The 123,272-nt window shown below is 41.7% G+C and overlaps 6 protein-coding genes and 1 pseudogene across 18 annotated transcripts in view; 6 read left to right on the top strand and 1 right to left on the bottom strand.

The window, feature by feature from the left end:
- Positions 1-14,419: 14,419 nt before the first annotated feature.
- parn (poly(A)-specific ribonuclease (deadenylation nuclease)) lies at positions 14,420-23,219 on the top strand. 2 transcript variants are annotated; one of them, XM_030422609.1, is made up of 26 exons: positions 14,420-14,531; positions 14,802-14,879; positions 14,971-15,050; positions 15,155-15,222; positions 15,951-16,032; positions 16,200-16,260; positions 16,550-16,718; positions 17,262-17,324; positions 17,431-17,469; positions 17,550-17,592; positions 17,681-17,761; positions 17,875-17,931; positions 18,178-18,255; positions 18,356-18,399; positions 18,513-18,555; positions 18,653-18,728; positions 18,809-18,919; positions 19,015-19,084; positions 19,184-19,239; positions 19,803-19,889; positions 20,022-20,096; positions 20,188-20,359; positions 20,483-20,610; positions 21,257-21,344; positions 21,428-21,609; positions 22,470-23,219. In XM_030422609.1, the coding sequence occupies exons 1-26, from the start codon at positions 14,513-14,515 to the stop codon at positions 22,514-22,516; spliced, it is 2,097 nt and encodes a 698-aa protein (XP_030278469.1). In that variant the 5' UTR covers positions 14,420-14,512; the 3' UTR covers positions 22,517-23,219. The 2 variants fall into 2 exon arrangements, with proteins under 2 accessions (XP_030278469.1, XP_030278461.1); XM_030422601.1 differs by having other exon boundaries at positions 14,435-14,531; positions 21,278-21,344.
- Positions 23,220-24,211: 992 nt separating this feature from the next.
- rexo5 (RNA exonuclease 5) lies at positions 24,212-34,498 on the bottom strand. 4 transcript variants are annotated; one of them, XM_030422288.1, is made up of 19 exons: positions 34,192-34,498; positions 32,964-33,218; positions 32,677-32,803; positions 32,117-32,228; positions 31,672-31,779; positions 31,469-31,557; positions 30,476-30,591; positions 30,236-30,374; positions 27,917-28,011; positions 27,727-27,829; positions 27,541-27,641; positions 27,181-27,289; positions 26,650-26,775; positions 26,428-26,565; positions 26,256-26,348; positions 25,803-26,142; positions 25,462-25,691; positions 24,456-24,565; positions 24,212-24,377 (listed from the first exon to the last, which is right to left on the bottom strand). In XM_030422288.1, the coding sequence occupies exons 2-19, from the start codon at positions 33,197-33,199 to the stop codon at positions 24,257-24,259; spliced, it is 2,493 nt and encodes an 830-aa protein (XP_030278148.1). In that variant the 5' UTR covers positions 33,200-33,218; positions 34,192-34,498; the 3' UTR covers positions 24,212-24,256. The 4 variants fall into 4 exon arrangements, with proteins under 4 accessions (XP_030278148.1, XP_030278170.1, XP_030278157.1 ...); XM_030422310.1 differs by having other exon boundaries at positions 24,456-24,559; positions 25,492-25,691; XM_030422297.1 differs by having other exon boundaries at positions 32,964-33,215.
- A 3,138-nt stretch (positions 34,499-37,636) lies between these two features.
- On the top strand, positions 37,637-49,461 carry eri2 (ERI1 exoribonuclease family member 2). Of its 6 annotated transcripts, none has more exons than XM_030422508.1 (12): positions 37,637-37,750; positions 37,882-38,073; positions 38,169-38,360; positions 38,448-38,629; positions 40,726-40,849; positions 41,239-41,349; positions 41,490-41,546; positions 41,650-41,798; positions 41,933-42,778; positions 43,015-43,103; positions 43,192-44,057; positions 44,136-44,536. In XM_030422508.1, exons 2-11 carry the CDS (start codon positions 37,897-37,899, stop codon positions 43,287-43,289), a joined length of 2,025 nt encoding a protein of 674 aa, XP_030278368.1. In that variant the 5' UTR covers positions 37,637-37,750; positions 37,882-37,896; the 3' UTR covers positions 43,290-44,057; positions 44,136-44,536. The 6 variants fall into 6 exon arrangements, with proteins under 6 accessions (XP_030278368.1, XP_030278362.1, XP_030278353.1 ...); XM_030422502.1 differs by having other exon boundaries at positions 43,189-44,057; XM_030422493.1 differs by lacking the exons at positions 37,637-37,750; positions 37,882-38,073; positions 38,169-38,360; ... (5 more) ...; positions 41,933-42,778; positions 43,015-43,103 and adding exons at positions 45,571-45,635; positions 45,761-45,841; positions 45,940-46,067; ... (3 more) ...; positions 47,175-47,263; positions 47,702-49,461 and having other exon boundaries at positions 43,294-43,549; positions 43,870-44,057; positions 44,136-45,241.
- A 1,259-nt stretch (positions 49,462-50,720) lies between these two features.
- On the top strand, positions 50,721-55,332 carry thumpd1 (THUMP domain containing 1). Its single transcript, XM_030423054.1, has 5 exons — positions 50,721-51,249; positions 52,435-52,612; positions 52,715-52,800; positions 53,589-53,751; positions 54,485-55,332. The coding sequence occupies exons 1-5, from the start codon at positions 51,046-51,048 to the stop codon at positions 54,817-54,819; spliced, it is 966 nt and encodes a 321-aa protein (XP_030278914.1). The 5' UTR covers positions 50,721-51,045; the 3' UTR covers positions 54,820-55,332.
- A 17,845-nt stretch (positions 55,333-73,177) lies between these two features.
- LOC115585061 (axin-1-like) lies at positions 73,178-89,003 on the top strand (annotated as a pseudogene). The gene is made up of 13 exons (XR_003984656.1): positions 73,178-73,367; positions 74,305-74,992; positions 77,333-77,526; positions 77,710-77,868; positions 79,432-79,566; positions 79,698-79,794; positions 80,264-80,399; positions 83,701-84,091; positions 84,299-84,476; positions 84,566-84,742; positions 84,877-85,176; positions 85,299-85,448; positions 85,580-89,003. The product of XR_003984656.1 is annotated as an axin-1-like (transcript).
- Positions 89,004-90,804: 1,801 nt separating this feature from the next.
- Positions 90,805-112,810, top strand: gtf3c1 (general transcription factor IIIC subunit 1). Of its 3 annotated transcripts, none has more exons than XM_030422191.1 (40): positions 90,805-91,283; positions 92,328-92,534; positions 92,948-93,124; positions 93,215-93,358; positions 93,453-93,549; positions 93,643-93,766; positions 95,172-95,351; positions 95,529-95,644; positions 96,476-96,528; positions 96,629-97,002; positions 97,138-97,197; positions 98,132-98,265; positions 98,384-98,499; positions 98,594-98,747; positions 98,859-98,962; positions 100,777-100,856; positions 100,980-101,276; positions 101,378-101,523; positions 101,653-101,750; positions 101,839-101,935; positions 103,571-103,754; positions 103,877-103,973; positions 104,498-104,630; positions 104,738-104,825; positions 105,113-105,168; positions 105,568-105,676; positions 106,170-106,312; positions 106,531-106,673; positions 106,755-106,839; positions 106,930-107,042; positions 107,138-107,197; positions 107,294-107,387; positions 107,523-107,695; positions 108,405-109,007; positions 109,148-109,287; positions 109,716-109,820; positions 109,901-110,193; positions 111,475-112,013; positions 112,100-112,286; positions 112,390-112,810. In XM_030422191.1, exons 1-40 carry the CDS (start codon positions 91,063-91,065, stop codon positions 112,600-112,602), a joined length of 6,537 nt encoding a protein of 2,178 aa, XP_030278051.1. In that variant the 5' UTR covers positions 90,805-91,062; the 3' UTR covers positions 112,603-112,810. The 3 variants fall into 3 exon arrangements, with proteins under 3 accessions (XP_030278051.1, XP_030278055.1, XP_030278044.1); XM_030422195.1 differs by having other exon boundaries at positions 105,110-105,168; positions 109,904-110,193; XM_030422184.1 differs by having other exon boundaries at positions 105,110-105,168.
- A 2,513-nt stretch (positions 112,811-115,323) lies between these two features.
- Positions 115,324-123,272, top strand: part of LOC115589450 (vascular cell adhesion protein 1-like) — a 31,476-nt gene continuing 23,527 nt past the window's right edge. Inside the window, exons 1-5 of the mRNA XM_030430294.1 lie at positions 115,324-115,591; positions 116,429-116,695; positions 116,806-117,135; positions 118,491-118,748; positions 119,973-120,196. Coding sequence (XP_030286154.1) covers positions 115,519-115,591; positions 116,429-116,695; positions 116,806-117,135; positions 118,491-118,748; positions 119,973-120,196 — 1,152 coding nt within the window. The 5' untranslated portion in view covers positions 115,324-115,518. The remainder of the gene's footprint in view (positions 115,592-116,428; positions 116,696-116,805; positions 117,136-118,490; positions 118,749-119,972; positions 120,197-123,272) is intronic.

Below are 123,272 nucleotides of genomic sequence, written 5' to 3'. Positions count from 1 at the left end.
AGTATTCACAGGGGCGGCCATTTTCCTCAAATTTGAGGCTGCTGTGTTCCTGGTTGCAAGTTGTACCTATAAACAAACATTGTTATCATCTCACCATTTTCCTGATTGATCAGCAACTGTAAAGACAACGGATAATGAAAATGTGGAATGAAATGTGGCCATATTTCAAGCTACAGCAGAATATTCAATAAATCCTCTTTAGCTTCTGTTAGCTGTCAACCACCTCTTTGGTAGAAGATGGAAGTCAAACACGCTGGATGTAAATAAACAGTAACGTTAGCGAGTAAAGTGGGTTTAATGCTAATGTTAGCTTATGGATTATCAAATGTGTTGTTTTTGCCTTTAATGAAGGCCCAATGTCCCTCCAGATTTTCATTATCCATCACCTCTACAGTTGCTGAAGCGCTGAAATGAGGACAGTTTGTCAGACATCCAATGTTAATACGACTGGAACACAGCAGCGTAACATTATCCCAGCACTGGAGCTTCGCATGTGCATGACATCAGAGAAAAATGGCCGCCCTGTGAATGTGGTTTATATAGATGTTTCTATGCCAATGTTTTCCCTTTCACTCTCAATGTCAAATTTTATATCCAGTGTCATTGTTGCAGCCTCGTAGCATTTGCCAGTTAGCGCTTCAGTACAAGCCAACGCACGTCTGGAGCATAAAAACACTTCAGACTTCATCAAATGGAGTTCCAATCCATCAGATTGATGTTGAGCAGCTCAGTCATCTGGATTATAATGTTAGAAGTTAACATCACATCAGGAGGTGGATGGGGGAAGTGGGTGGTGTTATTACAAGCTACAAGGCTAAACACCATAGTTTGAGTCTGTGGGGACATTCAGCCAAGTCACAGGAAGTCGGACCATCTGCAGGTGTTTCAGGTCCAACCATGACCCTAACCAAACAGTTTCTGCGCCTGAACCTAAGCAGAGCATAAGGACAGCGCTACAAGCTAAGTGTCAACATTGATCTGCTAATGGCACCAAGAGGACACGTCATTAAGATTCATCTTCTTCTGGATATTCATACCAAAATGTTTCCGACATATTTCAGTCTGTAGCGACTGTGTGACGTCCCCAGTGCCACAAGCATCACCAAAAAGCGAAGCAGCAGCTGACTGACTGTGTGACCGGCTAAATGATGAAGTGACTGACATGAAAGTGACTGACTCATGGACTGACTGACATCAGGCTGAATGGCCAACTAATGCACTGTGTGGGAGGGTACTTACTTGTCTGTGCATCCATATATCCACCCCTGCAACAGCTGGTTCTTTATAAATAATGCACAGTGTTTTCATGTACGTGTCGCTCTCATGTTTTGCTCGCACACCGGCTGAAGATAATTGAGCTACACAAGCCCATACACGAAGCACACTCACGTCTCCACACTCATGAGCGCCGGTACGCACAGCTCATTAAACGGCGGCTCAAACGCGCAACTTCTGTCTTCATTAAAGTGCATTCTCTCTCCCTTTGTCGCACGCAAACACAAACCCACCCACCTTGATTAGCTGGTTGCCGTCCTCCCCCACAATGTGACGGTATAATGGACAAAGAGGCGGTGTTCAAACGGAGAGCAATATTCTGACATTAATCCAATTAAAACAATACTCCCATTAAGGATCTGCCATGTTAACAGCAGTATCTAATTAGCTCGACCCAAATAAGGTCAAAGCTTGGAATAAAAGATGTCAATCTTATTACTGAAGGGCACTTTTTGCGCATGTATGCGCCCCGATCAAGCTATGACTCACAGAGCTTCCTTGGCGTTTTACGTCACATACAGCAATCCAGCTGCTTGGTGATGCATATGCTATCGTTGTGCATGAATCAAATCATATATATAGCCACGGAAAAGGACGGAGCCAAGTTAAATTTGCACAAAGCAGCGTCAGGACAGAAAGTCTGTCGCCGTCCTTGTAAATACAGTCGGTCGCTCTGAGTTTCCAACGGCCTATTCGACATCCCAGATGGTGGGATTTGTCCAAGCTTACGTGTAGTGGACTCGGAGCCAGATCTCAGATTGTGAATGGATGATGGAGTTTATTGGGCTAGAACTGCAGGAAAAAGTTAGCGACTGTTTAACTAAATACACCTACGCAGTCCAATGCAACACGTTCAACAACCCCGTTTAAAAAAAACCTGTTTTTCTTATTCTAATCGCATCTACACATCACACCAGCAGATGTTAGAGATGGGAAATGCTCCAGTGTTTACAATTTACAGGCGTTCTATCCATGGATGACTGAGGATGGCTGTGTGATTACAGAATTAGTCATATGAGAGCTCGAGATAATTGCATCTACAATGTCGTACTATATTGGTGGAATATGAGTTTCAGTTGCCTTAAACAAAGGACCGAGTCAGATGTATCATAGTTTAAGAGTATGCTTCCCAGTTGGATGTTGATGTAAACACGACAAACTGAACCAGTAATCACATTCACTCCTTTACGACATGAACACAACATAAAACACTGATTATTCCCACGCGAGATCGTTAAGTTTCATTAAACTCGCCGCGATCAACAAACCTGTTGACGGGAATCATCCAAATCCTTCTCGCTTAATTCAGCTTGGGTTGACTTTTATTGAATAACATTGTGTATTTGACCAACGACAGCGCTGACCTTTGAGGGAACACAGAGCCGGTTCAAACAGAGAACGCCATCAGAACATATTAGCTACGTTGCAGTCAAAGGGAACGGGGTGCAACTCCAACCACAGGCTGAGACTGTTATTCTAAGTGTCTGACAACATTACAGATACAGTCAGAAGTAGAGAAGTCTTGCTCAAAAAATCTTGCGAGGTGAGTTACTGTTGTTGCCTCATTTTGATTGTCGAGTCAGTTCAATTGTCGGCCATGACTGTTATAGTAAATTCCAGCTGGTGAACTCTGCAGCTCTGACTCAAGTTTCCACTGTCGTCTTTCTGCAACAGCTCACCTTTTTCACATGACTGCAGAGCGAGAATTCTCCTCGGGTTGTGTTTCTGGTTTCGAAATGAATCGCACTCTCTAACAAAACGATTAATCTGTGCGGGTAACTGTTTCCGTAATGTTGTCTGACACTTGAAAATACAACCTCAGCCCGTCAGTGCCAAAAACAACACTTTGGCAGTCGGAGTTGCCCCCAAAGGATTATAATGCAGCCGTTGCTGCCAGCTGAGACGATCCACTGGAGCTTTCTGCAAAGCTTTTGCTGAATACGAATCATTCACAAAGCATGTTAATATACAGCCCAGGTTTGAAAATACAAGACGTCCCTTTAAATGAAGTCTTTTTTCATGCTATATCAGAAAATATGTTTCAACTCTTTTTTTAGGCTGCAGTTCATGTGTTCATTTTGAACTTACCCAGTTTTATTTTGTTTCCTCCGTCCCAACTTGTTTGAAATGTGCTGCTGGCATCAAATCCAGAGGCAAAACTTTAATTAAATTGTCTTTGTGCTGTTTTCAGTTGAGTACCTGTCAAAGAGGATTAGGAAATTATCACTTTCTATGTTGTTTATGTTTCTGCACCGCAACTTTTTTGGGGAAAAAAGTGTTTGTCATTTCTTTCTACAGGATTCAGTGTATGTTTTCTATCCTCCCTCGGCGATCGGTTGAACGGCGATAGTGGTGAATGTGTGTCTTTCTCAGTCAAATTGAATGCATGTATAAATAAGATTAAATAAAAAACAAAAGTGGGCATTTTAGTTATGAGGACGGTTTAGACACACATGGATTGCTGGTAGTGATCTGAATAAAAAACTGGTTCACCAAAAAGATCCAGTTAACTGAACTTAAAATAAAAATTGCCGTCAGTCGGGATTCTTTTTAAATGTAGCAGTTTTTCTCACAACGCTGTGTGTGGGATGAAATATTGATTAATTCATCAGGTCTATCCAGTCAGAACGAGCGAGAAATCCCGACCCAGCAGTGCCTGAAAGCCATTTTTCAGTTAAATGAAGTGGCAACTGCAATTTTTGATTTTTTTTTTCTTTTTCTTTTTCACCTCTGTGGGAATATTTAAAAACAGCGCTCCGTTTATATTTTAAATCTTGGCGTCAGAGTCAGATCCAGGCTGTGTAACAGTCATAAACAAACACGTCGTTTAAAAAAAACACACACACACTTTTGAAAACCACTGAACTGACTTATTAGAAAATAACACTGTGTCCCCCTGAGTGCTGGAGATGCTCACCAAGCCTGGATGTTTAAAAAAAATGTTCATCAGGCTGTGAGGCTGCAACACCTGTCGGCCGTGACGATATCATGCGTGACGTTAAAGGAGTAGCTCGTAGAGATGAACCGTCCCAGGATTATCAAGCACAAACTTTCAGCTCAATTTTTCTTCTTCATTTTTGATTTTTTAGGGGGCTCTGACAACTTCTCTGTTCTGATGAACTTCCACTGCTCTAATCAGCCGAGTTTCCAGCCACAGCAGGCAGCTGTTTTCGGCAAATGAAGGCTTTCATACACCAATTGTACAAAGTTAGCAACCAGCTGGTGAGCGTAATGAGGCCTTTAGCAGCTAAAGAGCCGGAGATTTCTCTGAGGAGTTGGTGGAGACTAAAGACAAGAGCGAAAGGATTTAATTCAGCAGGTGGTGAGAAACGCTAATGAATGTCAATGTGTCCGCTCGACGTGTCAACAGGCAACTGTTGCTGACACATTCAGCGAATCAGCCTTTCTAAGGTGATCGCACAGTCTGTCCATGTTGTGTTTCCAGCTTGATCTCCTGCCCTCTAGTGGCAAAAACATGAATGCAGTGCAGCTTTAAAGGTGCATTATGTAGTTTTTAGTGAGGAAGTTTTAATCAGAAGAGAAAGATCTTCAGTGACTGAGTCTTCAGTTTGATGGCTGAATAAACAAACTGATCTTAAAGGCGAACTATCATACTGTTTTAGTTTGTTTATATTTGGCGGACCCTGCCACATTTCTAGCTGCAAACAGTGTTCTGGACCTTATTTTCCTCTGAGAACAGCTTGTTTATTCAGTTATGGGAACAATAATTAAAAAATGTAAGAATGTATATTTGTATTTTACTTCATGCATGATTTATGGATTAAAAGTCTGGGTTTGGATTTGTTCTCCAAAACTACGTAGTGCCCCTTTAAGCTCCCTGGTTGGTTACATGTTATTCTGCATAACAAGCACTGCCATGAGATTCTCCGCCACCTTACAAACTACAGATACTTAAGTAAGTATACTTAAGGTTTTATCTACATATTACCTTTCAGAACAGGTTCCAAAGGGCTTTACAAAAGGTCCAAACGTGCAAGTCAAGAGATAAACGCAACACAAACAAAGCAATTAACACCAGTTAAAACCAGAAAGCGGTTAGAAGCGTCACAAAGCAGAATGGTTCCCACGACTGAAATATAGAGCACGAGCCCTCACAGCCTCGTCCTTGGTGAGGGTCGCGCACGTGAGATTTCGTGCATGTGAAAGACAGAAAGACTGAAACAGAGAAAGCGAGCAGACGAGCTGGATGCCTCGTCACTCGGCTGAATGATGAAAGCGACTGTAACAACAGAGCTGCTGAAAGGTGAATAGGCACGGTTTGATCTATCTATCTATCTATCTATCTATCTGTCTGTCTGTCTGTCTGTCTGTCTGTCTGTCTATCTATCTATCTATCTATCTATCTATCTATCTATCTATCTACCTACCTGTCTGTCTGTCTGTCTGTCTGTCTGTCTGTCTGTCTGTCTGTCTGTCTATCTATCTATCTATCTATCTATCTATCCATCTCACAGCTGCAGATAGTATTGGACATCACAATGGGGATAACACAGGCAGTCTTCTCACAGAGCTGTATGGTAACTGCCTCCTATCTTGCAGAGTCAGAGGGCTGGGAAATTGGAAGTGATTCATAAAATTACTGTGGCAGTGAGTGCCATCGCAGGCTGAGATTATCATCATCCAGGGTTCAGCTCTATATGTGTGTGTGTGTGTGTGCGTGTGCGTGCGTGGGTTCAATAAGAAGTTATAGTCAATAACATCTCCGTGTTGATGACTGTGTTGCATATGTAACACAACAAGAACAACTGCTAACACCTACATGCAAATCCAAGGCCAACATGTTTGGCAGATTGTTCACCAGAGAGGGAACAATCCTGTTACTCATCACAACAACACAACTTCGGCGCAAAAGTATTAGCGAGCATGTTTGGCTCCTGAAAGACGTTTTTTTTTAGGCCTGGAGCACTTCCGTTCGTGGCGACTGAATATGCTTTTGGTTTTGTGCGTTTGTTTTTTTTTTACTTTGCGTCGTTTCTTGGAGTTTTTTCCTAATGGGAGTGTTTTGGGTTGCTGCAGAACGTCTGTGTAAGTGGCTGTGTCGTGTGTATTTGCAGCCGGTGAAGATGTTTCCTTATTTTGCTCGTGTTCTGTCTCTTTGCGCGTGTTTTTGTTTTTTCTGTGTGTGTCTAGAAGATGTTTATGTGCTTTACTTTTTCAAATAACACATTGTTTTTGATATGCCGTCCGTTACTACAGCACCTCTACTCTCCTTCTCTCTGAGCGCTCTTTTATAGCTCCTGTCTCTTTAAGGCCCCACCCCGAAAAGTCTAGTGTGCTCTGATTGGTCAGCTTTCACAGGCCTGAGCAGGCACCGCCCTCTGTGTTTCCCCGTCAGCTCTGGTGGTTGGTGGTTTGCGCAGTGGCGTGCACAGACTTTTTGAAGGGCAGGGGCGAAAAGAAGGGCACTTCAGCGCGCGTTTTGGCTCCCAAGAGGGCACTTCAGCAAGCGTTTTGGCTCCCAAGAGGGCACTTTAGTGTGTGTTTTGGCTCCCAAGAGGGCACTTTAGCATGTTTTTGGCTCCCAAGAGGGCACTTCGGCGCATGTTTTGGCTCCCAAGAGGGCACTTTCGCTGTTGTGGCTCCAAAGAGAGCACTTTAGCACACGCTCCCAAGAGGGCAGTTTTTCATGTTTTAACCAGCCAAGGGGGCAGTTTAGTGTATTTTGCCAACCAAGAGGGCACTTTGGCACACTTTTTTGGCTCCCAAGAAGGCATTTTAGTGCGCATTTTTCAACAATTGGGCCACGAGTGCACATCACTGCATTTGTGACATCACAACCTTATAAAAGTCCTGGCAGCTCGTTTGAAGGCCCAGTTTCTGAATGCAGACTGTGTGCATTACTCTGTGGACTGAGTGTTTGGACACTTTAATAGTATTTATTTAGGGCCTAGTCTTGCTTTATAATCAGAGAAGAGAGAAAACCTCACTGTCTGTAATATGAGACGTTTAGGCTGCAGCACCATGCTCTTGAGTCTGAAGTCGCACCGCCACAAATCAGAGATTTAACAAAAAATTTTGATTCAGTTCCAGAGTTTCATTACAATGACTATGTGAAGGTAGAAATCTGAGTCTGGACACTTTCTAATAACATAGTAATAGATAAAATAATAAACTTTACTTTGCTTTAACCAATAACACCTGTTCTTTCTCTGTTGCTGCTTCCCGTCCCTCCACAGTGAGCTGGTTTGTAACCTTACTTACAGTTACAGTTGATTTCTTGACTCTCTGCCAGGCGCCCTGCTCCGCCTCTGTACTCACAGCTCAGTCGCTGCCATCCTCGTGTGTGTGTGTGTGTGTGTGTGTGTGTGTGTGAGCCGCCGAACGCGCCTGCGCCAGAGTCGCCAAGACAAATTTGGATTGTGACGCTCCACATATGTGTTTGGTTTGAGATCTCAATCGCATCCACAGCAAACAATGGGGAACCCGGAGAGGCTGGAGATGCTGAAGAGACTTTTTTTTTTTTTTTTTTTTTTCAGAGTTTGCAGCACTTCTCTATTCATGTGTGATAAATCTGGAGCCGCAGATGAAGCCGTTTCTGCGCACCGCTGGTGGAGAACGGTTGGTGCGAATTCTATGAGTCTCACCTCCGAGAGCGAGACTTCCTCCTTCTCGTCTCGGCAGCTGAGAGTCGCTGCAGCTCTCCCTTTCATCCGAGTCAAACCCCTCATCCTCCCACAACTCCTCCTCAGAACAAAGAACCAGACCGGAGAGAGGCAGCCAGCAAAGCCCCTCTCCCCAAATTGCCATCAATTTATTCTTTGTTCTTACTTATCTGTTACACTTCCACAACTCTGAAAAAAAAACTTTCATCCCTTTTCACGGCCACATCTCTGTTCCTCTGCCTTCCCCCACCCTGCAATTACAGAGCGATAAACCACACTTATTCATTCCTCTGTTTGGCCTGAAAGCAAAAATCAGTTTCTATTCACTGGAGGACCAGTCGAAACGGAGTGTGTGTGTGTGTGTGTGTGTGTGTGCGTACGTGTGCGCGTGCGCCTTGAAAGGGGAGTGGGACGTGTCAACAGCAGGTTTCTTTTTTTTTTTTTTTTTGCTTGCGTGGTGCCACCTAATCTCACGCATGATTAGGGGAGCAATAACACGACTGTCTGAGCAGGTTACAAAAATGTGAGCTACCCTCGCTCTGTGTGTGTGTGTGTGTGTGTGTGTGTGTGTGTGTGTGTTTTATGTCTGAGACAGCCTAGAAAATGTTTATTGAACCACTAACTGTCACATTACAAGCAGACGCTTTCTTTCTTTCCTCCACCTGTGCTCCTTCAGTCTGAAGTGTCCTTTTTGTGTTACACCCGCTGCAGAGGAGAATCTCAGACGTCTCGTCCCCTCTGACCTCCATCCAACCTTCCCTCCTTCCCCTCCCTCCCTTCCTTCCATACCTTCCTTTGCGATGTAACGGGCTGATTGCGGAGACGTTAAATGTTTTTGATCAGCAGACAAACAACACAACAGACGCTCTCCGTAAGACAGGTGCTAATGGTTTCACCCCTCAGGCTCCCTTTTCCTGAGATTTCCGAAAACACTTTTCCCCTGCACCCCTGAGGCCTCCCTCTCTCTCCCTCTCTCCCTCTCACTGTGACTGTACTTCAGTCTTTCATTCACTTCCTGACTCTGCCCACTCTGTGACTCGCCCATTGTGCTCCCTTTTGACTGAAAAGGCTATGATGTACTGGGATGAAAAAGAAAAAGGGAAGAAAAAAAAAAATGGGGGAGAGCAGAGAGCTTTTATAGTGAGCTCAAGCATCCACAGGCAGGTATGTGTGTTTATGTGAGTGTGTGTGTGTGTGTGTGTGTGTGTGTGTGTGTGTGTGTGTGTGTGTGTGTGTGTGAGGGGAGGGATGGTCTGAAAAAAACAAGGCGAAAGCTCAAATCATGGAGTATAGCGCCCCCATGTGGTGGCTGTCTAGTTTTAATCATGGTCAAAGTGAGGAGCATTTCAAAATTAAAGGACACTTTATGAAGCTTTTCGGACATTTCTGATTATTTTTTCTAACCTATTATTTGTGAGCAGTGGTGGAGGAAGTGTTCAGATTCTTTTTTATAGGTAAAAGTAATAATACCGCACTGTGAAAAGTATAAGTACTTCACCACAAGTGAAAGTCCTGCATTCAAAACTGTACAAAAGACTTAAGTGGTCACATCCTCCTCATCATCATCTGGGCCCTCTGATCATTTTGTAAGTAGGCTTGTCCGCTTATTCATTGTTGTGTCTTGTGTCAAAAAGTATTATCAGCTAAATTATCCAGAAAATGAGTCAGGGTTTAACAATTACATCTGATTCATTTAGATTAATATTACCGCTGCATTAATCTGTACGTTGTCTTTTACCGCTGCAGATGTTAAAGCTCCTATCTGTAAGAAAAGCAGATCTTTCTCGCCCCCAGCTCAGCAAAAAATGGTGCTTTGGGATTGTAGGAGGAGTTGGTGGGCATCCCAAGGCGCCAGTTTTTGAAGAGTTGGAAGTGAGACTAAGTTTTCTTACAAATAATTCAGCATCTGAATTATAAATATTCAGATGCTTTGGGGCATGTAGACGTTCATCTTATCCAATCCATTTATTCAGCGTCCACGTAACCAGTTGAGATGGAATGAATCACATTAGAATGATTTCAATGAGACTGAAGAAATATTGGTGAGCATGTTGATGCGAGGATTTTGCCCAAATCTGTGTCTAAGCGCAGCCTGGCGGAGCTGCCAGCAGTGCAGCCTCCTCGTCTGGTCCTCCTTCATTCAGACATCTAGCACTTGGAGGATCGAGCCCAAAGCCTCAAAATGACCTCTCAAGTGAATATTAATGGTGCCTTCAAAACTTCACAGCAAAAGTGCTTTAAAGGGATATTCCGGTGTAAATTTAATCCATGGTCTAAATCACAGTGAAACTGTGTTAGACTCCCTCTCGAGAGATCAAGTTAGCAGACCGCTAATTTACTGAGTTTTATCAACCTCAGAAACGACCGCACGACAACAATACACTGCAGTAAATGGATCCAAATATAAACCGCCACCAAAAAGCCACAAATAATGCTCAGAACAGCACCAAACTACAGAAACAGTACAAATAGGGTCTCAGCACATAGTCCGGGGCATCTAACCTTCGCTAGCTTAGCTGGATTTCTATTGTGAAGCTAAAAACAGATTTCAACTCTCCTCCATCAGCTTCCGGGTCGGGGAAGTCCCGACGTGACGATTTCCGAGTGCGGTTAGAAATGCTCAATTCTGTTCTTTTCCCTGTCCACTCTCGATAATAACTGTTATAAACTGGCAGGTAAGACACATATGAACTTTGATTGCTTTTCCATGGAGTCATAATCATACATTTTCATCCATGAGCCGCGGAACTCTACTGCACTCGGTAATCGACTCGTCGGGACTTCCCTTCAACAGGAAGCTGCTGCAGAAGAGTGGTAAATTTAGTCAGCTTTTCAGTAGAAATCCAGCTAAGCTAGCGGAGGTTAGATGCCCCGGACTATGTGCTGAGACCCTATTTGTACTGTTGCTAAGGTTTGGTGCTGTTCTGAGCATTATTTATGGCTTTTTGGTGGCGGTTTATATTTGGATCCATTTACTGCAGTGTATTGTTGTCGTGCGGTCGTTTCTGAGGTTGATAAAACTCCGTAAATTAGCCGTCTGCTAACTTGATCTCTCGAGAGGGAGTCTAACACAGTTTCACGGTGATTTAGACCATGGATTATATTTACACCGGAATATCCTTTTAACACAGTCAGTTTTTCACATAAGCCCAATATCACAAACCACAAATTAACATCGAGGGCTTTACAATCTGTGCAGCAGACCCATTTAACTGATGGCCTTTGGGCCAAATGCAGCTCCTTCACAACCAGTTTGTTAGTCGGCTAATCAGCTTATTCATTGGTTCTGTCTGTTGCTAAGCACAAAAAAAGTTATTCAATAAAAAGTTTTAACCGAGGCAGAAGGAATTCATGAGAATCAAACTGACAACCCACTTCTAAAGTAAGAAGGTGAGTTTTCCTCTATATATAATGTTTATTTTTCAAATTTTCGAAATCTATTAAAGTTGAGAACAAAAAAATGTGTTTTGTTCCAACACATTCCCAAGTTTTACAGGTCAGGCGCTTCTAAAAAAAAAAAGTAGTTGAATAAGCCTCCTGTACAGCACGCGATGCCCTCTATTCTTAGACCGTTAAATCAGATAAGATTCAGATTCAGATAAACTTTTAATGGGGGAAAAAAACTGAACAAACTTTACAGAAGAGCAACAGAGGACGGATCTCTGTATGAAGGTTGGACTTCTGCAAGAGGAGGACAAACACATGCAGGCCTGTCAGAACACAGACAGGAGGCGTCATCACACATGAAACAGCTGTCACATTAGTTTTCAGTGGAAAAATGCTTGTTTCTTCTTTGTTCTTCTGTTTTACATAGAGGTGAACATGTATGTTAGTGTATATATATATATATATATAGCTCCAGTACATAACTTTAACAACTTGAAAGGTGTCTGACCCCTGGGGCATTTGTATGACCCATTTCTCTCTCTCTCTTCTTTTTTTTTTGTAACATGTTTTTAATGTGATGAAGGCAACAACAAATTAACACACGACAATATGATAACACGCAGCAGCCTCACAAAAGACCATGAAGACATTATAGATTATAGCTATAGGAATGTCCTGTGTCACTGAAACGATGATCTTTATATGAACATATCGAAGCAGAGGTGAAAAGCGACCGTGGGAATTTGCAAAATTTCACTGAAGGCCCATACGAGCATTCAAAAAATGTGATTTCAGAAAAAATACAATGCCCAGTAACCTCAATTTTCTCAATATTACCAACTGTTCAGCTCAACAAAGAGCGAAAAAAGATGATTTCCTGAGAGTGGATGTGTGGAGTGGATGTCTCATCTCTGACTCACTCGCTGGAAGAGTTCACTGATGTGCGATGGTGAAATGAGTGTGGGGAACCTTTTAGGGATAATATTTCACCGAAATGATTCAGGTCTGGTCCAGCTACTCTACATTTCCGTCCTCAGGTGTGTAACCGACCTTAAAAGCCACATTATGACTGATCATCTCTCGGAGCTGGACGGAGTGAACCGAATGTGGTTGCAGTTTTTTTCAGCGACACGTCACAAATTTCCCTCATTCTGTCACAGTGTGTGTGTGCGTGTGTGTGTGTGTGTGTATGTGTGTGTGTGTGTGTGTGTGTGTGTGGGAGAGGCGACCGTAGCAGCAGTAAATCTAAAATGACACCTTAAAGGTCATTCAAAAATAAAGGCATCCCATAGATCAATTGTGATTCAAGTGCCCTCTGTTAAAGTTCAGCACACACACACACACACGACCACGTGCTCCCTCCCACTCTCACTTCCACTCATCAACCACATTTAATTAATCTGTGTAATTTGCCTTATCGTTTAACACTTATGTAAGTATTTGTCACCATGTCGTGCTCCGCTGAGGTCTATTTTTCCACGTCACTTGCGTCTCCGCTTGACGTCCCGATGTTTGTTTTCCTCCCTCCTTTTTTTTCCCTTTCTTTTGTTTGTGAGTTTTCTTTGTAAAAGATGTGTTTTCATCTCAGCTGCTGATTTTTGTAATTATTTTTCTCCTCTGCTTGTGTTCATCCTAAAAATAAATGATGATAATTATAAGGCAGCGTGATTGTAACTCGCAGCTCGTTGGCGTACGTGCAGCTGTATTTGACTTACAGGGAGATAATGCAGATTTCTGTTAAAAGCCTTAAATCTGAAGGCGAGACAAGACTTTGCATTACGTACTGTCAAAAATGATGTGATTCTACAGTTTTTACACCCCTGGAGAGAACATTAGACATAAAAGCTGAAGCCTTTTTCCGGCTTTCGCTTCATTAGAGAAAAATAAAAACCTGTCCGTACTTTTTGAAATGTCATTTTTTTTCCATTTCAGTACCTCTTCTTTCACAGGTGAGACATGTTTTTTTGTGAAAAAAGACTTTTATATCCATCTCAGACTACAAGCTGCAGATAATAATTACAGGAACCGCTCTGTGTCTCGGTGGCAGGCTGACTTCAGAGGGCTCGAACAGAAACTTAAACACATAAATGTAGCAGATTTAAACATGATCCACAGAAAAGAGCCGCAAATCCTGCTCAAACGCGAGAGGGATTTCTTGTGAATACTCCCAAGCTATGTTATATTGTGATGGATTTGTGTCCAACATCCGTTTCTTGTACCCTTTGCCTTCATCTTTTGCGTTTGATGGCTGTGGGGACTTCTGACCTTGAAGAACGTGGAACACGTAAATCAATGAATGTGTGTTATTTTGTGCACAAAGCACAAAGGTGAGTGTGTTTGTTATTTTAAATTAAACCGATTTTAAATTAAACCCTGACACCAAAATTCAATCTCGCCGAATGAGGTCATGACCATAACAAAACTATAGATAGATAGATAGATAGATAGATAGATAGATAGATAGATAGATAGATAGATAGATGGCATTCTACAGAAGGGTGACAATTAAAGGAAAACACAACAACTTCGGATTAAATCCCTCCCACAGTTTCGTAAAAAAACAAATCCCAGGTGTGTAACAATTTTTCCAATCGACTGTAGGTGCAAACTACACACAAAAGTCATTTCGTCCTAAGAATCTCATGTGTTGAAATCTTGTATCCTTGATATAAACATAACGCTGATCCCGACCCTCTTACTGAAGTGACATAGTGCAGAAACACTATTCACCCTATCAATGAGTTTTAACATTAAAAATATGTAAATGGTGCTTATTATTTAGACCAAATATCTGTTTGGAGATGGATGCTTATATCAAACAATACATTGGGTAATTTTTAGAAAATAAAAAATAAAAAACATTCAGCTTTAGGAGATGATTACGTGAGTTATTATTATTTGTTATTATTTATTAATTTATTATTATTATTATGATCATCATTATTATAATAATAATTATTATTATTATTATTTTATTATCATTATTATTATTATTTTAATCTTCGTTGTGCTGTAATCTTAGATCCCCCTGGCGTGTGTGTGGTTGTACACTCAGGTGATAAACAAAAGACTGCCGCTTACCTGCTGTTTTGCCGCCTGTTTAAATAAAGTTGATACAAAAAAAAAACCTCACAGCAAGAACAAAAAAAAAAAAAAAACGCCAGTTGACGTATGCTAGCTCAAAGCTAACGTTAGCTGTCAGCCGGGGGTTCAGTCATTGTGCAGGGATGGAGGTGACACGCCGAAGTAAGTAGCCAGCCAGATTTTTCTCACTGGATTTTCAGCGCACTATACACACCATGCGGACACACAACACCGTGTCGACCTGAGATGTTTTATCTAAATGCACAAGACTCCTCCATTCCGCGGCGTTTGTGCTGCTAGCTGGCTTTCTGTTCTTGCTAGCTAGCTAGCTCGGTTTAACGTTAGCTGCTATGCGGCTGCAGGTTTAGCTCTTGTGTTCCTCTTCTGGTAAAGCACGCTGTCCTCACGTTAATGTACTTTTACTTCCCCCAGATTTTAAGGACAGTTTGAACGCGGTGTACAGTGCGATAGAGGAGGCTGACTTTCTCGCCATCGATGGAGAATTTTCAGGTAACAGTGCGAGAGTTTATGTAGAAAATGAGGTTGGAATAGCGAACACTGTGTGTGTAAATTGTGGTGTGTTTTTATTTTTTTTTTCCAGGGATAAGCGACGGTCCTAATGTCAGTGCACTCACCAACGGGCTGGACACACCAGAGGAGCGATACACGAAGCTTAAAAAGGTTTGAAGAGTCCACTGTACACACCTGAGGCACCTGGTTCCTCCTCCATTGTATGTCTGAACACGTCCAGTTGACTGTTTGTCTCCCTGCTCTCTGCCCACCAGCACTCCATGGACTTTCTGTTGTTCCAGTTTGGAATATGCACATTCACATACGACCAGACAAAGTCAAAGTGAGTGATGTCTGCTGGATGAATGCATTACTTTTGGATTCGATATTGATAATTGGTGGACAATGTAGAAAAGCACAGTTTCCCATCACTATCATCTGCTCGTGTTGAAATGCTTTCTTATTTACATCCATGTATGTTCAGTCTGTGTCAACTTGTAACTTGTCTTTTGGGAGATGGTGTTTGTCCCCGATTACAGCACTTAGAAGAAATTAAATGTGTGTGTGTGTGCTGCATTATCTCCTGACTTAAGCAAGGCTGGTTCATCAACTGGGCATCAGCCCTGGGCTCCTGTCTTGAGGCGAACCCTCTCTCAGAATCTTGTCTTGACTCACTGTTTACTCCAATTTGGGCTCTTCTGATGCATATTCTTGAATAATGTGTTAAATCAAATGATTACACAACCAATTATGTCCAGGTAGTGTTTTAACAAAGACAAACTGTGGGGTCAACAGAGGCTCAGCCACTTATTTTTACCCCCCAGTGCTCCAGCAGGTGAACCCAGCCGCCTCAAATCTTGACGTTGCACACATGACAACGCATTTAATCATCTTGTTTTAATTTAAATTTTAAATTGTCCAAACAAGCAATAGTTTATATGGATAACCTCTGATGCCGCTGTTCAGTTTTATTAGATAAATGTGTCCAGTTTGACGTGCACACAGCAACTTGAATTATTCCACTAATCCTCATTGTTTGTTTGGTTTTTTTTTGTATTCCCTTCTCTGCAGGTATATTATAAAACCTTTTAATTTTTATATTTTCCCGAAACCGTTCAACAGGACGTCCCCGGACATAAAGTTCATTTGTCAAGTAAGTCCTCCACGGTATCGTTGGTCATTGACTTTTGATAGTGACAATATTTTAGCTTGTTAAACAGCAACTGTGATGTTTGTTGGTTTATTGGTTGGTTGTTGTCTTTCTTCTTCTTTGGGGGGAAGTGAAAATGGAACATTGTCTTTTGTCATTTCATCTCACAGAGTTCCAGTATTGACTTCCTGGCCAGTCAAGGGTTTGATTTCAACAAGGTGTTCTGTAATGGTGAGTGAACCACAGAATGACAGTGAAATACCCTTTCGTCTCACAGTGTGTAGTGCTTTAATTTAACTACCACAAAATCAAGACTGGTTAAGTAAAAAGGTGTCTGTAGTCCAGCCTCAGTGTAGGTTAGAAAAGCTGTCATGCAGCTGGCTTTGAGCCAATAGCTCCTCAGTCCTCTTTCAGAGCAATAAGTCTTTGGAGTTGTCGGGGCAGTGACCGTGTATAGCCCATCTAAACCTTCAGGTCACAACACAGAAGTAAAATTCTGATTTCTCTGGTTTTACTAAAGGAATCCCATACTTAAATCAAGAAGAAGAAGCCCAGCTGAGGGAGCAGACGGAGGAAAGGAGAAATCAACATGCTAACGGTGTAGGCACCCCGTCCTACATCTCTCCATCCTCCTCCAAAGGCCCAGCACACGTACCCGAGGAACACAAAGACTTCATCAACAGGGTTATGTAAGTGTTGCACTACATATGGAGTACTTCTTCTTTTTGACCGATACGAGGCATTTCTGAACACGCGTTAAAGTATCCGAATGATTGCCGCCTCAGCGAGAGAGGTTTGACATTTAACACAACAGCATTTGGCTTCTAGTGTAACACAGCTCCTGCAGCACGCTCCTGTTTTTCCATCATTGTCGCCCCAATTCGCAGACATTTTCAGGTGCTTTGTCTTGGAGATGACTGATTACTGCTGGTTGCTTTCCTTTTTTTTTGTACTCGCCCAGTGGTTTGTCACACACATAGCATGTGATCAAAACATCACACCACTACCCCATCCGCTGCAAGCTTGAAGGAGGAACATCTCTTTATGTACCTTTTTTTTGTTTTTTTTAAATGCAAAATGGCACGGTGGAAGAATGACGCAACATGTTTTGCGGCAGCGTAAACGTGCTGTAAGAGTCGGAATCCTTTGAAAATATCATGTTATCCTGAACACAACTTTTACAGGACTTGTGTATCTGCTCCTTTTTATGTGGTGGTGGTTTTTACTGACAGAGAGAAGGTTGAGGCACTCTTCACTAACTCCGAGAAGACTTTGGACTTGGAGCCATGCACTGGGTAATCTAGCCCATCACTCAAAATACAACACTGAAATGAAATTTGTATCGAACATGTGCAGCCTGTGTTTTGCAAATCTCTGCTTACATATATAATTGTGTCCCAGCTTTCAGAGGAAGCTGATATACCAGACGCTGAACTGGAAGTGAGTATCAATTTTTTATTTTTTTATCATGTTTTGTGTTGTTGGTTTGTGGAGGTTTACCATTTGTCTTTCTTTGACAGGTTTCCCAAGGGGCTTCACGTGGAAACCATCGAGACAGAAAAGGTTAGAACGTGTTTTATTTCAACCTGTGTTGCCCTTTGTTAAATGTGGAATAATACAAAATATTGATGCATGTTCTGTATGTCTGCAGAAGGAGCGATTCATCCAGGTCAGCAAAGTGGATGATGAGGAGAGGAAGAGGAGGGAACAGCAGAAACTGGAGAAAGAGCAGGTAAATTTGAGTTCAGGATAGAGCTTAAATGTTTAAATGTCAGACATTGTGAGCTTAAGGATGTTTTACTTTGATTCTAATATTTTAACCCCACACGTCTCCGCCACCAACAGGAGGAGCTAAATGATGCTGTTGGCTTCTCCAGGGTCGTCCACGCCATCTCAAAATCTGTGAGTCGACCTCAGTGTTTTTCACCCCACCTTTTTTTTTTCAAGGTCAACTGTAAATCAGATTATAAATCTTGAGGGTCATTCTTAAAATGTGTATTTTAAACTCTTTAATCAGCAGTTGAAATCCATCAGTTGTGTTGTTGCGTTAGAATGGTATTTTTCTGTTGCCAATTCAGGATGTTTTTTAAATATTTTGGCTTTGCAAAGTCTGACTTGCAACTCTAAACCATTTTATCCGACACGCAGGGTAAACTCGTGGTTGGCCACAACATGCTGCTGGATGTGATGCACACCATTCACCAGTTCTACTGCCCTCTGCCAGAGGTACAAACTTAAAATTGCTATTATCAATACAGAGCTTGGCTGCATTAAATAGCATTTCATAGCCAAGTAAAGTGATGTATGCCAATGTTCTTCTCTCCAGGATCTTCAAGACTTCAAAGAGGTCACAATGTGTGTTTTCCCAAGGTAATGTTTCCCTCTTTTGCACATTTTTTTTTTGTCTTGACATCGGTTGCTTTGGATTCCTTTTCCTTGCTTTGTTTTACTCAGCACATTGTTTTTTATCTATCCACTTGCAGACTTCTGGACACAAAGTTAATGGCTTCCACTCAGCCTTTTAAGGTAAGTGGTCCCCTTCAGTGCTAGAATATAAGGAGTGATGGAGACAAATTGATATCCAGCTAAACTGATTGGACATTGTTTAACTTTTGGGTTTCAGGAAATGATCACCAACACCTCGCTGGCAGAGTTGGAGAAACAGCTGAAGGAGGGCCCCTTCAAGTCACCACAAGTTGGTGAGTAAACATAAAAACATTCCCCTGAAAGGCTCTCAAGTCACTAAATCCTGCTGACACTTTTCTTCCGTCCCTGACAGAAACGGCAGAGGGGTTCCCCAGTTATGACACAGCCCAGGAACAGCTCCACGAGGCTGGCTACGACGCTTACATCACTGGCCTCTGTTTCGTCTCAATGGCCAACTACCTGGGTAACGCACACAACCACCACCGTGATCCTCTGGGCAAATAAGAAAAATGTCTGCATACATGTTGGTTAACTTGCGCGATACTTTACTCTTTACAGGCTCTTTCTTAACTCCACCCAAAGCGTACATCTCTGCTCGCTCCAAGCTAATTGAACCGTTCTTCAACAAGTAAGAGATTCACTTTAAATTACTGTGTTCACTGCTGTCTTTCAAGAAGTGCCACATTCTTTAAAGAATATAATTTGAATACTTATTTTTCTATTTCAGGCTTTTCCTGATGAGGATAATCGATATTCCCTACCTCAACATCACAGGACCAGATTGTGAGTACGATAATGCAGCACAGCAGCGATACGTCAGGATTGTTGCACTGACCTCATGCTGGGAAAAGTGTCCACTCTTAAAGGCACCCTGTGTAGTTTTGAGTACGAGCAGCAGGATCCAGTTTCAGGATTCACACGATTCCTCGGAACAACACATGCTGGCAGTAACGTTCAAAGAAGTTTTGCAAAGCACTCGTGCAAGCTAGAAAATATGGATGTAAACTGTACACTTCAAAAGTAAAATCAAATGTTCTGAGGTGGGAAGTTAATTTCACGAGAGACACAAAATGACTTTGCATGCAGATTATTTATAAGACAAATCCACAGGCGTCTTTTTAAAGCTATAGTTGATGAGTTTGGACCAGTGGGGGGCAGAAAAACACTGAAACAAACTATCAGCAATTAACAATTAACAAGTTTTTGTGAACTTCAGCTTTGGATTTTGTTTTTATTCACAGTAGTGTTTATTTGAAGCTTTATTAAGGGACATTTCATATCAACTGTCGCCACTTCTTCACCTCACCTGTTGCTCTTTTTCCTGTCAATCTCTTCTCTTCCTACAGTGCAACCTAAAAGAGACCACGTCCTGTATGTCACCTTCCCAAAAGAATGGAAGACGAGTGACCTCTACCAGCTGTTTAGTGCCTTTGGTGAGCCATGGTTTTTTTATATTCTGCTCGAAGCAGACTAATTATGCATTCACTATGTAAGATGCAAGGCCGTCAATGAAAACAGTCACACATGCCCCAAATACTCACTCTGTCCTTCTCTTGTCCGCTCAGGAAACATCCAGGTTTCATGGATAGACGACACGTCAGCATTTGTGTCCCTAAGCCAGACGGACCAGGTACAGATAGGTGAGTCTGACAGCTGATTCCACACACCAGACTCGACTCTTGAATCTGCATTAAAAGAAATATTAATGTGATTTAATTTCGACGTCTTCAGCTATGAACACCAGCCGCTACGCAGAGAGCTACAGGATCCAGACATATGCAGAGTACATCCAGGCAAAGCAGGAAAAGGAGAAGTCTGGCCAGACGCCCAAAACTTGGGGAGAGGACGGCTGGGTGAAGTCCCACTACTCCTCCACTACTTCTGCTGGTTTTGGTTATCCCAGGTGCACCTCTGCTGCTTCACACTGCAGATTTCAACATCATGCTCAAACAGATTCTGTTTCTCTTGTATGTTTTTTGTATATTTCTGGGTTTTTTTTTATTTGTTTTTTTTTTTTTTGTTCTAGGGGTTTGAGGAAACGCAGCATCAGTCCCGCTCAGGGAGAGCAGGCGGCCGGCGACGCTCCAATTACAGATGGCTGGAGTCACTACTCATACCCGGACAGCGCAGGCGGGAAGAAGATGAAAACTGATGGTGTGTGAACGTAGTACTCTGCTGCAGCAGTGTTGTAACAGGCAGCAGGTTTTCTTCAGGGAAAGTACTCGATAGTGATTCAGTGAGGGAGATGGCAGGAGGTATTGAGAACAATTATCACAACCGGTGGGATAAACTGATTACCCATCATACTTTGAGTTTCACCTGAGATTTTATGTTGTTAATAGCCACCTGCTGCAGAATGGACAGATCAGATGAAGCCCTGATGGATTTCATACTCTTTATTTTTATTTATTTTTATTTTTTTAATTGAGGACAGACACATCAAGTATTTATCAATCTTTTGTTCCTTATTTTTTGGCAGGAATTTTGCAACATTAAATAATGTTAACAAAATATATTAAAGGACGTTTACAGTACTTTGTTTCTATTTTGTTACATCCCCAAAATGGCCAGATGATGAGAGCAAATACAAATTGAATTTTAAATTAGCATAAAATAGGGAAACAGATGTGAGAACGTAGCAAAGGTATTGACGATAAAAAAGTTAAACCTGGAGGACCACAACAGAAAACAAGCCTACTTGTAATTGGTCATGTTCAGGGAGCCATTTATCTCCACATGTCTTGCTTTTAAAGTTTCTTTGCCAGAGCGTGTGATACTAACTCTATCCCTCCTAACAAAGCTTTGTCATTGTGTTTCCTAGACATAAGTGGACAGGCAAATACAGAAGCCGTCGAGAGCAAGACCTCAGAGGGATGGTTAAAGACGGCGTAAGTAAACAGGATGATTTATTCTGTCACAGTTGTCCTGGTTGCTGTGATTTAAGTATCTTAATGGTTGCTGTCCCCTGCAGAGATTCATCAGAATCAGCAGGGTTGAGTCCAATTCCCGATGACGACGAGGAGGAGGAGGAGGAGGAGGAGGAGGGGGGAAGTCCTGAAGGCATTGATCTAGCCAATAATAGTGAGGGCACAGTCACCTGGCAACAAGCCACAACAAGGAAAGGTCAAAAGAACAAGAAAAAGAAAACTGATGGTGAGTCCTGACCCTTTGAATCTGCCAGACAGTTCAAACGGTTAATCAAAGGGTAGAAGAAGCTGTTTTATAACCATACTATTTTATTTTATTTATTTTTTTCAGTATCATAAGTAAGTAATTATTATCTGTATCTGTGTTTAAACATTGTCAACAGGAACTGCTTGTAGCTAATGATCCACGACTGGCAATTATGGAAAAATAATAATGCATTTATTGTATTCAGAATATTTTATTCTATTCAAAGACTGCAAATTAGCTGAAGCTGGACGTCTTATATGCATCACATTTTCCCATTTTCTGTGGCAATGTTGTATGTATCGTCCCTGTTAAATAAACATTAAAATAAATAAATCAACAAGACCAAGGCCAAGCTAGCAGCTATTTCACCAATTACTTCTATATATGTAAATATGATACTGTTTGCTAACATGTTGACCATATCGACTACTCAAAACAACTTGTTTCTGCGATTGCAACATGAAAGGATGAAAAATAATGTTTGAACAGCTTGCACACAAGGAAAAAGTCATCATGTAGACACATAACAATGATTCAATAAATGCGAAGGAGCTCAACAGATAAACAGAAAATGTTAGTAGTTTCGGCAAATCAATGAAAAACCTCTACAGAGCATGTAAAAGACGTGTAGTAAATGTGCCAAAACTTGTGGTTTTAAGTGGTTAAAAGCCTTTTCCTTCATCAGCTCCTGACAAATGTGTGTCTGAGGATTGAGCCATCTTGTGCCCTTCTCATGTCTGAGAGTTGCACATTTAGGAACTGAAATGGAACATTAACGTTGAACACTGTTAAATGTACTAATGGGCGATGTTGGACGTGTCTGTTTCTCTCTCGTACAGGTGCTAAATCTACAACATCACTGTTTGAGGTTCCAGAGGTCTGGTAGCGAGAGGTGAGGAGTGGAGAGGCCGCTGTCCCACACCGAGCTCCTGCTCTGGGTCTCTACGTTAAGCACTTGGGCCGCTCTCCTCTGAGGTCGTACATCACTGGGACTGGTGCACGCCCTAAATTCATTCGTTCACTCAACAGCTGTGGATACCGTGTCCAGAGCTACCAGCCAGCCTAGCTACTTGACTGGACTATTGAAAGAGAGAACACAAGCCATAACGACAGCTGCCATATTTTGATCTCGTACCAGAGGAGCAGGCAACTCCTCTGTGTAAACACGCACACACCACTAGAAATCTAAAAAGCTAAACTCCACAAATGTTCATTTCTTCTGTGTTCAGACTGGAATCTGCCACCACAGCCACGTCATCACTTTGAATTCATCCATTTTAATGATCGTCACCTCCGTCAGTCTTATATTTTGTGAGTGTGGGTTGTGTGCGAGTTTGTGCATGTGAGGGAGATGTGCATTTTATCCAGTCTTTGTATCCCTGTGAATCTGTTTCATAAATCTTCAGAGATAAAAATACCTTTACTTTTCTTTACCTTTTTTTGTGTTTAATGTTTTGTAACCGTGTCAACCTGCAACAATGTTAAGGTATGTTCAAAAGGTGTAAACGTTAAGATGACGTATACATTTTTGTATAAGAAAGTTTTATTTCCTTGAAAAGGGGAAAAAAATTAAAGAATGTTTCTTAGTATCTGTTTTTTGTGTCTCGTTTGTTCCTGAACTCACCCTGGTTGAACTGAGAGCATTCTTCACTGCACTGGTCTTATTTTATATTTGTACACTGTTGCTTTCACATACCGTTTATTTACAGGTCCCGTTTTATTCTGTACTCAGGTCTCACTTGCAAATGAGATCTCAAAAATGATGTGGAGATTTTCATCATTTATCATAGTAAATTAAAAGTCTTTGGCAAAAGAAACAATTTGAAGGTGTCACTTTTGGCTCTGGAAAATTGTGTTAGAAAATGTTTTTCTTTGCCATTTTATAGACTAAATCAGATTGTTGAGGTTGTGAGTTGCAGCCCTAGTTAGGAGCTATCATTATTATATTATACATTAATTATTTCATTGTTGAATTTAGAGATGGGAAGACATATTTTGTCCAGGTTCGTAATAAAGAAACACTTTGACTAACCAAGAAAATCCTGAATAATGTCCTGAATATTTAAATTTTGAGTTGCCTGAGCCTGTCACCGCGGCTCGCACAGTATTTCTCCCCCAAAAATGAGAAATCAGATTTGTGTAAATACTACACAATGTAAGATGAGGTCACTATGTTTTCTTTACTTGTGAGGGGGATCCTCACATGTGATTACTTATGTAAGATTCTTCTTTTTAGAAGTATTTTGATGATAACTGATATACTGTTGTGAACTGCAGTTATGTTGGACAGCAACATAACTACAAGAAATTGAAAACAGACACATTTTCTGAATATTAAAATATAATTTCATTATGCTCAAAATGAGGTAACAACACTGAAAATGCATTCATCAAAACATTAAAAAAATAAATACATTGTTCATTTGGATTTACACTTTGTCATGATCACAGAGGACATTTTGACATGTCACAGTAGAAAAACACCAGCCTAAAAAAAATTTAGTTTATATTACAAATGCTGTTTTTGACTTAAATTTGCCTTTATATCCATTTGACAGGCAGAAGAGTGTAAACATAAGTCTGAGATAATGAAAGTCACTCATTTATTTTAATATCTTCATTGATTTCACTTCAAGTGACACATGAGATCAGTCCCCGCTGGTCTGGATTCTTCATGACCAGCTCTTTTCCACTGTTGTCCATTCTTGACCTCCATAAGACACAAACCAGGACTGTGTCCATGAGCGCTGGGAAAGAGCAGAGAAGGTTGTGAAATATTAAACTTGGTAGGCGAAGATTTTCTCAGACCCGGTGGGAGTCCTCACCTGGTGTGTCCGGGCAGAATGACCACTGACAGGGTGCCGTCTGGAAGAGATCTGAAGAGCTTCCACAGCCGGCGGTCCAACTTCCTGACTGCGGTAGCCATCTCCTGGTCCTGCACAGATTACACATTGGAGTCTTCAAAACATGTGCGCAATAAATAAGAAACTACAGGTCGCCTTTTTCTTTGACTCTTTCTGGCTTAATCTGATATTCTTACCCACACCCCGACCTCTCACTCGTCTTGCATAAAATCATTCAACCCAACAAATGAAGGCACTGAGTGGTAGAGTACGTCAGGTCATGAAAAACATGAGCATACAGGTTTAAAGAATCAAGTCACAAAGGCCCTGAAAACTCTGAATGCCTCGAAAATGAGTTTCACGAGGTCGGCCTGAATCTTAAAAAGCCACATTCTCACTATGAGATTGCAGTGTAGAAAGTATCTGGTGAGAATCAACTGAGCCTGCCAGCTGAGAGGCAGAACATTAAGTGAATTTATGATGTTAAAGTATCTCTAAAACAGCTGTCATCATGGGCTCACACACAGCTGCCAAAAGAAACAGGGCTAAAAGGATACAAGACTATAGTTACAGTAGCAACAAAAATCAACATCTGGATGGATTCAAAATGGAAAGAAAATTCCTTTTTGGCTCCGAAGAAAAAGCCACGGTGTCAATGATATGAATCAGGCTCAGTTCTTTAAGACTCAGCTCTACATTCAGTCGGAGTTTGCTCACGATCCATCAGAGTCAGCTGTACTTTAAAACTTTAAGGATAAGTGGACAGGGACTGAAAGGTTAAAAAAATAACAGCCAAAAATGACTGAAACACTGTCAGGTTTTCAGATTCAGATTCAGAATACTTTATTAATCCCGGGGGGAAATTGTTTTTGTTCCAGGGATTAATAAAGTATTCTGAATCTGAATCTGTTATTTTTTTTTGTTTTGTTTTGTTGTCCACAAAACATTTCCGGAGCTTCACAGCAAAACCGCACTGCAGCATTCTCACCAGCTGGTGTCGACGCTGCCTCTTCTTTACCTCAGAACTGGTGACATTGTGTGTCCTCTCCTCGTCTTCTGCTGCGTCCTCGTCGGGATCCACAGCGGTGACTGCAGTTGTCGAGGCAACCCAAGAAGGTAAGTGGGGCGGAGTTAGGGATGGACAGAGGAGGTAGTTTTCCCTCCAGAGGTCCTTGGTGGAGCTGAGGGCGGCATATTTTTCCTCTGAACTCTTGAACTCTGTCAATCAGAGACAAACAAACTCTGCATGAGCTCTCACACACACACACACACACACACACAGCACAACAAGACGTCATGGATAAAAAAAAAAAAACCTTCTTAACTCACTTATGTGTGCATGTCTTGCATATTTTCCAGGTTTGGGGTGCAAGGCAACTCCATCCACTGTGCCGAAGTGGGAAAATGTCTCTCGGACCATCTCCTCAGACAGTTTAAACTTCTCGGTGGTGTGCCGTGTGCCGTTGACTTTGGCGGGAGGAAACCTGTCGACAGCTATACTTCCGGTGCCGAACGTGTGTCCGTTGATGTGTGCAGGAAAGTGCACCCGCTGAGCCACACGGGGGTTTAATTTAACAGTGTAGAGGTTACTGCTGTTGAGACTGTCACACATTAAAGCCTCAAGAGTCAGATCCACGTCCAGCATCGACTCATGAACGGGCCTCTGGACCTTGAAAATGCACACAAAGGCAAACGTGTTGAATATACAGACTGCAAACATTTTGGACATAACTTAAACTGCAGTGTTAAGGGAATAGGTATCAGAGAAGTGAAGAGGGTCACCTTGATGAGCTGTCCCTGCATAGAAAGTCCATTTAGAGTACCTAAAGCCAGCACAGCTCCCTCCAGCAGCTCGAACTCAACCTTTGCATGAACCTGGAGACCAAAACGTTGTCAGAAAATGTCCCCGTGTCATCAGAGGTGTTTCAGTTTACGATGTGTTCGTCGGACGTACCCTGACAGCTGCGTTCATCATTTTGATTTTCCGAACCGGCCCGCAGCAACAGAACAGCCGTCTCACCTCCCTCTCAGAGAAACCCGCGGGAAACGGCCCGGCAAACACGACGCACAAATCTCGAAGGTTTGCACACACCTGAGGGTCGAACACGCCCGTTAGAGCACGTTAAAATAACAGCCTGACACTTTAAGTCGACTGTGTGGTGAACGAACGCCTCACCCTCTCGTACTGCTGCCGCTGCTGCTGCTGGTGAGGAGTGCACCTCTTCAGACAGTCTGAGAAGGAAGAAAAGTGGAGCACTGAGAGGAACGGACAGCTGGCCTGACTCCTGAAAGTGACCAACACCTGGAGATGTAACAGAGGTGGAGAAAGAGAAGAAAGGGATCATAATGAGCGGGGAACAAATTAAAAGATAAAAGGACACGAATGCAGCGGCAAGTCACCTCTAATTTGATTTAAAAATACAGCAAACTCATAAATAATTCATCATCCATTTCTCCTCTGTCACTTTATTGTTCATGCCAGATTTGACAGAAAGCCACTAATGTATTTTTATCAAAAGCAGACCGCTGACGATGTTCACAGCTGAGCGGGCACAAGCATCCCGACATCTAACAAACAGGTAAACCAGCAAACCCTTCACGAGGACTTCCTGTCAGATCAGTTGATATTCTTGGTAGGAGAGCGAGTTAATCTAAACTGTTTGATCAGTTGAAGGTCGGGAGGCAGTGTACACTCCTCGTGTCTCACCTCTTTGTCAGTGTTGTACCACTGCTGATTGCACAGATTCAGCGCGATGTCAGAGCGCTTCCCTATATAGGATACTTTCCGGCCGCGTGTGTGCAATACGTCGGCAAACCTGCGCAACACATAAAGACAAAGGAGCTTTTGCACAAGTTCTATCTCACGAGTCCAAACTAAAATATGACAAGTTGAGTTTTTGTATTGATGCCTCATAGAGATAAAAAAAAAAAAAAAAAAAAAGCTGGCTTAGATTGGAGTCCAAAAACTCAGAAGAAATCTGTGGTTTACCAGATTTAGTGTGGACACGGTCTGAGTTACTGCAGTGAGCTGTACTGAATGCAAAGAGGTTTGCAGGTTATATTGTACCTGTGACTCGGTGCAGGTTCAGGTTCAGGTTCAGGTTCACAGTCGGCGGGCTCCTCCTTAATTGTATATCCCCACAGCTCCTCTAGGTGAAGTTCTACAACCTGACAGTGAGCATACAAACAAAGTATTATAACAACTGTGTGCGTCCACAGGTGCATTTGTGAGCGCGTGTTAGAAAGTGGTTACCTGGCGAGGTCCTGTTTTAATAAAGTACTGGGCGAGCTCCAGGGCTGCCACAGCATCCTCAGTGGGGTTATGACCCATCCTCTCTTCAGTTTGTATTTGCCTCCTGGGACATGAGTGGAAAATTAGATTTAGTAGCTGTGGTGGGTGGGTGAGAGACCGAGAGGGAGAGAGGGAGAGAAGGAGGACTCACCCGAGCACCGTCTCGGCCAGGACCTTCAGTTTAAACCTCTGTCCAAACTCTCTCCTGTACAGCAGCGAGGTGTCGATGACGTGAGGGTGGATCAGCTGCAGCGAGGACACAAACGCAATCTGGTCAAAGCTTCAACTTTTTCAGGAAAGAAAAAAGGATCTTTGTTGAAGAGCTCCTCCAGAATGAAACATCTATCTCTTCAAAAATGAGGGCTGGCATGAAGGGAAATGAATTGAATTGACTTCTGATGACTGCTGTAGCCATTTTGAGATCTTCACACATTTTTGACAGCATAATTGTCTGCCACTTTTGAAATAATGACATGAACTAATGATATGTTACTGACTTCTTGCTTCTGATATCTTGATTTCTGCTCTAACGATCTATTTTCATTTTGTGGTAAGGCGAGCAAAAAATTTGCCACATTGTGAACAATAAAGTTTGACATCAAACGTCCAAAAGCAGTGAAGTAAAATATTCTGATAAGTGTGAAATAGATATATTTATGTTTGATATTTGGCCAGACATTTATTAGACTATATATAGATGATTTTAGACTACGCTCGCAGCTGTGCCAGTGAGGCTGTTTATTCAAGGCTGTGATGGCAAAAGGGACAAAACTCCAACTGAAGCTCCATTTTCAGCCTCGCATCTCCGGCCAGATGGTTGTAATGTTGAGTGTTGAGTGAGAGGGTGATCGGTGTCGCTCGCTGTTGTGAGCGCTCAAAGTGTGACGGCTCTGTCCTTCATGCTGGAGCGAGGCAGATGGTTTTGCAGGCGGTGTTTTTGTTAAGTGAGTAGGTTTGTTTTTGTTGGGAGATGGTGAACATGTTGAAGAAGCAGGGAAGCAGTACAGCAGGATGGGCTGAATTATGTTTTTGTAAAAGCAAGCAACAAGCACCTTCTATTTACAAGGTTAGTCTGAGTTGAGTTTGGAGCAGTAGCTGAGGAAAGCTTAGCGTTCAGAGAATAAGAGCCCTCGTGTCTAGAGTTTAAAAAAATGTACATCTTCAGAACCTCCACTGGTATCATAAACAAATTCCACAGGGTTAGGCGGTAGGGCTGGGTATCACCAGGTACCTCACGATACGATACTATCACGATATTTTGCTCACGATAACGATAATATCACGATACGGCGATTCTGCGATAATCGATATATTGCAAGAAATTTCATCCACGATACATCACGATATCTGTGTCACTGAAGAAATTCAGAATTTATTGACTGCACTGAATCCATTTCAAAGGAATTACAAAACATTGTCAATCAATTTCACATGAATGACAGCCAAGTAAACAAAGAGTATATTGCACAGTGTCTCTTCTTAACACACACACTGACTACAACTATCATTAAATATCTATATGTGTGGGTTTCAGAGCTACTTAAACCATTTTTTAAATTTGATTTGGTTGTATACCTATGTTTGAATAAAGACAAAGCTGTCCCCTGAAGAGGGGTGGTGGTAGTGGGCCAAAAAAACAAAAGGAAAAAAAAAAAAAAAATATATATATATATATATATATATATATATATATATATATATATATATATATATATATATATATATATATATATATATTTTTTTTTTTTTTTGTATTTTTTTTTTACATTTTTAAATATCGATATTTGGCACCAGTGTATCGATAACGTACCTCAAGACAAAATATCGCGATATATCGTAGTATCGATATTTTGGCACACCCCTATTAGGCGGTGATACAGGTTGTTGTGTACAGTGGCTTTAATTTGAAAAACAAATTTTCTCCTCATGTTTTGGCCTCTGGTTTACAAGCAAACAACCTTTTAGGTCCCCAAAAGAGAGATTTAGTAAAAACTCTGGTTTCTGTGGACAATAACAATAATGTCATCACCTCAATTCACACATGTCGTTCTATGTAATTATAATTTACCTGAAACCAACGGAATACATGTCAATTCACGTTTTGTTAGCACTGATACGCCTTATTGTAATTTTACAACTTTTAGCGTTCATTTTAAACAGAATAAGCTCACTGTGCAGGCTGCAACTGTTCCTCTCTGGTGTGTGACCTGTTGTTGGCGTAGACTTGCCACCTTTTGGCCCGACATGCTGTTTTCGTTTGTGATATTTTGTATAACACACGTGGAAAAATTATTTTGGAAAACAGACTAGACATCTCATCTGTGGACAAGGCCGACACAGAGACAAAGTTTTACCTGCCCTCGAGTTCATGATACACTCAAACAAACCAGAGCAAAAACAAAATGAACGCACAACTATGTCCGGATAATTATAATGTTTCAAGCAGAAATCAAAATCAACAGCAACTCACTTTGAGAGCCAGGAGGTCGTTGTTAATTGAATGGCCCACCAGAACTGCATCGCTTGGCAACAACTTCCTGAGCTTCACCTGAACGTCCCGCAAGGTGGTCGTGACTGGTTTCAACATCGCTGCAGTTATACCAGAAAACCTGTCAAAAGCAACAGCAATGTGTTGTAAGATTTAATGTTGGTCAACAAAAATACACCCGTGTGTGTGTGTGTGTGTGTGTGTGTGTGTGTGCATGTATACCTGGTGAGGTAGTTGATGATTCGGTTCGGAGGTTTCACCAGCTCGTCCATCACACACTCCCCGTCACTGTCCACCAGAGAAACGCGAGCCAACTCATTTCCCTTCTCTGTTAGACACTGAAGCACAACATCAGCACTCTGATTACTGTTGGAGCAGGAACGGAAACGTTGGAACGACATCTAACAACATCTTGCCCATGAAAGTGATAATATCACCATTCCAGGATGCTGACACGTGCTGAATACGTTGAGATGGCAGTAGAGAGGAAGGGCTGCGTGATAGATCACATGTTAAATATGATAAAATGGTGTTTGATCCATGTTGTATTTCTTTGTTGTGGTGTTTGAAAAAAAGGTCAAGCAGAAAACAATTAATAGACTATCCAGAGTGACAAACTAGGTGGTCTGACAATTTGAGCTATACGTGGAAAGAAGGTGCATTAAAGTGATGCAGCTCATTGTGTCAGGTGTTGATTATTAACTAATAAAATAAATATGCTTTAGATTAAAAGAGTATTCTATAATTTGGGAAAAGGCTTTTAAAAACTAGAATATGAATAGAATAGAATAGAATAGTATAGTATAGAACATAAGGTCAAATAAATAATAAATGTTTATGTCCAGCTGAAGCAGAAAAATCTTCTTTATGCATCGGGCTGTGTGTTCGGATGGACAACTCCTGCCTGACAAAACTAAAACATTTTCACCTGAAGCATATTTATAGTATTCATAATATGTTATTGTACATTTTCACCTGACAAGGTGTTCACAATAAATGTATGAAAAGTCAAAATAGGTTAAAAAAAATTATTAGCATTTGTTTGAATCCATTATATTTATTGAAATATCATATCTGTAATTAAGAATATATCTTGATAACTGCACCTCTCTAATTGTTTATGGCCCTAACCCTGCAGTATTGATTGATCGACACTGCATAATTGGATTCTACAGTGAAAAGTGGGAATTTAATTTATAGCTGAGAGAATCTCACCATTTCACAGTCCAGTCCAAACATAGGGCTGCAGTCGGTCACGCAGTCAGCACTGTTTGTGCACATGAATTCTTCAAAGCCTGGCATTCCTGTGGTATAAAGAAAAAGAAAAAGAGTGAGCATGTAGAGATGGAGACTAAGAAAGCAAGGAAGCATTGTATTCATCTGGCTTCCTACTGGTGTCATTAGAGAGACACACTCACCTTTGACAGGGTAGTTTTTCTTGATCATCTCCTCCTGAGAGAGGACGTACGCCGTCAGTCCGCTCCTCTGTGTCCCAAACTTTGCGATTACTGGGTGATGGTTCAGTGCTGCAGCAGTGCACAATAAAACACAAATGAGAACAAGAGCACAAACACAAAACTACTGCTGAGAGGTATAAAGATGTGACGATACTTTTAGGATTAGTGCATTCAGATGACAATTACACACAACTACTTTAGATATAAGACATGTTTTTGTTCATTTCATCATCTGCAAGAGTTGAATAATATCAGAAAACTGAATCATTTAACTAAAGCAGCTTCTATAGTCAATATTATTTTGTTGACAACCAGAATAGTTAGTCAGACAGTATCTAGTTATAATAATCATGCATCATTTATGCATCAGATCTACACACACCAAGTACAAAATCCAAATTCTCACCTTTGTGCAATTGACTGCTTTCTCTGTGTCTTGGCGACAGCGTGGCTGATTTAGGAACTTCACTGCTGAAGATTGTGGAGGCCACGTCGGGAAATGGCGTAAAGGTGACCCTCTAATCCAGCAAGATAAAAAAAAATAAAAACAGTGTTAACCCAGAATACCTCACACTAAGAATATAATTTTTCCCATCAAAGCAGCTACAAGTAACTTTCATTTGCTGTTGATTCTGGCGACCCCTATGGACAAGTTGGTACGAGCATCAACACCTCCTGTTGTAAAGATTCTGGTTTGGCCAGCTCTTGCATTTGTTTTAGAAGAGAGTGAAAGAAGGACCCAACATATTTTTTATTTTCCTTTTTGTTTTTGTATTTAAATACAGCTGGGTCATTCCAAGTCAACTCAAGCAGAAATATGAGCTTTCCGTAGTTCATGTCATGGATCTCAAAGATAAAGATAATGTAAAAACTTCTATCAAAAGGTGCCATACTTCAAGAATGACCATACAGAGGTCATGCTGATCTTTAGATCCTGGCACAATTACATCACCTCTGGTTACTTACAGTGGTGTAATTGTTCCTGAGGTGTAGCAGGGTGAGGTAGTGTTTGTAAAAGTGACTCTGTGTCATGCCCTCCACGATCACCACATTCATAGCTGCAATCCTCCTCTGATGGAGGAGACGACACCAACTATAAAGAGACACACGGGGAAGCGTAAGTGGTGTCGTCCGCGGCACAAACGACTTAAAATAGATCATTTAGATTATTGTTAGAGCACAGAGACGCAGTGGAAATACATTAGAGAGTTATTTAATGGGGGCTTGTAAGATCTTACGACCGCAGTCATTACCTGGGCTGTTTAACGCCACCTGCTTTCCCCAGAGCAGCATAATGCAGCAGCTCCGTCAGCTCATTCATTGTAATGGGTTGCTGAAGGCGGTCGAGCAGCACAGAGATCCTCGGTGAGCGGTGTGGACGTTCACACTGCAGCGTCCCATCGCCTTCCTGCACAGTTAGTAACCGTTTGCTGTTCTTATGAGCTGCGGGGGCGACGTACTTTCTTTTGAGGGACGTTGTGGGATCCATGTTCAAGCTGAAGTGTCTACTGGGAGATTTAAAACAACAACAAAAAAGATATTTGAAATGACATTTTCTCCATTGTCAAGTGTCAAATTATAGAATTTAAGCAGAAGTTTAAGTATGTTTAAGAATTAAACATGTTCCTAGTTTGTTAGAACAAGGGAGTCTTGTGTTGAACAAACTACTTAGGACTGTGTATCAGTGCTCAGTACCTTTTGAGCAGTATGTCAGTCAACTTTTATGACATTTTTCTGTTTATTGAAATGAAATCATCATATTTTACTTCATTTTAGACAGAGGTCGCTTTGTGATTAGGCAAATTAAAGAGAAATGGATAAAGAAAATTAGCTTTCCAGGTGGGGGTTCCCTTGTATTCATTCATAATAAAAAAAAATACACATTACCTAGCCCTATAACATCACTATTTCAGGAATTAATTTAAAGCTAATTATAATCTTTACATATTTACATTTTAAGCAGGTAAAGTACAACATAGACCTCTGAGACCTCTGAAAAAAAGAGAGAGAAAGTGGGTGTACTACTACATGCTTACAGTATAATACTCAATGTGGGGAAGAAAACAAGTTATGTTTCAGCATGATACTGGAAGGTTTTACACTATTTGGACTAATATCCTGGAACAACTTCATCCTTTACCAGATGGGACTGTACAAGTAACTGAAGAAGAGCCATGAGGTGGCTGTTCAACATGTTATAAACCCCAAAAATAAGTTGGAATAAGTTGAGAATGGGTTACATGTAATTACTGTAGCTATGAAGCTTGTTCGTACTACAACTGTCAGATCAAATACATTCAAAACGAACTGGATCAGTGGTTAAACTTCTCTCTGAGGGAGTATCACAGGTTAGCTTGGTTATTCAGTAAACTTTCCCCACAACACACACAGTTAGCTAGCAAAGCTAACATTTATGTAGGGAGTATTTATACGTTTGGTAAAGGCGGGAAAACAATAACGAAGACGAGGAAGTGTAAGTACCTGATGTTATTCGTCCTGCGGGTCCCAAATTCAGGTTTTTTTCCACGCCTGGTAAAGGCTAAAACACATGGTTAAAGTACAGGCACCGGTGCACGTTACTACCGTAAATACACATGGCAACGCCTTCTTCTTCTTCTTCTCTTTCTCCTGCGTCTTCTTCTTCTCTAGTTTAATGGCGGATCGTAAACCAACTAGTGATGTCGCCACCTAGTGTACCGGAGCGTGTCGCCTCAGGGCTTCAGGTACTTCAGGCTACATTATGTAAGAAGATGATTGATAATAATAGTAACACCTCACCTCGTAACAAATAAATGAACCAAAACAAACAAAAACAAATAAAGAAAAATACATTTAAATGTAAATACTGTGTCTGTGTAACTAACATGCTGACTTGTTTTTGTTTGTGTCTGTGTAACCCATACCTGCCAACATTGGGTTGTGAAAAATAGGGAGATTTTTTTCATCGGTGTATCGGCCCAAGGAACAAGGCTCCTTCGCCAGGTGTGCGTATAAATTGTCATCATTTCTTGCCTTGTATTTTAAACCTGATGAGGAACCTTGTTCTGAAATGTTTCTTTGATATTCAATAAATGATTCTGCTTAAGATTCAAGATTCAAAGGTTTTATTTGTCACATACTCACACAGGATGCGCAGTGAAATGTTTTTGTGACATGTACTGTACTTCTGTGCTTAATTTAAGGAAAGATAAAAATATAATGCAGTGCAAGTAAAATACAATAGAATATAATAAATTCAATAAAATACAATACAATAAAAACATGTTTTGTTCAGAGTGCAGAGTTCAGGGCTCTGATTGCCGCAGGGAAAAAACTGTTCCTCATCCTCTCTGTGCGTGTTTTATGACAGCGCAGGTGTCTGCCTGACCTGAGGGTCACAAACAGTCTGTTGCAGGGGTGATGGGGGTCCTTGATAATCCTTCTAGCTCTGTTGGTACAGCGTGTGGTGTATAAGCCATGCAGAGGGGGAAGTGTGGTACCCATGGTCCGCTCAGCAGTCCTCACCACCCTCTGCAGGGCTCGTCGGTCCCCACAGGAGCTGTTACCGTACCAGACAGATATGGCTCCAGTCCTTAACCATTGAGGACAATGAAACAAAATAGCATTTTGATTGTTTAAATAAGTACCAGTAGGCTAAATAATAAGGCAGTTACACTGCAATGCATTTAGTATGCAGTATTTATTGCACATGAAATTAAAAATAGATACATTCTTCCCTCAAAATCACACTAAAAATCAACATGGCAAGCCTTACAAATTGCATAATGGGTACTACACAGGCTGGCTCTAACCCAGGGGAAGGTCTCGGTCCAACATGCTGACTTGTGTACTTAATGCGCTGGGGACAAATACAGTTGGGTTTTTTTTTTTTTTTTTTTTTTTATTTTGGGCTGGCAACCCAAAATTATATTTCAAGGCAATCTGCTGCAATATGGCTGAGAAGATAATGATACAATTCTAATTTTGGGTGAAGTTATCCTTTAATGGGAGACGCGCTGCACAGCTTGAAGAGTTTATCTTGTTAATTTCCACACATGCCTTGAGAAAATAATAGTACACAAGGGGAAAGTCTCATATTATTAAGAAAAACAAAACAAAAAAAGACTTTTTTTTTTTTATTTTAACACCACATGAATCTGTAGAATGTAGGACAGCATATGCATTTTTCAATGTGAGTTGCAATGACATTGTCATTATACCATTGGATAAATCTGTATCTATTACTTGAGCCGCATGTGCTAATTAGTCTATAGATTATAAAGTGGGATATTATAATGTTTCAGATGGAGACAGGGTGCCAGAGCAGCCGTAAACAGAACTAGAATACATAAAAAGGTTAATTTGTTGTCATGCTGTCGTCTATATTTTGTAATATGAACGTCAGATAATAGAAATATTTGTTGCCACGTGTAAGCACTGATTACACAAGATACAATTTCATAGGCAAATAATTCCGCCAATACGGAAATGTGTATTCAGCTCACTTTGAATTCGTAAAGAAATGTAAATATTGTGTGTAAAGCAACCGATAGGGTGAGAGTCTAAATCCACAGCATAGATCCATGAAAATGGTTAATCACACATAACAGTGCTACATAATTTACTTTTTATTACCTAACAACTCCCCCACTGTGCATTACATATAATCTCACTGAAACTAGTTTGAATGTATATAATACTAAACCAGGGAAAAAGCAGTAAATTATCAACATACAATGATGACATGGATAAGATACAAACAGAACCTTTGCTGTGTAAAGTGACCTGACAGAGCCGGTTATAGCCTTCACTCAATGTCATCTGTATATAAGTGAAGACTCGTTGTAAGATTATACTATCAGGTAATTCTATCAAACAACAGTCATACTATTAATGAGTCAAACAAACTTTATTTATAAAGCACCGTTAAAACAAATCGAAATGAATTCTAAGTGCTCAACAAGTGATAAAGTGAATAAAATAACATATATTCAGAAAACACAGATGGATTAAGAGACAAATTCACTCCAAGACAGCAAGAAAACACGGGCAGTAAGAGTAATAGCAGATGAAGAATACATGATCATACAAGCTATAACAATACAAATAAAATAATACATTATAATGTTGATGTCAATGATAATAAAACACTTTACTTATATAGCCCCTTCCTAAACAATAATTTAAATAATTTCCCAGTCTGGGATCATTAAAGTAATTCTATTCTATTCTATTCTATTCTAAACAACGTTACAAAGTGCTTCACAGAAAAGGAAAAGACAAAATAAACCGCAGATGCCAAACTAAAGGGACACACTTTATAATAACCACAATTAATAAACGGTGAAATTATAGATCATATAACTTTAATCAAATCAACTTTATTTATAGTTTATTTTTATTTAGTTAACAGCTAATTATTTTGTTACAGCAGTAGTGGGTGCTGGGTGTGGTCAACAGCAAAATGTTTCTATAAAGCATTTACTAAGCAACTGATTATTGTAACATTGAAACTGATGTTTATAGAAAATGTAAATGATTAATAAACACTGTGGAGCTCACCTGTAAACACTATTTGGATGGCCAACATACATTTACATTACATTATTCAGTAAATGGTTTATATAGTGTTTCATTATTTGTTTACATTGAAATAAATGTTGACTTGTGTAACTTGATATAAAACTTTGCTGTACAACTACAATGACTAATGTCTTAATTCATTATAATTTATCCATTCCCAATGATGGTTGTTATAAAATAAAAACTGGTTGTTATAAAATAAAAAAAACTCACAAGGATTATAAAACATTGTGGTATAAAATAAAAGATGAAAAATGTTCCATGGCAACAGTGAAATGAGAAGTACATGGTGTTTACATTCAAACTGTTGCTGGGAGAACACGTTGCCTTTGACCTGAACTTCAGGGAAACTCTGATCCTTTCATCGTGGAATGTTCTAAATGTCTGGCTACTGAAGTGCTGCTTATAAAATTAATCTTATAAATACATCCTACAAGTGATCCAGAGAGGTTAACCGTCTTCAACCACTGTGATACAGGTGAGTCACTCCTTCTCTTCTGTTTCAGGAGTTGGAAAGTACAGATGAATTGATAATACTAAGTATTGTTTAGTCATTTACACGCAATCAGTAACTTCTCCTTTTTATTCTTTTCACCTGTTTTGTTTCAGCAATCTAAGAAAGAAATGGGACCTACTAAATTGAAAGAAAGGCGTCCCTCTGAACTCCCCAGCGACTATAAGTTCCTGAAAGTTCTGGGAGAGGGCGTCTTTGGAAAGGTGCTGAAATGTGTGAACCAGGAGACCCGTGAGATTGTGGCTATCAAGATGCCTAAAAGCTTGGATAACAGTACCGAGAATGAGGTGGAAGCCTTACACATTTTACAGTCAAAGTTGCACTTATTAGTCATTAACTAACTGCAAAAAACTAATTATGCCAAACTTGCCTGTGTCTCCAGATCCCCATGCTGAGAAAGATCAAGCGCAACAACCTTGACAAACACAACATTGTCAAGTACATCGACTGTTTTAAGACCTGTTTTGGAAGGGCGCTTGTGTTTGAGCTGCTTGATATAAGCCTATATGACTACATCAAGAAGACAAATGCTGCCCCTATGCTTCTGAGTGACATTAGAACCATCATCCAACAGGTCTGATCAGCACCATCGGATGGAAAGCAAAGCACTGAACACTCTGTTTTAGGTTTCTGTACATTCTAACCCACCTTGTACTTTCAGATGGCCACAGCACTTGATGTGCTGAAGGGGATCGAGGTGATCCACACCGATCTCAAACTGGACAACATAATGATGGTGGATCACCAACGACGACCCTTTAAAGTCAAGCTGATAGACTTCGGTCTGGCCATTTCCAGATCAGAGGTCAGGAGGGGCAGCAATCTGCAGCCACGGGCTTTTAGGTAAGATAGATTATTTGTTTTATCCCAATGCCCCTGATGACAGATATAAAAACAAGGTTGTTCACGTTGCCTGGAATGGCATTACCGGGGCCCCACCCTGGAGCCCCGGTAATGCCCGAAAGAGTGACATGGGCCCGCCCTCCAGTAGGTTCACCACCCTCAGGAGGGTTCAGAAGGGGCTGGTGCTATGTGATTTGGGTGGCGGTCGTGGGTGGGGGCCCTGACGACCCAATACCTGGGCGGTGACCATGGGGACATGGAATGTCACCTCGCTGGGGGGGAAACAGCCCGAGCTAGTGCGGGAGGTTGAGCGTTACCGGCTAAAGATAGTCAGGCGCACCTCCACGCACAGTCTGTGCTCTGAAACCCAACTCCTTGAGAGGGGCTGGACTTTCTTCCACTCTGGAGTTGCCCGCGGTGAGAGGCGGCGAGCTGCTGTGGGCTTGCTTATAGCTCCCCAGCTCAGCCACCACGTGTTGGAGTTTTCCCCGGTGAAAGGAGGGTCATTTCCCTGCACCTTCGGGTCGGGGATAGGTCTCTCACTGTTGTTTCGTCTTAAGGGCCGAACAGCAGTGTAGAGTACCCGGCCTTCTTAGAGGCCCTGGGAGGGGTCCTGGAGAGTGCTCCAACCGGGAACTCCGTCGTCCTACTGGGGGACTTCAACACTAACGTGGGCAGCAACAGTGTCACCTGGAGGGGTGTGATTGGGAGGAACAGCCTCCCCAATCTGAACCCGAGTGGTGTTTTGTTGTTGGACTTCTGTGCTAGTCACAGTTCGTCCATAACAAACACCATGTTCAAGCATAAGGGTGTCCATCAGTGCACGTGGCACCAAGACAACCTAGGCCGGAGGTCAATGATCGACTTTATGGTTGTGTCATCTGACCTCCCAGCCGTATGTCTTGGACACCCGGGTGAAGAGAGGGGCCGAGCTGTCAACTGATCACCACCTGGTGGTGAGTTGGATCCGCTGGCAGGGGAGGAAGTTGGACAGACTTCGCAGACCCAAACGTGTTGTGAGGGTCTGCTGGGAACGTCTGGCAGAACCCTCTGTCAGGGAGGTCTTCAACTCCCACCTTCGGGAGAGCTTTGACCAGATCCCGAGGGAGGCTGGGGACATTGAGTTCGAATGGACCATGCCCTCTGCTTCCATTGTTGACGTGGCTGTTCGAAGCTGTGGCCGTAAGGTCTCCGGTGCCTGTCGTGGTGGCAATCCCCGAACCTGGTGGTGGACTCCGGAAGTAAGGGATGCTGTCAAGCTGAAAAAGGAGTCCTATCGAGCCTGGTTGGCTCGGGGGACTCCTGAGGCAGCTTAAGAGTACCGGCAGGCCAAGCGTGCGGCAGCATGGGCAGTCGCGGAAGCAAAAACTCGGGTCTGGGAAAAGTTCGGGGAGGCCATGGAGGAGGACTATCGGTCGGCCTCGAAGAAATTCTGGGAAAACATCCGCCGCCTCAGGAGGGGGAAGCAGCCCTCCATCTACACTGTTTATGGTGGAGGTGTGGAGCTGTTGACCTCGACTGGGGATATCGCCGGGTGGAAAGAATACTTTGAGGATCTCCCCAATCCCACTGACACTCCTTCCATAGAGGAAGCAGAGGCTGGGGACTGAGCCAGGGTGAGGAGCTCTGTCACCAGGGAGGAGCTCGGAGTAGAGCCGCTGCTGCTCCACATCGAGAGAAGCCAGCTGAGGTGGCTCGGGCATCTGTATCGGATGCCCCCTGGACGCCTTCCTTGGGAGGTGTTCCTGGCATGCCCCACCGGGAGGAAGACCCAGGACACGCTGGAGTGACTATGTCACTCAGCTGGCCTGGGAACGCCTTGGGATCCTCCCAGAGGAGCTAGAGGAAGTGTCCGGGGAGAGGGAAGTCTGGGCGTCCCTGCCCCAGACAGCTGCCCTGACGACCCGACCCCAGATAAGCAGAAGAAAATGGATGGATGGATAGATTATTTGTTTTATTATACTGGAGTGAATTAGTGGTTTACTATCTTTACCATGAAGAAGAGTGCTTCCTCCCTGTAACATGTTCTTTCCATGTGCTCGCTTTCAAAATTATAACCGTGTAAACATCCTGTGATGTTTCTCTTCCACATTCAGGTCTCCAGAAATTATTCTGGGCTGTCACTTTTCTGAGGCCATTGATATGTGGACCCTGGGCTGTGCGATGTTCGAGATGATCTGCGGCCATCGTCCGTTCGCAGGAGACTATCAAAATGAAATAGTAAGTCATCCACTATAGTCATACAATTTGTCAATTACTTGTACTTGAGAGTCTTTACTTGTGTTCGTGTTGTTCCTCTAGTCAGTGCTCCATGTATATCTGGCATGTATGGTGAGTGTATTAAGAGGGAATCAAAAAGATATTTAAAGAAAATAGGGAATGAAAAACAGTTGTTGTACCTTAGCTATGATCGAAGGTCTTAGCATTAGCATGTTGTCACAAAAACAGAAGCTTTCCATGGTGAACTGCGATGCTTGGCCTCTGATTGGCTTACCCTTATATTCCAAACAGGCCATTAAGATATGGGAGGGGTCATTACTTTGCCCTGCTGGAAACAATATTTAGCTTCCTCTTGCTTATTTTGATGTAATTCTCTGTTTCATCTCCAGATGCTGAGCATTGTTCGACTCGTGGGTCAGCCAGCGGACCGTGTTCTTAAAGATGGTCGACGGACAAAGAGTTTCTTCGAGATAAATGAAGACAAAGTGTGGGCAATCAAGGTACCACAATGAACGTCCTCTGACCATTACAGAAGTTTTTTAATCTTTCATCAGTATATTTTTTTGATAACATAACATGTTAACATTTCACAACATTCAACAGTTAAACATTAACACAAACACTTTGATCCTTCTTCCAGACTGGTATTGAAGCCAAAAAGTGCCACGAGTTCAAATCTCTGGATGATCTGAAAGGAGTAAGTGTGAAGTAACTTTCACTGTCACTACGATCGATTGTCTTTTCATGATCATGAGGATGATTTGACTGATGCTGAATTTGGCTAATGTTTCCTTAACCAGATGCGTCTGGAGAAGAATAACAAAACTGAGGTAGTAGAGCGAGAGCAGTGTGTCGAGCTCCTGAAGGCCATGCTGAAAGTTAATGCAGATGAGAGGATCACTCCCCCTGAAGTCCTCACTCATCCATTCATCACCAAAAATTACCCCAGGTAAGTGTGTGTGTGTGTGTGCTTCTGTGTGTGTGTGTGTGTGTGTGTGTGTGTGTGTGTGTGTGTGTGTGTGCAGGATGTGAGTCCTATTGGCGGTGCCTAATCAAATTAACAGCGAGTGTATCTTTTCGTAGCAATGATGCTTTGGCATCAGCATCCGGTCCATCCAGTCAATCCGGTCCGTCAAGTCCATCCGGTCCATCCAGTCAATCCGGTCCATCCAGTCCATCCGCTCCATCCAGTCTATCCGCTCCATCTGGTCCATCTGGTCCATCCAGTCCATCACCTGAGAAGCACAGAGCCAAGAGCACAATGCTGCTGGACGTTCAGGAGACTACAGTTAGTGAGCCTCCTGCTGCTCCTCTGAAGGATGAAGAAAGTTGTAACATCCAACCAGACGACTGCACTCCATCTGCTGAAATTCTACCATCAGGTGTGATCCTTGTTCGGCCTGGGACAGCCGAGAACACAACACTGCTGGATGATCAGGAGACTACAGTTAGTGAGCCTCCTGCTGCTCCTCTGAAGGATGAAGAAAGTTGTAACATCCAACCAGACAATTGCACTGCATCTGCTGAAAATCTGCCATCAGGTGTGATCCTTGTTCGGCCTGTGACAGCCGAGAACACGACATTGCTGGAAGATCAGGACTGTACAGTTAGTGAGCCTCCTGCTGCTCCTCTGAATGATGAAGAAAGCTGTAACATCCAACCAGACAACTGCACTGCATCTGCTGAAAATCTGCCATCAGGTGTGATCCTTGTTCGGCCTGTGACAGCCGAGAACACGACACTGCTGGAAGATCAGGACTGTACAGTTAGTGAGCCTCCTGCTGCTCCTCTGAATGATGAAGAAAGCTGTAACATCCAACCAGACGACTGCACTGCATCTGCTGAAAATCTGCCATCAGGTGTGATCCTTGTTCGGCCTGCGACAGCCGAGAACACCACGCTGCTGGACGATCAGAAGAGCACAGTTAGGTCAGATGATGTAAAATAGTATCACAATCTGTTGCCTTTATCTTTCACTCACTTCTAAATCAAATCCTCACGATAGCTAGATTAAGGTCTTTATTACAGGAGGAAGTTAATAATCATACCGATTTGGTCCTCAAAAGCCACCAGAATCGACAAAAATGAAAAGTTCCTTGTTGCAGTTTTGAGATGCGATGACAATAACAGGAATAACACTCTTACCTTTTCTTGTGTGTGCTTAGTTTTCAGTCTGGACTGAACAAGACGTCAGAGTCCTCAGTGAGAAACGCCGACAGTAACATGAAGACATCTGAGGACTCGACCACACGTGGTACGTAACATTCACCTCCACCTGCGTCTGAATTGTTGTGCATTCTGAAGTACAACTGAAGTTTTAAATGTCCTTTGATTTTCAGAAGACACTGGGACAAAAAAGAAGAGGAGGAGGAAGAAGAATTACTTCACTGTCTCTTGGTTGAGGAAGACTTTCAGCTGCTGTGATTCCCCCATTAATTAGGGATGTGTGAAGTAACGTTCTGTGTAGAGTTTTTACGGCATGGTTTTCAGGGCTTTTGGGGAGCTTTGCAATCAAAATTGTCATTGTTTGTTCATTCATCCCATATGTGGTTTTCTCCGGGCACTCCAGTTTTTCCAAAAAACATAAAATATGTTTAAAAAATACATATGCAGGGACAGATTTGACAGTATTTGCTTGGAAAAGCCCCCATATTGCCTGAAGGCCCCATAACAGATATACAGCACATTCCCTCCCATCAGGTGAGATTATTTCCTCTGGTCACGACGATAATTTCTCAGATGAGAAGAGGAATAACATCAGATCTGAGAGTGTGTTTGACTGTGTGTTAACTTTACATGATTCTTTAAGATGCCATGACAACTTTCATGTTTAGTGTCCAGACTGACATGGTCAAGACAGCAAGAAGCTTAGGATTTACTTCTTCAAGTGAGGACTTTTGAATGTGAGCCTCCTGCCGCTCCTCTGGAGGATGAAGGCAGCATTAACATCCAACAAGACGACTTCACTCCATCTCCCACAACTCTACCATCAGATGTGATCATATCAGTTTTGTCCACAGGAGCCATCGGAATCGACAAAAATGAAAAGTTCCTTGTTGCAGCTTTAAGATGCGATGACAATAACAGGAATTACACTCCTGTTATTGTCATCGCATCTTTGTTAACGTTCCAGTCCGGTCTGAACAAGACGTCAGAGTCCTCAGTGAGCAACACAGTAACACAAAGTCATCAGGCTCAACCACATGTGGTAAGTAACATTCACCTCCACTTGTGTCTGAATTGTCGTGAGGTACGGCTGAGGTTTTTTATGTCCTTTGATTTTCAGAAGACACCGGGACAAAGAAGAGGAGGAAGAAGAATAAGATTGCTCCAGACCCGTCTTCTCTTGGTTGAGGAAGACTTCAGGCTGCCCTGTTTGCTGCGTTGATGAGGATCAGGGACGTGTGAAGTGAAGTTCTGTGTCGGGTTTCGTTAGCATGGTTTTCTGTCCTTCCAGGAAACTGTGCAATCAAACCCCTCATAGATCTTCCGAGGGCAGCTTGGTGGCTCAGTGGTCAGATTTGGCATTGTGGCTTCACATCAGAAGCTGCTGGCTTCTACTGACACTGGCCTCTTTCTGTCTGCGTAAAGCCTGATCATTGTCCCTGTGTCTGCGTGGGTTTCCACCGGGTGCTCCGGTTTCCTCCCACACTCAATTAGTCAATAAAGAATTAGATAGGATTTTAAGAAACTGTCCCATGACTTTCATTATGCTAAGTTAAACCACTAGTATTCAGTATTTCCTCAGTGTTCATTTCAAGTTGTAAGCGAAGCTGAACTTCTCAGTACCTTTATATGCTTATATACCTTTAAATGCTTCTTCATAAGATGTAACTGATGATTCAGGGCCAACATTCTACTTATTGTTGCACATATGTCATTAATTTTGGCTTGGGCATAATTTCTTCAAAACAACTTTTTTCAATCTTCAATTAAAGTTTACTTTTAATAGAGCTAACATCACAACACACATATTTCCAGTAGGTATACAGCATATCCACCAGTCAGGCTCTATCTGCACATGGAGAACTGAATTATTTGTTCAACTTAAATACTTATTTTCAGATTAATTCTTTCCACTGTACAGCCCCATGAATAAACGTTTTTATTCGTATTTTCGACATCGTGCTTTTGTTTTGACGACAAACCGGAAGTGCAGTTCGTCCATTTCCGATAAAATCCGATCGACAATTCTATCTGCGGTTGATTTAATTCACTCGCAGCCCCGAACAATCGAGCACAGACTGATGGATGAATATATTTTTAAAAAACAGCGCGATTTTTGCTGCGATTTCTACAAGCGAGGCCTCTTTATAGTTTTATATGCTTTGTCAAGCTAGTTGTCCGAATTTAAGTTACGTCGAACATTATGACTACCAAGAAATTGGCCAGGTGAGTAGCTGATAAATCGTGAGCCTTTAGCGTTTAGCGTTAGCAAAGAGCTAACGTTAACCGAAATAACAAACGGGGAAGGCAAAGAAACATGGCGTCTTCAGTTGACAGCGTCGATACTCTAAAAAACTAACGTTTGCTACTTTATATATTTGTGTTATGTTGAGTAATTGAATACTTCTCTAAAATGTTAACTAACGTTATGCTTTAAAATGGTGGACAGTATTTAGCCCAGTGTGTGCAACTCGTGTGTCCTGGTAAGATAAGGCAAAGAAAACAACAAAGCTAACATTGGATTGAACGTTATTGTACTTTTCTTGCCTCCATAGAGAATTAGGATTATTGAGGCAGCGGAGTCAGTCCTCTAATGGGTCCAAGAAATCACTGGTGTCTAGTAAGTACGATTATTCAGTCTTATAATGTGTTTATAAAGAGTTCATGATTCAACCTGATCCATTTGTTTGTGCATGTTCACACTCCTGTATTTGCTGCTGTGTAACACTGTCTCTTTTCTCTCAGATCAAATATTTTCATACCTGATTGTGATTGATTTTGAGTCCACTTGCTGGAGAGAGAAGAACAACTATGGCCAGGAAATCAGTAAGAAGCCCTTTCTATTTTTATTTCATATGGACCGTTCCTATTTTCACACTTGCTGATAACATCCTCCATGTATTCCTTCTTTCTTTTCTTTGCAGTTGAGTTTCCTGCTGTTCTCCTGAACACATCCACAGGGGAGGTCGAGTCAGAGTTTCACACTTATGTTCAACCTCAAGAGCACCCCACTTTGTCCGACTTCTGCACTGAGCTGACCGGGATTACACAGGTGATGGGCATCAACAACCTGCAGCACACATACCAGAGGACTTTGTGGTGCCTTTAAATTATATCTGATCATTTCACTTCTCTGTCTCACAGATGCAAGTTGAAGCAGGGATCCCCCTCCAGATCTGTCTTTCTCGGTTCAGCCGCTGGCTGCAAAACCTGCGGCTCAATATGGGCGTGATATTTTCGAATATACAACAGAGAACTTCTGCAACTACAGCTTCTCAAAAACTGTGTACTTTCCTCACATGGTCAGGTAAAAGTTAATTGCATCCATCCAGAATTCTTATGTTACTCTTCATTTATCATATAACCATCATGAATGTCTCTGCCTCCGTTGATGAAGCTCTTCCTGTATGGAGAGCACACTAAAGATCAACTAGAATACTATTTTGATCTTCAGACATTACAAACATAGAAATACTGATGTGTCTGGCTTGGTCACCACAAAAACATGGTTTATTCACAAGTGGAACATCTGAGTTGAAACACGTCATTCACTTTAATGTGCCTGCTTCTGCCTTGTGTGTCAGACTGGGATCTTGGAGTTTGTTTGCAATACGAGTGTAAACGCAAGCAGCTCCATAAACCCGATGTGCTCAACAGCTGGATTGACCTGAGAAGCACCTACCGGGTAAGTGGAAGCTAATTTGATTTGTCTTTAAACCTCTGTTCTCTTCCATGCATTTGCTCCCATGTATATAGCTATATCTAGCAGTTGATTGGTGCACCAGTAACTTTATTGAATGTTTACTTTGTAAACTCACTCAATCATTAATAATTACAAAAGAACAATTATTTGATTAACCAAATATCAACTGTTCAAACTTTTTTGTCAATTAATTACATTACAGTCATTTGGACTAGACCTAATAATGTCAGCATCACACATCTTGTGATAACCCGATCTCTTGTATTTTTCAGCTGTTTTACGCCAGGAAACCCAAAGGCCTGAACGGGGCGTTGCAAGATCTAGGAATACAGTTTTCGGGGCGAGAACATTCTGGTATATAAAAAAAAAAAATCGCTTTTGTGAAAACAAATCTTATCCTAAAATTAAAAAACGTAATCTTATCCCGTGTTTTTTGTTTTTCTCCTCTTTCCTCAGGTTTGGATGACGCCCGAAATACAGCTCATCTGGCAGCGAGGATGATGAGGGATGGGTGTGTCATGAAGATCACTAGGAGCCTGGTGAGGGTGAGTGGCCGTCGTCCAGCGATGCATCCCAGCTCCTAAAAGCCCCGTCCCTCTTCTGTCTCCTCAAGCACAACCTGTTATGGACGATATGGAAGTCTTCATGGATGAAGCTTGTTTGGGAAACACTACATGAAGAGTTTTAAAATTTCCTTTCGAAGCTTTCTCATATAAATAAAGTGATATATATCTTTTGCTTTATCTTAAACACTGATTTTTTTTCACCCTTTACTCTAAGCTTTTAGACTTTTGTGCTTGATCGCATATAAAATATGATATAAAGCTTTCTGGATGTGGAATAGAGGCAGTAAACATGCAATCTAATGGGTTCTACAACTGCTGACATTGTTTACTTCAGAATCGAATTTCAAGGAAAAATCAGGAATGGGTGATATTTCATGAGTTACTGATTTTATCTCTCATCTTGTCTTCTTCTCATAGACCCCATTAATGGCCAAACCCATGTTTGGAAACACAACTGCAGACAACAAAGAAAAATCCAACACCAATAAAGAGGAAAACACATTGACAACAGACAACCCCTCAGTGTCCAACATTCCTCCCAGATCATGTCAAATGAAATCAGGGTCAGGGCTAATCAGAAGCGGTTCTGATCCAAAGGACAACACAAGTCCAGTTCAGGAATCTGTTCAAATCTGTCAAAGCCTGATCTCTCCAAAGACATTGCTAAATGGTTCAACTACGCCACTATGGGGGAGGTCAACGACGGCAAAGGCTGCTACGAATATTCCCTCTTTGGTGATGAGAAATTGTCCTTCATCACACATTAATAACAACAACAGCCTTGTTCTGTGTTCTACTACAGTGAGCTGCCTTTCAAATCAGACTCTGACAAAACAGCCCTCAAAAACAGGAGGAAAAGTTGGACTTGTGGAGGAAGAGGAACGTGAAGAGCTCTTGGTGGAAACAGAGGACAGGTGTGGTTCATACGATGATGTGGTGTTGGAGGGTGACGATGATGTCATAGGTGAAACAGAGAGAGAATCTGATATCGACTATGTGTCAGATTTTGACAGCGGATGTCATGTGTGGGAGGAGTCTGATAAAGGACATTCACCAGGCCGTCAGGTCACAGTAAGGGACAAAAAGAGAGAAACTGTGAGAGCTGACAACAACTTTAAAACTCAAAAGATGACCGTTGACTCATCAACAACTTCTCTCTCTACAAAAAAGATGAAATTCAGTGTTAACGTGTCTAGTCATGAGATCAGGCAGCATTCAACAATCTCGGAGCCCGAATCTTGTTTTGCTGTGCCTAAAACTCCCAAATCTAAATTGAACCAGCACAAAACAGGATTTAAAACCTCTCTACGAGTTCAAGGAAAGCTCAATGGGCCTCATGATAATGCTAAAACAAACACACCCTTTCCATTCAGGCACCATCCCTTCATGCCAGAGAAGACCTCCACCCCCAATTCCTCATTTGCCAGACCTAAAGCAGTCATCACACCACACACAAATCACAAAATGACTCCACAATCTTCCTTTACCATCTACACTGACCCAGGAAACTCCTCCCGTACCTCCTCATGTGGCTCCTTTATCACCTCCAAGAATGTCCTCTCCTCATTGTCAACCAACACACTCTCCTCACGCACCAATCAGTCCTCCCTTTCTGCACCAATGAAAGGAGGACAGAGGGTAACATCCCCGCTGTGTGGATGCGGGCGCCGTGCAAAGCGTCAGGTCGTATCAAACGGTGGTCCGAACCAGGGGCGAGGGTTTTATTGCTGTCCTGTTCGCCGGTCGGGCAGCGGAGGCAGGATCCAGAAGGGATGCGAGTTCTTTAAGTGGGAGTCCGCTCTGATGAAGAGCAGCTCAGTGGCCTCTCCTGCCGTCAGGTCGTCTGTGTCACTCTGTCAGATCAACTCACGTCTGAGCTGTCGTCCACCCCAGAGGTCGACAATAAGAAAGAGCTATTAACCTGTTGAAGAAAAGAAGGCTGCTTCTGTCGCATAGAAGATTCCTTGATCATTGAATGTTGTTTGTTACATTGTGTGACGGTAAAATCTGACATTTCTTTCTGTTGCTGCTAAACCCACAACCACAGGGGAGATCTCCCTTTGTAAACTACATACAGGAGAGAAAGTCAAAGCTATTATTTGTATTGACATAATGAATGCTTAACTTAATTTATTAATTCTATTGTGGAAAATAAATTGGCTTTTATCAAGTTAAAATACCCCCTAGAATCTAATTAATTGCTTTTTAAAGTCCTTATAAATCCAATATTTTGAAAAGTTTACCTATTTATACTTTTTTAGGACATAAAAGTGTTGAATAATGACAACTAATGAAATTAATGACTGTGACGTTGATGAAATTGATGATTTTATTGAAAAATATCACTGATGAACACTGATAAGAAACATTTTGAAAATGTGCTCAAATTAAATGATAAATAATAAAGTGTGTTTACTGTGCATGTTCAACACTTTGTTTCGTTTTCTAACATTTCATAAACATTTTGCCTATGGTTGTAGTAGACATTTGAACTGAGTGGTGGGAAAAAAAACTAATTTTACTACAATAGAATGACTGATTCTATAATGTAAAAAATACTTTATGATAAGTAATTACAAATATTAGTACTTTATACCAAATATTGGCCAATTTCATATATTGCGGCTATTTTTGGGGGGGGGGGTTTTTTAGATTTTATAGTTGTTTATGCTGCTGGGTGGTTTAACCTAAATTAAACATCATAGTTTATTGGTTGATTTATATTTTGTATTAATTATCCAAATCTACAAAGTAACGAGGGACTCTATCAAAAAAATGTTCTGGAATGATAAGCACAACAAGTTCAAGCTCCTCCAAAATCGGATTAAGTGTAGTACCCACAATGATGGAATGTAAGTGCATTTAATCAAGTACTGTACCCAAGTAAAGTTTTAAGGTACGTTTACTTTAGTTGAGTATTTCTGTTTTCTGATACTTTGTACTTACACTCCACTATATTTAAATGTTGTACTTCATTTCATTTATTTAATAACTTTTTGTTACTAATTAGTGTCTTAAGCAGCACCTTTTTTAAATTGATTTATTTATTGGTTATCAGAAAAAAAGAAAAAAAAAAGATGAATATCGAATCTGGTAATCAACCAGGACCATAATCAAGCCAGCCGTGGTTTCCTTGGTCAAATCAGCTGCACCTTTTAAGTGCGCAAATGCACTAAACTATGGAAGTAATGTATTACATACTCAGCTTGATGATTACTTTTATTTATTGCAGATACTTCTACTACTATAGGAAGTCATATTTTAACACGATATATTTACTTTGACTCAAGTATGACTTTCGAGTACTTTTTACGACACTGAGTACTTGTATAAATGTATTTAGTTACATTTAACAGGTCTTTTCCATTCAAATCAGCATTACTGTTTATAGTCATGGGCAATGAGGCGCACAACGTTTCGCGATTCGCCGGCCGGAGACGTTTGTCCCTCCTTGCACGCCGTACAGCACAACCAAAAAACGTGCTATGTTGTGACTGAATGAGAGCTCGTCCGTGAACACAGCTGCAGTTTCTACATGAACACATGTGTGCACGGACAGGCTGCGTTATCCTGTAAACTTCACCCGGCGTTCAGTTTGAGGTCGCAGCAGCTTTAAAACATCTAGGAACGCTAGTAAGTTGTTAGCTCAAACTGCTAAGCTAGCTGTAAAGCTAAAGAGGGGGGAGGAACCAAAACAAGAAGGTAGCGCGCCGCTGTGTAGCTTCGGGTTTTGACCTGTAACCAGAGCCTCCCTGCTAACAATGTCGGCCGTGGTCAACGACTCGAGGAAACGGAGCAAGAAGCGGTACGGAGGCGGCCACAACAAGCGGTGGAAGGGCTCCCGGGAGCTGGAGGTGGGCATGCAGGGGATCCTCATCACATGCAACATGAACGAGAGGAAGTGCACAGCGGAGGCCTTCAACCTGCTCAATGAGTACGCAGACCAGCTCTTTGGGCCTGAGAAGGTGAGTTCAGGAGCACTTTATAGTCCCTCACATGCATATCAACGCTCTTATGTTTCACTGTGGTCCAGTGTCTGTGCTGCTGTTCAAGTTGACCTGGGGACCTTCATCTTGTCACAGCTGAGAGAAAAACTGAATATTTAAAAGCACCTTGTTACTTTATTTAATGTCTTTTTTAAAATTGCTTGGTAGTTCTGTGTGTTGCATCAGGTAGCCAGAGCAGAATCACCTCATTGTGTCACATGGCTATGACAGGCTACTTGTATTAAAGGAGAAGTTCACCCAAAAATTAAACATGTTAGTCATTACTTGCTCACCCTGACGCTGCTGAAAAGTTGGATGAAGTTTCGTAGTCAACCAAACATTTGTGGAGCTTCACAGCGAGACGGTGTTGCAGCTTTCGCCTGAACAACTGAAGCAGATGGGGACTTGTTTTAAAATGACCCAGAATAACATAAAATGGCTCCGTAAAAACATGTAACACATAATCAAAGTCTCCTGGAAGCCCAGAGATCCGGAATAGAGTTGAAAAGACGATATTGGCATCCTTCACTGTGGCTGCTATGCTAAGCCAAAAGCGTTGGCGTACACCCCATTTGAAGTAGGAACACACACTCGATTGAATGTCGAGGGTATAAATAACGTCTGTTCAAATCAGTTTGGGACGTCAGGGCTTCTGTAGACTTGGATTATGCCGGACAAGCTGTACAGTGCTGTTTTATGTTTTTTTTTTACATTTAAAAAAAGTCCCCATCTACTTCAGTTGTTTCAGAGATTTTCTGTAAAGATTCAGAAATGTTTTGTGCACTGCGAAACCTAACCTGACTTTACATCTGCATGAGGGTGAGTGGATACTTATGGATTTATTTATTTTTCTGCAAACTTATCCTTAAATATCTGGCTGGTCCCCTTGTCAATGCCCACTATTTGTCTCTTAGTAATTAGCCACTAAGTGTGAATTTAGGAATAGCTTAAACTATTAATCAGTCAGAAAATCAATCACAAAGGAGAGGTTAAGGATGAAAACTGTCACATTTTGCTGCTTCCAGCTTATCAGATTTGAGGGATTGCTTGTTTGATGTCATGTCTTTTTTATTTTGTTGTTACCCTGCACTCAAAACTGTTAGAAACCTAATCGACAGGATATATCGACATGGTAATAATAAAGTGCGTCTCTCATGATCACAGCTCCAAGATAATAATGGGAGCAGCAGCGACGAAGAGGAGGCTGAGGAGGAGGATGTTGATGTAGCGCTGAAGAAGGAGGTGGCACAGCTGCAAGCATCTGGAGCTAAACGGGAGAGGCGCTTCCAGGCTTTGGAAAGTGGAGCAAACAACGTCATCTTCATCAAGACTCACAATCTGGGTAAGTCCTGTCATAAAATGAGTCATTGCTGCGATTTATTCTTGGCTTTTCCTAATTTTAATGTGACCACATTTTTTGACACATTTTTTTTCCTGCTCGTAGAATCTGACAAGCTGGTTCATCACATCCTGTCTGATCTCCACACCACCAAGAAGAAGAAGTCACGCGTGATCCTTCGAATGCTACCAGTGAGAAGCTAAAAACACAACATGATGCACGTGACTTCGCTGAAGTATAGAACGATGTTTTTAAGTTCTCAAATGACCAAAGTTTCATTAGCTTGTGTCATTATCATAGTGGTCTGAGACAGTGGGTTGGAAATTATTGGACATTTGCAGATAACACTTGTAATAAGGGTATAATAATCAAAATTATGTCAAAATGAGGGGTGGGTATTGGCAAGAACCTCACGATACGATACGTATCACGATATCACGATATTGCAATATAAATAAAGATGAAAACACAAGTTCCTGTATATGTACATCAGATGATATTGATCAGAGGACAAATTGAGTCAAAACTATTTCATTCACAACAGCCTCTCCATTTCATTAATTCCCATGAAATTTCCGGGCAGTAATATTCTCTTTGTCCAGCTCGTTGTTCTTGCTATCTCTCTTAACTTTGAAGCCAAAGTGCTTCCAAACGTCAACTTTAAATTGCGGGGGCGTTGTTAACTTGCCATCCATTTTGCAAAGACCTCAAACACTCTCTCTACTACAGAAATACACCCGCCGCACAGCAGAGTTGCTCGTACTGCATTCACAACGCGTCTAAACATGAATCTTTTTTTTATTTTTTTTATCGATATTTGGAGTTGAAAAATCGATATTGTATTGGGCGGCAAAGTATCGCGATATATTGCTGTATCGATATTTTTACCCACCCCTACAAAATATATATCAAGACTAAATTGATCTAAGCTTCATGTTCTCGTCTGCAGTGTCTCATCCTTGTTTTTCGTATCTCCCAGGTGACTGGAACATGCAAGGCCTTCCAGGAAGACATGGTGAAGTACCTGACCACTTTCCTGGAGCCTTGGTTCAAAACCCCAAACTGCGGTACCTACCAGATCGCCTTCAAGGCCCGCAACAGCAGCCACAACAAGAGAGACGAAATCATCAAATCAATCGCAGGTAGTGTTGGTGTCAAGTGGCCCTCACTCTTATGAGGTTTAAACTGCAGCTTCTCCCACTTGAAAAGGCAGCTTGATTCAGAAGATTGGACTGGAATTCACTCAGTGACCAAGATTCGGCTTTCTTTCTTTTCTTTCTTTTTATTTGAAAGTTGCCAAGGCCAATACCAGGTGAAAAACCTTAAACACAAACACAGATGGAAGGTCAGGAAAAATGTAACCCAAGAAACCATAATCAATCAACATAACCCAAAATCAAATACTTAATTTTTACAGTACTATAAATTAATCTTGAAATAAGTGGAAAATACCCATATTTAGACACCCAAAATTAATTAACTACATTTTAAAGCAGTATCTGATGATGATTTTAACCTTACAAATTTTGTCAGCTTTTAACTTCCATGATCACACACATTATTTATCAAATTATTTTTAGCTTGAATATTCTTTTTAAAAATACACCACGTTATTAAATGTGTTCTAACCCACTTCACATTAAATGTATAACATTTTAACTTGCATTTTAATCACATTACTTATTCAACACTTTACATTTTAACCTGCATTTCATCACATAATTAGTCCACAGTGCTGGCAGCATAGACACATAACTGAAAGCTCACCGGCTCCTTCTTCCTTTGAACCAAGCTTTAGTCCTGATATGTTGCTGATATGTTGTGATCATTTGATCAGTTGATCCGACCCGTCCGTTTTGTTTTTGACCGTCGCAGGCCTAGTGGGGAAGCTGAACCCGAAGAACAAGGTGGATTTGACCAACCCAGAACTCACGATCATTGTGGAGGTCATCAAGGCCGTGTGTTGCCTCAGCGTGGTTAAAGACTATACGCTGTATAGAAAGTACAATGTCCAGGAAGTAGTGAAAGAGGACACACCGAAACCTGACGTGACCACGGTAAAAAAATCAGACGCAAACGCAGCCGAGCAGAAGGAGGAGCGCGACGCGGACGAGACAAACGAGGAAGAGAAGAAAGCCGACGAAGACGGCGACAAAGTTGTGCCGCAGGACAACAAGGAGGTGGATAAGGGTGAAGGTGACGGAGAGTAACTGCTCACATTGAGAGTCAATTATTGTCAGTTGGTGATTTAGATTTAACATTTCTTTAAAGAAAACATCTCAAGTTGCTTTATATTGTAGTGCTTTTATTTTGAAATAAGGGTTCATAAGGAAGATTTTTTAATTTTTTTTTCTCATAGCTGATAACAGAATAATATTGTGTCAAAGAGTCGAACAGAATCCAGGTAAATGTTTTTTTATGTTTCATCCATATCTGTGACACACTGGTTCAGACTGAGTCAATGTCCATTTTTAAATAACAACGACTTTAAATTAACTGTACATGTCACCGCCTCGCAGCATAGCTCTTCCACCAACTGACATTTTTTAACGCCGAGTTTGATTTTTTTTTTTTTATTTCAGTGTCGTCTTATTTCCGAGATTTTTACTCCAAAGAAAAGAGAGTTTTGTTCAGGTGCACTGGTGTGATTTTTTTTGTAACTGGTATTTCCTAAAACAGTCCCTGAATTAAAGCGACCTGTGTGTTTGACCTTTCTTGGCAAATATCCTTTTACTCATGTTACTGGACATTATACTGATACAACAGGTGCATACAAATACAACACAACATGGATACTGCAGGGTATTGGTGGTTTTTCACTTCACATCATGTTGTGACATGTCCTGTCTGACATTTGCTGTGTCTCAATTCACGGTCTGTATCCTTCAGAGGAACATTTGAACGCCAATTACGTCACGATTCGCACAAAGGCTGTCCCAATTCGAAGGCTCCTCCAAATGCAGCCCACACTCTTTTCCCTCTTTACTATCCTTTGTGGCCTCACATATCCCAAGATTCTTTGCGCGCCTGAAAAAGAAGAAAGAAAGAGAGAAAATGTCGACATCGTGTGACGTAGATCGTCACTTTCGCAGTCTGGGTGGCAGAAATTGTGACGTAAGGGTAAAACATCTGGTGACGCAACCAGGAAATGCTCCAAAGTCTAGACCGTCACATTTAACAACGGCTGACACGGTTAACAAGGTCTCTCCAAAGGACTCGCCCTCGAAGACCACAAAGGTCGGGTCCTTCGAAGAATGCAGACCCTGAACTGAGACACAGCAACAGTGTCATGTGCAACAAAACCATCATTCAACTTGCAGTTCTTCTCTGCACCACACGATGGAGTTAATCCCTCACTGTGTAGAGATACGGAGGTCCGTGTGACAGGTGCATGTGGTTATTACTAATGGATGAATCATTTATCAAAATCCACTTACTTTATTTGCCACCATCTGGTACAAACAGCTGTTTTAAATAATTTTCTAAATGTCTTGCAGCTGTTTGTAATTGAGAACAGTATATACTTTTATATCAGGTTGAAATGATTACTCACCTCGTGATTTGATAGATGGTGTTTCATATTTCAACATGTGTTCAAGCAGCTGAACTGTGATTAACAACTATAACTGCTGAGTCTCTGGCGAGTTGCTGGAGCGAAAATATGTCCTGTGAACTCATCAGAAGAAATCCAAAATCTATGAAGTCACAAGACTGTAGATGAAGAGTCGTGTTCACCATTTTACTGGAACAGTGATGGAACGGATGTAAATATAAATACTGACCTCTACTTGAGTACAACAATGAGCATTTAAATTTTCTGCTACTTGATTCTTCTATTTCACTACATTTTGTACTTTTAACCTCAGTAACTAGTTACTCTGCAGACTGCAGCCGAGCCAAAATGGTGCAGCAGGTTTTAAAAAATGACCCCGATTATTTATTATTATTACAAAAATGCTGAATATTGGATCTGATAAATGACCAGGTTGATAATCTGTTGGCTCACAGTATACAGTGTAGACAAACATGTACAGAATACATATAAATTACTATTACTTGTGCTTTATTTGTTCTATCGCCAGAAATTTACTTTTGATACTATATTTCATTTAATATCCGACACCTTAATATTCGAACTGGTTACTATTTTAAAACAATATCTTATCTTTAACTCAAGTAAGACTTTTATGTACTTTTTTACAACACTAGATGGGAGTTGGTGCCGTTGCTTTTGCGGATTGGGTCATTAAAAATCACAGGAAGACGGGAAGATTTATCCTTTGGGGACAATGATAACCTACAAATTAAAACTGAATGGCTATCCATCCAGAAGTTGTCGAGATATTGATACTAAAACACAAATGTCCACCTTGTGAGCCAAAGTCAGTAGGAATCATCCTCCGGGGTCCACAAATAGCAATCTGTCCTGTAGCTGCTGAGATATTTCAGTCTGAATAACTAACCGACGCAACTATCCTGAGAGCAACGTGACTAAATATGAGAGACACCTTCTGTGTTTTTTTTGTTTTGTCTTGTATCTGTGACTCTAACATCACTCAGTTATCCACTTTACAAGTTTAACTCAGACCATCGTGCCCATGTCTCTGCAGAAGTATCTGGGGTCCCTGCTCTGCGTCCTCGGAGACTTTTCTGCAAAGGTCACCGCGCTTTTCATGCTGTTGTCTTTTGAAGATATCACCAGGAGAACTTTGCCTCCTTTAGAGATTTTTGGGGTAGACTCATCAGAACTGAACGTAGGGGAAAATCCAGTGAAAGCTAAAGCAGAAATGGTGCAGTGTAACCGCAGCGGCATTGTTCTCAGTGAGGACTCTGTCACGTACACATAACACACACACACACACACACACAAGCATTAACACAACTGTGAGCTCCTCTCTGCTCATTACACTCGGGATGAACTGTTGTTGTGACCCGCCAGTCGTTATCTCCACTACATTCAGCTAAAAACTCACAAATTGCATTGCCGCTGACGCTCAGGTGCCCCAATCAGTGTGACCTGCTGACAGGCAACACAAGGGGACAGGACTGCATGTTTTCTGCCTGCCTGTGTGTTATTAGTACATTGCCAATTAGAGTGTGTGGGGGAGCCTACATAATGGCGAACGTACAGTGATGCCTCATAATGATATCACAGCGGTGGCATCTTAATGATATGTCTGCCTGCAAGGTGAAGTCCTTATGTCTTAGAAAAAAAAAAAAAAGAACATAATAAAAGTGTAATTTCCTCCTAATTCGGATGTAATTATTTATCAGCACTGAATGCTTTTTGAAACAAATGATATTGAAATATATTTGTTTTCCCGTTAATTAAAAAAGCACTCTGTAGAATCTGAAAGTTTGACATGTTTAACGGGGAACAGCATAATTAGAATTAAGAGAATATTTTGCAGCGCTAACCGCTCGGTGCCGTCGACGGGAGAAAACAGCCTCTGATGTTTTAATTGCCCCCGAGGCCGCGTCCGACGCTCGCCGCCGTCCAGCCAGATAGGCACACAAACACGCACACACTGTTCTGCCACACAGGACCGAAGCGCGTATTCAGGTTTAAATGTCACAGGCCTGTGAAACAATTGCATCCACGGGCGCATGTGCACACGGTCCCTGGGGTCAGGATTAGCATCAATTGGTGTGGCTCCATATCTGACCTTTATGAGTGGCTAAGTAGTGCTCTCCAGGGCCTCATTTGTCTCACTTTACCCCAACAATAGCCTCAACCCCCTCACGACTGTAGTCCTCTCGCTCACAGCGCAGGATGAACACGTCGAGGCTCGAATTTGTTGAGTCTTTTCGAGGACTCCGGGTCTACTTTCGCTTACTTACATGGTGTTTAAATCACGATAACAGACCCCTCAAAACTGCGTCACAGAGCTGAAGCATTGCAATCGTAACTGCTCATATTTATGATTAAATAAGCAACAATCAGAGTTAAAGTTAGAAAAAAAAGCAACTTTTGTTATGAATTATTAAGAGTTTATCACTCAGCTAATCTTCATGAGAGCTGTGTGGGCGTGGTTTTATCACATTTGATTGACAGATGCCAGACAACACGCTGAATAACCCAACATCACACTTTCATCAGGTGTTTCTTAACTGTGATTGGTGAATGGAGGTGCAGTGTCATCCCCTCCTCTATCAGAGACCCCAACCAATGCCACCTCCAAACTCAGTAATCAGTCATGTAAAAAACCCTAACCCTCTTATTTTGGCAGGAAATAGACCTCATCAATCATAGTAAGGAGCTGATTAGGAAATGTCTATCCTAGCTTCATGTTGCTGTTAAATCCCACTGAAAAAATGAAATTCGCCCACTGGCCACAGAGCTGTAGGTACAAGAATAAAATCTGTGTGCATTTCTCCACACAAACGTTCTTTGAATGATTGGAGTTTTCAAGACAAATTTCCACCTAATGATGAAGATTGTGTCCTACAGTCAAACTGTCCACATTAAGAAACTATGTAGCATCATCAAACTCTATTTTATAAACCATCAAGAGCTTCTCTGGCTGATGATTCCTATAAAATGAAGCAGCGTCTTCTTGCCACACCTCACAACAGTGTGAGCTGAAACAAATAGCTTTTTTTTTCTCACCGAACTTTTTTTATCAGATTGTTTCATTTCAGCTGTTGGAGACATAAAACCTAAAGCAAAGATTAGAGAGAAGTTGAAGCAAAAAATGTTCTTTTCTCTTGTCCCATTAATCATCTTGCAGATTTATCTTGTGGCACCTCGGTCTTCTCAGTTGAAGACTACTGTTCAAGAACAATAGAAACATTTAGTCTATAAATATTTCCACTTTTAGTTCATGTGATGTTACAACAGCACAGACCTTATAAAGGCCTTTCCTTACCTTACAAGGAAACTCCCGATCACTTCAGCACTCGCTCCTTTTCAGCCTTTCCAGGCCTTTTTCAAGGAAGACGTTGTGGGAAAAACACAAAGTGTAAAGAACGAAATCAACGATGGCTGAAATCCATTTGGCTGCTTCAGTTTAAGGGTCCTGCTGTTGTTCATGCTGCACGCTGTCGTGGCTTACTGGGACACTTACAGGACAAAGCCATTGTTAATATTATTAGAAACACAATTTATTTGTGTCAGGATCAAACCGAATGACATGTCGGACGGATCACTGAGTTTCTATCCTGTCTCAGTTAATACCAGGAGGTTTCAGTGAAGTACAGCGGAGTATGTGAAGGACAAAACTGTATCGGTGCCTTATAAGTCAAAATATTCCAACACTTAATATTTTGACTCCTCTTAAAACAGCCCTAGCTAACAATTTGTAGTATTTTACATGTGCTAATCACTTTTTTAATTGGCCACAAGTGAGCAACGTGATTGTAGCGCGACGTGAAAAATGAGACCTTCCCCGTCTCTCTCTCGGTTGCCTTCACAAGCTTGTGGACGACGTGTTGGAGTTGTTTAACGTCGCTGGATTGTGGATTTATTTGTGCCGGACTCTGATCGTATTTTCCACGACGGTCCAAAGGATTTGACCTTCACTTCATTGGCTCTCTCTCAGCTCCGCCAACAGAGAGCAACAGCAGCTAACGTTAGCTTAGAAAAAAGGAGTCCGAGAACACAAACTAGAACACAGAGTTTCCACGGAGACCTTGTGCGTCTGCAGTTGTGTTTTACAATATGCTACATGATTTCTTGCCAGTCACAATCACTGCACATGAAGTGTCAAAAATCAAATGAAAACAAATTATGGCCCCTAAAATGGCCGCCGAGTTGAGCCCAAAGCGTCTTGACAGCGACGACAATTTGTATTTTACTGCTGAGCTGTTAGTATAATGAGGCTTTGCTGTTGTTTTGTCCATCCGTAGGTATCAGTTTGTAGCTTTCCAGATGCTTTTTTCTCTTTTGTCGCACGCACGCACAGTCAACAGATGCACACGCCAATGATTTCTTTTATTTATTTATATCTATTGTTACCGTGATTGGAATAGGGTTTTTTTGGAGGACATCTATTTCTCTGGGAGATTCTGTATGGGTGTGTGTGTGTGTGTGTGTGTGTGGCAGCCAGTTGTGTGAATGGGGTTCAGTAATGAGAAATGCTTATCAACCCTCTACAGCCTGTCAGCTCGGTGCTATTAGCCGTTACCCCAACAATCCTACAGGTAGACCGAGAGTGCTCGTATTGATTCCAAACATTTCCTATTTGTCCCCCCGCCTGGAGGGAGCAATCAGCAGACGGGTTTAGTTGATTAGGATTATGGGAAGTAATTTGCGCAAGGAAAAATAAGTGGGTATTTTTTTTTAAGGGGCTCTATTAATGTGGTGAAATTAGGTTTTTTTTTTCTTAATACCTGGGATGAAGTTGCTTGTTTGAATGTAAATCGCTGTTTATGTGACGAGAGGAAGGAGGCTTGGTTTTTTTGAGAAACATTTGGTGCAGAAGAAGAGAAGGAATCACAAGATGGAGAGAGGGAGAGAGCGCGAGCGAACGGCAAATTCAGGAGCAGTTCTTTCCCCTCTTCCAGTCCACACACACACACACTCGCTCATTCTCTCACGAGTGGTATAATCCTTTTGCAGGGGGTGTTTTCCATATCACTGGGTGGCTTTTGCTGCAGAGAGACGCATTTTAGCATAATGCTAACAAGAACCTTGACAATTAGTTAGACAGGAGAGGGGACGAGGGGGCAGAGAGGCGGCAGGGCGGCGTGCAGAGTAAAGACGTGAATTTAAAAAGAGAACTTGGAGAAAAATAGAAGAACAGGAGGGCTGTTGAGAGGAGGTGGAACTGGGACATCAGCTGCGTGACTCTAAAAGGCTTTAATTACTTTTCTTTCTTTTTAGTGCTAAGAGGAGCCGGATCAAAGCTCTGTTTCACTAATGAGACTTTTATGAATTTGCCCCCTCAGTCTACCTCAGACGTGTGAAAGACTCGGCGTACAACTGAACATCGCCGAGACTCTTTCGGTGTTATTGGATTCAATTAAGTTGGTTAGAAATTTCCAGAGGCAACATGCAATCAGTGGCCACTTTACCAAGCCTGCCATTCACCCAATGATCTTAACAGCAGGGTTGAACTTGACTGTATTATTTAGAACGAAATCACTAATATTACTCCTTTTCTTCCCATTTACATGGATGAAGATGGAATTAATAGATAGAAATACTGGTCAGTATAATTCAGTCGAGCACCAACACCTCCACTAACTGTAAACTAATCAACGTATTCAATGTACACGTCATGACAGGGCTGTTTTATTGGACAGCGTTTTACTGTACAGAAGAAGCAGCTTTCAGTTATTATGCGCAACATGCAGGTCTGCTCCTATTCTCACCTCTTTTAAATCAAGACTTAAAACATTTCTTTTTGCCACTGCTTTTAACTGAAGCAATTCAAGTCTTTGAACTGCATTGTGACTTTTATTCTACAGTCTTGTTTCTTTTAAGTTTTTTCTATTTTAGCCTACTTGTTTTGATGTTTGTTTCTTAATGTTTTACTTGTTTTTATGTCTTTTTTAATGCAATTTTTAATGTCTTTTGAATTAAATTTATATGTCTTTAAATGTAGTTTGTATGCGCCTGTTAAGCACTTTGAGTTGCCTTGTGTCTGAATTGTACTATACAAATAAACTTGCCTTGCCTTACAGGTGTGAGCTACCAGATAAAATGGCCGTCACAAACCTCTATTCTCTGGTAAACACAGTAGGCTAATTTGCTAGCATCATCTTCTAATATGTATTTTTAGAAACTTGTATTTGAAGTGTTCATGACCTCTCACAGTCAATGTTTGAGCTTAGTTAAACAGCACAACACTGTTTTAAGTCAGCTACAATACAGCATCACTGGTTTGTGTTGGGTTTAGCTTGCTAGCTTCAGTCAGAGTGTTAAATTAGCTTACTGGCCGTTATGAGAATACAGAACTACAGCCTGTGAGATAGTTAGATAGATACAGTTGATAAAAAAGTGTTGACTGTAAACACATTTCATTCAGAATATAGTTGTTTTCTCCTAAATGTAGGCTGCTATACTGCACCACAAAGGCGAAACACCAAGGTAAACTGCATCTTTCTTTACTTGTTTATATCTGTCTAAAAAAGAACTAGCAAATGATCTTTGGAATTGTTTACTTTCTTTGAAAATGTACAATAATTACAGAGGGAGTTAGCTCAGACAACACTGCTGTATCACGTGAAAGCTCCGTGGGTAGACAGCTAGCATGCCGTTAGCCTTAGCTAAATCTAAATTAAATTTTCCCAGTGCTCTCTTTGCAACTGAAAAATATCAAATTTGGTTAACTGACCTCTTTGTAATTCAGTTTTTTATTTCACATAATTGAATGTAGCTAGTGTAGCACTAGCTAAATCTAGCTGTGATAAAGACAAAATGCTAAACTAGTGTGGCTAAAAGATAACTAGCCTAGCTTAGCAGCTGCTGCCACAGTGGTTAAGTTGTTGTTGTTGTTGTCTTATTTTGGAGAAAGAAATATGTGTTGTCATGAACAAAGAAATACAAATAACTTTTAGATCCCGTTTGAATTGTGCCATTAATCACACAAATGATCATTGTTAATTTAAAAGATATTTTTCTGAGTCAAGAAACTCGCAGTTTGTCGTAATTAAAGTAAAATACCATCTAATTTTCTGTTAAACATCTCAGTGAACTACATCGTCTCACTCAACATAAGTCATCAACACCAATGTGGTAGAAAAGGAACAAAAAAAGATGAAAATCCAAACAAATCTGTCCATAATTACAACTGCACTGATGTAAAAAGGGACGTTTGTTCCCTTCACCAACTGTTGAAAGTGTAGTCTTTATAATTACATATTTTTTATATATTTCATTAATTTTATAACAATCAGGGACTTTATTGACTTGGAAAATGTGTGATTCATGGCACAATTCAGACATGAGGGAAAACTGGAATGGGTGTAACTTTCGCTCTTATATTCAGCCTTAAAAGTTGTGAAATTGTTTTATTATTATCTATGTTTTAATTGACAGGGGCAGAAAAAACATACGTACGTAGATAAACTGAAACAACTGTCCGATGCAAGAAACCATTGTGTTCATAGCAAGATGCTAATTTGGAACGACCGTCCTTTAAGGGTTTTAATGAAGAAAGGAAGCTACAAGAGTTTTTTTTAAAGACAACAACCAGAATACTGCCAGATACAATAAAACACACATTTAATATCATTACAAAACTAAACATGTGTTAACAACAAAGCATTACAACCTTTTTGTCACACAGTTTCTCAGCCAGCCTGAAAACCTGAAACCTCTTTTCTTCTTCACAGCAGTTATTACTCTACAAGAATTGTGTTTGTTACTGTTATTTAAATTAAACGTATGCTATATTCTGAGCGTGATTAAGAGTTTGATTCCCTTTATTCTGTTTTTTGCCGGTACACGAATGTTGGTCAAACGCGACTCATTCTGTTGCTAATTATGTGTGTTTTTCTGAGGAAAAGATCTCCTTGGATTGGATAACAGCTGCCGCGGAGGATTGAGAGTGTGACAGTGGAACATGTATATGTGATTTTCAGGCAGATGACAGACAGACAGAAGGGGCTCCTCCACAGGACATACAACTTTAACAGGATTGGAAATGGTACCCAGCAGCTGTAAGAGGTAAGAGAGAAAGAGCAGGGGATGAGAGTCAAAGTGGGAGGAAGGAGGGGTGGCGAGCGACGCGAGGACGGAGTGTTGCCGGATCAGTTTTTGAGAAGGAATTAACTGTCATTCGGCTTCAAAGTTGACTAAAGGACACGTTTGTGTTTTGCGGCAACAGCTTGGAGAGATGGATAAGGAGGATGAAAAAAAAATGGTGGAGAAAAGGGAACAAGCTTTGGGATGAATGAATCCGTTAAACACATCATCAAACGCTGCCGGCACAGCAGGGGGCCTCGGGATACACCCGTCTGAGAGTTGGGTGGTGTGGGTGTGTGCATGTGTGTGTGTGTGTGTGTGTGTGTGTGCAGCCTATAGTTTTGTATCGGCCTAATAAACCATCCATCTGCAGGGAGAGGAGAACAGTGGATGCGGGGAGCAGGGGGGGGTTACAGCACTCTTTATGCTCCATATTTACACTCCTTTCAAATGCACAGACCGACAGATACACGGTCCTGCCCGGTGGCTTCTTTGATGCCTGTCGATACCGCTGCGTGATGATGTCATACGGCAGAGAGCAAGGGAGGGGAGGCATGATCAAAGGAAAGAGGGAGGGATGAAGACGCAGGAGAGGATATCCAAGACAAACAACGGGACAAAGATGGCGACCGCTTCTGCTATGGGACGTCCACTGGCGTCCAGACCTCCGGATCACCAGAAGGAACCCTGGATGCGCAGCGAGTGTATTCACCTCCCTCATTCTAACAGGATGACCACCAGCATGACACACTGGAACCACCAAGCCAACCTCAGCCACCACCACCACCACTACTACTACCGCCGGGCTAGCACGGTAAGCTCTCCGTCTACCTTAGCCTTTCCCTTCCGCTGCCGTTAAACCATCAAACCCTCAACGCCCCGATGTCTGGTTACCATCACTCCATCTCGACTATTTATCATGAGTTGCCATTCTTTCTAATAACACATTTTCTACCCATTTTCTTTCTTTTTCTCGGCCCTTTCATCATGGGGTCTTTTGGCTGTTAATATAGGCCTCTCTTTGCCATCAAAGGCAGCACATCAATTGCCTTGACTCCCAAGTGTATGTGAGGGTGAAAGAGAGAAAGGGAGAGAGGAGAAAAAAAGAAGAACACCATGTATCAAAGATCAAGGCACGCTTTCATGCCTGATTTTGGCCCTGGTTGGGTTTTTGCTTTCCATCATCTTTCCATCCTCCTTTTTCTCCCCGTTCTAGGGGCTTCAGACGCGCTCCGAAGCCATCGATGTTTTCCCCCCTCCGACCCTCTGCGGTCCACATTTGCTGAAAAAGTGAAATCGGAACGCTTTTTTTTTTTTTGTCGGGGGGGGAAATGGAAGCAAAGACATTTTTTCCCGTCTTTTTTCTTTGAGAATATTCTGTAGCTCGCAGGCTACCGGGCCCGAGCTCTGCCCCAATGATGACAATACGTGAAACAATATTTGAATAAGCAGCAGGAGGGCAGCCAGCTAATCCACTGTGGCTAATCCAGTATTGGTGCAGGCCATATTGGTAGCTGGAGTATTCAGCCCCATCACAATACACATCAGCAGGACGCCATGGCAGATATACTGACACTCTTACTACAGGCATGGCTGGGAAAGGCCAGCAGATGGATGGATGGATGGATGGATGATATAGAGATACGCAAATAGACAGTTGTATGGACGGATGGATGGAAACCCTTGACGTTGATACTGTGGGCTCTGTATTTCAGGTATTGTGTAGTCCTCTTGTGTAACTTAATTAGTGTATTTTAAGAAAAAAAAAGCACTGATTAAGACAGAAATAGAGCCGCTGGACATGAACTGTATGACACTGTCTCACTTAATCTCAACAAGCAGACCTGATATATCGATATCCTCGAGCTCGCTCTGTGTCACTGTACAAGATTCTCCTTTTTCCTTTGTTTCTGGCACTTTCAGTGGCAGCCAAACAAAGTACTTGTCTCCAATTAATTTTCTTAAAGAGCAGAGGTCCGCTTCTCTTTCAAGAGGTATATAATGAAGATTTCACTCTCTGTGAGCATCTAAATGGGCCTTTGTGCCGGGAGGCCCCCAAGAGATAAGCCTGTTTCTGACAGGCCTCCGTACAGACGCCCAAATCTGCTGTGGCAGCTGGAACAAAGGGACCCCTGAGCTGGACCAGCGCGCTGACAAAAAGCTCAGTTTCAGTGGTCTACGGAGGCTGCCTCAATTTAAGAATTAATAATCCACTTTTTTACTTTCACTGGTTGTTGAGAGAGTAATTCATGGGGCTCTTTGTCTTTTTATTGAGACTGTGCAAACAGTTCAAACAAGGTAGCGAGGATCATTAGGTGATGTGTAGAGATCGTTCATGCGTCACTGACATCGTAATTAATTACCAGTTGGATTGTTGCTAATGCTTTTTTCATAATTATATGTTACAGCTTCTCATTAGTCACAGCAGCACGTCTCCTAGAATGTGTCGCAAGGTGAAAAACTCAAATAAGAAGGTGTAGACTGATTATCCGTCGGCTGATTCTCCGGGCCGATATTCAGCGTTTTTCCAGATTATTGGTACCTGTGTGTTTGTTTTATGTCTGATAAATAATAAAATGAATTAATTTAACAATGTGCTACTTTGGCTGTGATGCAGCATCCTTTCTCAGTCTGAACAGTCACCCGTCTGTGATCTCACTCAATATCCCGCCCACGACATTATCTGATCTAAAGTGTATTTTTCCTTCACAATTGCACATTTACATAAATACAACCTGATGTTCTGTCAACCACATCTGCACACTTTCTGTCCGTCGTTCATTTTTTTGGGAATAAGAACGATTTTTCTGGATTTTTTTTGCATCCATAAAAATCCTTCAGATGGTTGTTTGACTATTCGGAGCCACCATAGTGTGGTTTGACAAACTGATCGCAGGTCAGTTATCACTATGATCTCGACTGAATATAGATCGAGGTGAATGATGGCACAGTTTGGATTAATGATGTGATGTGTGTGTTCATGTGTCGTTCCGGTAAAGCTAGCAGCCCTAGAGGTCGTTTACACTGTTGACACTGAGGATTTGGCCCCTTCCACTTTATTAAATGACCAGTGTTGTCCTCATCACTTCTACGTAAGCCTAATTAGTTGAAATATGCTTAAAAAATAGCTTTCATTGAGACATTTTACCTCACAAATGAGACAAAATGATTTTGATGCGCTGTTTTGCATCCTTTTCCTGCTATAACTGTTTACTCTGACCTTAAACGATCACATATGTTGAGGACCAATTTTAAATAAATCAAATTAAATTCATATGTCACAACCACCTTTCAACACAAAGTGATGGCCTTGCTAGCAACATAACAAACTGCATCACTGACGTCCTGAAATACACCTGGAAGCTATCAGAAGATCTCTCCAGCTCCTTTATCAGCACAGATCTTAAAAATGCAAATGAAGGTGTGCAAAAAGCCCTCAAGACTTTGTATACCGGGTACCAAATCCAAATTTATCTTCAGTATTCTCACTGAAATAAATCATACTGGTCGATCCAGAAGAGAAAGTGAAAAGAAATACTGAGCATCAAATCTCCTCTTACAGGTTAAGTGATTATTATATGGCAGAATCAATATATTTGTTGTGACATTATACATTCTCTGTAAATTAAGTCTTTATAGGAGAAAATTGTCAGATGTTTTTGTTTAATGCAGTAAATCAAATACTGAGCACAGAACTGTTGAATTAAAGGAAATCAGTTTTATACATGAGTTTTAAGTAAAATTTTGGCACAAAGTGACAAATAGGTCAATGGCCAATAAAACCAAGGTTATTACAGGAGCCTCTCAACCGTTAAAAAAAACAAATACTGTATACAATTCTTAATAATGTTGCATACACTGTAAACGTATATCAGAATTAATTTAAAGGTCCAGTACGTAGAATTTAGGAGGATCTATTGGTAGAAATGGAAAGTGGAATATTTGTAATTGTGGTTTCATTCGTGTATAATCACCTCAAATTAAGAATCACTGTGTTTACGTCACCTTAGAATGAGTCGTTTATAGCTGAAGAAGGAGCGGAGTCCTCTTCTTCGAGGTCCGCCATGTTTCTACACCTGCATGCGTGGAAGGCGAGGCCGATTCGACGGGTAGTCGGATGGTTGTAGCGACCAAAATACATGTGTTTGAATGTGACTGCTGTCAGAAAATCGTCAGGTGTGTCATGTTCTCGCATCAGTTTTTGTACGCGTTGAATGCAGATATTTTAATTTGTCCGCCGATTTTTTGTTACCAGTGTTTAGACCGAGTCCTTCCGCTTCCATGTTATCGAGTCTTTATGCCAAGCTGAAATATATAGGTGGATGGATGGATGGATGGATATATGGAGGGAAAGAGGGAGGGAGCATGCGGCCAGGTGTATCAGTCGCCCCCCCGTGTGATGACCTTTCTTCAACTAACAGCTCAACATCTACACACACACACACACACACATAGTCGAGATTCATTACAGATTCATAAGTACCAACATGCCTCCAACCCCTCCTCACCAAGACATCATAAAGGTCAAGTTCATCTTCCTCAGTATTCTCTCTTTGTCTCCCTTCCCTCTCTCCTCATTGTCTCAGCGGGCACTGCAGCAGCCTTAACAACACCAGCCTGTTGCAGCAGGAACCTGTGTGTGTGTGTGTGTGTGTGTGTGTGTGTGTGTGTGTGTGTGTGTGTGTGTGTGTGTGCGTGTTGACTGTTGAGGATAGAAGCCAAAGTGATATGAATACATTTCCATAATGAAGCGTGTTTAGCTCGGCTCTCAGGTCTGCCAGTCTGATGCACTGCGAAACATTTCATCAACAAACAACAAACAACCGGGCCGGTCGTCTTTACTGCCCACTGAGCTCATGTCACACAGGTCGTCTGTTCTGGGATTATATATGAATATATCACACATAAGGATGTGAAATACTGACCGGATCAAACATGTCTAAGTGCTATAAATCCTCGATAGAACTACTATTCATACGCAGCGTCCTGACTTGATGTTCTTTTCAATCAAGTTGATTCAAATCTGCCCAGAAATTTGCAAATCTTGAGCCTGAATTAGCCTGAATTTAAAGGGTAAGTTCACCATAAAATGAATATTCAGTCATCTCCCTGCTGAAGGAAGGTCGAGGTGAAGTTTCGTAGTCCACAAAACATTTCTGGAGCTTAACGGCAAAACAGCGTTGAAGCGTTTTCGACGAGCAGTCAAGGCTTTCAGCTTTTATCTCAGCAGCTACAGTTAAGATTTCAGATTGTAAAAGGCTTTAAATAATGTCTTTTCTAATCAATTTTGGATCTCAGGGCTGTTTTCTGTTTCTTACTTTTCTTTCTTTTTTTTTTTGCTGCAACACTGTTTTGCTGTGAAGCTCCAGAAATGTTTTTTTGACACGAAACTTACCAAACTACCAGAATTTTCATTTTTCTGAACTTATCTTTAAAGTCATATAATATTATTCAAAAACTACCAAAATCCCAGAATATCGACTCTTATTTCGCCTTATTAATATCACGTCTGTATTGTTCTTCTATAGTTGTACAGTCTTAGAATAATTTTCAATGTTGCAGAAACGGGTAACACTTTATATCATTCATAAATGGTAAATTTGCTGAAATGCTTCATAAAACATTTATCAAGCCGTTGTAAAGGTTTGTAAAACATCAGTTGCGACTTTATAATGTCCAAACAAATAATGCTTGTGAATCAGCTGCACAGTGTTTATGAAAGTATCATAAAAATCAGTTGCATCTATCAACGAGTAATTGATCAATCAGTGGTTCATAAAGCATTTCATTGTTTGTTAACAGTGAAATAACTATTAAATAACGTTTCAACAGCTGGAAATGTATAATTAATTAATAATGATAATATAAGCTGCAGCAGGATGAAAAGATGTTCTGTGCTCAGTGTTTTGATTTCTTGTGTTTCCCAGGTTCAGATCACAATGGAACAAATGTCCATCCAGGAGTGGACAGACCTGAGGACAGGTGTCTGGACCTCACCTGAGCCACCCGACCCAGCCGGCCTGCAGGAGGCATGGTACACCGCCCTGTTAACTCTTGATCTGGAGATTCATTTACATTTAAAAGAGAAAGTTCGCTCTGAAATGTGTTCTTGTAGTTTTAATATTCTACAGCTCAGCGAGAAGATTTGTGAAACTGAAGAAGTTGATTATTAAACTGGAGAGCAGAGAGACAAATGTCCTGAAGCCAATCGATCAATAGGGTCGCGGAGTTTGTAGTCCTAAAACCCCAAAATCAGTTTGAATATTTACTCATCTGGTTCCCTTTAGTCTCAAAACCTGTGAGGTCTTTGAATTGGTTTTCCATAATTGAATTAAAAGCAGCGTTTTAAGCGTCTAAATGAGACTACGGAGGTTGTCACACACATTAAACATCATCACACGGAACACAGAGACTCATTTACTCAACTTAAGTCATAAACTATACTAACTTTATCTTTACAACGTGTACATTGATCAGTTTACAGAAATCTGTAGTGATTGTGAGGTGAGACGTTCAGTGGTGTCGTCTGTTTACAGCCCGACATTGGCTTCTGGCTTACTTACTTGCTGCTGTATGTATCATAAACTTCAATTTCAGCAATATTTCAAATTTAAATTCAATAATCCTACAAGCTTTTTGTCGAAGGAACCGTGGTGATGCTAACTTCTACAAAAATAAGTAATCGCTACACCGCTCTATAGATAAAGTCATGAATTAAATTGTGGCGCTCGGTTTCTCCAGAGTGTCGTCTGCATCAGTAAACTGATTTTCCACTGGAATATAATGTACATCAGCCTGTATTTGACCTTTAACCTGTTTATTATTTTTCTATAAAAACATAGTTTAATGTTAAAGCCACATGAATATGTCAGAGCACTTTTATCAGCTGGGGATCAAAGTTCATTCTTTTCATTCTTGACTTTGGAAACAGAACACAGAAATCAGAATATTTGGTTTTCTGACACTTGTATGTGTGTTTGGGGGGGTTATTTAGTCTAAAGGTGATGTTTAAAGAAATGGATGTTAACTGTGGTCTAATCTCTCTCTCTCTCTCTCTCTCTCTCTCTCTCTCTCTCTCACACACACACACACACACACCTCTCGCAGCGGTGGCAGCTCGGTGCTCCTGACTGACTGACAGCCCGGCGGAGGAGGCGTCTGACGCGCAGGATGCTCAGGTGGCGGCGGCGTCTCTCTCTCTCTGTCCCGTCAGTCACTCTCCTCAGCGGAGGTGCGCTCCGTCAGCCGAACACCTGAACTCCAGAGGTAAGAAGATCCTTTCTGTATGTTTTTTTCCTGCTTGTTTCTCACCGACATGTGAAGGTTTGCGCCAGATTTGTCTCGCAGATTTGATTTTTGCTGTTTCAATGCATTCTGCTGTTTGACTCATATTTGTGCCTGTGTGTAATTATGTACTTATATCATGCAATAAGTACTAATTAGTGGATTTTTGGGAGGCTAGCGGTTGTGTTGCAATTCACTTTACATCCGTACATTGTGTGGTGACGTGTTGCTGCCGCAGGGGGCGCTGTTTGTCACCCCGACGTAGAACTGCGACGGATAGAAGCGGAATGATTTATATACTGGTGGCAGTTTAATTAATGCAATGACAGTAGTGGAAAATAACGAAGGTAATCTTCTTTATATTATATATGTATTTTCAATATTTTAATTAGATGTTATCTTGTACTTCTATCTGCTACAACTTGTCAGTATTGCTCCACTAGATTTATCAGAATCAGAATCTTTATCGTTCCACGAACGGGGGGTTTGTTTGCCGCAGCAGCCAAAGGACAGAATATGACAAAAAAAGACAATAACAATAGTAAGGAATAAATAATATGATTAAAAAGGTAAGAAATAGAATAGACTTGTATATACATATAAACATGATATTGTACAGGAAGATTAACATGTCATAACATACAGTGTGGCAGTGAATTTTTATTCATGAATACAAATAATAAATATGGGTATTAAAACATTGACCAGAAATGAGTTTGTCAGGTGCTTCAGGTGCTACATTTACAAATCAATCTTAGAAACTTATATTTCATTGTAAAATATGATGGTTTATTTTCATTAATACATGGATATGAATGCACAAAATTATTCTGTATTAAGTAGTTTTGCTTCATGACTCCAAACAAAAGAACGACATACATGGTAATGTTAATGCATCGTTAATAATCAATATATGAAATGTGTAATTCACACAAAACTATATAATCAGACACTTACAGGGTCCTGGCTAATGGGTAATGTGTGATATTTTATTTCCAGAGTATACTTTGGTATTAAAATCAATGATTAAAATACCGTTCTACTGTATTCTACTGGTGGTATTAAAAAGGACATCATATTTGGTAAATTATGATAATGCGTTTCTCCAACCAAAAAAAAATTAAGGTTTTCATCCTGTTAATCCGGTCATTGAGATTGATAATAATACTGCTTTTAATTGTGTAATACCATAAACTTTGATATTGTAAAACCATGATATTTATATATCATCTTAACATGAAAATGTCATACCGTCGCAACACTACTCACATTTTTGCTTGTACTTCTGTAACTAAATTAAAATGCTAACCTTGGACTTTTAATGGCGACTTATTAACCTGTTGTATCGCTAATTTTACCTCCTCAGTCTAGGAAATAATCCATTTTACTACACTGCATATATTTAACAACAGATTCTTAAAACCTACAAGGAACATTTGAAGTAGAATGCCTTGTTATACATTACATTAAACCACACGACAGTAAATTAACCAGTTTAGATCTGATGCTCTGATACAAAACATTAAGTGTTTTCTTGTATATTAATGCAGCAGTATGATAATAATCCTGGGAATTTGGTGATGCTCTATGTTTGCCGCTTCTATTCGTTGCAGATCTATAAACGTGCTACACACCACACGGCGTCGGCGTGCACGCACGTATTCTCTCGCTCTGTATTATTGCTCTGAAACCAGCCACCATGGGGAGTTGAGGGGGTAGTCGACGGGTTATTTTCGTTAATATTTAATACCAGAAAGCTATCCATATGCTGCGTTTTGGAGCACACAGTTCGCGCCAGTATCCCCAATGCAGCGGATTACGGGGATCGGGCTTTCAGAGACGGTAGGACGGACACTTTTGTGGAAAACACGGGACGTTAACGTACCTAGCTAAGCTAGCCAGCTAACAAGCTAACCAAAACTAGCTAACACACCAAGCTAGCTGGCGTTGCAGCCAGTAGAGTGGAAAACGTGCCCTCGCTTTCTTGTTTTGTTTGATGTTGGATCGGCTGATTTGTTGGTGTTAGCCTGTAGAAAAGTTGGCGTTACTTCTGTGCGAGTTTGCTTGGCACGAATAAATGTACGAAGTACGCTTGTGTGGAAGTGTTTTTGCATGCAGGCCCGTCTTGTGTGGTTGTAGAGTTTGTTTCTGTACCCATCCCCCACCGTCTTTGCAGGCCAAGATGAATGAGATTCTCACTTCAAAGCACTGGCATTGGTGGTGGCATTGCTACGAGGCTAGCTAGCTGTCTTAGCTTGTTAACATTAGTCGATTATTTAGAAAGGGGGAGTCTAGCTGCACGAAGTATGTGCTTTGTTTTGACAACTGTTAGCGCTAGCTTTTAAGCTAGCTGTTAAACTACCGACAAAAACTTAATGGTGAACTTCAGATTTAAGCTCAAAGCATTCATTTGTTTTTGGTCCGACAGGAGACTCTGTGTGTATCTGCACGTAGCTGCCAGTATTAATAACACATGGTTTTAAACATGAATTTCAAACTTACATGCCAAGTTAGCACTCTAACAATGTGTATTTTTGTGATAAGATCTCAATCTCACTTGCCTACATCCTGCTGTGTTCCAGTTTACGTGTGTGTTCTGCTCATCATCCCATTTTAGTGCCTCTGTAAATTGCTGTTTACTATATGAAAATAGTCGTATGACACAGTGAGGGGGGTGAGAGATGAGTCAGTCATCTTTATTGTCATAGTGATAATGTTTATTACCCTTTGTATTATCTTATACTCTAACAGCTGACAGCTCTTCTTCTTTCTCTCGCAGGGTGAATTGTTTGCCAGCAAAATCATTGCTAGAGGGCAAGATCTGATCTCTGCCTTGTGCAATCAGAGACATGAGTGTTGTCAGAGAATTACATGGGATTGGGTACAGGGGCGGTGGTGGGGTTGTGGCCTCTCTGAGCGGCCCTACCCACTTTACCGAGGATGCTCCGCGACCCCCAGTTCCTGGTGAGGAGGGATCTGATGTGGACCCCCCAGGCCAATCAGTCAGCACCCGTCCAAACACCCTTTTCCAGACCCTCAGCTATCTCCCGTCATCCTCATCGAAAATGGGGGATCCATCAAGCTACACGCCCTCCTCGTCGTCTGCGACCCCGCGTCGCCCTGATCTGGACTTGGGATATGAACCTGAGGGCTCTGCTTCACCAACGCCACCTTACCTGAAGTGGGCAGAGTCGCTTCACTCCCTCCTAGACGACCAGGAAGGCATCCAGCTGTTCCGAAACTTCCTGCTCCAGGAAGGGTGTGCAGACCTCCTCGACTTCTGGCTTGCTTGCTCGGGGTTCAGGAAGACCAGCCAGGAGAAGAGGGCCAAGCTGGCCAAGGCCATCTACAGGAAGTACATTGTAGACGGAAGTGGGATTGTCTCCAGGCAGATCAAAGCAGCCACGAAGAGCTTCATCAGAGACTGTGTGGGAAAGCCGCATCCAGACCCTGCCATGTTTGAACAGGTAATGAAAATGCAGATTTAATGTTTCCAATAAGAGCAGTGGTTGTTGGATTACACAGGCCAGTGGAAGAAGTTATGGATTTCTCATTGGTTGTATTTTGTCCAGCTTTGAATGTGTTAGGTCAGCCGAGCTATGGGTCAGAAATGTACCACTGTTAAGGTGTCAGGTAATGCGAAACAGCATTCCTGCGAAGCCGGCAGTAACTGAAACTGAATTTTGGCTATTTAAAAGACAATGTATGACACCCAAAGGCACCACAGTTTGCTTCAATGATAGGGCTGTCCGCAGACTGGTGCTGAGATCTGTTTGTCACAGCTTTGATCACCTCTCCACAGTATGCAGCTGAAGGGTTGGAGGGCAAGTGTTTTTTGGCCTGTACTTATAAAGCCATCATATTTCAGTTGTATATCAATGTTTATTCTAGATTTGAGGAACGTGGCAGCCATGTCTGCTCCCATCACGGCTGGTGTAGTCGGCCTTTGAACAGGACAGAAGTTTTTTTTAAGAACATGCCAGATTTTATTTGTAGTAAAGATTGGATGTTAGTGTGTGTGTTCATTTTCTGTGGATGATTAGTCCATTGAGTGGAAGATTGATCATTTTCTGTCAGAATAAAAACCGCACAGCAGTTGTTGTAGCCTTAAAACATATGATGGACCTGTGAGCAGCGTTCAGTGGCGCTTCAATGAAGATTGTTCTTTGGGGTCGAGAGCTAAAACCAGTCCTGCAGTCGAAATCCATTTATGGAACCAAAGTTGCTGAAAAGGTCCCTGAAAATATTCTTGTGGCCATATAGAGCGCTGTTACACCCCTGTAGTAAAATGTAAATGGCATTTTAAAATGTGTGACAAAGAAAAGATGCAACTACAGTTCCAAACAAGTCACAAATGAAACGAGGTGGAGGGAAAAATTCTCTCTTGAAAGTTTGCGTCAGTAATCTGAATTTTGAAGCCCAGTTTTTGACAATATGATGGCCTATAAACATTGTGTAAGACCACGCTGTTCATGGAAACATAATGGATGTTATTATGTGATATGATAGAATAAGTGTTGTGTTGGACCTAGTCCTGATCCACAGGTATTTTGAACAAACAAAAAAACAATCTCCATCCAGACAGGCATATTAGCACCATTTCAGAAATACTCTCCATCCGTACTTACACATCACATGACATTACATGTACACTGATCATGGGCGTGCTGTTGTGAACAGAAGTGTCAGCAAGCGTTTTTCTGCTCCATCAGTGTATTTTCAATGTCAGTTTATGTTTGTCTAAATATAGACAATATAAGATCCATTCTGTCAGTGTCCATATTCAGGTAATTCAACAAAATCAGACATAACATCTTTAAGAAAGACCAAAAAGCATAGATAAAGGTATGTTGTAAAATACACCTGTGCAGTGTGGACAAGGCCTACGTCTTGAGTTTTGGTGCGGAGTGTGAGCAAAGATAATGGAAGCAGATCAGTTTGTTTATTTTGATTATGGATCATTACAAATACGCTGTCTTCTAAAGGCAAGTGGTCACAAAGTGAGACAGAATAAACTGCGTGGAAATCAAACGTTTTGATGAATCAAGATGTATTTGTAGTGTTTTTATAATCGCATCACAGTCCCTTAAATTAAGTCATGAAGTGCTTGGAGATTTCCACCTCTACTGTAAAAGCACAGATTCATGTTTTCTCGTCTTGCAAGTAAACCACAACAAAGAACCAAACCGGGCCGACTTTCAGTTTGGTTTTCACTCGTGTGAAACTGTGTCCTATTTTGCCCTTGAACTCGTTCACTCCTCCTGCCTCAATTGCTCTTTTTGTGGGTCTGCAGAATGAGTGTTCAGACCGCACACATTTGAGACTGCCGTCGCAGGTCTCGTCAACACAGACAGGATGTGATGACATAATAACCATAGAGAACTAAATGAAGCTCCTTTCAGTTTTGGATGTCTCTGCAGTCCACGTTTTCTGTTGCTGTAGCCTGATTCAAACGCACCTTTCTGTTTCGGTCTCGTCAAGCATTTGACAAGCTCGGCAGTCAGTTACATAAATGAAACTTTTACTTTGCTGTAGAGCCCTGTAGTCATCGTAGAAATCCGTGTTCACATTTATATTCAAAAGGCAAAGCGGCGTTTAAAACGCATTTATCCTCAATCGAGGGACGAGTTGAGAGCCGAGAGCCAGGTCGAGACCTTTCAGACCGGTAGTGTTTGCTTCAGTCTGAAATGTATCAGCGCTGAGTGGGTGGACTTAATTAGTGATTATAATTTGTGTGAAAAATGAAGGAAACATCTTCAGGCGTCATTAAGTTTTGTACCCACTCACTGTTTGTGTGTCTGTTCCAGGCCCAGATAGAGATCCAGAGCATGATGGAGGAGAACACCTACCCTTTGTTTCTGAAGTCAGATCTGTACCTGGAGTACACGCGGACCGGAGGGGAGAGCCCCAAGCCGAACCCCAGCGATCAGAGCCCTTCATCGGGTCCGGCTAAGCCTGTGCCTGGGTACTTACCCACACTCGCTGAGGATGAGGAGTGGCGGTAAGACGATGCATCAATAATTTTTATTTATAGCGCAGGATTCGTGTCTCTCGTCTGGAATAATTAGACGAGAAATTCCACCAACTTCTCCGAGTAACACAACTTGAAAACATTCTCGCAACTTGTGCCATAAATAATGTTTCATGTGTTTGACAAAATATATATTTGAATGTGATTTTGTAGGTGTGGAGGAGGAGGAGGTGTGATGCCAGTGGAGGAAGAGAAAGATGAGGAGGAGTGTGGAGACACACCAGCTGGTAGGCTGACTCATAGCCTGCTGATGCAGACGGCACCGCAGAGAGCCTCGACCAACAGGAGGAGGCAGGACAGCAGGGAGTACAGGTGTGTGTGTGTGTGTGTGTGTGTGTGTGTGTGTGTGTGTGTGTGTGTGTGTGTGTGTGTGTGTGTGTGTGTGTGTGTGTGTGTGTGTGTGTGTGTGTGTGTGTGAATACCTAAGAGGACTGAGATGTCTTTGAGTTTACATTATTACCTCAAAATGTTTTAAAAATCATGGTAATCCCCCTGTGTGATTATTGAGATATTTTGTATTGTCAGTATTGGATCACTTCTCTGGACACGTAGACAACATTGATTATGATGCCAATATTTTTCCTTTCATTATTAAGACTGATAATTATTAAGATAGAGGCAGGATATTAGTTATTATTTCAGTTTAGTGAGCTGAAACGGTGAACTTCACTGGAAATGTAATAATTATAATTATCCTCAGGCATCATTATTTGCATTATGATCTCTAAGAAGTCATCAGCGCATGTCTGACAGCAACAGTATATACCAATGCCAATACCAGTGCATTAGCCAAGCTCTAATCTGTGGCTTGTCAAGTCATATATTTTTTTTACTATGCATAAAATCTACAAAATAATAATACATTTCATTTCATCATAGGAAACGGTTGATTTTATTCATTTAACCCCTGAGCTTTAAGGTGTTTTCTGTATAAAAATTTCTTTAAAAATAGTGTGCAAATGCTAAATATTATCCGCATATAAAAAATAATAAATGTAAATGTACTTCATTTATGCAGCCCTTTACAACAACCCTTTCAATGTACCAAAGTGCTTTACAGCAGGTAATAAATAAAAAGAAGAAGAAATAAAAACAGTGAGAGCAATAAAATACAGCAAAATCAAATAAGAAATAACGCTCACCATCACGCTAATGGGTATTAAAAGCCATCATGAATAAATAGGTTTTTAGCCTGGATTTGCAGAGGCCCAGGTCAGAAATGAGACGCATCGGGCGCCGTTTAGCTCAGTGGGTAGAGCGCGCGTCCCATGTGCCGAGGCTCTGCAGCGGACCCGGGTTCGACTCCCGGTCAGAAATAAGACGCATCTCGGCGGGGAGCTTATTCCAGAGCCTGGGAGCAGCAACAGAAAAGGCTCGGTCACCCCAGTGTTTATATTTTGACCTGGGCACTTCCAGCAATAGTTGGTTAATGGACCTCAGAGCTCTACCAGGATTACGAACAGTTAAATGCTCAGATAAATACGATGGGGCGAGGCCGTTAAGAGCTTTAAAAACAAACATTAAAAGTTTAAAATCAATTCTATAAAAGACAGGAAGCCAATGAAGGGAGTTTAGAACAGTAGTGATGTGCACGCGTCTGTTAGTGTTGGTTAAAAGACGGGCAGCAGCGTTTTGCACAAGTTGAAGGCGACTAAGAGAAGAGCAACAGTCTTATTAGTTAGTTTAAACAAGCAAGAAACCAAACCTGCTGAGCTGCCAACAACCAAACATGACATCCTGAGAATGAAGTCCTGGTCGTAGAAATGTGTGTTTAATGTGATGTGAAAATTCATGGATTACTCCGAGCACTCGAGCACGTGTATTAACATTTTCACGTGAGCTCACTACATTAAATCTCTCCACTATTCTTCTCAGGCCGTGGCGAGAGCCGGTAAACCCGTACTACGCCAACATGGGCTACGCTCGCGCTCCAGCGACCAGTGCCAACGACAGTGAGCAGCAGAGCATGTCGAGCGACGCTGACACACTGTCACTGACCGACAGCAGTGTGTAAGTACACACAGATGACTCCAGTATTACTGCGTGGTGGTTATTAATTCAGCTGCTGGATTTAAACATGATTAATGACGAGTGTTTCAGATCTGTGTTTGATCGTTGTCGTTCTGTGTGTCTGCGTGCAGAGATGGTATTCCTCCATACAGATATCGGAAGCAGCATCGAAAAGAGATGCATGAAAGTGCCAAAGCCAATGGACGTGTGCCCCTACCTCATATACCTGTGAGTCATGCACACGCAACTCATTTAGCCTCCTATCAGCATTCACAGCTGCATGTAGCATTAGTGGTAACTTGATCCCTGGTGACCTAATTCAGATATCAGCGGGGATTTGTTTATCCACACGCTGTCGCCGCTTGAATTATTAATGCGGCAGAAAACAACGAGTAGCTCAGGGCGGGTCACGCTGTCACATGATTTTGTATTATGTTAATGTTAGCACCCAGAGACAAAACAATTATGAGCTTTCACAGTCGCTCCCTTAATTGAAATTAGAGAATCTGTCTCATGTCGTTCTCTTCACAGCACCCATCCCCCTTCTGTGCAGTTTAAGGGTTATTCATTTTTTTGTCCTGTCTAAATTTGTTAATAATTCTTGTGTTAATTGACTTAATATTTATTTGATTTATCAGAGCGGATGTTCATAGGAATTTTTGGCATGTAGTTTTTGACTTCTTGTGTCTGTATCCAGCGCACGTACCGCATGCCAAAGGACATCCATGTAGAGCTGAGAGGTTTGCAGCGGATCTCATCAGCAGGCTGGAGACGGTTCTCAGAGAGAGAGAGGCTCAGGAAAGACTCGAGCGAGGCTGAAGAGGTACGACTGGGTGAGTCCATCACTGTTTGTATGCAATGTCGTTCTCACACTGCGGGGTTGAGCTGTAATTTCATTCCGTTATTCGCACACGGTGGAGGTTGCCTCAGAAATGTTTGACATGTCAAATCGGGTCCGGAGCGAGTGAAGCAGCCGCACAGGAGAAACCAAAGATGGTGTTTTGGTTGGCGTATACCAGAATATGGCTGGACACACACTTTGTTTATGTGAAAAGTGTGGAAAACATGACAAAACACACATCAAACACATGATAAAATCAGTAAATCCTGATTATGCTTCTGCGTCACGGCGATGGCGTAGCTACGTCGTCGACGCAGACCCCTACGCGGACCCTACGCCGTAGCCTGACGTGCGCCTCCAAAAAATCCTGACTATGCGTCACGTCGACGTGTCGAGACGCGAACGGCAAGGACTGTGAATGGTCCGCTCAGAACGTCATTTCCGGCAGTTGCTTTTCCGGTCAACAGTATAACACACACCGCCATTTTAAAGTTTTTGTGGTACGTGTAATAACAGCATTTGTTGTTCAATATCCACGAGCTCCATCTCCAAAAACACCCGCTCCATCTCAGTTGCCATTGTTTACTGTCTGACCGGAAGAAAACCAAGGAATCCGATATGAACCCCCCGAAACCAAACAAAGACACAGCCACACCCCCCCTAGCGGCTTGGCGGTGAATTGCAGAACAACGCGTTCCCTCTACGCAGAACTTCGAATGCTCAATGACGGCGTAGGGTCGACGACGTAGCTACACCGTCGCCGCGACGCAGAAGCATAAACCAGGCTTAAGATTCAAAATGTCACTCTCTCATCAGGGTTCGTACGGGTGCTTGAAATCATTGAAAGTACTTGAATTTCAATGTTGTGGTCTGAAAAGTGCTTGGATTTTAGTTTAAGTGCTTGAAAGTGCTTGACATTATAACTCTGTGTCTTGGCAACATTGGGATCAGAGTGGATAGTTTTCTTACAAGCAGAAATAAAACCTGTGTGTGTGTGTGTGTGTGTATCATCACACATGCAGCCTGGTAGCAATAGAGAAGGATGGCTGAGGAGAAGGTGCATTTGATGCAATTTGGAGTGATGACACGTTCAATATTAATAAACTTTGATGAATAAGCAAACAGCTTATAAAAGTTTATGGCAAAAAAGGAAATGACAGGGTGTTCTCAGGTCTCTCTTTGTCTCGCTGAAGAATGCCAAGTGGCTTCCCTCATTTTGGATAAACTTTGTGTTCTCCTTTAATTTCTAAAGTTTTTGCTATTATGAAACATCATTTTAGAAGTTTACAGTATTATACAATGTGCATAATTGTGATTAAAAAGTGAAAATAAATAATCACGAGTCTATATATTACTGTAGATATGTATTTTACCCCAGCGAGAAGGTGCTGGAAAATTTTGTAAATGACCGTTAAAAGTATGTTTTGCTTCATTTTGTATGTTTGGCTGCCTACATGATTTTTTTATCAGCCACTTAGCTGAACAAAACCTTCATGTATATATTTTCAAAGAAAATATGGAGTTGTTGCTACTGGATCTGTTAATTTTCCCCCCTCAAACACTCGCTACATTTCGGCACAAAACCTACATTTGTAGTTGTATTTCAGGTAGCAAAGTGCACAAACACAGAGAGATAACAAAAACAAACACAACAACATTCTCCTTTGCTCGACCACACACACTCATTACGTTCCACTGCTTTCTCTTTCTTGCTCGATCAGACATTTTCTACAAACCGCACAATCGTGTGATTGTTTTTTTAAACATGGAAACAAACTCTGCTTGACAAAAGGCACAATGCAGGCAGCGAGACAGAAGATGGCTGATTTAAAAACAGGAGTTTTGGAAATCCTGCTTCAGAACACGGCATGAGCCAGATGAACTCTGGTTGTTCCAACAGATCAATCAATGGTCTGCAGAGTTTAAACTCCACCGTGTAGAATTGGCTCAGCGTGCTAGATACCTCAACAGGAGGGTGACGAAAAACAAGAGGGCACAGAACACTTCATTTGCTACCATCCACAACTTGACAATGGAATCACAAAATTAACCGCTCTAATGTGTCGCTGAGCTGAACTGAACCGGCCTGCTCTGCGAAAACGGGGCTCTGCATACATGTTGCTATCTGATGACCCCACCAGTAATAAATATGAGAACGCTAACCCACATTTCACGTAATTTCATCACAGAATCTTTCAGTTCGGCCAGCATTAACTCGTAAGAGGCTCTGGCCGTCATGTGTTCAATCCAGCCCGTATAACAATGTGTACTTGTATTTGCTCAGTTGCGTAGTGTAAGCACAAACCCAAACTGCGGCCTTCGTGTTCATAATTTTTTTAACCAACTTGGACTACATTTAATGTTGATTCACTCACATTTGCATCCTGCGTCACTTTGAAGTCAGCTGGATTCACTGGAAACAAAAGCTAAATGAAATGGGGGCACTACCATTAGTGTGTTGTTATTTAGAGAGAATATTATTGTGATAACTACATTTTTTTTCTGATATAAGCTCTTTTTAGATAGAAAAGGCGGCACATTTGCTCCAAGGTAAGGGCAGCAATGTGCCGGCCTGTCTTTCTAAAACCGAGGAATGATATTCCTCCTTTTCCAAAAGCCGCCTCTGAGGTAGGCGTAAACGTGTGACGTGAAGCTCGAAGTTGGGCTGTAAACAGTGACAATGAATTTGTCTTCAAAATAAGAGCTTTACATTGCACCCCATTGGAGTTTAGAACTGGGTCCTTAGCAGGGGGCTTTTAATTTGAAAGTAGCGACCGTCCTTAGCCCGCCGACACAACAACAAGCTAACACAACCAAACAGCTACAGAGACCGAGGAGACGCTAGCATCTCCTGGATCTCAGCGGCTGTCCAGTTGTTCATCTTAATGTCCGTGGATGAAAAGAAGGACTGACTGTTGTGATCAGCTGTTTCTTGGTTTTAAAACTCCCCGGCTGTGTGTCGCACAACAGTGCACATCATCGACACCTCCGCCCACCTCAAGCAGAGGCCGGCACATCGCCGCCTCGTTTTTAGATAGCGGGACAAGGCGGAATTAAGTGTACCCTCCGAGGCAGAAAATCGGCGGACCACAACAGACCCCCAATTTGCCGCCCTCTGTCTAAAACTGCAGACCGAGCCGCCAAAAGGACGGGTAAATTGGCGGCTTGGTGCTGTGTCTAAAAACGGCTATAGTGCCTTCAATTTTAGGAACAATTAACCAACACACACAGTTTGTGAACATCCTGTTTTTTTCACTGTGCTTACAACATTTGTCTTCTCGTCCTCCCAACAGGAAGAAGAGGGTGATGATGCTGACATCTCGGTGACAACCTCCATGTCTTCTCATAGCATACCACTCTCCCTCCCCTCATCGTTTCCACCTCTCTACGGCGCCCGCTACTCAGAGACCACTGCTAACACGGCAACAGTCGCCACTTACGGCGGCCTGGTCGCCATGGAGGATTCCCAGGACGACGACCCGGAATCTATTTTGGATGAGCATGTGCAACGCGTGATGAAGACGCCGGGCTGCCAGTCGCCGGGGGCAACCAACAGCACCTTAGGAGGAGGCGGGCGGCACACGCCTCCCAAATCGTCGCGCTCACCTGACGGGGGGACGGGCCCGCCTCACTACCCCCCACACCGAGGGGGAGGTCACAGTCTGCCTGCTGCTGGGGTCAAAGGTAAGACCACAGTTACATTGACTTTGGAAACATCATTTATTGTTGAGCTCTGAAAAACAAAAATGTCTCATCAACCATCCATTATCACCATCCTCTTACTCTAAAGTAGCATAAAGACCTTGATAATTCGCAGTCCTGGCTTTATAGAGATTCCATTAAAAACCTTTCTTGGTGCCACTTACACTCTCACTGCGATGCTCGTCTCAGGTGTTCATCACCACAAGCAGCTGTACCACCACCGAGGAAGAGAAGGCCAGGAGGAGGCGGGCTCTCGGTCTCAGGCTAACTTAATGTGGAACGGAGACCCGGCCAACCAGTATGCAGGGAGAAGTCGTAACTACGCCGACGGTGCAGGAGCCAGCACGATCGAGGGCATGGGTTACAGGTACAGATTGGTCCGCAACCAAACTGCATGTGGTGTGTTTCATTCATTCAGATGGCCTCAACTGATTTGTGTGTGTGTTCGTTCTGCAGTAGTAAAGGCAGCACGCTGTCGAGGCGAGGATGCAAGAAGGCAGCAGAGACATCGGGCAAAGGTGATGAGAGTGGGCGGGGCATGGAGACGCAGGTACCAATGGAGGATCTGGAGAGAAACCAGAAGATCCTGCAATGGATGATGGAAGGAGACAGACAAAGGAAGACCTCACACGGGTGAGTCATTTAGTGTGTAGTACCCCCGACTGATAAAAGTTTAATTTCTCAGGGTTTGATTAGGGGCGAAACAGTCTTGTGTTTTTCCTGAGTCAAATCGTTGGTTATTCATCCCTCCCGCCTTGTTATTCCAGCGGAAGCACCAGTAGCTCCAGGCGGACGGGAGCCAGCAGCGAGTCACCACGTCCAACTTCAGTGGAGCGACCCGGAGCTGTGCACCCCTGGGTCTCCGCCCAGCTGCGTAACAACCCCTCCTCAGTGTCCACCGCCATCCCCGGCTCATCGTCCACGCAGGTCCAGCCCTCGCACCCTTTCATCCAGGACCCAGCTATGCCCCCCAACCCGGCTCCCAACCCCCTCACCCAGCTGGAGGAGGCTAGGAGGAGGCTGGAGGAGGAGAGGAGGAGGAACGCACTACAGCAGGCCAAGCAGAGGTAGATGTCAAGCGTTTGCACCGCCCCAAAAATCACTTGTGTTTGCCTCAGAGGGCTTTTTACTCGTGTCTCAGTTTGCATTTCTTCTTCTTTGTTTGACCATGGATCTTGCTCTCTTTAAGGCATAAGTCCGGTAAGCGCCAAGTGTGTGAGAACATGACCGTCGCTTACTACTTCTGTGGAGAGCCAATCCCATACCGAACATCAGTCAAAGGCCGGGTGGTGACTTTGGGCCAGTTCAAGGAGCTTCTTACCAAAAAGGGCCATTACAGGTGAGAACATCTGATGCTTGTGTTTTAAAACATATAGCGAGGGTGGGAATGTTCATTTTAAGAGTCACTTTTCACATCATTTGACTGTGAAATAATCAAATTCTCGTGTGTGTGTGTGTGTGTGTGTACAGGTTCTACTTCAAGAAAGTGAGCGACGAGTTTGACTGCGGGGTCGTGTTCGAGGAGGTGCGTGACGACGACGCCATCTTGCCGATCTTCGAGGAGAAGATCATCGGGAAGGTGGAGAAGGTCGACTGAAATTTTTTTTTTTGGAAAACGGGAAGATGACACAGAATTGCAAAAAAAAGATGATTTGGAAAAAATAAGGAGACGGGAAGAGAACATTGGGGTTTCGAAAGAGAATTTCACCTGCGAGGAAATCGAAAGAAAGTAGAAAGATGGAAGGAGCGACGTGTGACAGGAGGAAGATTGCGCCGCGTTGGTAGAAGCTCGAGTTTTAAGGAGGTGGTTAGTTTTTTACGGAACATCTGGATAATCCGCGTCACGCCCTGGATCAAACCCACAATACAGCGAAAGGAAGCTTGGCCAGATGAAACCTGAGCGGAGAAAAAGGAACATAAATTATTTCACCTGTCTTGTCTCCGCTGTGGATATCCGAGGAGCGCTGTCAAAATCTGATGTCTGACCAGTCTTCCACTGCTACGGATGGAGGGAAGGGCGTGTGTGTGTTTGGGGGGAAAGGGGGGGGGGAGGGGGTAACTGCTGGAAGGAGGAGAGGATAAAGTAGTCTTCCACTTCTGCTCCGGAGGAGTCTGTCCTCCGCAGACCATTACGATGCTGCTACATTACCACAGAAAACTCTTCAATCGGTGCTCGGGACAGTAAACGAAGCGGTTTTGTTCCATTCGGGAGTCTTCGCTGCCTTTTTGCTGTCTCTGTTCCTCATCAGCTGGTGACGGGGGGGAGGGGGGGGGAGGAGAGGACAGAGGATTTTGGGGGGAGTGGAATTTTTGGCCTGCTTCTCCTCTCGTTGACTTCATAGCCTCAAAACAGAAACTTTTCTCGCCCTCGATTCCTAGATGTCATGTAGTGATCTCTCACGCCGACATGTTCAGACAACAGTTCTCCACACAACTTGTTTACCAAAGCTACATATTTTTGATAAGACAAGTATCCTAGCTACTTGTTTCATTTTATTGAATTGTGTATGTACAAGGCAGGTACTATTACTTATTAATGCAGCCTAATTTCGTTATATCTCAACTTAATGTCGTATTATTGTGTATGTTTTGAAGCTAGATCATTAGTCATTTCAGGGCAGCCATTTTGTTTGTTTTGTTTCCCCCCCCCCCCGCTGTAACACATCTCTGCACCTCAGTTCTGTTTACCTTTTTTGAGTGTGCAGTTCTGCTCTGCTGCGCGACGGATTTTAATCATAGGATTGCTTTTTTTTTTTTTTTTTTTTTTTTTGTTGTTCCACCTCTCAAAGGTTATCATGAAACACAAGAGCGCACACTACAAATGTGCCACCTATGACCACAGTATCTTTTTGTTTGTTTGTTTGTAACAAATCACACTGTCACCTCATTTACGTCATTCTTCTGCTACACTGAGAGCCCGTGTACGTAACGCTGAACTCAGTCTAGGTGCCTGCCTGCCTGCCTGGCCAGTGCCATTACTATCTAGAATGCTTATTCTGATGCGTGTCGAGTGTGAAAGCCTGTGTCATGTATGCCTGAACTCAGCCAAAGAGCATATCGCGCGTCCCGTATGCCTACATGCGTGTGTCTGACCAGTCCAAGTCCAAGAGTATCTGTCGCATTTTTATTTGTATTTTTTTTTTCATAATCAGCAGAAGGGATCAGCAGAATCTTCTTCCTCATTGCAGATTCCTAAACTTCAAATGTCGTAGCGCAACACTGAGTTTAAAATCTGCGGAACTGTTTGATATTTTGGGGGAAGTTATCTTATTTGCTTTGTTGCTTAGAGCTTCATGAGAAAGTTGATATCACACTTAATTTCTGTATGTCAGATATAAAGCCGCAGCCAGCAGTTAGCCTAGAAATAAAGGCTGAGAAAGGATCTGAAAACAAGCCACCGGGCCTCGACGTCAGTTTTACACGGTGGCCAAATGGAGCATTTATGACATCACATGAAAAAAGACTTTAATTAAAACCTTGTACAAGTAAAACAAGCTGGGGCTGCAACTACTGATTTGTATGCCATTCTTATTTGGTATATATATATATAATTGTTTTGTTTGAATAGTTGAGACGTTTATTTTCTCTCACCTTAGACAAAAAAAACAGCAAAATGAGCAAACTAACCTGAGAATATCTCCCTCAAAAATTATTTTGATTGTCGACCAAAACAACCACTTTTTAAAGTCAAATGTCAAATAAATTATTTAAGTTTAAGGTCTAAAACAAACTAGCTAGACAGGTTAGCTTTACTCTCTTTTGAGGCTTTATGCTAAGCTAAGCTAACTGGCTGCTGGTGTAGCTTTATATTTTCCGCACAGATCTAAGAAATCGTTTTCAGTCTCACTACTAGCATGAAAGCAAATAAGCATATTCTCCACGATGTCAGACTTTTCCTTCACACCTCTCTCATCAGTACAGTACTGCAGTAAGGCCTTCAGGCCAGAATATGGTATAAAGCACCGTGCAGACAATGCACTGATCACACACCAGCTGTGTAAGCTGAATGTAATTTGACTTTTTTAAAAACTTGTTCACAAAGGAAATCCCTTCAGCGGTCACGTCATCGCGTCTGTCCTCAGTCTTGATGTCAAACTGTTCGGCCTGATTAAGTGTTTCGTGTTATCTATGCTGGTAGTTAATTGAATGTGTCCATCAAACAAAGAGGTCCTACTGTTCATCTCGCAGGAATGTCAAGTACAATTTGTCCTGGGTTTCTGCCCAGTAAGGGAAAAACATAGGATTTGGAAAACACATTTGTCCTAACTTCAACCCATTATGCCTTCAATATGAAATTTAAAATTTAGATATGTATTTGTTTATAAAAAAAAAAAAATGTAATTTTAATAATCACCGAGCATGTTCTTTATAAGGAATGTTTTCCTGATGAGTTGAATTATCTATTTTGTTTTAATGTGTATGTGCGAACTGCTATGGCCCTCTGATATATTTTATCTGTTTTGTTAGAAAGAACGCCCAGGGACAGTTGAATGATACCATTTGTTAAGAGTTGATTCTTGTGATTTATGATTCGATGGACAAAACAAACAACTGCGTCTTTTGTGTTGTCAATTTGTGTGAAACACAGTGCCTTTATCATGTTTATCTTTCAAAATATCTTTATTGAACCAATCCTTGCTTTTTAATGTAAGTTTTTATCTTTCGGTCAGTCCCGTTGTATTTTTAGCTGCAGTCATGCTTGCTCACTTCTGTTCTGATAGATCCTCTGCTGTAAATATGTACATTATCATTTCATATGTGTCTTCAGACCTGCACCACATGTCCATGGTGTTTCTGTTTTTCAAAGGTAAACGCCAAGATGTCACTGTGCTGGTTCCACTTGTACATTTCTTTTAAAAAGGTACTTCATAATAAAGATGTTGAATAAACACTTTGATTGTTCAGGCATCGTTCTGTGTTCACATACTTCACTTTGACTCTCTCTTTTTGCCATAAATTAAGATGATGCATGCGGGCAGTTCTAACACCGTAGCTCTCGTCCACAGCAGACGTTTGACTTAATGTTAGAAAAGCACGTGTTCATGATTACTTTAGCAACGGCTCTGTTCTAGTCAAGTGTCCCATGAAGTTATGACAAGTGTGTCGGCATGCACAAACTGAAACTGAATCACCCCAATGGACCGTTATATCACCATTACATATTGTTGACAACAAGCTTTCCATGAAAAATGAGAAAGGCGGAAGTATTTTCCACAAAATTATAAATGCTTGTTGACGTGATAGCTGGAGTACATTCACTCAGGTACTGTAGTAAAGCTTTATTATTTCTGCATTCAAATGTCTGACACATCTATATTTTTTTAAGCAGTGTTCTTCAGTTCATCCCAAATGTTTCAACAATGTTCAAACTTTGTGAACATTGTTGCTTGGCTCAAGTCAGACAGATTTGCATTGGCAATGATGGCTCTAACAATTTAATAAATAACTCCCGTGCTACTCACAGCTTTTGGCTTGTTCCGATTGAGCGACCCCTGGTTGCAGAAATTACATACTTTGCATTGAAAGTCTAATTTTCTTGGCCCTTTCACTGAAGTGTTTCTATTTTCTGCCACTTTCTACGTCACTTCTCAACAGTTGAGAGATGAATGCTGATAAATGGTGCATTTTTTACTCTACAACAACATAATAAAACATAGATTTTAATTTGCAACAGGAATACAACAATATAATCAACATAAACATAGTTACGTTGTTAATGAAACCACTGGGTCATATATATATACTTCTACCAAAGGAAAGGTTCTGAAAACGTTCCGCCCCTGCTCATAATGCATGCTAATGGATGTGAATCTGAATGTCGTTAAACAACGATATAGAAATGTTTACCTATAATGCATTCATACCTATATACCTGTAAGTGTGCTTGGAGAAGGCCTAAAATACACTTTTCTTCTTCAAGAGACGCAACTTGCACACAGAGAACACACAAGCTGTTTAGTAAGCAAATTAAATGTGTTATTTAGTCTTTTTAATGTTATAATGATAGATGCTGAAATTTCAAGGGCTGATGGTTTATACAAAATAATTCAAACTCAACTTTTCTATAACTTTTAGCCAAACAACACGATCTTCATTAGTGAATGGATCACATCAATGGCTGTATCTCTGCTGACGTAGACCATATGATACAGCTGCAAGCTTCGGAAAAGGCTGTAAAGGATCTTGAGTTGAGATTGTTATCTATTTATTTATTTTTTTATCCTAATATGATTCTAGATCAAGAGAATATTGAATGCATGATTGATAATATGTTTTTGTTCCTGAATAATCAAACTTTAACTAAAAATAGAACCTTTTAATTAAGGCTGATATTTATATCCAGTAGTAAGTATAAAAAAAAGGCATTTAAAAATGTAATCAGGAAAAACTCTGTATTTGATTTATTGTAAGATGGTTATTTGGATGAGAGTGGAGGGTGAAGACGATGCTTGAGAAAGGCAGTAGTACAAAGTACTGACATTTTCAGCAGGAATTGTACAGCAAAGTCAATGTTTATTTTATCATAATATGTAGGAATATCTGTATGACAAAAATGTAGCTTCTGTGCCTGATCAAAACAATACAATAATGTAAATGCATCCATGGAAATAAATCAGAAAAACTGCGCTTGGACGCCATCTTGTGGATTTTATTGTGAAACGACGTACGACGTGAGGTCAAAGTTGAAACGTGACGTAAGCACGTAAACAGAGAAACACCAGTTGTAAGAACGTAATCGGTTAAAGCATTTGTAAACAAGTATTTCTTTTGTATCTAACGCTGTTATCCGAGCCTGGAGTAACGTCAGTACGCGATAACATGTATTTAAGAATCCGGTAAATTTATGAGACCGGAAGGACCACACAAGCTGCTAGCTAGTTGGTTGTTGTTGGTGAGTTAGCAGAGCTAGCATGCTAGCTCGCCGACAGCGTTAGCCTCGTCAGTGGCATGCCATGGATCCGTTGAGTATAGTTGCGGATGAAGTGGCTTTGGAGGGACTGGACGGAATAACTCTTCCCTCTCTGTGGATACGACTCGAAGGCAGACAGCCCGAGTTTCCACTCAAGCTCGACGACTCCACCAAGGAGCTCATCTGGAAGTCACTCATCAACAACACCGACCTGAAATTCTACCAGCTCCCACAAGAGAGGGAGGATGTTGAGCTGTTTGACAGGTGAGTTCAGACCGGCGTCATCATCTTTATTTTCCCACACTTAACCCCGAAACATATCCTGGTTATTTAAGACAATCCACAGAAACACACTCAGTTTGTGAAGTCCACTTAAAGGACAATTCCACCATTAGTTTTACACATTAAAGTTTGTTTACATGTCTTGCAGAGCACCACTGCATGTGAAACATGTAGTAAAAAGCCTTTAGTGGCTCTAAAAGAAGCTGCATATGATCTGATGATGTGCCTTCAGTGATGTCACCGTGTGGCTAAGGCTCATTGTGGGTAATGTAGGCAGTCCGTTGGTCTATCATTGCACTCCTAAGAAAATGTTGCACTCAATATGGACGGTTAAAAATAATCAAAGTATAATACAGCAGAACCAAAGATATCGTCTCATTTTATTCCACTCATTCGTCTTTCTTTTTAAAACCAGGCGCCTCCATTACCCACAATGCAACTTAGACAATTAGTGACATTACTGGAGATTATGAGAGTACATGCAGCTTCCTCAGGAACCACAAAAGGCTTTATTCTACACATTTTCACATATGCAGTAGTACCCCCTTGTAAACAAACTGTAATGTGTCAATTTAGTCGAGTAACCCTTTAAGGTAGTAAGGGATGCCTTTATTTTACTTAAAGTAGCTGTAAGCATTGCCATCATTTTACCTAACTTCCTGTCTGTTAGCGATCCCCTCCCTCCTCTCTACGTCACCACACAAGCGCAGAGACGTTCACAAACAGACGGGACCGTCCCGTTATGGAGGTCTCTGTCCTGATTGGATAAAATTGAAAGGGATGCCAGAAGATCATGTCTTCTTTTCTTTTCTTTAATGGCATGGATATGGGAGTAGAGACGAGGCCTACTGACCAACTCAGTGATTACTGTTAGAATATAGTTGCCCTTCCATATATAAACACGTTGCTTACAGCAGCTTTAATTCATCGCACTTTGTAGGATATTTTGTGTTCTAAGTGCCTCTTCGAGCTAGAATCTGGCCCTGACTTTGATTTTTTTGCGTTTGCATGCACGTGTGTTTTCAGGTTCAAACACATCGACCCAGACACAGGCATTGAAACAAGACAGAAGTTTTCAGACTCACGGAAAGATGTCTACCCGATCTCAATGGTTCAAAACAAGGAGGGGATACAGGGCTCGTGTGCACTCTTCAAACAGAGGAAAGACGTCACAAAAAATGTCCGCTCCGAGTCCCTCACCCCAATAGTCAACTTGCAGGAGGCTTTTGAAAGGTTTGTAGACTTTCATTGATTACAAATGCATTCAGCGGTCTGTTTTTTTCATGACTGTTCCTCAAGCGGTCTGTGTATGCGATGCAGTGATTTAATATTGTAAACAGAATTTTTATTGAACTGAATCATTTGAACAACGAACACACGTTTCTCTCCAGTAAATTTGAGGTAGCAGTAATCAGTTTCCGAGTTAGGAAAGTTCAAAACATTTTATCAACAATGTGTAATATCTCATCACAGCTTCTGAGGGTTGATTAAAGCTAGCAATTAATCATTAATCAGTCATCCACGTCAAAATCAACCAAAGAGAGCTCTGAAATGTTTTAGTTTTTTTTTTTTTTTAAACAAGTGCACCTGTACATTTGTCTTGTGTTTCACACTTCCCCCTTCCGTTCTGACATGTACCTCCTTAGATATGGCCGAAAGCTCGTTGTCGTGGCATCTCAGATGCTACGTTTCAGGACGTTGATCGGCAGCGAGAGCGACCCTGATTTGAAACTCAGCGACGACTCTTACTGCGTGTTGGAAAGAGTGGGCCGAGCTCGATGGCAGGGAGAGCTACAGAGAGATCTGCACGGATGCTCTTTCAAGTAGGCGACTCGTGCAGTCGTGTAGCGGCGGTGTCGTTGCTGCTCCGTGCCGCCGTTCACTGTGTAACTGCAAGTCTTGTGTTTCAACAGGATCGACGCTCGAAAGTTGCACTACATGAGGAAGGCTCTCGTCAGTCATGGACTCATCGGCATGCAGTCTCACTGCACACGAGTGATTTCGGGACAGCAGCAGCACTCCATTCTTCTGATGCTCAAACGCTTCTATGTAAACAGGTGTGTTCATGGTCTGGGTTCTCTCTGTCGGCCCCACTCCCTCCCTTTTTGTCCCTCCTGGAGAAATTTTTCTCAACATTTTCTTCTCTTTCAGGAGGAGCAAGTACGACATTCTAATGGAGAAAGTGTCCAAGTATCTCCAGCATTGCCCTGGCCAGTTGACCAGCTTCATGGTCCTCAGAGAATGTCTTGTGAGTATCTCTCTGTCATCGTGTTTCTCTCAGTGTGTTTGTCATTCCATCCGTGAAGATGTATGAAGATGTGGTCTTTTGTTTGTTTTGCAGAACGTGAATGAGCGTTCTTTCAAACGTGTCCTTCAATACATGCGATCTGCCAAGTTGGTTGATTTTATCCAGCACCCACTGGAGGAACTGGATCCCAGTGCCGGGCCCTGCACCAACAAAAAAGGTGATATACCACTGAAGCACCAGTACACATAAGCACAGAATAACAGAATATGTGCTAATCTCAATCTTTTTCATTTTCTTATTATCTCTTAGTGAAAGATGAAGCTACCAACTTCACATTTTAAATCTGCAATATATTGAAAATATAAACAGTTTAATGTTTAGATTAGATAAATAGAACGGATCCCAGAAACATAAGGGATTATTTGTAGGGTTGCATCTTCTCATTCTTTTCAAAATCAACTGCTGACACATCTATTTTCTTGATTTAGAAAATGTCAGAAAATTAAAGTGATAGTTTGGGTTTTTTGAAGTGGGGTCATATAAAGTACATATCTATAGTCAATCTGTTTCCTACCGTAATCACCGATCAGCGCAGCCTCAGTTTGGAGAAGTAGAGAGCCGCTCCAGCCCAGACGCTCAGCTTTGTACTGCAGTGAACGGGGTCCAGCAAAAAAGCGAAATTAACCACCTAAAACAAGGCTCACCTAAAAAAAATCTATAACAGTTCAGGTGTACGTTGTATAGGTAAAATTCACACCGCTTTACATCGCCGTCAGACCGCGCTTTGTTTTGGCATTACATTTTCTCAACCGCAGAACCTCTGTATCCCTACGCACTAGCGTAACTGGGCAACAGCTGATCTGCGAGCGGCGGCTGGACGAGAGGTTTACTTTTGATAAAAACGAAACTTAACTCTCCGTATCCTTCCGCATTAGCGCTCATGCGTAGGGATACGGGGTTGCTGCGCTGATCGGTGATTACGGTAGGAAACAGACCGACTATAGATATGTACTTTATATGACCCCACTTCAAAAAAAAACGAACTATCCCTTTAAGTCTAAGGCGACATCTTAAAATTGGTTGTTTCGTCCCAAAACAATCCATAAATATTTTTTAAACAAAGAAAAGCATCAAATCTTGATATTTGCAAAACTGAAACTGTCGGATTTCTTCCACGTTCGCTTGAAATATTATTTAAAAGATTGATCGTCTATCAAGAAATGTTACAGATCTCCTTTCTGCAGTTTGAGGCCCAACAGGCCCAACAGCCATGCATCATATTTTTGTCTAATAACGCCCAATCTCACAACATTAGAGTGAGAGAAAAATCCTAAATGAAATATTTTAAGATTGTGTAGTAATTTTATACATACAAAAAAAATGCATTAGTTCATCCTTCAATGTGAAAATAGCAGTTTGACAAAAAATACATTTTCAAGGTCCACTGACCAGATTCCTCCAGAGCATTTAAATGTGTCTTACAGTCTAAAAAGGCGAGTAAAGACAGATTTAACATCACCATTACTGCTTAAACTGATGTGATGTACAACCTTGTGGTGATTGCATTCAGCTTTATGTTTGCCTAACACAAATGCACTGCATTATTTCACTCTGGTTTCCAGGAGATAAAGTTCTCATCCGGTGTGTGAAATCGTTAAAGCCGTACTCCGGGAAGAGTGTAGCCGATGAGGACGACGATGAGGACGATGATGAAGATTATGACAACGAGGCGAGAAGAAGCGCCGTCCCTTCACAGGGCAGAATCATGGAGGTTGATGTCATGTCACAGGCCTATCACATTGGTGGGTCTGATCACTTTCACTGTGTGTCGGGCAAAGAGGATGATACTTTTTTCAAGGCTTTATGTTTTTGTTCGTGTGTCAGTTTCGGGCTCTTTGCTGCATATTTGAACCCACTGGCTCTGCTCTCAACTCCAGTTCATCTAAAAGTAATTTTGCATCTGTTTTGTTGTACCGCAGTATTATCCTGTGGTACAAAGGGAATCCCTAAGACTGCTGTCGGGTTGAGGATGAACGTCGGAAAGCTGGAGTCTCGCATGCTCTGCCGGCGGATGGAGAAGGACGGTATAATTAAGGTAAGCGCCGGGCTCTAAATAAGAAGTTTCCAATGCACAGATGTTATTTTCTTGCCGAAATAAATTAGTTAGCTTCCTCAAACACGTATGCGCATCAGAGAGGTTGGGAAATGTCTTACATAAAGGGATGTCAGGATGTGGAACGCAATCATGCGTGCAGCACACTCTCAATTGTCGGACATGCTTATGCATCCCACCCACGTGACCTCTACCAGAGGTCAGCCACCACAAAGAAAACCCTTCCTCTTTAAGATGCTGTGATGTTCGCCAGATCTGATGGTGATCTGATTAAAAAAAAAAAAAAGTTTGTTTGGCTTCAGATGGACAGCTTGTAGATCTGTTTGTTTGAGTTGAAAATGGTGTCTTGCATTTGTAACTTGCTTTTGTTGTTTTTGTCTGAAGGCAATAAAATTATAATGCTGCTGATGCTAAAATGCCTCGAGTGAGAACCCAGACGTTCTGTCCTTTCATTAGTACTGCATCAGCCAGTCAGTTGGATTGATCTGTTAGATGGATCTGAATGAAAGTAATTACATTTTGATGTTCATCGTCTCCAGAGGATGAATCCCAGTGACTGTGATGACCCCCTGACTTGTATACGGGTTTTTAAATGCAGGTAAACTTGCTAAGAATCGGCAGTTGAGTCCCTTCCAGTTGTCAGGAGACTAGTTCACCTTTCGTTTCCTTTTTCCTTGCGTGTCATATTCATTTTGTTTTTTTTCCCCCTAAATTCTTTCTTTTCAGAAAAACTAACTTTTCTATTGAATCATGGCTCCTGTAAACTTCTTCCGATTGCTCATTTTTATGCGTGTGTTGTCTTTCATCCTGCAGGGATTCATGGAGGATGTTGGTCGGCAGAGGACCACAAAATACATCAGCCATAAGTGTGTATCTAATGTAGATTTCCAGCTTCTTTCTACTTTAACACCATGCCATGTCAAATCCTTGTATACCAAATCCTCTTCATCTCACTGCTGCTTCCAGGTGCGTGGGAGTGAGCGATCAACTCCAGCTGTTTGCTAAGGAACAAGAACGGAAGAAGCTTCTGTACTCCTCTGCACCACGGACTTCAGACTCTGCGCCCGTCACGCCTAAAACTCCGTCAACCTCAAAGAAAGCGGCAAAGAAAACCCCTGCAGCGAAGAAGACTCAGAAAGCAGGCAGAGGAGGAAGCAAAGGTGCGGAGGAAGCTGTACAGACATGTGATGATGGAGATGTGGATCCAGCAGATGAAGGCTTGGATGGAGACAAAGGTAAAGGAAGAAGATCAGGAGCCAAAAGAAACAAAGCAGGGAGGAAAAGTAGATCCAAACAGACCCAACCAGAGACTCCCATTGTTCAGCCTACACCAGATGAATGTGAGCACTCCTTAAACCTTTGCAGTTATAACTTAAAAATGACTCTTTTAGAACCAAAATCACATCCAGTTCTTTGTTTAACGAACTTTATGTGATCCACCTTTCTTTCTTTCTTTTTTTTCTGCCGTCACTCAGGTGAAACACCAGCCTGCAGCAACGACACGACGCCCGATTCAGAGTCAGAATCCAAAGCAGGTAAATTTCTTCCTTGACTCATTTATTTGAGCTTTATTAAATTGTGCCCTTGAAAACAACCAACAGAACACGATTAAAAACGGTAATATTTAAACGGCAGAGTAGTTTGTAATCACGGCCTTATAACTGAAAAGAAACCAACACCTGCGGCATCACATCTCTCTGCTGCCCACTCAGACTTTCCATACGAGACGCAGTGATGAGTAGAATGACTGTCAGCGGTGATGAATCTTCTGGAGGCAGAGGCATAAACAACTATGCTGTAACTAACTTTCAGCAGTGCTCTGACTTTGAAAGAAACTTTTTATTTCATCGTCTGTTTTGCTCGCCACAAACACTGCTGCTGAAAATGAACAAATCTTAAACCTGTGATTCTGAGATTTGGGGCAGCAAGTTGATGTGACTTGTTAGCAAACAAACTTTTTTTTCACACATTACCATCGAGTTTTTTTCCCTTTTGATGACCAACTCTTGTGGGAAATATGTCGCTCCTGAGCTGCTAAATGCTCCATCAAATTGTTAAACGTAGTGCTGAACGGTTTTTGTACCTTGTTTTCTTGCCAGAAACAACTCTGAGCAGGGCGGGGATACTGTAGAAAAACAGGAAAGTTGTGAGCTGTGAAACCAAAATCATGAGCTGAAAGACACTCAGGCGATCCGTAGAAGTTAGACGAACTGCAGAGTCGGCTGACGATCACATGTGGGTTCGTCAAAACAAGTGACAAATAAAAGCGCCCCAGTGTGAGATTGTAAATACCTGAGAAATGTTATCCAGCTGTTAAAACACCAACTCATTATATTAAGTTGGACAAGCATTAATGATCAGCAGTATTATTAGCAGTAGCTGTATCGATAGTGGATATTTATATGTATTATGTCTGTGTTTTCTTTGTTCCGTGCAATCATATTTAAATCACAATGTCTCCTCTATCAGAACAAGCTCTCGCTGATGGGAAGAGTGAAATCACCTCATCTCCTGCGAGTCCTTTGCCTCAGAGAGAGGCAGAGGATGAAGACGATGACACGGCCGAAAACAACGTGGTGGAAGTTAGGGACAATAGTCAGCTGGTCAGTCTGATTGGAGGGTTTCACTGTTTTTTTTTTTTGTTATTCACACTGTTTTGCTCCAGCTGTGTGAGACGAGCAGATGTGTGTTGAAAGTAACCGTTCAATCCGCCTCCTTCAGACCCCCAGGTGTAAGAAGTTTTTGGACCAGTCTCATGAGACGTACCGCCTGCTGAGGAGGAAGAACCTGATCGTCGAGGCCGTCCGCAACTTCAGAATCATCGAGGGACTGTTTCCGTCAGTTTGTCTTGAAAGTTATCAGCTAGTTTCAAAGCATTCTACCGAACAATAAGAGGGAAAACAAATATGTCAACATGCCGTCTCTGTTTAGGCTGCAGAAGATGATCAACGACGAAGAGAAGCAGGATGGATTCAGCTCAAAGTGTTGCAAGAAGACTATTTTACGTCTCGTCCACAGGCTGTCAAGAGAAGGCTTGCTTAAGCTTTACAATACCACTATCATCCAAGATGGCATCACCAAGAAGGTAAATGCTCACGTCACACCGTGATGGTTAGTTACATTCTCATCCACCGCCTGTGTTTGAACTTCCCTTGGGGGACTTCCTCTTCTCCTTGTCTTTCTTCTTCTTCCCCAGGTTGAGATGGTCGTTCATCCGTCCATTCAGCCCAACGATGAAGCAGTGACTCGTGTCATTGAACAGGTCCGCTTCAGGATCTCCAGCTCGTACAGCGCTGTACGGTGAGCGCAAACCAAATACTTGAAATTAAGCCCGTGAGAGAGGTTGGAGTCGTACTTGTGGGAGGCACACAAAGTTAACAGTTCATTATGACATATTCCGGGACAAACTCAAAACCCACAATAAAGCAGTAAAACAGGCAAGAACTTCCCATTTCTCACAACTCATCTCAGACAAAAAGAACGACCATAAATTCCTTTTCTCCACAATTGCCCGTTTAATTAATACTGATTTTAAGAAGTCCTCCATCGTTCCAACAAACGAACTATGTGAGGACTTTGCAGACCACTTCAGAGGTAGAATCGATGGCATTAGACCCACTCTTTTAGAACAAAACAACGTTGCTTTTAACAGACCTGAACCATCGCTTTTATCCGAGGAGACAATGGAGCATTTTGTCCTGGTTGATGCAGAAACACTCGGTAGAGTTTTCTCCCGAGTTAACCCAACAACCTGCCTTTTAGGGCGTTTTCACACCTGCCTTGTTTTGTTCAGCTGAATCGAACCCTGGAGCGTTTACCCCCTTGGTGCACTTCGTTTGGGAAGGTGTGAACACATCAATCGCATTCGGGTGCGGACCAAAACAACCGGACCGAGACCTTGTCGAAGAGGTGGTCTCGGTCCGGTTCCAAACAAACTCTGGTACATTTTGTTTGTGGTGAGAACGTGATCCAAACTCGATCCGACCCAACTGCAGGAAGCATCAGTGCTTAACCCCGAATTTCCACTGGATACGTGTCCGCTGCGTTACGGCCCGATCAGGTGTTTTGCTCCGCCGTCCGGTAACCCCCGGTTGCGTTTTGAGTCGGACACGGTGCAGTACGGTAGACAGCTGGCGTCGCGAGGCCGAGGAGTTCCCACGATAATCACATGATCACTTGCAACTGCAGTTATAGGTCTGTGTCATAAAAACAACAACACGAAGTGTTCCCGACCGAAGGATCAGAAGAAGAGCTTGTGTTTGTCTCTTCTTTGAGATTTGTGTGCTGGTGTAAACACGGAGTGTTTTATTTTGAAAAGTAACCGGATGTCAAATTGTTGTTGTTTCAGTGCTTGACTTCCTGTCTGCTCGGTGCTAAATTCAGCTGAATTGCTGCCTCGTTTTCGAAATTTAGACCAATTAGAGAGCAGTTTCCTCGCGCATCACACATTATGGTCCACTTGTAAATGCTGCTGTGTGAACACGAACCAAACTCGAGGCAATATGCAACATTGTAACAAGTTGGTCCCTCATTCGGACCAGAGCAAACGAACTATAGGTGTGAAAACGCCCTTAGACCCAATTTCCACATCACTCTTAAAACAATTTTATGCGTTCTTTGAGTTTGAACTTTTAAATCTTGTGAATTGCTCTCTCCAGACGGGTGTCTTCCCCTCTGCCTTTAAAACAGCAGTGGTGAAGCCCCTTCTGAAAAAGAGCAATTTGGATCCCGATATTTTCGCCAACTACCGACCTGTATCCAACTTACCCTTTTCAAGTAAAATTTTAGAAAAGCTGGTTTATATCCAATTAAATGATTTTTTTAAACAGCAACAATATTTTAGAACAGTGTCAGTCTGGTTTCAGGATGAACCACAGTACCGAGACAGCCCTCGTGAAGATTGTTAATGATCTCAGGTGTAACATGGACTCTCAGAAACTGTCAGTCCAGTCATTTTATAGTCCGATTCTCTCTTCTCTCCTACTGTCTGGCTCCTTTAATTTGACTTGATATAGTCATTTTCTCAGTGTAAATGTTCTGTCCACATAGTCCTGATTAACACGATAAAGCCTCCGTTCGGCTGTTTTTTTTTAATCATCTCCTTCTCGCCTCAGTCTGCAGCAAGAGCAAGATGAAAGGATGAAGAAGGACAACAAAAAGAAAGATAAGGACGACGAGTTCAAACCCGAGACAGGTTTCTATCAACAGTCTTTCAGTTCCTGCAAGTTAGACTCCTTTGCCCTCTGTTAGGGGGCGTCTTTGTCCCCTATTCACTGTTTTGTTATTTTTCTCTTCTCTCTCTCTCTGTTTTTCATAGTTCGTGGGCTGGGGAGGTCACTCGGCTTCCAGCCTAAGATGCCTCGTCTGCGTCTTATTCATAACTTCCTGTGGTACCTGATATACGGACACCCGCACAGACAGAACTCCTCCGACTCCAACTCGACCAGTCAGACAGCAGCAACCAACCCCGGCAGCTCCGATCCTGCTGACGGCCCCGTGGACCCACAAACAGCAGATTCTACTCTGCCCAACTTGGATGTGGCATCATCCGGTGATGAAGAGGAGGAGCTGAAGGAAGAATCGATACCTCGTCCCACTGAGTCTAATTTGAAAGGTTAGAGAGCGTCATGAGCTAATCGGTGCCAGTGGATCAGTTCTACACATCGTTTTACCAACTAATCGCTGTTATTGTGATCGCCTCACTGCCTCCGATAGTGTTTGCTGATGAAGACTCGTGGAAGAGATTCGTGCCTCCCGTCAGAGTACATAAGGACTTTGGCAGCGGCTGGGCGATGATTGGCGACCTGCTCCTCTGCCTGCCTCTCTCTGTCTTCGTTCAGATCACACAGATCAATTACAAGGTGAGCACACACTGTGTCATGCAGGAAGTTATGCAAGAAGTCCCTCCCACGTGGACGTTTATGAGATTCTGTTGATGGCCCGCTTCACGTTCTGTTTGTAAAAGCACGTTTTCTGACTCGTGTGCGCAGGTGGATGGACTGGAGGAATATCTCAACGACCCGGTGAAGCAACACTATCTTGTCCGAATGCTGCCCGCCAAGATGAAGAGACAGCTGCTTTACAGACGGTGACTTGCTTCTCTTCTCTCTCGCTTTCTCTCGCAACTCACCGCGACTGTAATTCTAAACTGAGCATTTATGTGTTCTTTGAATCAGGAAATACATCTTCATATTTCACGAGAACCTGCAGAAGTTGGTCTACATGGGTCTGCTGCAGTTTGGTCCTGTGGAGAAGTTCAAGGAGAAAGACCAGGTACGCAGTCACAGCGTCGAGTCTGCCACAGAAAACACCACACAGAGAGAATAGATCTTTGTCATCTGACTGCTGCTCTGATCCCATCATTTTCTTTCTTTATTATTAATTATTTGCGTTGAAATACACAAATATCTGCATGATGTTTGAAAGGGGGACAAACGTGCCTGATGACAAATCTTACCAGTGATTTTTTTTCCCTCGATGGTTGGTTGTTAAAGTAGCTACAAAACATGCATAATTCAATATGTCTAAGTTTACAGTAGAGCTGAACAATTAATCAAAATGTTGTCAAAATCACTGTCTGGGCTTTTGCAATTTCCATATTACAGGAGGTGCAAGTCGTGTTATGTGTCAAAATATCATTTTAAATCAGATATCACGTTGCTGTAGATCCCAGCTAAAATCCCAACATAATACTTTTAATTAGGGCTGTCAAAGTTAACGCGCTAATCGCGTGTTAACGCAACATCCTCTTAACGGCGTAAATTTTTTATAACGCGCGATTAACACTCGGTTAAAAAAAAAAAAAAAAAGGAACGCGCATTGTTTGATTTATGGCCGTCAGAGGCACCTGTAGTCTTGATCCAGAGGGTGGCAGAAGAATAAGAAAGGGAATCAGAAGAAGAAGAAGCAGGGCTGGTGTTTGGGAAAAACACGGTGGACTGAAAAGCGAAAGTGAAAGGAAATGGAGAAAGGACTTATGAATGGCAAATTCACTTTCAAAACACGACCAGATGGTTCGGTCCAGAGGACGAAAGTTATCTGCACTTACTGTCGACATGAAATGAGTTACAACTGAAGTACATCGAGTCTCAGATATCATTTGCAGCCAAACACACGGCAGATGCAGAGAGCCCACCGCTCCCTCGCCAAAAGCAGACATCATCATGTTTTGATCCCATTTAGGGTGAGGGGATATTTTTTTAGCCTTTTATTTGAAGTGCATGATTTGAAGTGTTGAATGAATGTTATGTTTTTAAAAGTATTAAGAACATGAAAAAAATACATTTAGAACAGAAAAAATGTGCCAAAAAAATTGCGATTAATTTGCGATTAATCGCGAGTCAGCTATGGACAAAATGCGTTTCATCGTGATTAAATAAATGAATCGTTTGACAGCCCTACTTTTAATATATCTTTTTAGATTAGAATGGGAGTAACAATGTAAAAATGTTAATTCCTTCAAATATCAGTCGAAAATAATTTCAATTTGATGATGTTTTTTGAAAATCTTTCATACCTAATTTACAGCATGTGTTTCTTATTCCCCTTATTATAAAACAGAAACAGAACAATTGTTAAAACATGGAAGTAACAGGAAGTTCAGCAAGGAAAGATTGTCAAGGGAAAGAAAAACAAATCTGTGGTGAAGCAGAAACAGTCATATTGGTTTGTTTTGTTTCCAGTTGGTTTAACAGAACTGCGTATTTGGCAGATTCTTTGTTGTTTTTGCCTCTATGGGAACACTTTCACTTTCAGAATTGAGACAAAAACTTCATCCAAGTGACTGATTCAAGTCAAAAGAAAGATAAATAAAAGGCTAAAAAGAATAGGAGGAGTTGACTTGGGAAAAGAAAATGCACCAATAATTCTCTTTCTATATTTTTTTTCTCCATATCTACATCATTCCAGGTGTTTTTGTACTTGAAGCGCAATTCCACCATCGTCGACACCACGCAGGCCGAGCCGCACTACTGGCTGGTCACAGAGTCGCCTGACAAACCGTTTGAGAAGCGCCAGTACACATTCAACACCGCCGAAGACGTGGAAAACTACTGGTTTGACCTGATGTGTGTCTGCCTCAATACACCACTGGGTACATGCGGACACACACACACACACACACACACACACACATTTACACACATAAAAGCCGAGTCACTGGCGGCAAACTGGCAAACTGGACAAATTTCCTCTCTTTGTTTGTGTTTTCTCCAGGGGTCATCCGGAGCAAGAGAAACGTCACAGAGGAGGAAGCTGATCCTTCCTTCGTTCATGACCGCAACGTGTTCATAGGACTGGCATACCTGCTAAAGTAGGTGGAGTGTTATTTCTCTGTAAGGCAAGGCATGGAAGATCTAGAAGACACACAGGGAAATACAGTTATAGAAAGAGACACAGAAATAGAGATTTAAAAAGAGTAAATTCAAAGAAAATCAATAAAGCTGAAAAGACAAATCAAGCAGTAGAGAGTTAGAGCAGATTTGATGTTTTCTGGGAGTTTGTTCCAGATGTGTGGTGGATAAAACCTGAACTCTGCTTCCCCGTGTTCAGTTTTGACTCTGGGGACAGAAACAGACCTGATCTCAATCATCTGAGAGGTCAGGACAGGTCAGAAATAAACAATTCAGGCCTTTTATAAACCAACTGTGTTATTTTAACCCAAATCTTCGAACAGATAAACAACAAAAAGGAAGCCGTTGTCAAGATCTGAGTGCTGGAGTTTATGTGGCGTCTCCTCAGTCCAGAGTTTAAAATCACACAAAGGAATAAACATGTCAAAACTGTTAAAAAAATACAGTAGCACTGACGTATGCGTGCATCTGTTCACACCCTCAGGGGCAGTCGTGAAGTGTCTGACGACGGGTCGATCCCCGGAGACGGTAAAGGAGCGGGAGGTCTGGACTCTGAATTCTTCGGACATCTTAAACGCAACTGGTTTTGGACCAATCACCTGCTGTCTTGCAAAAGAGTACGAACACAAAACACAAGTTGAACATGGTGTATATGGTGCATAGACAACATATAATGTGGCCTAATTTCTTGTTTGCATTTCTTATTTATTTTTATTTTTTTTAGCTCCCAACTGGTTTAGAGACGAAGGAGAATAAAATCAGACTGAAGAGCCTGCTGAGTAAAAACGCTCTGAGGATGGCACTGACAGCGGGTGAGACGCTTTTACAGCCAACTTGACTTCTCCACTTAATTCAGCCTTCATGTGTAGATGAAAGGATACGAGTTGAAGATATGATTCTGAGTGCTGTTAAGAGTGCAGTTGATGCCGTCATTGTGCTGCTTTTCCTGTTTGGGTTCTTTCTTTTTATGAGTTACTTGAGTGCTTTAAGGACCATTATTATTCTGATTTCCTGCAAAGTAACTCTTTAAACTTGGCTGTGTGTCTCTGTGTTCCTGCTGCTCAGTTATAATGTTTTTGATGTCCGTGTGTCACAGCAGGATCTGCTACACGTCATTATCTGACTACCAAGCGACCTTTTAAAGAAATTGTGGAGGTACGACTTCTATCAATATTATTTTAACACGTTTAGTTACCAGTTTATTATAAAATGTAGCAAAAGCTCCTGAAATCGATCCTTTTTCATTGGGGTCATAATGTTCAACTGTTTAAAACGGGTCTTGATTTAACCGTTTGATCATTACATGATGTAGTTTGAGTTGAACAGTGTTGCATTATGTTTTGCATTGTTCAAAAGTACTTAATGAATTGGCGATGAGAGTGTGTTTTAAATCTTCTGTCTTATATTTTCATTAAAGGTACTATATTATTTTTATTTTCAGTTTCACATTGTTCATTTTAGATGTTTTCCTAGAAGACTTTTACATGCGTTAAACTTCCAAAATGATTTGAAGACATCAAACAATGTTTCCTGTTCCTGCGCGTTTGTAACCAGGTGGATGTCGAGCCTGCGACCAGAAACCAGCAGGTGGTCGGAGGAAAGGGACAGAAGAGGAAGAGGAGCAAAAAGGAGGTTGTCAAGGCCCCTCGCAAGAAGAGAAAAGGTACATTGCGAGCATTATACAGGGTTCGTACGGGTGCTTGAAATCCTTGAAAGTGCTTGAATTTCAATGTTGTGTTTTCAAGGTCTGAAAAGTGCTTGGATTTTAGTTTAAGTGCTTGAAAGTGCTTGACATTATAACTCTGTCTTTCACAAAATTGGGATCAGACCGGATAATTAATTTCTGAAGTTTTTGCTATTATAAAACATAATTTTAGATGTTTACAGCATAATATAATGTACATGATTGTGATAAAAAGTGAAGAATAAAATCATGAGTATATATATTCCTGTAGATAAGTACTTTACCCCAGCAATAAGGTGCTGGAAAATCTTGAAAATTACCCTTAAAAGTGCTTGAAAAGTGCTTGAATTTGACCTTGAAAAATGTGTAAGAACCCTGATTATAATTCCTGCATGTGAGTCTCGGACTACAGCTGACAGATTGTGTGCATTTCTTTATTTTTTATTTGCGTGCTCGTTATTTGTCTTTTAAGAGCCGAAGAAACGCACGCCTGCCCACGACGAGGCGGACCACAAAGCTCTGAAGATGATGACCAGACAGAGAGTCTACTGGTCGATTCAGGAGGACTCACTGATGATGCTCTGCAGCGTGGCCTCACACCTGCTCAACAACAAGGTACACACACACACACACACACACACACACACACACACACACACACACACACACACACATGCAGTAATGTTGTTTCTCCCAACCGTCACTTCATACAACCACCATCTCACTCGTTTCATCGGCCTGTGTCTACTGTTTGTGACTGTTTTTTTTTTTTTTTAAATGATAATAAGAACTTTTGTATGTTCACACTCTTTGTGTTGTTTAATGTGTTGCAGTTAAAAAGGCCCTTCATACCGTACTGCGGGGTGAGAGACCTGCTCCACGCTGAGTTTGAGATGTCGGTGGATAAAACATCCGTCGCCGTCGGACGTCGTACTCGATACATCCTCAAAAACCCTCAGACGCTCCTGAACTACAGGTAGGTGCTGGTCCGCTTGATACAAACACACACTTCTACACACAAACCTGCAGTTTTTATTCACCGCCTAATGTGCTTCAGGATCTGTCTGGCCGAGGTGCACCAGGACAAACCTCTGATGAGAGTGTTGGAGGAGAAGAAACCCGAAGATCCAGACAATCCAGAGGTGTGTTTTGGGTTTTGTTGATCGTATAGTTGCTCTTTTTGTTTGTTTCCGAATGGTTGAAGTTGACAGATTCACATTTTGTTTTTTTAGGATTGTGCGAAAGTGTTCTCTGAGTACGTCCAGCTGCTCAGACAGAAGTTCAGCACCGCTCTGAGCCCCGGTGATCTGACAGTGCCCGACACAAAACAGCAGCTCTTCTCACGGTAAGAAGGTTTGATGTGATGACTTTAGACGAGCACCGATGGCACCGAATTGTAAGTGTGATGCATTGCTGTGTGTGTGTGTGTGTTTGTTACAGGTTTAGAGTTGCAGCGATAGACTGTAACAATCAGATGCCAAACAGAGATACTCTCAACTGGTGAGGATTGAGTTTGATTACTACTATTACTATTTTTCCCTTTGATTACATTTTTACGGAAGCTGTTCATTGTTTGGTCGTGCGTCTCAATTGCAGCACAGAAGAAATTCACGCTTTGGTGTTAGAAAACTTGATCCAGAGCACTCTGGTCATGACCAACAGCCAGATGAAGTCCTCCAGATCCTTCCAGGTACGGCCATCTTTGATTTTCTTCCTCTGTTTACAAAGTTTTACGAGGCAACAGACACAATAATCTAGATAAAAAAATGATGCTAAGGCAAGTAAACACACACAAACCTCTGATTATCAATGTGTATTCTCTCAGACCTTCCAGTTGTACAGTAAGTACAACCAGGAGCTGCTGTGCAAAGTGTTCATACAGTGCAGGAAGAGAGGTCTGGTCAACCGGCGCCGCGTCCACCAGCCGCTCGGGCCGAAGAAGAACCGAGCGCTCCCCATCCTGCCGATGTCCTACCAGCTGTCCCAGTCCTACTACAGGTACAACCTGAGAGGGAATACTGTGATACCGTGAATATATTATTACTTGTGTTAAAACATGAGGCTTATGTTTGCATTTTGTGTCTAATTAGTTCATATCTATTTTGCTTTAATTTGTAAGGATTAATCATAACTGATGTTTTGTTTCGTTTTAATGTAATTAATGTCTACTCAGTAGATAAGGTTTTATTATGCTTTTATTTTGTATTGCTACCACAAACCGATACTGCTGTAAAGCACAGCTTACTGTAGTAAACTAGCCATGTGGGCACCTGTCGGCATCTCTGTTTTTGGTTATAAGGTAGCGGAGCAGGACGGGAGCAACAATTTTCTGACCGTAGCTTAATCAGTTTGAGGTGACAGATCGAATACCCAGAATTTTGCTTGGAAACCCTTATTTTTGTTCAAAGTGGTTATATTCTGAGAATAAATCTCAGCGTTTTGCTTTTTTTCCTCGGCCTCGTTTCCTTCTTGGATTTTCTTTGGAGTTTATTGCCTTTCGACAAGCACAAGTACAGAAACTTTATGTCCTGCAAGAGTGGCAAACAGGTTGCCACTAAAACTTGTATTGATGTGTGTCATCCCCTCGTTCCTGAGTTAAGCGCCTCGAAATATTTGATTTAAAAGCCATAAGTCTTTTATTCTCTAGCAGTAGTATTTGAGTCCTTGCTTTCTGACCACGCCTCTCACACTTCCACCTCCCTCGCAGGTGTTTCTCGACACGTTTTCCTCACCCGCTGTGCACCGACTCCTTCCGCTTCTTGAGGAGTCTCATCAACAACAGGACCGCAGACGACAAACCCGTCACCGCGTTCCACCAGGAAACGGAGTACAGGTCGGAGGACGGGGAGGAAGTGGCGGAGAGAAGGACGGGTTCAGAAAGGAAAAGAAAACAAAGTGAAGAGAAGGACGGCGGCAGATCAGTGAGTGAACCAGAGGGACAGCCAGAGAAGGCGAATGGTGACGCCACAAATGAAGGAGCGAACGACCAAATGAATGTGAACGGAGAACAGACACCAGGACAGAGAGACTCAGAGGATTGCTCTGTAGTTGAGGCTGCTGAGCATCCATCCAGCAGCGAGCAGACAGACGATCATCCGTCCAAAACTGCCACCTCAATCGCAGCACCGCGAGCTTCAGCAGAGCCCCCCGACGTGTCGGACATGCTCGGGTTCTCTCTGGACTCTCCAGGTGGAGCCTGCGTGGTCTCTCTCAGCCTGATGACTCTGGGCCTGCTGAGTGTGTACATATCCATTCCTAAACAGATTGTTGTGGTGGACAGCAGCATGGTGAAAAATGATGTCGTCAAGAAGTGAGTTATAATCCGCCAACAAACATCACGTCATGTTGTTGTATAATCAACTATAAATACCTCGCTAAGTTACTAAATTGTTTGTGCAAACCCTTGATTAATTTGAAGTTTGAAGATTAATTTAAACGGTGGCTTTTCAGTATGGCAGCGCTGGAAGAAGAGGATGACGACGACGATGACGGCGAGGAGTTCGAGGGGAAAAAAGGACTGGAGGTGAAGGCACATCAAGCGTCGCACACCAACTACCTGATGATGCGGGGATACTGCTCTCCTGGCATAGGTAGAGTTTACTTACTTATCAGTTAGACAGATGTTTTCTACTCATTTAAATTTGCCTCATTTGTACCCGGTGGATGTCAGAAAGTACATTTTGGTGGTCAGCAACATGAGGCATGGTTGGTAGACGAGGGAATCATTTTTGTAGTGAACAGAAGTAACTCATATCACTCTAATTAAGTCTTTAGATTACATTTTTGGGTACTTCCATGAGCATTTCTTCAAGTCTGCAGTTTTACTTATAGCTAAGTATGCATCCAGATTGTCAGTGCTTTTCCACCACCGTGTGAACCCCCAAAAATGTTGCGCAAACATTGAAAAAGAAGCTAAAGTTCTTTCATGTATTTTGATTTAGAGCTTGTTATATTTCAAGAAAATAATTGCTAGTTTCCGCCACATTTGGATCTGTAAATCTTTTTGTCTTGTTTCTAGTCAAGCGACGTAACCTCAACACTCTCGATAACATCGTGGTGGAGTCGTGTATCATGAGGCTGCAACTGCGCAACAAACCTGCTCACCACCTGTTTACATTGGAGGGTAAGTGTCAACGCTTGTATTACCTGTACAGACATACTTTCACCTGCTAAATGTAATTCTTCTCTTTTTTCTCTCCTTAGTAGACTCTTCACCACTGGACTTGACTAAGTGTGGTCCGTCCCTGCTGCCCTCCAGCCTCACAAAAACCACTCCCCCGCCCTGCCCTTCTCCATCCAGCGCGAAGCAGTGCGACTGGCGTTTGATTCAGCAAAGAGGATACACTCCTCAGGACATTAAAGCATGCGCGCAGCTCAGGAGGAGCTTGGATGCAGCTGGTGAGAACGGCTTGGCTGTACAAGACCTGTGCGAGACTCACGCGCACCTGAAGGAGCCTCAGTCCGGACGCAGCAGGAGCCTGCAGGAGTACATGAAGGTATCGAGTTTTACCATATAACTTGCATTATGCAGCAGAAATGTATATTTCAGCATGAACACTGTGTAAAATGTACAGTGACTATAGAATAAAGATGAAAGCTAAACTACACTTACTAGACTTGGTGCCACACAGACAGCCAAGTGGTTTGATGGATGGACATTGTGGAAATTCAGTGTGAAAGCCCACAAATTACTGCGCTCTGCCAGAGAGAGACAGTCAACCAGACAGCTACAACAAGAGAGCTATACCAAGGGGAAGCTAGCAGCCACCCTTAGCTTGAGCTAGCAGTCTTACCCGAGCTCTCGTGTTATTAACCAACATTCAATTTTATTGAAGTTTCAAGTGCGTATCAAACTTTATGTCGAATGTACAAACATTTTCATTTATATCCCCTCGAACAGCCACTCATTCACACAAAGAAATAAAGAATGAATGAAATGGACAGTGACAACAGTTACAATAAATAAATAAATAAATACATAAAATAAAAATAAATAAATAAATAAAGTAAAATAAAAGGCAGGATCATTTCATAACCTGTTATTCGATGAAAATACATTTTGGTAAATCTGTGTGTTATCTAACAAAAGAGGCACACAATTTCGGTTAATAAGATTCTAAATAACATTTCTAAATGTGATTGTCGACTTTAATGTGACTGTTTAACATCTTTTTTACATAAAAAAAGTAATAATTTTCAACAGAATTATCAAATTGACTGCAAAATAAAGCAAAAAAAAAAACAAAGCAGGTTTTTTTTCACTCTTTTGCAGTCAGCTAGCAAGACCGAAGTCAGTTATGTCATAGCACAAAAAAATCAGTGGTTAAATCGAGTCATGATGAATAACTAGCTGGACTAATTTGGCTAGAAGAGCGAGCTTAGCTGTGTAGTCGTCGCTACCATCTTAACTGTTGGCTCCAGTGGAATAATACTGATTGGAACAACTTCTCGGCCTGTCATAGTCGTGTGTGGATTACAGCTCTGTGCGTAAGGCGCCACTGACAGGAAGCTGGCACTGGTGATGACTCATGTGTGGAGCTTTTTCAGTTCTCAGAACAACAGCGCTGTTTGTGATGTGGGTACGAGGTCTGTGAGGTTCTGTGGCAACACCACAAAACCTGCTGGGTATCTGAGATTTCAACTGGATTTTACCGTGTGTTTGATCAGAAAGGCAATCACTGCTTATGATTGTACAGTTGATGTTCGGAGAGGTCTGGTGAACTATCACTCTTCTAGTTTCCTCTTCCTGATCTGATTTTCTCCCTTTTTCGTCGCAGGACTTAAAAGAAGAAGGCCAGGTGTTACAAGTTGGGAGTTTGGGACCCCGTTGGGTGCTCGTGCAGCACGCTGAGCCGTGGCTGCTGACCGTGACGTCCAAGCCGTGGTCGCAGTCCTGCGTCCCATCGGACAAACTCAAGGGTCAGCACAACATCTTCTCCATGCGCAAGAGAAGCAGACGAGAAGTCCCGCAAGAGACGGAGGAGCCGCCGGCAAAGAAATCGGCTGCGGACAAACGAGAAGGAGAGGAGAAAGAGAGGGCGACGAGTGGCAAACCGAGAAAGAAAGTGGATAAGGAACCGCGGAAAAAGCAACAAGAGAGGACGGATGAGGGAAGTAAAGACAAGTTGGTGAATGTAGAAGAGGAGGGGGGAAAGCAGACGCAGCCTGAAGAGGGAGGAGAGAAGAAGGGAGGTCAGGAGAAGGTGGAGGCTGAGAAAAAAGAACGGGAGAAGGAGCTTAGAGCCCGAGAGGACGGTGTGGATGAAGAACGAGATGAAGCATCCTCTCCACCAGCAGAACCGGATGGTGACGATGAGTAAGTGCAAACTGTGACTAGTTAAGTGCACATTCCTCTTTCCTGTGTCTCATCCCTTTATTCCCTCTTGTCTCCATCACTAACAGAGAAAGTGTGAGTTTCATCGGCCGACCGTGGCGCATGGTCGACGGGAGTGTGAACCGGCCGGTGTGTAAGGGCATGCTGGAGGCCGTCCTTTACAACATCATGTCCCGACCCGGACTCACGCAGCAGACGCTGGTGGAAACTTACAAAGATGTGCTGCAGCCAATGGCCCTGCTGGACCTGGTGCAGGTAAACACAAATCCTCTCAATACGATTCAGAGAAAAGGAATATCGCCTTTCTGCAGCGAACGAGCTCACGTCTTACATTTTACGCTCCCGATCTCCTCCGCAGGCGCTCATCCACATGGGCTGTGTGACGAAGAAAACTGGGGTCAGAGTACCGAAAGCGTCGCTGTTCAGCCGCCCCGTGCCTCAGGCGACAAGTGAGACGACAGCGAAGCCGGAGGAACCGGACACGGTGTATTACGAGCCCACCATCAGCTGCTGCCTGCGGCTCAGTCAGGTGCTGCCCAACGAACGCCACTGGAACTATCATCTACCTTAAAACAAGTCGCGGATCGTCGTCATCTCATTTAGGCTCTTTGAAATGTTATTTCACAATGTTTCGTGTCAGGTTCTCTGACAGATTCACTTCTGGTTTTACAGAACAGGGTTTCTTTGTACATTTGTTTCCTTTTTTGTCTTAAAAAGTCAATTCCGTCTGGTGTTCCCGTTTTTGTATTAAGTGATATAATAAAAATGATTACATCCTACATTCGTGACTTTCCTTTGTCTTGCAGATCAGATGGTATGTTTAGTAGTAACCTTCAGGGATGAGCGCGGCGTCATCGTGTCGGTGTACTCATGGGGATGTCTTACTGCTCAGTCTAGAAAACAAATGCCAGCAAAGCGTCTTCGGCTGATTGTTGAACTTCACATTCAGGAGGTGATGTGAATTTCCTCGTGGTTGGAACGACTGTCTCTCGCTCGCTGTAGATGCATTTTTTTGGGACTCCTGCAGGGCTCCGACACGCTCACGTACAGATGACAAAGTATGGTGTTTGTTTTGACGAGTGATGCGTGCCAAAAATGAGAGCTGCAAAAAAAAATGTGGGGGTCTCGTTTACAAGTCAGCTAAGTTAAGTTAACTTTACGACAGCTTCTCATTAAATGTATATTTAGGTGCTTATTGTTCCGTCTCCAACTTTTTTCTAATGCATCATATTAATGTAAAAACTGGCTTTACAACACTTGACACATTCACCCATTCTCACACACACATTCATACACTGATGGCTGCCATGCAAGGTGCCGACTGCACATCAGGAGCAATTTGGGGTTCAGTGTCTTGCTCAAGGACACTTCGACATGCAGCCAGGGGGAGCCGGGATTCAAAGTTACAGCGGCCCCAAATTACTACCATCCATGTTTGGCAGCTGAAAGTCTTGTTTTTCTCTGCCGCTTCTGGTAAATTCCTGTGTTTCTTGGCCCGTTACCAACATCAACTGAAAATCGGTGGACTAGCGTGACGACTTGTTTCTCACAGCGTCGCTCTGCAGTGGTCAAAACCTCCTCAGGGCTCCTAGAAGATGTAGGACGAGACTGTGGAGTGGATTGGTGCGCCGTTGTTTCAGTCTGTAGGATTTCATTTTCTCTCCTGCCTACGGATATAAGAGTAAGGTTAGAAGTAAATAAAGCAGTTAGTACTGTTCAGGTATTGCTGTAGAGCCATTTAGTCGGACATGTGTTGAGTTATACGGGAATGTGCCCAGTAATGGAGGGAGGACTCTCAGGAAACAGCGATTAAGATCCCCGGGAAGTTCAGCAACAATTGCTTTCCACTCTGTGCTTGGACGTGTTCCAACAAGAATAGTGAGCACAAATCTCTCTCTACAAAACATTCAGTTGTATTTCTCACTTACATACCTCTTATAGATCAACAGATTTAACATATTGTTGTGTCTGAGTGTGCGTTGTCACTGGTTCAGTGGGTGAGGGAGGGTTTGTCCAGAGCTTATTCCCCAGTCGGCAAGTGAGGAAGGGTGGGGCGAGTTCCTCCTGTGTACACTTCCAAGTCTTTCATCTGTGGGGGAGCGTCTGCTGGCATGCGTCGTTCTTAGATTAAAGGAACAGTTTGTCCAAAAAATGAAAAATTCAGCCTCGTGATGAAAAGGCAGGTGAAGTTTCATAGTCCAGCAAACATTCCTGGAGGTTCACAGCAAAACAATGTTGCAGCTTTCTCCTGAACGAAGCAAGTAGGGCCTTAAAACATCGACTAAAATTAAATTTGTTGAGTGTATGCCTCCGCCAAGGCCCAACCGTCCCAGTTTAATACAATCAAGTCCAGTCACATTATCCAGGTTTACATCAAATTGTTCTCACTTATCATTATGAGCCAGCTAAATAAAGGAAAGTGAGAGAAACAAATCCTGGATCTGTCACCAAAAGTTAACCCTTTATCTGGCACTCATTGAAAATGTTATAAGAGGTTTATATATAAAAAGATATATAAGAAAAACTTAAAGACTTAAAGGAACATTTATTTATTTTTTAAACATTTTTTATGGAACATTAATAATACACACATCTATATACCAGTACAACATAAATAACAAATATAATGATATTTTTATATATAACACAATATGTAACATAAATATCATTATATTTGTTATTTATCTTATATTAGTATATAGATGTGTGTATTATTAATGTTCCATAAAAAATTTAAGAAAAAACTAAAGACTTAAAGGAACAATTATTTTTAACATTCTTTATGGAACATTAATAACACACAGATCTATATACCAATACAACATAAATAACAAATATAATGATATTTATATATATAACACAATATATAACATAGATAACAAATACAACATGTATCAAAGTCCACTCCAGTCCAGTCCAGTCATTTATGCTGCATAGCAACGCCATTTTCCGATCCTGCTGACAAACCAACCAACCAACAAAAAGAACTACAAACTAACGGAAAAAGACTAATCCAAGTCAGCAGGAGCAACAACATCTCATATTCATTTGAAAAGATGTTTCCACAACCTTTCTTTAAGACTAAATCTTCACTGTAGCTGCAGGAATCTGTATTAGTTCACCCACCTACAGAAACACTGTCTAGATGGATCTGTAACTCTAATGAAAAGGTATTTAGAATGAATGTATCTCGTTTTATTTGACCGTGGCTGTTATGTGAGGAGTGGGAGTATAAACAAGGTGTGCCTGTGGAGACGGGGCCGACCGGTACCTTGATTAAACAAGGGCACACTTTCACTTTCACATGTTTCCAGATATGAAGACACAAACAGAGGGAGGATGTGTGTCGTGAGAACAGGCTGCTCTGCCAACATTCTTCCACCACAATAGAGAATCATAACACGGCGTGAGCTCATTCGGGTTTGTGACCACCTTTGGGTTTGACGACGTGTGTTTTTTTCCGCTCACCGAAAGAAAACTGGGAATAATGTTTGTCCGTTTCATCCTTCTGGTTGTTTGCTTGGTGAGTTTCCTGCGCAGCTTCCATGTGTCCAGTTGTGGTAAGTGACGAGGGATTTTTTAGTGTCTAATTATGTTTTTCAATGTTCCATCCTGTGCCTTTAATTTTAAGTCACATTTGAAATACGATTGTGTGATTCTTTGGGGCATTCATCCGTCTGTAATTAGGTATTTCATTCATTAAAGTATGTGGGTTCTTCTGTTCTTGTAAAGTGCGTGAGAAATAAATTCAAATCAATAACAAGTAGACAAGTAGATATCTTGAATAAATGAAAACGTCAACTTACAACATCACCGCATTGTGTGCAGTTTGGAGTTTTTTTGAGTTAATGTGTGTGGATTTTGTTCATTTACAACTGTGTCCCTGCTGTGCATGCAAAATAATTAGGCAGCATTAAATATACACACACTGAAGCAGGCCATTTGTTTATTTTTGTCAGTATGTCAATTTGTGGTTATATTTCCCCATTTTTTAAAGAACATAGAATTAATAAAGTACGCCTTCTTCCTCTGAAGCAAAGCTACAGACAGCAACAGCTCCGATTGTCACTGAGTGGAATGACAGATTCAAGTGTTTAAACACTCATCTGATTGCTAACTTCAAACAAGCTGTTTAAAAGTCAATATTTGTATCTGTGTTACAGACCAGTTAAGGCTGCCTGACAACATACGCTCCAGTACTGAAGCAAGAGCTATTAAGCAATTTGTTTTCCCCTTTTTTTTTAAAGTGTCTGAAAAGTTTCTATGTAGGAAAAAAAAAAATTGCATTAAAAAAAACAAAAATGTGTTTTGGTTTTCTTGAATGTTACAGTTTTAGATGCTCTTGCTCGTTTTACATCGAGCTTCTTAAATCACAACCTTTAACCTTTGTGTTACAGATCACAACTGTGCAGATAAACCTGTGTTAACTCCATCCAGACTGGTGGTGAAGTATGGTGACCCAGCCAGTGTGAATTGCTCTGTATGTCAGAATTGCCACCCGAGTATCTTTGGTTGGGAAATACCTGTGGGAACCCAAGAAAAACATGGAACTCTGATTTCATGGTCGGTTGACCAGTTGACAGAATGGGGCGTTTCTCCTATGTGCTATTATATTGCTGAAGGAGATCACCAGTGTTGCAGCGATCTACCTGTAACTGTCTACCGTAAGTACATTTGCTGTTGAACAAAATGCCGCTGCTGGCGAAGAGTTGATCATTTATGACTTAAAGTTAAGCTGCTTTACAGTGTGTCTCTCTATGTCCTGTCTCCACAGAACCTCCAGACAATGTGTCCATCAGCTTTAAAAATCACAATGGCTCGATGTCGGAGGGTCGACAGTACACTCTGCAGTGTTCAGTCAAGAACACCGCTCCTGTTGAAAACCTCCGTGTGACCTTCTACAGTGGACAGCGGAAACTAGATCAGATAAAGTCTAACAGCAAAGGGGAAAAACCAGTGTCTGAGACTTTGGAACTGGACTTCAGCCCCAGGAAAGAAGATGATGGCAGCCAGCTCTGGTGTGAAGCCGAGCTACACCTGGGAGATGACGGACCACAGCCCCCTCCAGTGGTGAAGTCACAACATATCACTGCCACTGTCCACTGTGAGTCTGACAGCAACACAAAAAAACAAAAAACAACACACCTCAATTATGCATTAAGCCGAGTACTGAAACCTTGTAGTTATACAAAAATAACCAAACAAAAGTCTGCATTGTAAACATGAAGCTGCAGGTGGGAGCTGGTTAGCTTCATTCAGCACAAACACTGGAAACAAACGTAGCCTTGATAGCATTGTTCTGTGTTAAGGTCAAAATCGACCCGCCGGCTGCCAGAACTGCATGAATAAAGATGCTGTTCCCTTCCCTCCAAGTGTTTTATCATTCACAATAAACAAACGTCTGCGGCTGTAGTTGAGTCCTTAAACCAGGAAGTTAGTTATTTTTGCACATCCGCTTCCCTCGTCTGGAACTCAATGGGTTTTTTTAACGTGTTTACAATTAAATGCCTGATATCAGGTCTGTGGTTACAATAGACGTACAATATTTGCCATATTTTGTTCTACGATATAAAATAGAACCAGTAAATGTCGCGCAATTTAATTATAAAACATTTTTTTTAAATGTTGGTTGCTAACAAGTGTCTAAATGCGACTACAGAGGTTGTCACGGACATTAGACTCATCTACTCACTACTTCAAATTAAAAACACATGAATGCCCATTAACAATTAACATATATTACCGTCAAACTACAGTGGAAAAGACTTCATGCTACATTAGCTAACATTAACTGCTGTGATAAAAGTAAGACGAACTCAACCACATTATAGCTAGCTTTTTAAATAGAGTTAATATAAAATATATATCATGCTAGCTTAACATTATATTCTTGTATTTAATGGAGGAAAATATATCATTTCTAAAACTATGCAAAACACCATAAAAATACAAACTTGTATATTTGTTTGCACTAAATAATATCAGACAAGAATACTGACATAAATCAATAAAACAATAAATATGATTTACATCGTGCATCCATATTTAGCGGACAATAAACTATTAATCAAACACAATGTTTTCTCAAACCAAAGAAACACAATATAAACATGTTAATATGAGTGTAAATAGCAGCTGACTTATGAAGCTGTTTTTGTGGACTTTGATAACTTTCTGACCACTTCCTCTGTTATTCTGGATATTTATTGTTCGCTCACCTTTTCTTCCATGAAGCCTTTTGCATTCACCACTAGATGGTACAAAAGAACAAGTACATCATTTTCACTTGATGAACATGTGCTGTAACAGCTGTATTAATCTCATGGACTTCTCGAGAACAAAGAAAAAAAATTTATATATGTATTCTATTTTATTTTATTTTATTAAAAAGGCAACCTACTGTTTTAATATGTGTATACATGTTTGGATTAATGACTTTCCTCCTCCACCACGACTCAGATAAGCCTCAGCTGAACGGGTTACAAAGTCTGGATCCAATCACCGTCACAGAAGGAGAACCTCTACAACTGGACTGCTCAGCTGTGGGAAACCCAGAACCCTCATACATCTGGTCCTCCCCGTCATCTAATAGTAGTTCCTCTGTGGAAAGTGTCTTCATGATCGGGTCTGTAACTCCTGCTGATGAAGGGCAGTACACTTGTACAGTCTATAACTATGTGGGGACTACCAGTGTGGAGTTTAATGTCACTGTCACAGGTGAGTTCAGACTTTTAACTGTTCTCTTCGTCTTTATTCACTTTAACCTCTGATTCTACTCATTCTAAAAACACACTGACAGCAGGAGTTGTCGTGGTTACCATCTTCATCGTCATCTGCAGACGTGGAGCTACATGAGACTTGTAAAACACACACTGTGGTAATAGTTCACATTGCTACATCCCCAATTTATGTCGTAGTTGTGCTTTATTTACCTTTTTGTGAGCATTATGGAGCATGTACGGAAGCCCAAAGCTGACAAAAGGCAGCAAAGCAATTGTCGCACAACATGTAAAGCGCTGAAGTGACGTCACATCCACCACCGGGACCTGATTTTGGAGAAAAATGAGGAGATATTCGTATGTGTGTGAATGTGTAAATGAGAGGTATTAACTTTTAGCACTTTGTAGAAGGCGCTTTATAAAGTTCACTCCATTGACTTGTTTTAGCTCACGGGGTGGAGCTGCCACATCCAATATGGCGGCGACGTCGGCGTATATCAGCAACGGGCCATCCTGCTCAATTAGGCGTACGGTCTATGTATATCTGTCTATGGATATGACCAGATTAACTTTGATTTTCATCTTTGTTAATACTTTTCTGCATAGACATATAAAGAGACATATTTATATGTCTATGCTTTTCTGTGCCAAGGTGGCGGCCATGTTGGTGACGTATGTAGAGCGCGACGATGTAGTTCACTGAGTGGTTTGACACAAAACTAGACCACGTTTTACATTGTTTAACTTTTTTATTTGGAAAATAACATTTAAAATTCACAGGGGGATCCAAAAAATGTTTTTGTCTCTCCCTACTGACTGCTGTATAAATGTTTTACCAAATAAGGTCTGATGAGGTCCACCACAAGGGGCGTGGCTCCAACACTCCATAACTCATTTCCTAAGTTTTTTGGTTTGTCCAGGGCGAGATGTGAAGGATACATAGATGATTAACTGTTTGCAAAGACAAAGGAAGGAAAATGTAATAGTTAAACAATAAAATTGGCTAGTTAATGATAAATAGAGGTATAAATAATACACTGTTTTGAGGTGAAGGAAGGACATACAAACTTTGGCTGTTTAAGTACATTTTGTTCATTTTTGGGGGCCCATATAATATCACCAACAACATAAACATATATATGATATAACGTCAAGAGGTGTCGTTATTGTCCTTCAGCTGAAGTTTGACAGAATAATAAGTCAGCTGCCTATGTGTCCGTAGTTCTAACCACAGAGAAGACCCCGACCACAGTGACGACCCCGACCACAGTGACGTACCCGACCACGGTGACGAACCCGACCACGGTGACAAACCCGACCACGGTGACGAACTCGACCACGGTGATGCAACCAACCATGACAACACCAACAGAGCGGAACAGAAGTTCCAGCAGCGTCCTGATTCACTGGTTCATCTGGTGTTTTACGCTTTTGTTTTCTGTTCTGGTTTGAGTGAATTCACAGAGAATGCAAAAGGAGATGTGTTGCTCGAGCAACAGCATGTAATGTTTATGAGTGTAATCGAGAATGAAAAGGCATTTTATCATATACAATCAGCTCTCTGAATGAAAGCAGCCTGTTGTGTGATCATGCGTACTTTATGCGATGAACTGAGATCTAAACACAAAAGACCATCAACTTGTACGTGAGTAATTTTTACATTACTTTTGTTTTCTGCATACACATATCCTACACAATGCTGAAATAACTGTTAAGTTAGAGTGGCTATACTTTATAGTTAGTTACGATAACTAACATCAGCATGCTAATATGTTAACAATGACAATGCTGACACTGTTAGGTATAATTTTCCGCATGTGTACTTCCCCGGATGTTCCATCTACCTGCTCAGGGACTACGGGTGGAAAATAGCAACTTGCTGAAACCTCTCCTTGTTATATACAGGGTTAATGTTTTATTGTGCACTGTCCCTGTTCAAATAAAGAAATAGCATTATTATTGTTATAAATAAAGAAATATAATAATAATAATAGTACCCCATTAGCACAAATACTAAGACGGTAAATTGTGAATTGTTCATAGTGCAGATTTGAGGCTTAATGTGGCTTCTTAATGTGGCAGTGCTCCTCTCTGTACTTCTGTTAAAGACACAACATTTCTTCATTAAAGTGTCTCAAAACAGCTTGACCTCTGTTGTTTATTTGTGGCATTCTATAACTACATTATTCTAAATGTTTCCAACAATGTTCAAACCCAGAGAAAACTGTATTGTAACAGAAGGTGCGTTTCATTCGGTCACCTGTAACAACAACTTCTGGGAGAAAGTCACAATGTGAGGATGGAAGTCTGTGAATAACGCTGCATCTGTGCACATTTCTGGTTGAGTAGTGTAGTCATGTATCAGAGTTGTACCTATAAACATGTTTCAGACTTTTGACCTGAATGCTTTAAATGTGTAAACTTGTGTATTTCGATAGGCACTTAGGATGTATTGAAGTTTGATTCCCAGTCTGTTAAAGCAACTACTCTGACTCTTTATTACACAATTGTATCTAAAACGCATTAAAACATAATTCATATTTTCAAAAAATGATTTTTGAAATCCTGGCTTTGGCTTTGTTCTGAACGCACTGTGGTGACTGACACTGTAACTTAGAATACATGAGACTATAATTTGTCATAAGTAAATAAAAACCTTGTAATTAACATTCTGTTAGATCAGTGCCATATTTGTTTTCCCTACCATTTAAAATAGTTAAGCTTTTTGAAGTTGAATACATGATTTTGTTCCCCGGGCTCATGTGTAACAAACATTAATGGGAGTAAAAGTTGGATGAATTTCTTATCAAGATTACAATCAAAGCATTTCTAGACTACATAACTCTCCAAGCCCATTTCCTCTAATTGAATAGCTCTACTACTCCCAACGCTCCCTGAAAATAAACAGGAATTTGCTTTTGTGCCACAGTTTTAAGGCGTTACCTTACAAAGTGTATTACAGTCTCTAGTTTGGGACTACTTTGGGTCCTTGAAAAGCGCTATATAAATTAAATGAATTTTTATTATTATTATTATTATTATTATTATTAGTGCTTCTGCTCTTCCTAGTAAGAATTCATTCTCATCAGGCAAAGGTTGTGGCATTTTTCACGGTGACAGTGTTTTTATTCACCACTAGGAGGCACCATAGTAGAATTATCCTCAAGAAAATGACCTGTTCATGAGGTTTTATATGTTTGACCACAGCCACACCTAAAGATATCAACAGGGATGTTATCTCAGATGTCCTTTGTACAGAAAGGAAGGAAGGAAGTTTTATATTGTGACAAGCTAACGAATGCTCAAACTCACATAAAAGCATTGAGAACTATGTGACTTGTGTTTGAAAATCAGGGCATTGATGTGTACATGATGACTCCAGTGGAAATCCCAATATGGGCATGTTGTGACTCGTACGAAACCTCACCCCTCTTGCCAGTCCGGTTCTAAAGAATAGTGTTAGTCTGCCACCCACACATGATGATTTAAACTCTCAGTGATTATTTGTTGCATACACAAGTGGCACATGAAGTTAACTGTGGTGTCGAATCGGCAGTCTGAGAGGACAGTGAAGCACGTGAAGGTAGATGATTAGATGTCTGGAAGACAGTAATGACTCATCCATCGTGTATCTCTTCGTGAAAAAGCGCTGTCAGAATGTAACTTTGGAAACTGATTGACATTTTCGGGCTGGGGGAATGAAACAGTGTTAGATTCAGTGTCTGTTCGACAGGCTGACAGTCACATGGAGTCGTGAGTGAGTGTTGCTGAAACACAGGATCGGAATGAGGGGATTGAAATGGAATATGTGGAGGGTTTTTTTAATGTCTAAAATTTGGAACATGTTCAACAATTTCCCTTACAAGGCCCAAATAATAAAATATAAACCATTAGCAGCAGCACCTGGAGGAGCGGGCTGAAACCTGAGCTGTGAGACGCTAAAAAAACATCCAAGTATTCCCTTTGAGTCCCCTCGTTCTGATCCTGTGTAAGAGTTTAGGAACACTTACAACAGACCTACATGACCCTGTGCAACACATATGACAGGGCTCACATTGATGTCATCTCTGACGCTCATGACTACGAATTAGGTTCATTTGAAGATCTTGTCATTTTCCTGTTTAAAGAAAAAATGGGAAGTTTTGAACCAGTCTTATGAATCCCCCCCCCCCCCCCCCCCAAGGACAAAATGTCAAAGTGTTTATTTTAAGACCAACTTCCTCTTATTATGAACTTTAGCTTTACTTCTATGTTTCACTTCTGTTTTTTGCAGCTCTGGAAAACACGTTCATTTCAGTTCATTCATGTCATTTAGACAGATTCACATAGACAGTTAATTTGCCTAGAGGCCTACATTGATATTGAGGTTGTTAATTTCCATTTAAAAAAAAAAAAAAAAAGGTAAAACAGAGAGGCATCTCCTTTTTGCCACTATGTAGAGTACGTGTAGACATAACTTGGCTCTCCTAGCTCATATTACGCTTATCAAGCTGTTTTGGGTAATCTGGGGGAGACAGTGCAG

Source organism: Sparus aurata, chromosome 1 (assembly GCF_900880675.1).
Source record: "Sparus aurata chromosome 1, fSpaAur1.1, whole genome shotgun sequence".
NCBI lineage: Eukaryota > Metazoa > Chordata > Actinopteri > Spariformes > Sparidae > Sparus > Sparus aurata.
The sequence above is the reverse complement of the archived record's forward strand: the minus strand, read 5'-3'. Positions and strand labels throughout refer to the sequence as shown.

Coding starts and splice junctions, on each gene's coding strand:
- parn (XM_030422609.1), top strand. Junction 16,261..16,549: donor CAACAAGGTGTTCTGTAATG/GTGAGTGAACCA, acceptor GTTTTACTAAAG/GAATCCCATACTTAAATCAA. Junction 19,240..19,802: donor CAACATCACAGGACCAGATT/GTGAGTACGATA, acceptor CTCTTCCTACAG/TGCAACCTAAAAGAGACCAC.
- rexo5 (XM_030422288.1), bottom strand. CDS start 33,199: ATGGATCCCACAACGTCCCTCAAAAGAAAGTACGTCGCCCCCGCAGCT. Junction 26,776..27,180: donor GGTACAACACTGACAAAGAG/GTGAGACACGAG, acceptor TTACATCTCCAG/GTGTTGGTCACTTTCAGGAG. Junction 24,378..24,455: donor ATTCTGCCCGGACACACCAG/GTGAGGACTCCC, acceptor GCTCTTTCCCAG/CGCTCATGGACACAGTCCTG.
- gtf3c1 (XM_030422184.1), top strand. CDS start 91,063: ATGGATCCGTTGAGTATAGTTGCGGATGAAGTGGCTTTGGAGGGACTG. Junction 103,755..103,876: donor CTGCCTCAATACACCACTGG/GTACATGCGGAC, acceptor TGTTTTCTCCAG/GGGTCATCCGGAGCAAGAGA. Junction 106,313..106,530: donor CACACCTGCTCAACAACAAG/GTACACACACAC, acceptor AATGTGTTGCAG/TTAAAAAGGCCCTTCATACC.
- thumpd1 (XM_030423054.1), top strand. CDS start 51,046: ATGTCGGCCGTGGTCAACGACTCGAGGAAACGGAGCAAGAAGCGGTAC. Junction 52,613..52,714: donor CATCAAGACTCACAATCTGG/GTAAGTCCTGTC, acceptor TCCTGCTCGTAG/AATCTGACAAGCTGGTTCAT. Junction 53,752..54,484: donor AATCATCAAATCAATCGCAG/GTAGTGTTGGTG, acceptor TGACCGTCGCAG/GCCTAGTGGGGAAGCTGAAC.
- eri2 (XM_030422493.1), top strand. CDS start 45,219: ATGACTACCAAGAAATTGGCCAG. Junction 45,242..45,570: donor ACTACCAAGAAATTGGCCAG/GTGAGTAGCTGA, acceptor TTGCCTCCATAG/AGAATTAGGATTATTGAGGC. Junction 46,068..46,159: donor AGCTGACCGGGATTACACAG/GTGATGGGCATC, acceptor TCTGTCTCACAG/ATGCAAGTTGAAGCAGGGAT.